The 144,179-nt window shown below is 38.6% G+C and overlaps 2 protein-coding genes, 1 non-coding gene and 1 pseudogene across 3 annotated transcripts; 2 read left to right on the top strand and 2 right to left on the bottom strand.

Annotated features, from left to right (window-relative positions):
• Nucleotides 1–11,888: 11,888 nt before the first annotated feature.
• LOC122733105 lies at nt 11,889–11,991 on the bottom strand. The gene has a single exon (XR_006353707.1). It is a non-coding gene; the product is annotated as a U6 spliceosomal RNA (small nuclear RNA).
• Nucleotides 11,992–54,940: 42,949 nt separating this feature from the next.
• Nucleotides 54,941–75,941, top strand: ALB (albumin). Its single transcript, XM_043973308.1, has 15 exons — nt 54,941–55,088; nt 56,016–56,073; nt 59,115–59,247; nt 59,594–59,805; nt 60,857–60,989; nt 63,078–63,175; nt 65,140–65,269; nt 67,530–67,744; nt 68,872–69,004; nt 69,750–69,847; nt 71,345–71,483; nt 72,188–72,411; nt 72,947–73,079; nt 74,467–74,542; nt 75,786–75,941. Exons 1-14 carry the CDS (start codon nt 55,010–55,012, stop codon nt 74,506–74,508), a joined length of 1,827 nt encoding a protein of 608 aa, XP_043829243.1. The 5' UTR covers nt 54,941–55,009; the 3' UTR covers nt 74,509–74,542; nt 75,786–75,941.
• Nucleotides 75,942–80,960: 5,019 nt separating this feature from the next.
• Nucleotides 80,961–81,154, bottom strand: LOC122730626 (annotated as a pseudogene).
• Nucleotides 81,155–96,472: 15,318 nt separating this feature from the next.
• Nucleotides 96,473–140,622, top strand: LOC122730625 (alpha fetoprotein). Its single transcript, XM_043969813.1, has 15 exons — nt 96,473–96,569; nt 99,945–99,996; nt 101,271–101,403; nt 104,025–104,239; nt 108,311–108,443; nt 113,943–114,040; nt 117,926–118,055; nt 122,171–122,385; nt 128,247–128,379; nt 129,818–129,915; nt 131,706–131,844; nt 133,263–133,486; nt 135,446–135,575; nt 139,402–139,456; nt 140,492–140,622. The coding sequence occupies exons 1-14, from the start codon at nt 96,485–96,487 to the stop codon at nt 139,444–139,446; spliced, it is 1,830 nt and encodes a 609-aa protein (XP_043825748.1). The 5' UTR covers nt 96,473–96,484; the 3' UTR covers nt 139,447–139,456; nt 140,492–140,622.
• Nucleotides 140,623–144,179: the final 3,557 nt, after the last annotated feature.

Below are 144,179 nucleotides of genomic sequence, written 5' to 3'. Positions count from 1 at the left end.
TTGTTTGCTTTCTAAATTTGACCTCAGACAACTTTTCTTCCCACTTCCTCTCCAGTGTCAAGTTAGAAAGAAGCCTATTTTGCCTGTGGGATGGAGTGAAGGGCAAGTCATACCAATGGGGACACTAGAAGAAGAGATCTGGGAAAGAATGGTGCCATCCAGCTGAGGGTGGGGGCCAGAGGGAGGGAACAGCTAGGCTTTCTCCTTAGCCAACAAATACTTTCATACTCAAAATCATTGCTAGAAGTAGGAACTTATCTGGGGATTTTCAAGAACTTTTTCCCCTACTATAAAAATAGTTTGCTATACTCCCTTGTTGTATTTACATATGAAAGTCTGCTAGTTAATACCATAACTGTATTATTTAGTTGTCTTTGTGTGTTCAAATGTAATATTGTTACTCTCATTATTTCTAGTTTGCATATTTTCATTACCATGATTTGCTTTCATGTCAATTGCTGAAGGTATTACTTATGTAATATTATTATGGCATAAGACTGTATGGAAGGAAGGAAGATAAGGCAATAAGCATTTATTTATTTATTTATTTATTTATTTTAGTGAGGCAATTGGGGTTAAGTGACTTGCCCAGGGTCACACAGCTAGTAAGTCTTAAGTGTCTGAGGCCGGATTTGAACTCAGGTACTCCTGACTCCAGGGCTGGTGCTCTATCCACTGCGCCACCTAGCTGCCCCAATAAGCATTTATTAAGTGCCTACTGTATACAGGCACTGTACTAAGCCCTTTGCAATTATTTTCTCATTTGATCCTCACAACAATCCTGGAAGTTAAGTGCTATTATTATTGCCATTTTACAATTGAGGAAACTGAAGCAGACACAGGTTAAGTGTCTTGCTTAGGTCACAAAGCTATTAAGTGACTGAAGTCATATTTGAAATTAGGTCTTCCTATCTTTAGTCTCAGTGCTCTATTCACTGAGTCACCTAGTTGTCTCTCTATGGCCAGTACATTTTGATATTGTGATCAATCAAATATTGCCATTATGGATCAATACTTTGATAATCTGAATGTTTCATTTCATATGTACTGTCATGTAATCGGCATTCACAGCTAGTGGGGACTATTGATATTTGCAATAGTACCTGTGGATGAAATTGAAGAAATTTCAAGAGTATTTAAAAATATTATAAAAGAGTTGGGTGATTCTAGTAGCCTCATATGCAGAGGAAGTTGAGTCAAGATTCTTGCATGAGAAAGCATCTTACTTGTGGATGAGGCATGGGCTAGTTCTAGAGTACTATATAAGAGAAATACCTATATCTCAGGTAAGGGTTATATTCTCTACATTATATAGAGAAATCTCTTCTGTGGATAGTTTGGAGACTAGATATCTCACTTCAGACAGATATAATAGGTCAGAATAAGGACTCTTACCCTCCTGGGAAGAATCAGTAGAAGTCTGGACCAACTATGCAAAAGGAGTATTCTAGGATTGTTAAGCATCCAAGAGGAAGAAGATGGATTTTGATGAGAAGTATCAGAACTCCTCTGGGCTCTAAGGAAGAGAAACTTTGGAATTATAACTCAGGCATGCTTGCAAAAGCTCAAATGGATTTGTGACCTTGGATGAAATGGTGTTTATTGAATTTGTCAATGCAATTTGGCACAAAGGAGAATAGCCATCCAAATTCTTGATGTAGATGGATAGCCATTTATTCAGATTGATACTCCCTGAATATAGATATCACGAAATTGACCCAAGCAGCCAAAGTAGGAAAGGGTTGATTTAGGGTATAACAAAGAAAGAGTCATTGTTTAGTGATAAATTGATTGATCACGTGAAAGTGCTCAAGCAGTTTGGAGGAGACCCATTGATAGTCTACCATGAAAAAATTCAATCCCAACTACTCTAGGAATATCTTATCTAGGGATCATGGAAATTGAGCTAAGGGGCAGCCCTGCAAATCTTGGGAGAGCTGAAGAAGCTCATAGAATCTACTAAGAAGCTGATCCATGGGCAAAATCATCCTTTTTGGTAAGATAAAGGGACAAGAGAGTGGAGACAATAGCAAACAGATGTAATGAAGTTGCCAACAAGAAGAAAAATGGAAAGACAACTGAATTCTGTTACAACTGTGGAAAAGATGGCCACACATGCTTTTATCTTTCTTTGTATCTCCAGTGTATAGCAAAATGCTTGGAACATAACAAGCACTTAGTAAATGCTTGTTAACTTCTAAATAATGGGGTACCTTGATGATTTCATTGCCTTTTGAAAGACACTGGAAGAACAAAAGGAAGGATTGATGGAAATGTTGGAAAATGATATAAATCTTTCAGTTATAAAGGGGCAGTTTTACATAGCCTCTGTCAAGTATGTGGATCACATAGAATCTCAAGGAGCTGTGGACACTTAACTCAGAGAAGATTGCAGAGCTCCTGACGTGTCCAAATCTATAGAACCTTTGAGATCTAGGGAATCTCCTAGGATATGGTGGTCACTGTAGCAAATTTGTTGAGATAACTGAGCTACTGAATGACCTAACTTATGATTATAAGGTTGAAGAGATCCAGAAGCAGGAAGGCAAGACATGCAAAGTTGTCTTAAAACCTACAAAGCCCTTTGTAGACTGAAGAAAAGACAAATGTAAAAATTTTATTTGAATACTTGGTCAGCTGCCTCACCATGCACTAATAATGGTCTGTGTAGATTCAAGCAAATTTTTTTCTTTGAATACAGATGCCAGCTTGGAGGAATTAGGAGTAATTCTATACCAAAGGAATGTTGGTCATCAGAACACAGATACATTTGCCAGCAAAGGACAGAGTGGCTGTGAATCTTGATCCAGAAATTGAAGTTCTTAGCTTTGAAGTGAGCTATCACCATTAGGTTAAAAGACTATGTGTATGGAGCAAAGTTATGAGGGTGGATTAATAACAATCCACTGACATATTTGGACCATTGTCGATGGGATGCTGCCTGCCAGATATGGGTAGCAACACTGGCCAATTATGCCCTCAGTTTACATTACCGACCATGGAAGACTAACATAGATGCAGATGCCCTGTCTCAAAGACAATGTTAACATTGAAGCTATAGTGATATCTAAAGAGGGAGTAAAAACTATAGATAATACCCAGGGCTGTGGGATACAAGAAAATGTTAATATACTTGAGAGTTTGAGACTTTCACCAAGTTTCAGTCCCATGATGGCTCTTAACAGTTTATAAAATGGCAGAAATTGGAGCTGTGAAGTGGACTGTCACTGATCCAGGGGTGTGCAGAAACCAGCTTGTGCCAGCTCTTGAGAGCTGATTGTTGAATTTCTAGTCTGAGCATTTATACCTTAAAAATAAGAAAATACTACATATTAAGGCTTGATTTATTATTTTGTTGGTTGTCTAAACTTAAGAAAGTGATGGAGAAAAAGTTAATACAGCAGATAAAATTTAAAAGTGTGTCATGTGTACAATTTCCCCCCCCCCCCCCCCCCGGAGAGCCAGTTGTTAAACATTTACCAGCATGCCGCTGCACTGATACAATACATGGTACTAGGAAGCAGTTACTGCTCTATGGGTTCTATGAACATGTAGACTTTATAAGATGATTTTATGAGATTTTTGTGCTCTAATGCATGGTCAATTTTTTTGAAAGTGCCATAAACAGCTGAGAAATAGGTGTGGTCCTTTCTATTCCTATTCAATAGTCTCCCAAGGTCTAGCATTTCTAACTTTTCTAAAAATTTGCTCAGGTTCTCATTTCTTTTTTTTCTTTTTTTTTTTTTACAGACAATGGGGTTAAGTGACTTGCCCAGGGTCACACAGCTAATAAGTGTTAAGTGTCTGAGGCCGGATTTGAACTCAGGAACTCCTGAATCCAGGGTCGATGCTTTATCCACTGCGCCACCTAGCCGCCCCCTCTCATTTCTTTTTGTTGTTGTTAGATTTATCTAGGTCTGAGAGAAGATAAATTGAAGCCCCCCACTATTTATAGTTTTACTATCTATTTATTTCTATAACTAATTTAACTAATTTCTGTAATTTTATATGACTATATATAACAACATAAAACTATAATTTCTATAACTTTAACTAATTTCTAGAACTAATTCATTTAAGAATTTAGATCCTATGTATTTTGGTACATATATATTTAGGATTATTTTAAATTAATTTTCTATGGTGGTTTAAAAAGTAAAATGTAGTTCCTTTCTTTTAATTAGGTCTTTTTTGCTGTTTCTTTGAGAACATGACTGCAACCCTTATTTTTTTAATACTTCAACTGAAGCATAACTTTTATTTTAATTCTGTATATATCTTTTGGCTTCAAGTGTTCTTGTAAGCAACAAATTGTTGGATTTTGGTTTCTAATCCATTTTTCTATCTTCTTCAATTTTAGGAGTGGGTTCAATCCATTCACATTCACAGTTATGATGGTTTATTTTGTATCACCTCCATCCTATTGTTTTAGACTTTTCCTTCTCTTTATTCCTCTACCCCATTTTTAGAGTATGCTTTGTTTCTAAATAATTCCACCCTTCATCTGCTTTCCCTCTTACTCTTTTCCTTTCTCTCAGCTCCTTTCCTTCCAATTTTCTGTTGTGTAAGATATTTTTCTATACTCAATTCTGTGTATGTCTATTATTCTCACCTTTGAGAAATTTAGATGAGAGTGAGCTTCAAGTATTACTGTTCCAGTTGTTTAGACTTCTACTTGTGTACCACATTTATGTGAGGTAACTTCCCTCAATGTTTTCCTCCTCTCTCCCAGTGCATTCCTCTTCTCCACTTTTTCCATTCTTCTTTTGATATCATTAAAACATGACAGAATTATTTCTAGGACCTCTGTCTAATTAGACTCCTTTTATGAGCCTCGATGGGGAGAATTAATTTATTATCTCTTAATCAACAATGTAAAGAGTTTAACCATCCCTTATGGTTGCTAACTCATATTTATCTTTTTATGCTTCTCTTTACTCCTTTGTTTTTATATCAAATTTTCTATTCAGCTCTAGCCTTTTTTTTTTTAATCAGGAATGCTTGCAAGTCCTCTGTTTTATTAAAAATCTATTCTTCCACATAGGATTATACTCATTTTTTCTAGATAGGTTATAAGTCTAAATCTTCTGCTTTTTGTAATATCATATTTCAAGCTCTCTTTCATAGTAGTGGCTACAAAATCTTGTGATCTTAACTGTGGCATCTCAGTATTTGAATTTGAATTCTTTCTTTTTGGCTGCTTATGATATATTTTCCCTGACCTGGAAGCTCTGGATTTTGGCTATAATATTCTTAGGAATTTTCATTTTCAGGTTTCTATCAGGAGATGACCAATGGATTCTTTCGATTTCTACTTTGCTTTTAATTTATTAAAATATGATGTCTAAGTTCTTTTTTTTTGGTTCATAGCTTTTAGGTAATCCAATTATTCTTAAATAATCCTTTCTCAATCTGTTTTCCTTGTCAATTGTTTTACCTGTGAGTTACTTCACATTTTCTTCTATTTTTTTCCAGTTTATTGACTTTGGTTTTTTATTATATCTTGATGTCTCATGGAGTCTCATGGAGCTTTTATTTTGTCAAATCTAATTTTCAAAGAGTAATTTTCTTCCACAAGGTTTTATGTTAATTTTTCCAAGCTGTTAATTCTCTTTTCATATCTTTCTTCTCTAGCTTTCATTTCTTATGTAAAGGAAATCAAACAGTGACCAATCACCACTCTAGAAGCCTGATCATCAGGTACACCTCCTACCTCTTGGCAGAGAGGTGATGTTCTAGAGGTCCAAAAGGAGATATACATTTTCAAATAGAGGACGTGAGAGGAAGGAGACAAGAAAGGGTAGTGAGTTAGTGGATAGTGACAGAGAATCAATAAAACATTACAAAGTACACAACTAAAACCAAAAAGATAAGAGAACATAATTAGAGAAATTTTGTCATTACTATATTAAATTTAAAATATACTTAAAAAAGAAACTACATTAACAGAAGTTGATGGTTTCATATACAAACCATTTTTATTCTTCTTTGTATATTGAAATGTTCATGTTTGCTAATGATTGCTAAGTTCATCATACTCAAATACCCATGATGTCATTAATTCAGAAGTTCTCCCTAATGACACAGATCATAACCTATGCATACCTTCGCATAAGTCTAAAGTGGTTATCATGTAAATTATTCTCTTGATTCTGGTCATTGCTTTCTTTATCATTGTCATCCTTCTTGCCTTGTCTGACACTGACAAACTACTGATTCCCCTCTTCTCCTGGATGCTCATCTCTTTAGGTTTATCTGACCCTGATTTCTACTGGTTCTCTTTGTGTCTGCTTCTTCTCAATCTCCTTTGTTAGATCTTCATCCAGGTCACACCCATTAAATGTGGGTGTCTTCCGAACCTCTATTTTGTGTTCTCCTTTCTTTTCTCTCTATACTATTTTATATAACTAATTTGATGATTTCATCAACTCACATGGATTCAATTTTCTTCTTAATTCTCATCATTCCTATATCAATTTACCTAACCCTAACCACTCTCCTGACCTTTAGTCTTGCATTTCCAGTTGCTTATTGGCATTGAGCTAGATGTTCTTCAGACATCTTAAACTTAACCCTGAACTCATCTTTCCCCTCAAGTTCTCCTCCCCTGTTGATAACTTTCCTATTATGGTTGAGGATACCACCATTCTCTTAGTCAACCAAGCAACTCCTTACTCTCTCTTGCTCCTTTCCCCCCAATACAATCTCTGGCCAATTCCTGTCGATTCTACCTTCCCAACATCTCTCATAAACACTTCCTTCTTTCCTTTGACACTGCTACTATCCTGATATCGGTCCTCATCACCTCACACTTGAACTATTGCAATAGCCTTTTGATTGTCTTTCCTGCCTCAAGTCCTTCCCCAGGGCAAGAGAAAGGTAAGAAAGCTCTATTAAATATCTTTGATGAATTAAAAATCAAGAAGGTCAAGAAAGTTCTTGAGATGAGAAGGGAGACTATAGGTAAGGAGAAGTAACTGGGAATTTGACTGGGATAAAAGGGAAGGACCAAAGGATCCCCATTTCCACCTTTAGCCTTTGGCTTGAGGGCTATAATCAGGCCAAGTGGCACATGCCCTTTACTCTCAGGGGCTAGGAGTTCATTGACAAGGTCAAATTGTTGTTAGAATCATTGAAGGATCACAAGGGAGCATGATGGACAAACATGTGTGGGCGAGTTCTTTGGTACAAAATAGGTTGTACCTGTTCCAGGTTCCCCGGAAGCACTTTCCCAAATAACACTAGACTGACTGATTAAACTGTTGCCAAATGGATCGTTATCTCCTAGTGGTTTTTTGACACTTTGTTGTGGGAGCTTCCAGAACATTATGTTCAAATACCAAGGTAGTTTGAGGTTAGTGTACCGAACAAAAATGATGGTTATATTTTAATATTTATGATTCTTTCCTTTTTGAGATGTTCCCCAAAGAGTTGGATGGAATTTAATGTTTTAACTGTTCCAACTCAGTTATTTACCAACCAGTACTAGTCAGCTAGGTCCAAAACAATTCTCTTCAATGCTTCCTTCATATAAAGAATAAAAATTTGAAGTTTATTATGGTTTTTGGTATGAAATACTGCTCTAAACCTTATTTCTTGCAAAATTCTTTCCATTTTGTCAGAAGTTTTTCCAAATACGAAGATATAATGCTCTTAGGATTAATTATTTTTAACATTACAAAAGTCTTATTGTTGACTTTTGTCTTGACATTGCAATCTATTCCTTTTTATTTTTAAATTTCATTTTATATTTATTTAAAAAAACTTATGGGGGGCAGCTAGGTGGCACAGTGGATAAAGCACCAGCCCTGGATTCAGGAGTACCTGAGTTCAAATCCGGTCTCAGACACTTAACACTTACTAGCTGTGTGACCCTGGGCAAGTCACTTAACCCCCATTGCCCTGCAAAAAAAAAAAGGAAAAAAAAAAGAAAAAAACTTATGGAATAAAACAAGCATTTCCATAACATAGTATAATAAAACTGATGGTGGCACATGAAACTGCAAATCTATTATGTACAACTTGCTATTCCTTTAAAAATATAATAAAATTATCATGTAAATTTCTTTTTTTCTTACCTTCCTCATCACCATAGAGATGGCTATCATTAGGTACAAATAGGTATATATATATATGTAAAAATCAATCTATGCATACTTCTATTTATTAGTTATTTCTCTGGATGTAGGTAGCATCTTTCTTCATATGTCCTTTATAGTTAATTTGTATATATATATAATAGCCAAAATGACTTATCCAAAGTCATTCTTAAAACAATAATGCTATTCTTGCATATAATGTTCTCTTGATTCTGCTCATTTCACTCTGTTAAGGGGCTAAAATTCTAGCTAAACTATCTAAAATATCTAATGAGTGGTCGCCAATAAATTATAAGCTTTAGCAAGAGTTAGACTTTTAATCATTTATTAACAAGAATAAGAATTTGGTAAAGAGAGAGAGAAAGGCCTACATTCATCTATCTATTAAAGGGAGAGCGCATTTCTAGCTCCCTTCTCCGCCAGAGTCCTCAGGAAAAGAGAGACTGCCTCAGAGTGCCAGGCTCCCCCTTCCTCCTCCCACCAGCCAATGTCACTTCCTGACGCCAAAGAAAAGATGCATGGTCTTGCCCTCAGAGACGTTCACCTCATGGTGCAGCTTTTCTACAGTAAGTCTCAAGCAGGTGGTGTCATTCCAATCGTTACAACTCCATTATTTCATCTGAGTCTTTCCATGTTTTTCTAAGATCACTGAGGTCATCGTTTCTTGGAGCACAGTAGTATTTGATCACAATCATATTCCACAACTTATTCAGCCATTCCCCAATTGATGGGCATCCCTTTAATTTTCATTTCTTTGGCATCACAAAAGATAGCTGCTATAAACATTTTAAAACATATAGGTTCTTTTCCTTTTTCCTTAATCATTTTTTGAAATAGATCTAATAGTGATATTGCTAGGTCAAAGGGTATAGGCAGCTTAATAACTCTTTGGGCATAATTCCAGATTATTCTCCAAAATGGTTAGATCAGTTCACAATTCTACCCAAAAATGAATCAGTGTCCCAATTTTTTCACATCCCCTGAAACATTTGTTGCTTTTACTGTCAATAATTTTATTCAATCTTCTCGGTGTAATGATATCTTAAGGTTATTTTAATTTGCATTTCTTTAATCAATAATGATTCAGGACATTTTTTTCATTTGACTACAAATTGCTTTGATTTTCCTGGGTTTGTTTTCTCTTCATCTCCTTTGGCCATTTATTAATTGGGGAATCATTAATTTTCTTATAGATTTGACAAAGTTCTTTATATATTCGAGATATCAGACCTTTATCTGAGAAACTGTCTATAAAACTTTCCCCCTACTTTTCTGCTTTCCTTCTGATATTGGCTACATATGTTTTATTTGTACAAAAGCTTTTTAATTTAATGTAATTGAAATTATCCATTTTATTCCCCACTCTGATCTCTATCTCCTGTCTATGCATAAATTGTCTATTCATAAGTCTGATAAGTAATATGTTCCATGTTCTTCCAATTTTCTTGAAATATCTCTCTTTATGTCATGTATCCATTTTGACTTTATCTTGGCAAATGGTAATAGATATTGGTTTATGTCCATTTTCTGCCATGCTGCTTTCCAGTTTTCCAACAATTTTTTTTTTACCAAGTAGTGAATTCTTATCCCCAAATCTTGTCTTTATACTTGTCAAGTACAAGGTTATTATACTTATTTGATGCTGTAAAAAATATATATATGTATATATACTCTGTTCCACTGATCTACCTTTTTATTTCTTAGTCAGTATCAGATAGTTTTGATAATTTTGGCCTTATAATATAGTTTAAGATTTAGTACTGCTAAACCCCCTTCCTTTACATATTTTTTCATTAGTTCTTTTGATATTCTTGACTTTTTGTTCTTCCAAATGAATTTTGTTATTTTTTCTAATTCAGTAAAATATTTTTGGTAATTTAATTGGATGGTATTGAATATATAAAGTAGTTTAGGTAAAATTGTAATTTTTATTACATTGGTCCTGTCTACCTAGGAACAATTAATATTTCTCCAATTATTTAAATCTGATTTTATTTGTATAAAAAGTTTTCCTGGGGAGCAGCTAGGTGGCGCAGTGGATAGAGCACCGGCCCTGGATTCAGGAGTACCTGAGTTCAAATCCAGCCTCAGACACTTGACACTTACTAGCTGTGTGACCCTGGGCAAGTCACTTAACCCCCATTGCCCCGCAAAAAAAACAAAAAACAAAAACCAAAAAAACAAAACCCCAAACAAAACAAACAAACAAAAAAGTTTTCCTGGGTTTGTTTTGGCAGGTGTATCCCAAGTATCTTATATTGTCTAGAGTTATTGTAAATGGGGTATTTTTTTTACTATCTCTTCTTGCAGAGTTTTGTTTGTGACATATAGGAATGCTGATGATTTATGTGCATTTGCTTTATATCCTCCAATTTTGCTGAAATTATTCATTGTTTCACTAAATTTTTAGTTGAGTCTTTGGGATTTTCCAAATGTATCATCATATTGTCTACAAAAAGAGATAGGTTTGTTACTCATTCCCTATTTGGATTCCTTCTACTTATTTTCCTTCTCTTATTTCTATTGCTAGGATTTATTATTCAATATTTTGAATGATATTATTCAATATATTGGTGACAGTGGGCATCATTGTTTCACATCTGATCTTACTGGGAAGGCTTCTGGCTTAGCCCATTACAAACAATGCTTGCTGGTGGTTTTAAATAATTATTTTTTATCAATTTAAGGAAAAATCTATACCAATGACTTCAAGTTTTTTTAAACATAGAAATGAATATTGCACTTTATAAAAAGCCTTTTCTACATCTATTGATATAACATATTATTTATTAAAACTTTTTTTATGATAGAATCTATTCCTCTTAAACCATCCCCTGTACCATTGGGTGCCCTTTCCTAGCAAAACCGACATTTTTTTTTTTTGGACTCCATATATTGCATTCACATACTTTTCCTCTATTGAGAAAAAAAAGAGTTTTATTAAATTATAAGTTTTTGCAGGCCAAGAATGATCATTATAATTAATCAGAGTTTGACAAATTTCTAAGTGTTTTCATTTATATTACTGTAGTCACTGACTATATTGTTTTCTTCATTTTACATTCCTATCTTGCCATGTTTCTCTATATCCCTAATATTAATAATTTCTTCAGACTTAATAATATTCCTTTATATTCTTATACTACAAGTTATTGAGCCACTCCTCAGAGGAATGGAGACCTATGTTGTTTCTACTTTTTGTGGTGTTATACATATTTTGTCTGTTCCTTATCTCCCTATCTTTCTTCTTCTTGGGAGTATTTGCCAAATTGTGTGTTCCTGGAATCAATGGGTAGCTATGGATACTTCAGTGTCTTTAATTAGGTATGGATGGGGTTGATTGAGTACATGAATCAAATCACCCCACTCTGCTTAAAATAAGTAATAAGATACCCAGATACCTTAATGGAGTGTGAATAAGACCCAATCAAGCAACTAATCAAAGATTTTAGATTAAGTGTGAAATGCCCTTGGATCATTGGAAGTGCCTAGATTGTCTGAAGAAACTTAGGCCCTTTGGGTCATCTGTAAATTAGAAGACCAATTGGAAATCCAAGTTATCCACTCAGCTAGCAGGGTTTTAGATCCCAGAAAATGGTGAACAAGGAAAGAATGTTCCAGCTAAACACCTTGAAAGGAGTCACTTCATTGGGTGGGGGGGGGCACTTCTACTTTCTTGTTTTTTTCATTCCTTACCTGGAGGAGGACCTTGCAGTCTTTGAAGGCTCTAAGGGGGCCAATGTGCCAGAGCACTAGATAAGATATCTTTAATCCCTCAAGGTGGTTATCCCACCTCTCATTCTCTTCACGAATTTGTGTATCATCCTTGCTCAGGGGCCATGCTAACCTTCTCTATAGCATTCCAATTTTAGTATATATGCTGCTGAAGCAATATATCTGGTCCTCAGACCATGGCTACTCCATCCTCTCAGGGCTTTAGCCCTACCCTCATGCACAAAGCAAGAGACATGTCTTCTACATTTCCATGTGAGAGGGAAATGTTTGGAAGAGGTGGCATTGGACTCCTTTTATTGGGTGGGGTAGCACCTCAATTATGCAACTCCAAGGCGACACAAATTCTGCCCAGATCACATACCAATCCTGAAAAAATCAGGAGTTGATTCAATCAAGTCAGAGAAAGAAGGAATAAGAGGAAAGGACAGAAGTGAGTTAAGGGTCCAATGTTAGTGGGAAGAAAGGAAAGAGATCAAAATCCAACTAGGCTTAGTCGTAGCCCTCCAGAAGCTATGTAGAATAGGGGCTTAGGCTAATGAAAAGTATATTTCCCAAGGTGAGAAGAGACTGAGGCATCTTTGTAATCTGCCTCCAATGGTAGGGTTATCTACCATTAAAGGGTGAAGACTCAGAAAAAGAGGGGCTAGGTAAAAAAATATTCACATACATATATGCATGTAGATATACAAATATACATACATATATACACACATATACATACACACTTGCCAATGCATATATACATAAGTGTATATGCTAAAACCATGAAAGTTTTCAAGAATAGTACAATTCAACTAAATATATAGAGCAGAAAAAGATAAATTAACAAAGAGGATACAAAAATTATAATGAAGGACAAGAATTTTTAAAAGATTATAAACTTCTCTAACTAAATATTACAAAACAAATGAAATTGAATCAATGCCTAACAGAATGCAGAACTATGAAATCCCAAGAGTATATAGAATGAGATGTTCCATCATTATGGAAAGAGAAATGAGAACTATAAAGAACAAGTTGGAAGAGAACAAATGTTGGAACAGATGGCCTACACCAGAAAAATAACTAGCAGAGTAGAAAAACTAGAATATGTTGTGGTAAATTCCTCCAGAGAAATAGAGAGCAACAAATTTGTAATACAAATATTGTTGTTGTTGTTCATCTTTCATTCTCAAGGATGACCAATGACATCAGTAGGGTGATTTTATTGACTTGCAAGTGAATTGGATTTAATTGAGGCAAAGCTGTATAAAGTCATCAGTCTCACTCTTTCCTTCAGAGTCATCAGAGTCCAGTGGCAAGACATACATAAGTCAAGATGAATGGTGTGATAGCCCTGGATGCAGTGGGAGACCTTGGGCTTTTTAAACTAACGTCTTTCCCAGGTCTCAGTTTGTCTGAGGCAATGTCCTTTCAGTTATTAAAGGCTATGTAAGAATTGAGGCAAAAGATGGCTTAGTTTGCCCTGATAAAAGATCAGTCTGGGAGAGAAAGACCCCCCAGAACAGAAACAATTGCTATTTACATTCGCTGTGAGCCATCAACCCCCAAACAATGGAACACAAATATGCTGAGTTGGACAACCTGGAAGAATAGAAGCAAAACAGTATAATGCTAAAAGAATCTCTGATCTCTATATGAACAAGTCATTGATCACGAAGACAGGTTATAAAGAGACCACTTAAGGGCCATATGTTTTCCTGAAGGATATGACAAATTGAAAAAACCCAAGAACCATAGGACAGGAAATAATATAAGACTGCCTATAAATTATGAATTAAAAAACCCCAAAGCACCAATTGAAAGAATCCATAGAACTCAAGGTACAAAATAAGACATTTCTTCTTCTTCTTTTTTTTTTTTTTACCATAATCAATGGAGAAAAATTGTTTTGCTTCACTGAGAATATTTGTGACAAGAGATTTTTTTCTCCCATAATTAGAAGGAGTGGTAAGAAGGAGAGAAAACAAATGTTTGTTAGTTGATATTCTTTTATTCAATAGATCAACTCCCTATCATTTCCAGGATCAAATATAAAATCTTCTGGTGTTCAAAGCTCTTCATAAATTACTACCTCCCTCTATCTTTCCAGTCTTCTTACACCTTTCCCCTTCCTCCTCCCACCCCACCTCCCCCAGTATTCTTTGATCCCTGACACTGGTATCCATGCTGTTCCTTGAACAAGGTGCTCTATCTCTTGCTCCAGGCACTTTATCTGATGGTCCTCTATGTCTGGATTGCTCTCCCTTCTCATTTCTACCTCTTAGTTTCTTTGGCTTTGATTAAATAAAATCCCACCTTCTATAGGAAATCTTTCCTAATTTTTCTAAATTCTTGTGGTTTCTGTCTTTTGATGATTTCCATTCCTTCCTGTCTATAACTGCACATATCTGTTTTCATGTTGTCTCTCCCACTGGACTGTGAGCACCTTGGATCTGTCTTTTTTCTTTCTTTATATCCCAAGTGCTTAGCATAGTGCCCCAACCATAATACATATTAACACACACATACACAAAGAATCCATAGACCATGTCTAGGAGAAAGACCTTCAGGTATGAAGAAAAGTAACTTTGAATATCACAAGGTTGTTTTGCACCCACTAAAAACCGCAGAAGGGAATGGAATGATATATTTCCAAGAGGAAAGGAGCTCAAAATGGAACCCAAAATGACTGACATGTCATACAAACTTGAGCTTTATCATCAGTAAATAAGGGTGAATGATCAACACAGGAGAGGCATCTGAAGAATTTTTGCAAAAAGAACCAGAACAACAACAAAGTAGATGTGATATTATTTGACTTGCAAATACCCCAAATAAAAACACAGGAGAGGGAAGTAAAGAGAACAACTATCTTTGTAGAATAAGTAATGAAATAAAGAATAAGTAATAAAACATATTACCCACCTTTAGGTATTTTTTTATGAAAAGAGAAAGACTGGTCTATTGGTTTAAAACAAAGCAACAGCAACAAAGGGACCACTAAGAGATTGTTTTTTGTTTTTTGTTTTTTTAGTGAGGCAATTGGGGTTAAGTGACTTGCCCAGGGTCACACAGCTAGTAAGTGTTAAGTGTCTGAGGCCGGATTTGAACTCAGGTCCTCCTGACTCCAGGGCCAGTGCTCTATCCACTGCACCACCTAGCTGCCCCCAAGAGATTGTTTTTTTTAGGTAAAAATGGGATAAAAATGAACGTGCAATTTAAAGAAATAGAAGTAAAGGAAGAGTTGGCCTGAAAATGCAGGGACAGGGACCCACAGCCCCTCTACAGGTGAATGGACATCTTTTGTGGGATTAAATGGCAGAATGGGAAGGTGTAAAAGGGGAGGGAGGAAGTGGAAGATAAAGGGGAATGTGTATAACCTAATCAAGTCCAAGGGTGAACAATGAAAGGAAGATAAGCTTTGCAGTCTCTCAACAGGAAGAGGGATGGAAATCAGGGAGATAGAAAGAGAAGGAGATTGATTGACAGAGGGAGAATGGAAAGGAGAAAGCTCAGGCTCAATGAGAGAAGAGATTTACATGGAAAAGCACTTCTATGGAGGAAGAGGTATATTTTGTAATAGGAGATGAAGACCTTACTATGGGTGCAAATTAAAGGGAGCTCATGAATAGGGAAACTACTTCCTCTCCTCTAAGGACAAGAAACATCCTGCTTCAGGAAAAGTGAATTTGGAGTTCTTGTAGGGTATCTGACACTCAGAAGGGTAGGAAGATATCGACCCAGAGAGAAGAGTGTATGGCAAATGGGAAGGAGAATAATCACAGGGAGGGCAGGGCGTAGAATTGTACCCCATGATTTGGTCTATAGGGTAATTTCAAATTTTTTCTGTTGGCCAAAGTACATCATCACCAAAGTAATTAGGCTTTGCTGTTGAAAAGTACAGATAAATAAATACTCATGCAGGCTAGGTGGGTGGAAGAACACTGATCTTGCTTTCTTAGTTTACCTTGGGTTTTGACTCAAATAGTCTAAGTGATTTCTGAATCTGCCATCTGCTCCTGATGGGTTCTTGGAATTCCTCTGGGGCTGTTTTGGATTACAGTAGTGTGGTGCTCTTCTGTGCTGTGAGACAGGGATGGAAAAGGAAAGGCCTAATCTTAGCCTGGGGATACTGTGCCCAGACACATAGTAGGAGCCTTTTTCTACTTATATGTTCATTTTGACAAGACTATTTCTACACCCATTTTCTCATCCATTCTTTCCATTTCATGAGTGCTATTCTTCTCAACTAGAACATAAGCATTTTATGGTCACAAATTGTATCAGACACTTTTTCATTCCTTTCCTAAAATGGCTCCTAATTCTGGTGCAACTAAAATTATTGATTGGTTGATGCGGAATTAAGAAACAATATAAAATATGGCATCAAGTGTCAAAATGTTTGATCTAGGAGGTCGGAGTTAGGAGAGATTTATTTGGTTCTTGGTGGTCAGGGAAGACTTTAGGGCATAAGGTCTCAGCTGGGTTGAGAAAGACCTATAGAATTTTAACCACAGAAAATGTAAAAAAAATTTGGGAAATCTACCTGTGAAGACAATACAAAAACCTATATGATCACAATTGCAAAATACTCTCTACAGAAATAAAGACAGATATAAATGATCGCAGAATTATTCTTATTTTTTAATTTTAAGATGCCTTCTTTTTTTCCTTTTAATTAATTAATTAATTAAGAATTTTTTTGACCTATAGAATTTTGATAGGCAGCAGAATGAAAGAGTATCATGGGTTTAGTTCTTGTGAAATGTGGGTGTATGATTAAAAGCCGTTCAGATACACTCAGAACCATTATCCCGCCCCCACCTAGTTTTTGCTCCTGGCTCATCTTTTGAATTATCTTTTTTCTTTCTGGGTTCAAAGCCAGTGTAGCAAGTATTCTTTGGACTATTTCCAGAAATTTAAAAAAATTATAAACCAACTTGTTTTCCCCAATGAGATAGTTTTCACTCTTTCTTTCCCCCCCATTAAGTTTTATTTTCCCAAATTACATATAAATACAAATTTTGACATCATTAAAAAAAAAAAACTTTGTGTTCCAAATTCTCTTCCTTCCTCCCTCCCGTCCTCAAGAACTCAATAAATTCAATATAAGCTATACATGAGTTTTCACTCTTTCAATCTTGAACCATGGACTTATAGAGTGGGTGAGATATAATCTTTATTAATGGCCATTTATTTTAATTGCAGTATGATATCGCATAGAAACATGGATATTTATTCATTTGAGGTCTAGAAGACTGCAATGAGGTTCATAGCTAGGCCCATGTTCTTTTGTTTTCCACTTAATTCCCAGGATGCCTCAGGGAATGAGAGTTGGTGAAGAAAGTGATTGAAATGAAAATTCTAGTTAGAAATTTCCCAAACAATTAAATTTTTAAAATGAAGGTTGAAAATTGTTTTTACATGTAATTGGGGAAAAATCAAATACTAAAAAAAGGAAGAAATTTCCCAAACACTCTGCTCTAGGAAAAGGAAGGGGAAGAAGGGAACAGTGGACTAGCCTTCATTCTTATCAGCAGCCTCAATTGCCAAAACTGCTGATTCAGCTTGGTCTCAGCTCTAATAAGGTGTATGCTTATAATATTTAATAGCTAGCTCTATGAAAAAATAAAAAAAACAAGTGTGTTCATGACACAATTTAAGTTTGAGTTGCATTATTTACATTTTCTCCACCACTCTCTTAAGTCTAGATAATCAACAAAGCAATAAATGAAGGCCTAGTGTACAGCATTTACTGATTTCTTGGGTGTGAATGCTCACATTGAAAATTTAACAATCAACTCTTGCAGCTTCCCATTATACACGAGTCGTCTTCTCTTACTCTTTGGTCTCTGTCCTCATGTACTCATGTCTTGATCTTCCTTCTATATCTCTCTTGTCTGAGACCCCAAAGCTTGGGTGGAAGTGCCTCCTCAAGGCCCCTGGAACCTTAAAACATCGAGCCCTTCTGAATACCTGTGAATTGACTAACTCCATTATTCTCTGTCCTTGCAGGAGAGTCCTTCGCAGTCTCTGTGATCCTGAGGAAGGCTTCCAAAGTCGATGTGATCCTGGGGAGGTCTTCTAACATCTCTGTGATCCCAAGCAGAACCTTCCTACATCTTGGCATCTCCAAGATGCACAGGTAAACAGAACAGCAAAGGCAAATGTGTGGAAGAAAGATTGAACATTCCATATTCAGGGCACATTTAGGAGTACACCTTTCTGAAGTACATAGTTCATGTAGGGAGGAGGCAATGTGGACCTATGGAGAGTTTTAATGTTAGCTTGAGGCATTGGTACAACTTTAGGATCATTGATTTAGAGCAGAAAGAGCCCTTCAAGGACAACAGGTATAACACACCTATTTTACAAATGAGGAAACCGAGATTAGGAGATTTGCCAGAGTCACAAAGCAAGCATATATCCAAGATGGGACTCAAATTCAGGTCTTCCTGACCCCAAGGCCAGAGCCTGATATTTCAATTTCAAAATCTCTTAGCTGGTATTGGACAAATCACAATAGTGACAAGTCTGAACTTTATCTTGTGGCACATGAAGAGCCAGTGAAGGTTTACAAGTAGGGGAGTGAATTAGTCCTGAAGCTAACCAAGGGGTCAGATTTGCAAAGAACAAGAGTCCTTGGGCAACTGCCCTTTTATTGTCAGTCCATAGACATTTATTTAATGCTTTTTTATGTTCCAGGCACTGTGCTAATCACTAGGGATGCAATAAAAGACAAAAGATAGTCCCTGCACTTGAGGAACTCAGTCTAATGGAGAAGTCAACCATATGCAAACAAGCCATGTACATGACAAATTGGAGATAGTCAATAGAGGGAAGGTTATCGTTAAGATCAGGATGGCAAGATCTTCTGTAAGAAGACGGATTTTTAGCTGGGCCATGAAGGAACCCAGGGAAGCCAGGAGGTAGATATGAGGAGAGAGAGGATTCCAGGTATGGGGATGATATGAACATCCTAGAGTATGGAAAGGAAGTGTCTTGGGCAAGAGGCCAGTGTCACTGGATCAATGAGTCCATAGGGGAAGGGAATGGGGTGTAAGACATAAGAAGACTGGAAATGTTCAGTGGGGCAAATTATGAGAGACTTTGAATGCCAATAGGAAGATTTTATGGTTGGCCTTGGATGTTATAGGGAGCCATTGGAGTGTATTGAGTAGGGAGATGACATGGTCAGAAATTCACTTTAGGAAGATCACTTTGACACCTGACTGGAGGATGGACTGGAGTGGGGAGAAATTTAACCCATGAGAAGACTATCATGAGTTAGAAGGACCTGAGTTCAAATCCAGCCTGAGACACTTACTAGCTATATGACCTTGGATAAGTCACTTTAATTTCTGTCTGCCTCAGTTTCCTCAAATATAAAATAGGGATAATAGTAGCATCTAACTCCCAGGTTGTGAAGATCAAATCAGATATTATTTGTAAAGCACTTGGCACAGTGTCTGGTACATAGTAGGCATTACATAATTGTTAGCTATTATTATTATTGTTGTTATTGGAATAGTTCAGGCACGAGGTGATAAGGGCCTGTACCAGGGTAGTGACAGTGTCAGAGGAAAGAAGGGGAAGGGATGTTATAAGAAAACCAATAAGCTTTGATAACTGATTGGATGTGGGTGATGAGAGAGAGTGAGGAATTGAGAATGACACTTATTTATAAGCATGGGTTCCCGGGAGGGTGGTGGTGTACTCTACAGTAATAGAGGAGTTATCAAGAAGGTAGGGGCTGGGGGGAGGGATACAATGAGTTCAACTTGGGACATGTTGAACTGAAGATGTAGAACATGCAGTTTGGGATACCCAACAGGCAGTTGGAGATGTGGGACCAGAGGTAGGCAGAAAGGTTAGGGCTGGATAGGTAGATATGAGAATCATCAGTAGAGAGATGATAATTGAATCTATGGGAACTGATGAGATCTCTAAGTGAAATGGTATAGAGGGAAGGGAGAAGGACACCTATGGTCAAAAGCTATGATTTAGACTAGGATCCAGCAATGACTAAGAAGGGGCAGCAAGATAGGTAGGAGAAGCAGGAAGGATTGGTGTTCTGAAAACCTAGTGAGAAGAGAGTATCAGGGAGCAGAGGGTGATAAACAATGCCAAAGGATGCAGAGAGGTAAAGAAGGATGAGGGTTAAGAAAAGGCTATTAATACACAAGTATTCAAGCAATAAATGAAGGAGAAAATGATGAAATATTTCTTAAGCATTTTCTATGTGCCAGAGCTGTGTTGAATGCTGGTGATATAATACAAGAAAACAAGACAGTCCCTGACCTCTCAGAGGTCACATTCTAATGAAGGGGAAGAGCTAGATGGATGGGGAACTTGTGTGGTTCCATAGTTTGAAAGTGGCCTGGAAGTATAGAAGATGCTTGGTTTTGAGCAAGATGTGGCCAAAGTTCATCTACCAGAGCCCAGAGTCCCAAGGTCAAAGATGAGAGAGATGAAGAGGTTATAGGACAAATCAGAGTCTGGTTTCCTATTGCCCCTCTTACTCCTCACAGAGGTACCTCCAACCCTAAAGGCAGCTACCCTTGAGGAAGTGCTGTTCCCAATATCTCAGAGAAACAACTATCCCTTCCCAGCTACTGCTTCCATTCTCCTCAAGGGCTGTCTATTCCGTCAGCCTCAGGGGCTACTCAGATGATTGTCAAAACAGTTATTAAAGTAAACAGTTTTCCAGGGTGTATGTGCCTTGCACTTATTTTATCTTTAGAATCCTCTTTTCCTGCTTCATAGCTAAATTTCTGCTACCTTACTTACATTTGGAGTGTTCATTAACTCTAGGGGTAACAGGAATTTAATGGGGGTCATTGAAGAGCCTGGACACCCAATGGGTGTCATGAAACAAATGTGCAGGATGAATTGAGGGTGGAAAAGAGACTGGGAGAAGGAAAGAAAAGAGGGAAGCATTTATTAAGCACCTACCCTGTTCTAGGCACCATGCTAAGTGCTTTACACATATTATCTTATTAACATTATTAAATCATTTAAGAAGCTGTTTCACTTGCTCAGACATGATGTCAAATGGGTTTGATAATTGTTGTTCAGTTGTGTCCAACTCTTTGGGGCTCTCTTGGCAGAGATACTGGAGTGGTTTGCCACTTCCTTCTCCAGCTCATTTTACACATGGGGAAAATGAGGCAAACAGGGTTAAGTGATTTGCCCAAGGTCACCCAGCTAGTGTCTGAGACTGGATTTGAACTCAGGTCTTTCTGACTCCAGGCCCAGTGCTCTCTCCACTGTGACAGCTTAGCATAAACATGCCAAAGAATAACAAAAAGCACAATATACAGGTGAAGGAAAAAGTGACAAAACTTGTGTGATGGGGTGGGGGGGATGGGGAACTTAGTCAAAGGACAGCAAGAGGAAGAATGGGAGTAGGAGGCAGATGAGGGGTGGGAGAGATAAGGATCAGAAGTGAATAAGAAGAGAGTGGTTTCACGGAGGTCAAGAATCAAAGGCAACCTAAGTAGGCAAGTTCAGTGCTGTCCACCCACATCACCTGCATTCCTGGCTGTATAAAACATTCATCCCTATCTTCCCTGAAGCAAGATTACCTTGGTGACATATTTTAGCCCGCGGGAGATTCTGTCATCCTACAGAGAAAGGGAAGGAAATAAAATTTTACTAAGCATTGATTGTCACAGGTACCATGCTAAACTCTTTTAATATATTATCTCATTTGATCCTCACTACCCTGGGAAGGTAGGGGTTTCTATGGTCCCCATTTAATAGTTTAGGCAACTGAGGCAAAAAAATATTAAGTGACTTGTGCAAGGTGACAGAGCTGGTATGTGTCTGAGGTTGGATTTGAACTCAGGTCCCTATTATACCACCTAGCTGCCTATGAGTCAACAGCACACTGTAGAATGCTGGACTTGGATTCAGCAAGAACTGGATTCAAGGTCTGTCTCTTATAATGACTACTTGCGTAAGAAACTTAACTACCATGAGCCTCATTTTATTTATCTGTAAAATAGAAACACTGATATGTACAAAACATATCTCACAGATTTGTTGTGGGGCTCAAATGGGATAAATTATACCCTTTTGTAAATTTAAAAATAGTGTACAAGGTGTCCTAGAGCTCTTAGTACAGGTTTTTCTTCTTCTTCTTCTTCTTCTTCTTCTTCTTCTTCTTCTTCTTCTTCTTCTTCTTCTTCTTCTTCTTTTTTGCAGGGCAATGAGGGCTAAGTGACTTGCCCAGGATCACACGGCTAGTAAGTGTCAAGTGTCTGAGGCTGGATTTGAACTCAGTTTCTCCTGAATCCAGGACCAGTGAGAAATGAAATGAAAAAGTCTTAGAATTCCTTAGGAAACCCATGGAAGTGGGGACTGTTGGGTTGCTTATTTACCATTGGACCTAATGATTGGTCTTCCAGTGAAATTTTCCATCCGTGGGTGGAAGACTTGATCACCAAACTAGGGGTGTGAGAGGGGGTTATGTCCAAGGGTTTGTTTAGCTTAAAGAGATTCAGCAGCTTCAAGCTGTCCAAACAAAAATGGCCAGTTCAAAGTTCTGTGAGCAATGCCAAGCAAGACTGGACCCATCAGAGCCAGGCTGCTGCTGCTGCTGCTCTTTTTGATGCTCTGCAAAGATTTCAAAGGTTACCACCTGTGGCTTGAAAACTTGTTTTGTGAAATAGTGATAACCTTGTGCCTCTTCCACTGAGAGTCCAGTCCTTCCCATCCCCCCCATCATATAGTCATATACTGACCAGTGCCTAGCATTCAATCAGAAATGCAAAGGAATTATTATTATAATAATAATCTTTTCTTCTTTTTCTTCTTCTGTTTCTTCTTCTTCTTCTTTCTTCATTATCAATTACTTGATTTCTGCTATAAAGACAATTCCCCCCTTACCTGTGGAAAACAGTGTGCCTGAAAAGTCCCCATAGCTTTCAGTTAAGGTAATAACAAAACAAGATTTATTGGTCTTGAATGTTCTTTTTGACATTTCCCCCTCTTCTCTTTACTCATTATTGACCATTATTTGCTTATTGATTTAAAAAATATTCAACTGGAGGATTCTTGGTCAGACAACGTCAGATGTGGCATGGTGGATCTGCTGAGGATAATTCACTCTTGGTCTGTTGGTTTGCCAGGTTTTCATATTACTTGATTCCGTTGGCTTAATTTTGGGCATTTGTGTATTAGGCTCCTATGAATCAGGCTTCTGATCTTTAATAAGAAAGCTATTGTTTATAATAGCTGGTCCTTAATGCGCATCTTGATTCAATGGATCAAAAGTTAGCTTTGGAGTCAGGAAGGCCTGGATCCATGTGCTTTCCATTGGCTTTACAATTCTGGGTAAGTTTCTTTTATTCTTTAACTGTTCCAGGCAACTCTAGACTATATGTTTCAGGAGAGTTGATAATCTGTATCAATGAATCTTTTCATGGATCATTATGGATCATGAGGGATCTTACTCACTGAGAAGTTCCCCATGCCAGTGAAATCACAAGTCCAGACTAAGGAAAGCAATTTTTTTCCTTGTAAACATGAAAAATAGGGTTCAACTTTTTCCTTATCAAATTCCATTGATTAAATGATCACAAATACATATAATAATATAAAGCTAATGTAACAAACATCTCTTCTTTTAGCTCTCATTTAAGGTTTTCCTTCCCCTCATCTTGGCAAATTTCCCAGATTTTGTTTAGCTTCAATTCAATTAAATCAGCACTTATCAATGTCTGTGGTAGACTCCAGAGAGATAAAGACAAAAATCATATAGTTCCTGTCTTTAAGAAGGTTTCATTTTTTCTTATCATTCTTATAATATGAATATTTATTCATATATTTTGTTTTTATACCAGCTTCATTTCAGAATGTCTCTTCTCCCTCCTCTACCGAATGCAGTAAAGAATAAAAAAAGAAAGAAAAGCAAAAGGCTGTTTGGCAAAACAATCTAACATATCCACCAAGTTTTACAACATATACAATGTTTTCACACCCGTAGTCCCCCATCTCTGCCAAAGAGGGGAAGAAGGAGCATTTTCTCATTTGGTTGAGATGGATGGTGCCATCTGCGGCATGGAGTGTGGTCATTACAATTACATAATATTTGTTTTCCTTTTGGTTGTTATTTCAATATACATTGTTACAGCCTCTGTGTGTGTGTGTGTGTGTGTGTGTGTGTGTGTGTGTGTGTGTATTCTGTCCACCCTCCCCCTCTCCCTGGTTCTGTTTACTTTACTACATGTCAAAAGTAAATCTGTGGACTTTACACTCTACTGAAAACTTCCATTCAAGATCTAATTGGCTTGTAAAAAGCATCTATGTTACTCAGTGGTTAGAGTGCTGGGGCTGGAGTCAGGAAGATCTGAGTTCAAATGCTGCCTCAGATGCTTACTATGTGACCCTGGGCAAATCATTTCACCTCTATCTGCTTCACTTTTATGAACTGAAAAATGGGGGTAATAACAGCACTTACCTCCCAGGACTGTTGTGAGGATTGGATGAGATGATTTTTCTTTTTTTTCTTTTTTTTTTTTTTTTTGGTGAGGCAATTGGGGTTAAGTGACTTGCCCAGGGTCACACAGCTAGTAAGTGTGTAATGTGTCTGAGACCGGATTTGAACTCAGGTCCTCCTGAATCCAGGGCTGGTGCTCTATCCACTGCATCACCTAGCTGCCCCGAGATGATTTTTGTAGAGTATTAGCAGAGTACTTGACACATAGTAGGCAATTAATAAATGCTTGTTTCCTTCCTGCCTTTCACTTCTATCTCCTAATTCATATATTCATTCTTCTTGCCATTTCCTTAGTTCACCTTTTCTTCCTGCACCAAAATATAGTACAGTATTTATCCAAATTGGTATATAAACATGACATTTGTTCAACTTTGGGGTTTCCTCTGATATTGGTACAGTTACCTCTATTTCCAATCACCCTTTTCTCGTGTTGCCCTTGTTGCTACCTAAAGTACAGTGCCGTGTAGATGAGAGAACATTTGACTGGGAGTGAGAAGAACCGGGTTTTTAGTCCCAGCTCTGCCTAGGGAGAGGCAGGAGCCCTGGGCTTTAGTCTCAGCTCGACTACCATCTTGTTTTGTGACACTGTGCTAAGTCATGGCAGGGCTCAGTTTCTTCATCTCTAAAATAAATTCCCTTCAATGTTCACCTCCAAAATGACTTCCCGGAAGATGCCTTTCCTGACTTGCCCATTGATAATACCCTCATCCCAATTAACCTTTCATTTATTTTGCATATAATGGGAGCAAATGGGTTACATTCCCCCCCTCCCCCACCATGATCTGTGGGACCTTGGGTAATTTCTAGTGGGCCATCTGTGTTCTGGCTCAGGGATGAAGGGCTTGACACTTCAGGATGATGCAGCAAAGCTTGGGGGTGCGTCCCTTGATCCTCCTCATTACAGTTGCAGGAGAAGATTGTCCGCTAAGCCAAGGAAGACTTGTCCAATCAATAGATTTTTTTTTAAAAAGTGATTCTATCTACTGAGGGAGATAGTGTAGAGCTAAGGGGGAGATGAAATGTCATATCAGTAGCCCTGCAAAATACTTCATGCTTTGATGTTTTAAGTATCAAACTCCTGGGAGAATATAATAATGATTATAAATTACTGCCAAATGTTTAAATCTTTGTCAGTTTGTCCTTGGGAATCTTTTCTGGTTTGAACATTTCTTTTGTGTGGAGGAAATAAATAGTTATCCTACACCTGATCTATATTATGCTCCAAGTACTTTACTCATCCTTTTGGTGAGACCTGAAACCTGAACCAAAAATAGATTTTAAGTGCTTTTCCCTGAGGCTTCATGGTGGAGGCACAAAGAGCCAGAGGTAATGAAAAATGGAGCATAATCTCTCTAGAGGCCAGGCTTCTTCTAAGACCTGACCTGTTACACATGCATGAACCCAGAGTGAGGGGCATAAATGAGACGATTGGCTGGAGAATGATGAATGTTATTTGTTGAATAGAATAGACTAAATAGACTGAGGTGAGGATAGGGTGACAAACTTACCTATTCTGGAATTCTCTGGTGAAGGTAGGGTTATTAAGAGTATCCCTGCTCTAGGGGCAGCTAGGTGGTACAGTGGATAAAGCACTGGCCCTGGATTCAGGAGGACCTGAGTTCAAATCCAGACTCAGACAATTGACACTTACTAGCTGTGTGACCCTGGGCAAGTCACTTAACCCTCATTGCCCTGCCCCCCCCCCCAAGAATATCCCTGCTCAGTTAGGGAGATGTGAAGCCACAAAAGTATTTTCAAGAGGATGGGTTCTAATATGAAAAGTCAGACATAAATTCCCTGTCCATAAAGGCAGGAATAGGTTTTTTTGTTTTTATTTTAATTTGAGATGTTGTCCCTTTAAAGTATTGCATATAGGGAGTAGTTTATTATTCAGTACTTTGCTTTGCTCAAAGTTCTAGGAGAAATAATTATCCTCACTCAGAGTTTTGAGATAGAAATTGATTATTTCGAGTGTGACAGTGATAAGCTATACTACACTGCAGATATAATAATAATAACAATGATAATAATTTTTTTTGCATTTATATGGTGCTTTAAGGTTTGCAAATATCTTTACAAATATCTCACTTTATGTTTTACGTGATTGTACATGTATAACCTATATCAGATTGCTTACTGCCTCAGGGAGGGGGGAGGGGAAGGAGGCAAGGAGAGAATTTGGAACTCAAAAGAAAAAATGAATGTTAATTATTTTTACATGTAATTGGGAAGATATTACAAAGAACCAAATATTTCATTTTATCTTCATAACAAATCAGATAGGTGGGCTATTAGTATTATTATCCCAATTTTACAGATGAGGAAACTGAAGGAAATAGAAATTAAATGACTTGCCCAGGTATATACAGTTAGTAAATGTCTTACCAGGATTTGAATTCAGTTCTTCCTGACTATCAATTCAATAGTATCCACTCAACCACCTAAATGTCATATATGGGCACAAGAACTCTTCTTTGATTATGGGACAATTTTGATTATGTACAGAAAATGAGACTTTGGTTACTAACCTATAAATGAGGCTAGGGTTGTTTATAGAGAGGACTAAGAATCTGAAACCAGAAAGGGGAAAGGGAGGGGACTAAAAATAGATATCAGGACTCTAAGTGATGGATACTATTGTGGCTATTAAGGAGTAAGTTCAGTTGAGTACAGGAGCAGCTGGGGCACAGAGAATCAGAGAAGCTAAGTGGGCAGATATAGTAGTTTGGCTGAAACATCTTGCCTAGTAAGGAATTAGTAAAGAATAGCATGAACCAATTCAGCTTACCAGTTGAAGCACATGTCCAACACAGAAGCTATGTACATCAAGGAGCTGTCATGAGACAGAAAGAGGGCACTGAAGTCTATATTTCCAGACTTATCCCAAGCATTTTTTTTTCTTCATTCATGTGTCTCATTTGAAGGTTTCAATAAGTATATGCCCACTTTCCTCCCCAAGATGAGACTAGAGATATGAGTAAACAGAAGAAGACATTGAAAACTATGAAGCTTATTATGTGCCAACAACTGTCCAAGAGGATAACTCAGAAGAAGTGAATTAAGCAAGCAGAGTCTTAGAGAAGAAAGTAGTTTGGCCACAAGGAATACAACAGAAACAATAGATTAGAAAAGAAATGAAAGGGGGCAGCTAGATGGTGCAGTGGATAGAGCACCGGCCCTGGAGTCAGGAGTACCTGAGTTCCAATCCAGCCTCAGACACTTAACACTTACTAGCTGTGTGACCCTGGGCAAGTCACTTAACCCCAATTGCCTCACTAAAAAAAAAAGAAAAAAAAAGAAATGAAAGCAATAGAAGAAAAAGTTTGAAATAGAATTAATTACTTACGATATAGTAAAACTTATTCAAGAAATGGGTTCCTTTGTAAATTAGAATGTATCAAACAGAAATCAATGACTCCATGAGAAAACAAGAAAAACAAAAGATTGAAAATATAAGAGAAAATTGAGGCATTACCTATGAAAAATGACTGAATGGGAACACATGGCAGAAGAGATAACTTAAGAATCATCAGGCTATTTGAAAACCATGAACCCCCGCCCCCACAAAAAACAAAAACCCCAAACAACAATTCCAATAAAAAACAAACAAAACAAAACAAAATTGAATACCATATTTTAAGTAATAATGAACAAAAACTACTTTGTTTTATTAGAAACAGATGGTAAAATTAAAATATAAAGAATGCACTGGTCACTTTCTGAAAGATACATTGATGTGGAAACTTTCAGAAATGTCATAATCAAAACCCAGAGTTTGAAAATAAAAGAAAATATTGCAGGCAACAAGAAATAGTTTGAGTACCAAGGAAACAGAGTTAAGATTGTATCACTTGAGGGGCAGCTAGGTGGCACAGTGGATAAAGCACTGGCCCTGGATTCAGGAGTACCTGAGTTCAAATCTGGCCTCAGACACTTGACACTTACTAGCTGTGTGACCCTGGGCAAATCACTTAACCCCCATTGCCTCACAAAAAACCCTCCAAAAACCAAAAACAAACAAAAAAGATTGTATCACTTGGTAGCTACCATTAAAAAGGAGAGGAAATTGTGGAATATTATATTCACAAAAAGGTAAAAGTTAAAGGCTTACAATGAAGAATAATTTACCCTCCAAAGCAGATTAAAATCCTACAAGAAGAAAAATGGATCTTTGATGTAATAGAAGACTTTCACATATTCTTGCCAAACAGATTAGAATTGAATAGAAGCTTTCAAAAGCAAACTCAGGTATCAAAAGTTTGAAAAAAGCTTTTGAAAAAATACTTGAGCACTTGTAAGGAGTTATATGATGATGAAGTGCTTACATTCTGATCTCAAGAAACAAGTGTCCTTTCAAAATTCTAATGTTTTCAAGGGTCACAGAGTTAAATCAAACTTTTGTTTGATTGTATTAGCAGAAGAAATAAAATGGAATCTACTAGGGATGAGGAAAGGAGGAAGGAGAGAAAACTTATAACTGGGGTGCATGAGAGGAAGTAATTTGCATGGAAGAAAGGATAGAGGGGGAACAAACATCATATGAGTTTTGTATTCAGCTGGAATAGACAAAGAAGTGTGCAATACATTTGTACCATACATGCCCATGCAAAATATTTGATGTAGAAATATATTAAACTCAATAGGAAAATAGGTAGGGGCAGGGGAGGGTATCCTTATCAGGGGAGGGGTAGGATCAGTGATGATTATGTCACAAGCAAAACAAACTTCAATGTCAGGGGGTGAATCATGAAGACAAAAGCATTAAAAGGAAGAAAAGAAAGAGTAAAGCTCTCTAATCAGGCTGAGGAAGGAGAAGAGAATAGGGACCACAAAACAGATTATTTCAGTTAGAGATCACTAATGATAAACACAGTCCTCTTTTAACATATTCTATATAAAGAGGGGAGAGGATTGAAAAGAAAGAATAAAAACATAAGATGGTAGATTTCATGAAAATACAAAATCAATGATTATAAACAGGAACTTGATTGGGATGAACACGTCCATAAAATCAAAGAGGATAGTTGAATGGATCAGTGAACAAAATGTAACTATGCATACATACATACACATATATACACATTACATACATGTATTGAAATATATGGTCATGGTTTTTTCTATATATATATATATTATATACAAGAATCACACTTGAAACATAACGAGCCAGAGACTTCAAAGTTAGTTAAGCATGAGGTAAACTAAAAAAAGCAGAGGTAATAATCATATCCTCAGAACATGAAATAGAAAATATACGTGAAACTAAATTTTAATTTATGCTTAAAGTCATCATAGATAATGAATCAATATACACTGAATGGCAAAGCATCTGAATACTTAAAGGAAAAATTAACCTAATTACAGGGAGAAAAATACAATAAAGTTATAATAGTGGAGAGCCTCAATGTACCCCCTTCAGATCTAGAGAAATCTAGCAAAAAGATAGGCAAGAAAGAAGTTAAAGCCCTAAATAGAATTTTAGATATTATAGAGTTCTGTAAATTATTGACTGGGAACAGAAAGGAACATACATATTTCTTAGTTGTGGATGACACCTTTATAAAAATTGATCATGGATTAGGGCATAAAAATCTCACAAATGCAGAAAATTAGAAATACTGAACACAAGTTTTACTGACCACAGTGCAACAAGTCATAATCAATAAAAGATCTTTAAAGAAAGGATTAAAATCAATTGGAGACTGATTTTAGTTTAAACATGATGAAATCACTAAGAAGGAAAGTGTGGGAAGAGACTAGGGGAGAGTCCAAGACAGAGTCTTAAGAGTACACCTACACATAGGTTAATGGAAAAAGGATGATTAACTGATAAAAGAGTCTAAGATGGATCAGTCTGAAATGTAGGAAGAAAACCTCAAATTAGTTGTGTCATAAAAATCCAGAGAGGACAGAATATTCAAAAGGAGGGGTTGATCAACCATGTCAGATTCTGTATAGTGACCAAAAAGATGAGGAATGAGATGAGTGAAAAACAAATTATAAAATCAATAGATTGTTTCATCAATGAAAATTTTGAAACGAAACAATATACTAAAACCTTTGGGATATATTGAAAGAAGTCCTTAAGGGAAAATTTATATCCCCAAACATTTTCATCCACAAATGAGAGAAATAATAGATCAATCAATTGGATATGTTACTAAAAAGCAAAAATAGCAACAAATCCCCAAACCCCAAGAAAAAAACCCAGAAAATTTGAAAATCAAAGAATGGATTAACAAAATATGATATCCCCCAAACAAACCATTAAGTTGATAAATAAAACTTTTTAAAATAATAAAAGAATAAAAAGAATAAAATAGATAAATAGCTAGTCTGATTTGAGTAAAAGTGTAACATAATTGTCAGTATCAAAAGTAAAAAAGGAGAATTCATAATTTAAGATTAAATTTTAAAATTCAGAAAAGATTTTACCCTATTATTTTTGTTTTGTTTTGTTTTACCCGATTATTCTCTTTTTATTTCTTTTTTTTGGTGGGGCAATGAAGGTTAAGTGACTTCCCCAGGGTCACGCAGCCAGTATCAAGTGTCTGAGGCCGGATTTGAACTCAGGTCCTCCTGAATCCAGGGCCAGTGCTTTATCCACTGTGCCACCTAGCTGCCAGAACTTATTATTTTCCAAAAAACCTGATGCTACATCAAATAAAAAAAATATGAAAATATAAAACCCGAGGCTAACAGAACAAGAAATAAAGATTTTAAAACAATCCAATTTCAGGAGAAGAAATTGAATAAATCATAAAACACACTGAAAGGAACCCCACTGCCTAGGAATAGATGGATTTACAAGTGAATTCTTCCAAATATTAAGATGTCTAATAGTTGGTAATATGGCACTGGGTGCTCAGAAGAGCAATCAAGGCTTGCTATGTATATTTGGGATTCACCTAAATAGAGATGATAGTTGGCTACATGGGTATTGATGAGGTCACCAAGAAAGAGAATATATAGAAAGAATAGAGGAGGGTCCAAGACAGAGTATTGGGCTATACACACACATCGGCTAAATGGAAATTGACAAACTGGAAGTTCCTCAGGGGAGGGCTATCTGAAAGGGGAGTTGATGCCATCCAACACCTGTATGAAGGAACTGGGGATGATCAGCCTGGCAAAGGAAAGAATTAGGGGTGTCTTCATATATTTAAATGGATTAGATTTGTTTTTCTTGCACCTACAGGTCAGAATGAGGAATTGAGGGTAGAATCTCTAGAGGGGTGGATTTAGGTTGGATACAAGGAAAATATGAGTGAGAATCAGAGCTATTCCATAATAAAGGTCCTTGGGTTAAAATTCCATCCCAAGAAGTCCATTGTCTAATGTGTTGTCCAGTGAATTCTTGGTTCGGTATGGGTTAGATGTGATGGCATCACAGTCCTTTTCTTACTCAGACAGCTTATGACTTCTGTGCTCCTGAAATCTTTTGGTATGTATGTATGTATGTATGTATGTATGTATGTATGTATGTATGTATGTATGTATATATGTATGTATTTTTTGTGGGGCAATGGGGGTAAGTGACTTGCCCAGGGTCACACAGCTAGTAACTGTCAGGTGTCTGAGGGCGGATTTGAACTCAGGCCCTCCTGAATCCAGGGCTGGTGCTTTATCCACTGTGTCACATAGCTGTCCCCATTGTTATTTATTTTTTAAAAATCAGCTTTCTGTAGGAGAGTTATCCCAAATGAGTGATATGTATGAATGTGCATTTTTTTTCACTTGGCTCTTCCATGGTATTGATTCTCTTTCCAGTTCTTAAAATCACCTATAATCATCTCCAATTGTCTCAAGGGGTGATAAATTCTGTACAGATATAGTTGCATTAGTCTTTTTGTGATGGATTATAGTGAAGTCTGGGAAATGGTGATTGGGTATCTTAAGTTGGGAATCATTCTTTCAAGATTAGGGAAAATTTCAGTGGGGTCTGGGAATTGAAAAAAAGTGGCCTGAGGTGGAGGAATCATTTAGAGATGCAATCTCTCCTGTGCTTCTTTCCTAGGTGTGACCAAATAACATTGTATTATCAAGAAAACTCCAGGTGATATATAGCCAGTTGGGATGTGTGTGTGTGTGTATGTGTGTGTGTGTGTGTGTGTGTGTGTGTGTGTGTGTGTGTGTGTATCTCTGAGTGGTACCTAACATTGTCCAAAAATAGCTGGCCACAGCTGTGCCAAAGTACTAATGCACCAGATCTCTCTCGGAATTCATGAAGCAAGTCTTGGAGATAAGCTGGTTTCCTCGTCCTTGCTGTTCCTTGCTCTCAGCCACTGGTTATTGCTCTACTCAACAGTTCAGCCAGCATGGAGTCCACAAGCAGTGCCCATGTGGTCATCTGTCTTCATCTCAGAAGTGCATCTCAAGGCTGATTGAAGACCTTACCCTTCTACAGAATGACTTGCATCCTTCTAGCCTTTGGTCCTCCCTTGTCTCACTGACACATCTCCTTTCCTTCAGACTGAAGTAGATGGAGTTATTTCATTAACTGATTTTAAGATTTAGAAAAAGGTTTCTGAATACTTAGAACCCAATGGTGCCAGTTAAGAATAAATCATCAGGGGCAGCTAGGTGGCGCAGTGGATGGAGCACTGGCCCTGGAGTCAGGAGTACCTGAGTTCAGATCCGGCCTCAGACACTTAACACTTACTAGCTGTGTGACCCTGGGCAAGTCACTTAACCCCAATTGCCCACTAAAAAAAAAAGAAAGAAAGAAAGAAAGAATAAATCATCAACTCAGTATACAGAAATCCAGATTTCTGAAGGAAATGTTTTTTTTTATCCTAAAAGTATTTTATTATTTTCCAGTTACATGTTAAGATAGTTTTCAACATTTGTTTTCATAAGATTTTCTGTTCCAAATTTTTCTCCCTCTCTCCCTTCCCCCCAAGACATAAAGCAGTCTGATATAGGTTATATATGTACAATCACATTAAACATATTTCTGCTGTGACAGGTAAAACTAAATGTATGTATAGTCACCTAAAAATTCAATTTTTGCTTTTATTATATCTCTAAAAGATTCTGAATTTCCTTAATATGTTTTTTTTTTAGTGAGGCAATGGGGGTTAAATGACTTGCCCAGGGTCACACAGCTAGTAAATGTCAAGTGTCTGAGGCCGGATTTGAACTCAGGGTCTCCTGAATCCAGGGCCAGTGCTTTATCCACTGTGCCACCTAGCTGCCCCCCCAAACTACTGTTTCTTTTTTTTTTTTTTTGGTAGGGCAATGGGTGTTAAGTGACTTGCCCAGGGTCACACAGCTAGTAAGTGTCTGAGGCTGGGTTTGAACTCAGGTCCTTCTGAATCCAAGGCTGGTGCCTTATCCACTGAGCCACCTAGCTGCCCCCTGAAACTACTGTTTCTTAATGAAGCACAGGGGTGAGTATGAGAATATTATTACCAGGGGTCCCCTGCTGAGAGAGCATGAGACCACCCTTAACCAATCAGCTTGAAGCAGTGTGGAAGGCAGTTCATTTTGTCAGTTGGTGGTTGGAACCTTGTTTTGGTGGTGGAAGAATGAGAAGAGTTGAACTCTGATTTCTCCTGGAGGGTAGATAGGTTTTCCTTTTCTTTCAGTGACACTTGTTCTCTAATATATTTTAATAAATGTTTAATGCCTAAAGTGTTGTCATAGCTAGCTTTTCTCATACAGGGGACAGGTAAGATGACTACACACATTTGGTTTTACCTGCCACACTGCATTGGTCATGTTGTGAAAGAAGAATCACAACACAAGGGAAAACCTCAACAAAGAAAAAAAACAACAACCAAAAAGTAGAAAAAAAAAAGTATGGTTCAATCTGCATTCAGAATCCATAGTTCTTTTTTCTGGATGTGCAGAACATTTTCCATCATGAGTTCTTTGGAATTGTCTTAGATCATTCCACTGCTGAGAGGAGCCAATTCTATCAGTTGATCCTCACACAATGTTGCTGTTACTGTGTACAATGTTCTCCTAGTTCTACTCACTTCATTCAGCATCAGTCCACTTAAGTCTTTCCAGGTTTTTCTGAAACTTGCTTGCTCATCATTTCTTATAGCACAATAGTATTCCATTACATTCACATAACACGACTTGTTCAGCCATTCTCCAATTGATGGGCATCCCCTCAATTTCCATTTTTTTGCCACCACATAGAGAGCTGCTATAAATATTTTTGTACATGTGGGTCCTTTTTCCTTTTCTATGATCTCTTTGGGACACAGCCCTAGGAGTGGTATTACTGGGTCAAAGGGTATGCACAGTCCCATAGCCCTTTGGGCATAGTTCCAAATTGCTCTCCAGAATGGTTGAAGCAGTTCTGAAGCAGATCTATTAAGGGACAAGTACTAATATTTTACTTCTTCATATTACAAAAACATTTGTGGTAGATTTTCATCAACCAGTTTCTGTGGCCTACTTACAATATCAAGTCAAGTCAGCATCTATTAAGTTCATGCTATGTTCTAGGCATTGTGCAGAACCATGGGGATAGAAATAGAAGCCAAAAAACAAAGACAATCCCTGTCTTTAAAGAGCTTATATTCTAAGGAGGGAAGATAACACATACAAGGGAGCTGAAAAGCAAGGGAAGGGAAGACTTAGCATTTTGACCAAGTCTGAATAATGAACAATGGCTGTTCTAGGCTCTTCCTCAAAATGGAAGCCCCAAGAAGAACTCACCAATAGGACAAGGAAGTGGAGAGGGAAGGCAAGCTGAAGAATGGTGGCTGTGTCTGGAGAATAAATCAAATGTAATTTAATCTACAAAAGATGTGATTTATACTTGGTTTTTTAGGTACATTGGTAACAAAAAGTGAGACACCCAATCAGTATGTCACAATATTCAGACTTTGTTCCTTCCTTTGCTAGAAAGAAACACCAATCCAAATATAAGTATCTAGTGTGATATGTTAGCTAAAACTTGGATGCTCATTACATATGAATAAGGAAAATTATTTTAATTCCCTAAAGCCTAAAAATACAGGTTCCTACTTAGGGATTGTACTTATTCCTTTTCTAAAAAATTAATATTTTGTTTTTCTCCCAATTACATGCAAAGATAATTTGAACATTTTCCCCCCTCCCTTTTTCCTTTTTTTTTAAACAGTAAGATAGATGAGAAAATGATTTCTCTGTACTTCTAGCCCTAATCATCTTTCTTTCAATCTGCAGATATGCATGGAGCCTGTCCTCATAGTCCTTAGAATACTGGACACGCAAGAAGTTCAAGGGTCTTCCCAGTAGAGTCTTTGTATCTCCTTTATGCCCTTTTGGAATCCCACTTCATCTTATGTTTATATGTTTCCTTTTCTCTACTAGGATGCTACCTCCTTGAAGACAGGGCCTGGGTCACAGTAATCTTTGTGTCCTCCTCAGCTAGCAATGCTGTGCCTTGCACAAAATGGGAATTTAATCAATGTTGCTAAGGGAATGAATTAACAAGTATGTCTTAATACGGTCATCTCTTCAGTTTCTAGTTTTTGATTAACCAACCTCTGGGTCAGCTGCTTCCTTTTAATGCTTCTACATGTGAAAGATGGGCAAAATAGGGAATTGAAATGCATTTTCTCAATGTTTCTGGTATTTGTCAACATCACACCAATCAATCCAATTGAATAAGACTCTTTTAAAGGCAAATGGGTAGCTGTGGCAGGGAGCTCAACAGACGTCTTCTCTAACGCCCTCATTTTGTTTTGTTTTGTTTTTGTGTGTGAGGCGATGGGGGTTAAGTGACTTGCCCAGGGTCACACAGCTAGTAAGTGTCAAGTGTCTGAGGCCAGATTTGAACTCAGGTCCTCCTGAATCCAGGGCTGGTGCTTTATCCACTGCGCCACCCAGCCGCCCCCTAACGCCCTCATTTTACAGATGAGAAAATGAAACCAAGGGGGAGGAAGTGATTAGCTGACAGTCATAGCATCATGGATTTATAAACTGCAAGGGATCCTAGAGGTCATTTAATCAGCTCCCTTATTTCACAGAGGAGAAGTGCCCAAGGTCGTACAGGGAGCAAGGGTCAGATGTTGGATCGAAGGCCAGATCTCTGACTCCAGAGTCACGACTGTTGTTTCTGTTGTATCAGACTGCTTCCATCGTAGTTTTATTCAGCTTATCACTTGGTGGTTAGGCGGTAGGGGAAGGATGTGGCTGTTCAGAGGCGTTCCTCATCACCCACATTCTGGGATGATGTGAAACAATTTGCTGGCCCTTTGCTCAGGAGAGCCCTCTCACTGGAGCAGAGGTGCTGGGATCAGCAATGCTCTTTCCCCCTAGACTGGAGGCTTATTGATGGAGGTCATATGTGTGTGCACTTTCTGTCATTCATTTGCTCAGAGTACACTTTTCATTGGCCAGAGTTCAGCTGCTGTTGATTAGAGGTCTAAATGTGTTTACTGTCTGCCCAGGCCTTGTAGACTCTATGTTAAGAGGTTAAAGTATCATCCCAACCATAAGCCCTGTGAGCAGAGGATGGTCTGATCCAATATGGAGATGTGCCTGTGTGGAGTCAGGTGGCTTTTTAGTCTGTGATTTACAAATGGATCAAATAAGAGAAAAGCATAAAGAACATGGCAATAGGGGCAGCTAGGTGGCTCACTGGATAGAGCACCGGCCCTGGATTCAGGAGGACCTGAGTTCAAATCCGATCTTAGACACTTGACACTTACTAGCTGTGTGACCCTGGGCAAGTCACTTAACCCCAATTGCCTCACCCCCCAAATAAATAAATAAATGAATAAGAACAGGGCAATGGAAAAGGCTCTAAAGTTACAAGAAGTGACATTAAAAATGCCAAATAACAAATGCAATCTTTGATCTGGTGCCATTTTGGTAACATCATCTGTATTCATCTTTAGCAACCATAATCTTTAAAATTTCCTTAGTGAATCATGGGCATTTTGGGGAAAATATTTAATTCACCTTGAAATTAAGTGCATGCATGTCTCCTGGGATGACAAACCAAGCATCAGCTGGGCTGAATGCTTTGTAGGCACGGCTTTGAATTTGAGCTCCCTCTCACTAGGAATTCAGGTGTTGTGGATACAATAAAAGTATCCAACATCTTTGTGGGAGGGGCTGTTGAAGATGACATGCCGATTCTGAATCTGTTACCAAAATCCTTTCCAAGTATTTCTGCTCTTTTCCATTTTTGCTTGGTTACTGCCTCCAGACCTTCTTTAATTATTTCACCCTGGGAGCCCTGTAGTGATCTCCTTGTGTCTTCTCTGATTTATCCTACACCTTGCTGCCATGTTAATCTTCATGCTTTCATCAGGTTACTCACCTGTTTAAACATCTTCACTAGCAGGAGAGATTCTAAAATCCTCAGCCTAGTATTCAAGAACTCCTCATAAAAAGGCCCCAACCTACCTTTTCAACTCAATTATAGTAATCCTCTGAGAATTGAGCCAGTCCAATTATTTCTACTATTGTTATTTGGATTCAAGATATGAAATGGGCAGAATCGTGAATGTCAGCTTCTAAAGCTTCTTTGTCAGCATGCAAAGTGCTTTAAAAGGTCTTTACAATGCTATGTAAAAATCAGCAAAAAAAAAATCAGCTATAATTCTATTGCAATTTTGCTTATTTGCCCATAGTGGGCACTTCATAAATTTTTGTTGATTTTAACTTTATTGGGAAGTGCCTGAGTAGAAGAATAACAAAAAAAAGACAATAATTCCTACTTTTTTGCCATTGTATGGAAATGCAGCTACATAAATTATTAAATGATTAGAAAATAAAACAAATTATTAAATGATTTGAATATAAAATAAATTGTCAAATGATTATAAAGTGAAATAAATTATTAAATGATTAAAAAGTAAAATAAATTATTAAATGATTAGACAATAAAATAAAGGATAAAGGAAATAGGATTTTATTTAATATCACCCATCTCACTGCCTTCCCCATTATAGATGTTCAATTGGCTTTCATAGAATGAATTATTTTGGGAAAGGAGATCTTAGCTCTCAAGAGGTAGAGAAGACCAGTGAGACCATCTTGTCCCAACCTTTTTCTTTTCAGAAGCCCAAGGTGGTTAAGTCAGACAGGTTAAACACCATATATGAGATTTGAACCCATGCCCTCTGAATATAGGACCACTCTATCTTCCACTGTACTATATTGTTTCTTAAATGATTGCTTGATAATAGCATACAAGTGCTTCCTGGCTTTGATAGAACCAGGATTTCATTGATGGGAGTATTTCCTCCAATAGTGCAGATGGAAACCTATCCATGCTTTTTCACCCTATGTGACTCTTCTTATCTATAAGTTGTCCACAACCAATGTGTCCTACTTTGGATCTCTGACATTATGTGGACATCAGTAGAGCAGCTAAGGCTGCCCATTGTTATCCTTCATTCTTACCAACTCTCTCCTCGATCATACAGCTCTCTGATAATGCCCTTTATGCCACTTCTCCTGTGCAATGGCAATGAGTTGTTGCCTACTCACCATTGTCCATGACTTTAATTTTATTTATTAGACTTGACATATATGTTTCTACTTGAGAGGCAGGATCGCATAATGGGAAGAATGGTAGACTTTTCATCAGAGAACCCAGGTTGTATCTTAATTATAACATTTACTAGCTGTGTGAAGTTGAGTAATTAAATTCACCTGTCAGTTTCTGACTTCCAAAATGAAATAGCAATAATATTTGTATGACCTATCTTATTCACACAATTGTTGTGAGGAAAGTACTTTATTAACCTTAAAGTATTAAACAAATATGAGTTTTCATTTTCCTAAGCCCTTTCTAAACTGAGCTTTGTATCTCAGTACCTAGCATAGTGCTCCAGACACGGAATGTATTTAATAAATATTAGTTGGATTAAATTGTATCAGTCAAAGTTATTATTCAGCAGATGGTATGTGCACATTCATTGAGGACAAAAGAAATAAGCCAATTACATCCTGTAAGATTTATCTCACTCATAAGAATTGTTTGCTGAGGTTGGTGAAAAGGGAGCTATGTTTGGTTTTCAGAAAAATCCATAGACTATAAGAGCTGAGGTATGTTGTTTCCTCCTGAGAGAATGTCAGCTACTTGAAGGCAGTGATTATTAGTTTTTGTCTTTGTATAACCAGTGTATAGCACAGTGCACAGCTCATAGTGGGTGCTTAACAAAGGCTCATTGATTTATTGGTTGACTGGCTGGAAGTGACCCTTAGAAGCCATACTATTGTACTATTCCATACTATTCAAGCAAAACCACATACAGTTAAACCATCCAAGACAAGAGCACAAGCATTTATTAAACACCTACGATGTGCCATGCACTGTGCTACGCCCTGGAGATAGGCAAAAGGCAAAAATAGTTCCTTCCACCAAGAAGCTCATGGTCTAATGGGAGAGACACCATGAAAATAGCTATGTAAAAAGAAGATATATCTCTGTCTATCCCATCTATATCTATAACCATATCTATATCCATGTAACCTATCTATTGGTATGTCTACATACAAGATAAATGGGAGCAAGTCAACAGCAGGAATACCATCCTATTTTATAATAGCATTTGGCAACTTATTCTACTTTTTTTTTTTTTAGGTCAGGGTTGAGGGCATTAGGAGTATTCTCTTTAGGCTGCACTCTTGACTCTTCTCTACGTTCAGACTTTCTCTGCATAATGCCCCCTTGCTGAGTACCTTCATCTCATTCCCTCTCTTTAGCTCCCTTTTATGTCTTGTCTTCCCCTGTTAGAATCTAAGCTTCTTGAAGACAGGGAATGTCTTTCTTTTTATTTGTATTTGTATCCCGGGATACTTTCAGCCTAGAAGTATGGGGGGGCAAGATAAAGCCAAACGTGAACTATTAGAGCCCAGTGTGGCTTAAGGGGTGGAGTCCAAAATTCTGGTGGGGGAAGAGAAGGAAATGATGATCAGATTGGAAAATGGTTTAAAAGTGGCTCAGAAAGTGCCAATAAAAGAACATGGAGTTAATAGGCAAGACAATTGTCAAGGAAACGCCTGTTTATGATGGGCCAACCCGTTTCAGAGACCTGTGCAGTCATGTGATTTGTGGTAGTTCCCTGTATGGGCTGCAATGAGGGAAAAGTCTTCGTTTTCTTCTTCATGCTGGGGCTCTATGCCACATTGCTCCTTGGCTAGCCACTTTTCTGGTTGCTGCTCTGTCATCCCATTTTCTTGATTATAATATTCTTCACTTCTAAGGTAAAATCAGGGAGAGTGGCTGCAAAATTCCCAAATCCAAGAACTATTTGTACAAGTGGATATGGGATTTGTTCTGGCTCCTAAGATGAGATGTTTGCTCATCATTACCTACTGTAGAACTCTGCTTTTCAGAGGAACATTGGCACTCCCCAAAGTCTCTTCTGCACCCCAGGATTTCCAGCTCCTCTTGCTCAAATGAACATTTTTCTCATGTTTTAAATAGGTGGCCCTGGGGACGGCTAGATGGCGCAGTGGGACGGCTAGATGGCGCAGTGGATAGAGCACTGGCCCTGGAGTCAGGAGTACCTGAGTTCAAATCCGGCCTCAGACACTTAACACTTACTAGCTGTGTGACCCTGGGCAAGTCACTTAACCCCAATTGCCTCACTTAAAAAAAAATAAATAGGTGGCCCTGGTTCAGGCACTGGAAGGCATTTTTTTTCAAGGTAACACTGGTCAGTGTCCTGCAAGTAGATGAAAATGTCATGGAGTCAAGCTCCTTCTATATTGAACAGGTCCTTGAAGACTAGCATTGAGATCTGTTGAAAAACTACTTGGTACAGTCCAGATGGTATTATTCTTTAAACTGTCTATAATCACTCTGAACTACTGTCTTTCACTGGTGCTATGGGCAAAAATAAAAGTCTCTTCCCTCAACAAATTTATGTTCTACTGGGGGATATAGAATATACACATGTGAGTTCAAAGTATACAAACTAATTTCAAGAGCAAGAGAGTGCTAATAATTGGATGTATGAGGAAGGATGGGTGAAGGGGGAGGGTGTCCGTGAATAGATAATTAGAAGGGTTTTGATAACAAAATGAGTTGTACAGACTATGTAGAAGTTTCAGCACAAGTGACTAGATCCTGAAATTATGAATAACAGATTATGTCAGTGTGAGGGTTAGTTCCTGAGGGCAGCTTGGAATTCTGTCCTTGTCCATCTCATCAGCTTTTCAAGTAGGAGTGTGGAAAGTCAAGGCAAGTAACAGTCATTAATTAAGTGCCTACCATGTTTCAAGCACTGTGCTATGTATTGTGGATACAAAGAAAGGCAAAAGACAATTCCTGCCCTTAAGGATCTCACAGTCTAATGAGGTAATAACATGCCAACAATTATGTATAAACACACTTAGGTTGAATGACAATCAAGACAATCAGAAATACAAGAGATTGAGATGTATCTAGAATGGGGGATTTCCTATTTTCTTATCTCCTACCCATTCCTGAATTCACAGTTTTTTCTCTTCCTAAATCACTGGACTTGATTATAAGGGCTTCCTATAACTGATACCTAAGAAAACAGGCTTCACCCAGGGGATATAGCAGAATTTTTATGAAGCACCTAAGCCTATCAAAAACTTGGAAGTCTTAGGTGAAGGAGAAGGACTAGAGAGGTGACGGATCTGGTATTGATAATGGTCTGTTACTCCAGAAACTTGGGCCCTTGGCTAGCTATGGCATCTGCAATATGAAAAATGCTCCATCTCCAAGGTGCTATTACACCATGTCCATTTGGGCAAGCCATTTAAGTTGTATAGGTTGTTTTGGGTCAAAGTACAGGGGAAAGGTAGGGGCAAGAGGTGAATGTGGGCAGTGAGGAGGCAAGAGTCATGCACTGAGGAATGTTTCTACAAGGAATACATCTGTAGAACTTAATTTCCCATTATTATTCTCAAGATCAATAAAGTCTTCCAGAAGACTGAGGATGAACCTGCAGGATGATGGCCCTCCTGGGTGAGGAGTCTGATTGGCAAGAAGAATCTACAAAATGGGAAGTGATACTGTGAGAGCTGGAAATGGGGGGGCAAGCTTATAGAAGTGTCAAGACTCAAAGTGATGCCAAGGCTAGGGAGAGAGAGGATGACCACAGGGTGGTGGCTGTAGTATAGTGGTAGTATACTGAGCTCTGCTATCCCAAATCAAAATCGATGACCATATGATGATGGCTACAGAAGTGAGATGAGAGCTCTTAGCTATTCCCCAGCCTGCCTCCAAGGAAAAACTATAGAAGGAAGATAGAACTCTACTCTAAATTTCTACCAATCAGATTACAAGTTTAAAAAATGAATATTATGACTTCTGTTATTCTGGGAGAATTATAGGGGTTGAAATGAGATTATTTTATTTATTTTATCCATTTTTATAGCTATTTATTTATTTTGGGGAGGCAATAGGGGCTAAGTGACTTGCCTGGGGTCACACAGCTAATAAGTGTCTGAGGCTACATTTGAAATCAAGTCCTCTTGACTTTAAAGCCAATACTCTATCCACTGTGCCACCTAGCCACCCTTGAAATTAAATTATTTATTAATTATTATTAAATTATAACTGCCCTAAAGGTGTAGGTATGTCTTTGCCTACTTTTCTTATTTCTTTTGATCTTTCATATCATTCCATTTCTTCCTCTTCTCTGCCCCAGTTACTCAAGGGTTTAATCTTGTAAAGTTAATCACAGGATGATAGAATTTGAGAGTTGGAAGGTATCTTAGCTCTAGTTTAACTAACATGTGAAAGAAATTCTCATGCTAACATATCTGACAAGTGGCTAATCAATCTCTACTTGAAAACCTCCAAGGAAAGGGAGCCCACCATCTTTCTAGGAAGCCCTATGCCATTTTTGGACAGTTCTAATTGTTAGAAAATTTTTCCTGACACCAAGCTTAAATTGGTCTCTGCAACTTTCACCCATTGCTCTGGGATCAAACAGAAGAAATTCTCCATATGCCAGATTTTCAAATACTTGAACATAGTTTTCATATCCTTAGACTTCTACTCCCCTCTCCTCTCCAACTCTATTCTCAAGGCTAAATATCTCCAATTCTTTCAACTGATCCTGGTTGTCCTCCTCCAGATTTTGTAGCTTCTGAAACTGTGGTGCTTAGGACTTACCCTGATACTCTAGATGAGTACTCTGCCTGAGTACAGTGGGACTCACACCTTCTAACCGCTAGAAGGTACACCTCTTTTAACACAGTCCAAGATTGTGTTAGCTATTTTTTGGCTGTCACATCACACGGCTGACTCATGTTGAACTTACTTTCCCCTAAAACCCCCAGGCCATTTCCCCCCTCACCCAGAACAACTGCTGTCTATTCATATTTTCCTCACTTTGTACTTGTGAAGTTGCAAATTTGTACTCAAATATAAGGCTTTGCATTCATCCCCATTGAATTTTATCCCAGTGCTCAAACTGTCAAGGTGCTTTTGGATCCTGACTCTCATGCAACTCTGTGCCATCTGCAAATCTAATAACCACATCACCTTTATCCAAGTTACTGATAAAAATGTTAAACAGCATAAGACCAATCGTCCCTGGAATTCTTCTTTGGAGACCTCATGTCATCTTGACAACATACCATTAATTACTAGTGGAGTCTGACCATCCAACCAATTCTTATTTTTTAACTCAAATCTCTTCATCTTTTCCACAAGAATAATATGAAATACTTTATAAGATATGCTTATACCTAGTTAAATTCTAGTCATAGCATTTCCCTTATCAGTTACTAATTCCATTGAAAAAGAAAATGAGGTTAGCCTGACATGACCTATTCTTGATCAAGTCCTATTGGCTCTTTGTAATCACTGCTTCCCATTCTACATGTTTGCCAGTCATTTCTTTAATGATACATTCCAGAATTTTCCCAATAATTGAAGTCAACCTCACCGGCATATAGTTTGTTCTCCTCTATTTTGGAAAATCTTGATGTCATTTGCCCTTCTCCAATCTTATAGTACTTCTTCTGTTTCCCATGATTAATACTCCCTGTGTGGCTTCAGTCTTTTGAAGGAAAACAGAAATTCTTGCCTTGTAGAAAGGGGAATTTCAGTGGTAGAAAGAATCAGCAAAAAGAAGACACTGGTTTTATCCTCTGTGGCAGAGATCATTAAGGGAGGAAAGAAAGGGAAAGACACACCTTGAGGTGGGTCATTCCTCCAAGTATGGCATATTATATTGGTCTGTGATTATCAAGCTCCCATTCCTTGGTATATTGTGTCAGTGGCTCTCAAATGGTAAAAGCATACCTTCATGCATAAACACCAAGCAAATAGTGTGGCTTTTTTCCCTTTTTTGTTTTGTTCTGGTGAGGCAATTGGGGTTAAGTGACTTGCCCAGGGTCACACAGCTGGTAAGTGTTAAGTGTATGAGGTTGGGTTTGAACTCAGGTCCTCCTGACTCCAGGGCCAGTGCTCTATCCACTGTGCCACCTAGCTGCCCCAAATAGCGCGGCTTTAAGACACTCAGCAAAATTATCAGATCTGGGCTGAGCTTAAAAAAAGTTTTAAACCTTAAATGATGCAGGTATATATCTATACAGCCAGTGTCAGTCACTGAGTTTCAAGAATGAAAATCATTCTGTAAGTGTGTCAAACCATTTTTGGAAGGATTTTGAGGGAGGGAATAAGTACTTTGTTTATTCCAATATTGTCTTAAGGAGTCAGCTACAGATCAGCAAATATTTTACAAACACTGTTTAGAAAAAAAATCCTTCCATCTGAGGAAAGACCAGTGGGGAAAGAGGGCATTCAGGAAATAGCATCAGCTCTCCATGAGCAGGTTTAATGGAAGTACCCACTAGAGCAGCTGTCTATTGGTGACAGTTGCTTTTGGAGGCTCCCCAAGAGCTCTGCTAGAAATGAGCTAGAGAAATGATGGCCTCCTGAGGCCCACACCCTGGGAAGCCACTAGTATTCTCAACTCTCAGCAGCTCTTGAAGGCCAAGGCAGATTGATTTTCTAGCAGGGAAGGCTCCCTCAGGCAGATAGTGCTTCGTGGAGTTAGCATAGGAATACTGCTTTAACTTTGTGCAATGTTAGCAGAAATATTCCAGTCCTTGAATAAATAATCATGTTTGTTGACACTGGGGTCAATGTTTGTTTCCAGATACTGTCTATTTCATGACGTGACTTTTATGCCAATATTTAGTAGACTTGCTGAGTGAGAGGTTTGGGCTTATCAACGAATCCGTTAGCTTTAAAGATATTAAAGATTGAGTCTGTTAGATGTTGCAGGTTTATTAAATCAAGAATAAAACCAAAACTTCATATAGAACTAGGAATATGATTATCGCATTACAGAAATAGGTGCCACTATCATAAAACTCTACATGTATAAATTATAGAAAGCAAGTGTTAGGAAGAAAGGGGGTGGTAGGAGTTTATAAGATTCCATAAATAGAGCAGTAACATTTTGGATGGTGAATGCTATTCTCAACATTGGCATTAGACCATAATAGTCTCTCTAGAACAGAAAGAGATGCACGACTGTGCGTACCAATTTTTTTTTTGTCATTGGCATTCATTATTCTTACAAGAGACAGTTTCCTCAATTTTTACTCCTACTCTTTAATAAGGGCTCCAAGAAAAGTTAATGTGTATGAATGTCTTGATAATCATGCTTTAAATGACAACAAATATTTTTCTCTGAATTCTTGAAAAAAATAAGCTGACAAAAATTTTATTTGAACAGTTTAAACAAGTTCAAATCTTAATTCCTCAGGAACAAGATCCATTTAAATTTTAGAATATAAATAAGCATATTTGTTGTCCATTTAAAAATATCAAACCTAATTATATATAAAAGAAAATGTTTGTTAAATGTTTTTATGGAGCTTGAAAATTCAATGAATCATGACTCCCTGACTTGTTCACTGTGTACCTTTGGATCACTGAGCCCTATTGAATTTTGGACTGTTATTTACATGCCAGGTAACTGATAACAGTGGATCTCAAAGTGTTCCTTGATATTACTCTCCCCCAGAGGCACTCAGTGTCCTTCTGATGCCTCCCGGGTTGCTCAGAACTCCACCATGGTACAAACTCTTCATGAAATTACTAAAGCATAAGTTTGGCCTGTAACTCCCCTATATTTGCTCTGTATATATTTTTATGCATTTATATGTGCACATATTGTTTTTCCTGATTGATCATAACATCTTTGAAGGAAGATACTGCTTTGATATTTTTTTCTTTGTAGATGAGTCCAGTGTCCACCAATTAATTGATCAATTGATTAGATAATTAATTAGTTAAGTGCCCAGCTAATGAATGCTTATTGATTCATTTATATGTTAAAATATATCTTTATGTATTTAATTATTTACCAACGATATTTAAAAAATTTTAGTTCCAAAATTTCTCCTTCCCTCCCAGACCCCTTGAGAAGGCAAAGCACTATGATATTGATTTTACTTGTGAAATCATGCAAAACATATTCCCATATTAGCCATGGTGCAAAAAAAAAAATACACACACAAAACAAGAAAAAGAAAGAAAGTAAAAGAAATATGCTTCAATCTTCACTTAGAGTTCATCAGTTCTCTCCTTGGAGGTGGATGGCATTTTTCATCCTGGGTCCTTTGGAATTATCTTAGATTGTTGTCTTTATCCGAGTAGCTAAGTCTTTCGCAGTTGATCATCATTACAATATTGCCGTTATTGGATACTGTGTTCTCCTGGTTGATTTATACATTTTCATAATTAAGTAAATATCACATGATTTTTAATACAAAGAAATGTGTAAAGGATAGCTATATTATCTGAGAAGGATAGCATATTAACTCATTACAGGCCACTGAAGGCATTAGGATGAATAAGTTTCTTTAATCATCTAGACCCCTACCTAGAAAATACTTAGTTTGTAAGGGAGGAAATTCTGGACAGATAAGCTTTGATGTGAGGAGCTTGACAAAAGATTGGAGTTATGGGAGGTAGGCCCGGTTAAAGTTCCATGATGTTAACTTTGGGTAGATGAAGATACTGATTGTTTAGGAGGAAGGAGAAATTCAATAAAGAGAACCATCACCTGCTCCACAGTTTTACTTAGGATCCTCCTTGTCATTACAAAAAAGGGAATAAAACAAAGCTATGGCTTAATTTTCAGTTGTACTTGGATTTAGTAACACTTTATAGTATTCTTTTCTGAAGTCTTTGTACATGACATTTAAATTTCCATTTTATTGATATGGCTTCTTCCTATTCCCCCCCCCCCCTTTTTTTAGATAAGCAGAAGGGAAAAAGAAGTGGCTAATATGTAAACCTAACCCAAACCTAACCAAAATTTAAAATCCCAGCAACACTCTTGGCTAACTTCTGTGCAGAAAATAGAAAGATTAGTTTAAGGTTTGTCATATGACAATGGTTCCATACCATAAGAAAGGGGTTTTTTATGTCCTAGTTGAAAATGCATTATAACGATGGGGGGGGTGCAGCTAGGTGGCACAGTGGATAAAGCATCGGCCCTAGATTCAGGAGGACCTGAGTTCAAATCTGGCCTCAGACACTTGACACTTAGTAGCTGTGTGACCCTGGGCAAGTCACTTAACCCCCATTATCCAACAAAAACAAAAACAAAAATACATTATTGGGGGCAGCTAGGTGGAGCTGAATGGTTCCATACCATAAGAAAGAGGTTTTTTATGTCCTAGTTGAAAATGCATTATTAGGGGGCAGCTAGGTGGAGCAGTGGATAAAGGATCGGCCCTGGAGTCAGGAGGACCTGAGTTCACATCCGGCCTCCAACACTTGACATTTACTAGCTGTGTGACCCTGGGCAAGTCACTTAAACCTCATTGACCTGCAAAAAAATACATTATTAAATAATTAAAAAATGTAGATTCTCTAATTTACATTCATAGCTTTAGTCGTCAATTCAATTCTCTCTGTCTCTGTCTTTCTCTCTCTCCTCCTTCCTCCCTCCTTCCCTCCCCCCTTTTCATTCCACCCACTCAATCTCAACATATGTGCTTTTGCTAGTCAACTTTGGTGACTAACTAACAAATAATTTAAAAGATTTAAGAAGAACACCTGCAGAGGTAGTGTGGTACAGTGGTAAGAGAACTGAATCGAATCTGAGGTCCTGGGTTCAAATGATTCCTCTGATACAAACTACCTGTATCACCTTGGAGAGGTGGTGCAGTGGATAGAGAGCACTGGACCTGGAATCGGGAAGATCTGGGTTCAAAACTGGCCTCGGGGGCAGCTAGGTGGTGCAGTGGATAGAGTATCGGCCTTGGAGTCAGGAGGACCTGAGCTCAAATCTGGGCTCAGACACTTAACACTTACTAGCTGTGTGACCCTGGGCAAGTCACTTAAACCTAATTGCCTCAGAAAAATAATAGTTTGGGGCAGCTAGGTGGTACAGTGGATAAAGTACTGGCCCTGGATTCAGGAGGACCTGAGTTCAAATCTGACCTCAGACACTTGACACTTACTAGCTGTGTGACCCTGGGCAAGTCACTTAACCCCAATTGCCTCACCAAAAAAGAAAAAAAAAACTGGCTTCAGACACTTACTTGCTATGTGACTCTGGGCAAGTCACTTAACTCTGTTTGCCTCAGTTTCCTGATCTGTAAAATGGACATAGTAGAATGTAGATCTCAGGGTTGTTGTAAAGATAAAATCATTTGCAAAGCACTTTGCAAAACTTCCAGTGCCATAGAAATGCTCACGATTTAATAACTTCACTTCTCAGGACTCCAAAATGAAGGGGTTGCTCTAGAGAATCTTTGAGTCCCTCTCTAGCTCCAAATTGATGATCCTATGACTAATAAACTCTAATAAATAACTAATAAATTCAAAGTCAGCATATACACTTCCAACCCCTTGTTGATTTTTTTTTTCCAGAAAGAAAAGCCAGGTAGGTGCATGTGTATTAGGGATCCACTGAATCATAGTAGAAAGACCCTCTTGTTATCAAGCTGCCCACTACATGGAGGCCTGGACTACTAGAATCCCAGTCCTCTGATAATAACTTCAGTCATTAAATAAACCACATTTAGCACCTACTTGGAAGCATAAAGATCAGGTAAATCACATAATTAATTTTTTTCACCTGTGTTCAATTCTAAACTATCAAAGCTACTCCAAATCTTCAACATTTTGCTGGAATAGAAGAAAAATCATCTCCGTGTATTCTGTTCAGACCTGAAGATTTGGAACTTTTTTTTCTTCTCTGACATTATGATTACTGCATTAAAACATATTATTGTTTAGGAGGTAATGGTTTATTCTCTGTCCTGTGCAACCTATACTCATATGTGTGGATAGAGCTTTGGATCAAGAGTCAGAAAGATCTGAGTTCAAATTCTCCCTTAGATACTTGCTGGTTATGTGATCCTAGGTAAGTCAGTTAACTTTTCTAAGCCTCAGCAAATAATAGCAGCTACTTGCCAGGACTATTGTGAGGATAAAATGAGACAATAATTGTAAAGTTATCTGTAAACATTAAATTATGCTAGCTATCATCATCAAAAAGTCTATCTTTACGTAACAATAACATACTGCAGCACAACTAAATACTTGTGAGGGCTACATGTTTGATATTCCGCAAAGTTTTTGACAGTCTCTCATACTATTCTTGTGGACAGATTAAAGAAAAATAGGCTAGGTGAATTCAGACCTGGTTGAATGACCAGACCCAAAGAATGCATGTTAATTTCAAAGGAAGTCTTATGGAGAAGCCCAAGTATCTGTCCTTGGTCCTGTATTGTTCAACATTTGTATCAGTGACTTAGCTAAAGTCATGGAAGAGACACATGAAATTTCAGATGTGAAGCTGGGGTGGAGAACTCATACGTTACATGCCAAATCAGGCTCCACAGTCAACTTGATAGACTTGAATGATAGATTGAATCTAATAAGATGACATTTAGCATGGACCAATAGAAAACTTTTCCCTTGGTTAAAAAATGCACAACAGATTACTAAATAGAGGATGGTGGGGTGGAGTGGTTAGACAGAAGTTCATTCATATAAATACCTGGGGTGTTCAGTGGACTCTAAACTCAACTGGATGAGCAAATGAAGCACTTATGAAATGTTTACAATGTGTAAAGCAAGGAAATACAAATGGAAAAATTATCAAGGGGTTAATATTCTAATGAGGGAAACAATACACATGTAAGGTTTTTATCTGAAAATCAGATGGAAAGATTCCATGGCTCTTAGATATAGTGGAAAAGCAGATAGTAACACCTCTTCTTTTTTATTTTAATTCATTTTTTTTTTATTTTTAGTGAGGCAATTGGGTTTAAGTGACTTGCCCAGGGTCACACAGCTAGTAACTGTTACGTGTCTGAGGCTGGATTTGAACTCAGGTCCTCCTGACTCCAGGGCTGGTGCTCTATCCACTGCGCCACCTAGCTGCCCCCTTAATTCATTTTTCTTTTTTTTCCTTTTTTTTTGGTGAGGCAATTGGGGTTAAGTGACTTGCCCAGGGTCACATAGCTAGTTAAGTGTCAAGTGTCTGAGGCCGGATTTGAACTCAGGTCCTCCTGACTCCAGGGCCGGTGCTCTATCCACTGCGCCACCTAGCTGCCCCCTTAATTCATTTTTCTTTTTTTTCCTTTTTTTTTTGGTGAGGCAATTGGGGTTAAGTGACTTGCCCAGGGTCACATAGCTAGTTAAGTGTCAAGTGTCTGAGGCCGGATTTGAACTCAGGTACTCCTGACTCCAGGGCCGGTGCTCTATCCACTGCGCCACCTAGCTGCCCCCTTAATTCATTTTTAATTTAAAACTTATTTAGTATTTTATTTTCCCTCACATACATGTAAAAAACAATTTTAACATTTGTTTTTAAAGCTTTGAGTTCCAAATTCTCTCCCTTCCTTCTTCCCTGCTCCTGCCACTGAAAAGGCAAATAATTCAGTATCGGTTATACATGCTTAGTCATATAAAACATTTCCATATTAGTCATATTGTAAACAAAAACAGACAAAAAACTCAAGAAAAATAAAGAAAGTTTAAAAAAATATTCTTCAATTTGTATTCAGACACTATAATTTCTTTCTCTGGGGATGGATAGCATTTTTCATCATAAGTCCTACAGAGTTCTCTTAGATCATTGTTTTTCTGAAAATAACTAAGTCAATCACAGGGGATCATCTTACAATATTGCTATTACTTTGTACGTGGTGCATTTCATTTTGCATCAGTTCATGTAAGTCTTTCCAGGTTTTTCTGAGAGCATCCTGCTCATCATTTCTTTCTTTTCTTTTCTTTTTTTTCTTTTGCGAGGCAATGAGAGTTAAGTGACTTGCTCAGGGTCACACAGCTAGTAAGTTTCAAGTGTTTGAGGCTGGCTTTGAACTCAGGTCCTCCTGAATCCAGGACCAGTGCTTTATCCACTGTGCCACCTAGCTGTTCCCTGCTCAACATTTCTTATAGCACAATAATATTCCATCATAATCACATACCACAAATTGTTCAGCCATTCCCCAATTGATGGGTATCCCCTCAATTTCAAATTCTTAGCCACCAGAAAAGAGCTTCTATAGATAATTTTGTACCTATAGGTCTTTTTGCTTTTTGTTTATTTTTTTAAATCTCTTTTATTGATACAGACTTAGGAGTGGTATTGTTAGGTCAAAGGCATGGTTGGGCATAGTTCCAAATTGCTCTACAGAATGGTTAAATCAGTTCACAATTCCACCAGCGCATTAATGTCTCATTTTTCCATATCCCCTACAATATTTGCCATTTTCCTCTTCTGTCCTATTAGCCAATCTAATTGCTATGAGTTAGCACTCCAGAGTTGTTTTGATTTGCATTTCTCCAATCAATAGTGGGTTAGAGCTTTTTTTTTTTTTATATGGCTATAGATAGCTTTGATTACTTCATCTGAAAACTGTTCCTATCTTTTGATCATTTATCAGTTAGGAAATGGCTTTTATTTTCTATAAATTTGACTCAGTCCACTATATGTTTGAGAAATGAGGCCTTTATCAGAGCAACTTGCTTCAAATTTTTTCACAGTTACTATTGCTAACTGTATTTCTCTCCATCCTATCCCCCATTTATTCTATTTTCTTTCTTCTTTCAACCTGTCCCTCCTCAAAAGTGTTTTGCTTCTGACTCCCTCGTTCCTCAATCTGCCCTCCCTTCCATGACCCCTCTTTTCTTATCCCCTTACTCTCCTACTTTCCTTCAGTTTAAGATAGATTTCTATATCCACCTGAGTGTGTATGTTACTCCCTCTCTGAGCCAATTTTAATGAGAGTAAGGTTCACTAATTCCCCTACTTCCCCATCATTCCCTCCTCTGTAAAAGCTTTTTCTTGTCTCTTTTATATGAGAAAATTAACCCCATTCCAATTCTCCTTTTCCTTTTCTCTCAGTGCATTCCTCTCTAATAGCTCTTCTTCAATGTCATTGCTACTAATATAATCAATTACTTTCTGATATTGAATTGAACTGACAATGTAACATGCCAGCCAAAAAAGCTACTGCTCTCTCAAACTCCACTGAGAGGCACAGTGTTCAGAATGAGGGAGGTCATGGTTTCATTGTACTTTGCCCCCTACTCAGATGACATCTGGACTTCTCTCTTTCATTCTGAAACCCGTATTTTAGGAAGGACCTTTACAATAATAGTATTAAACATGATAACTGACATTTATATCGCACTTCAACATTTGCAAAGTGCTATACATAAAACATATTATTTGATATCACAATCACTTAAGGTAGGAAATATAGATCTTATTATTCCCATTTTACAGAAAAGGAAATTAAGTCTAGGACAAGCTAAATGCCTGTTCCATAGAACAAACAGCTAGCATGTGGTGGGAATAGGATTAAAACCCAGAACCTCAGGACTTCAGGTCCAGTGCTCTTTTCACTACACCAGGAAAGAGAAAACTTTTCCACAATAAGGCAACAATGATGGTGAGGGAACTGACTGAAGAGACTGGAAAAGAGAAGACTTATGAGGGTAGTGACAGCAACTACAAATCTTTGAAGGATTTCCTTGTTGATTTAGGGTCATATGATGATAGGGCCAATGGCCCTAAATAGGAAGAATGGATAGAAATTTAGAAAGATGGGTATAAGTTCAAGGAAAGGGAAAACTTCCTAATTATTAGAGCTGCCTAAAAATGGAATAGATTGTCTTGGAACATGGTGGTTCAGCTCTCATGAGAAATTTTTAAGCAGGGGCAGGATGACCACTTATCTGTGAGGTCATAGACAATATTCTTGATCAGATATAAATTAAACTACTTAGCCCTTGGACTCAGATTCTGGGACTCTGTGATTAGGTCTCCCAGAGTGAATATAAACTCTTTGTAGAGGGAGAGTCTGGTAGAAGTAGCAATTGACTTAAAATGCATGGTATTTTCCTTAAAGGAGTAAGAGTATGTGGGGAAAGGATCCTTTTATTTTTTCTTTTTTGAAAGAGAGAAGTTTGGGGGCAGCTAGATGGTGCAGTGGTAAAGCACCGGCCTTGGATTCAGGAGTACCTGAGTTCAAATTCGGCCTCGGACACTTGACACTTACTAGCTGTGTGACCCTGGGCAAGTCACTTAACCCTCATTGCCCTGCAAAAAAAAAAAAGAAAAAAGAAAAGAAAGAGAGAAGTTTACCAGAAACACATATTTGTTCAGGTAGGATAATTAGACTAATGATTTTGATTGAATTGGCCACTCAAGTATGTTTTTAATTTGTTCTCTTCCTCTTTCTTTGTTCCTTCTCCTTCTCCCTTCTTCCTTTTCCCTTACCTCCTCTTTTCCTTCTCTCCTTCCCTGCCTCTTCCTCTCTAACCTATGCCTATCCACATCTCCCTGAGAATATGAGCTTAGTATTTATCTCTACATGTGTTGCTGTGTCTCCCATGAATATTCAAGTTGCTTCAGTGTGATGAGGGGTATCTCAGCATTTTCAAGGTTACGTGCAATGCCACCTGGCCATGTGGTTTTAAGCTTTTGATTCATACCTCAGTGTTGCCAAGATCAGTATTGCTACCCATCATTTAAATTCTTTTCTGCCATCATTTTTAAGACTCACAAGTGAAGCCAAATTCAAGAATTAAAGTGAGCTACAGAAAGGGCTTTTGGCCATCAGGCCTGAGATGAATGGTGCAAAGATCTTGGTATCAAGCTGTGTTCTACATGTTCTAGATGCTACTCTTTCCATTTGTTACATTCTGGGTCCTATGGGAACCCTTCAAACTTGAACACTTCCTGAGTAAAGGTAGGAATGAATGGCACGGAAGTCCTCTAATGCCTTTCATTTAGGAATTCTTTCCCCTCCCCACTCCCCAAATCTCGTTGCCATTAGGTGAGTTCAACACTTTGAATGGGTTGCCAAGGCACATTTTTGAACTTAGGGCCTCTGTTCATGCAGCTCTCCAACTCTAGGTTCTGGCTTGGTTAAAATTTTACAACTATCGCAAACTAAAATGTCCAAATGGGAATGTAGGATAAAGGACATGGTACTAAATAAAAGGTACAAGTAGTTTAGATCCTTGTTTATAATTTGATAAGGTATTTTACATAAGTTTAATGAATTTACAAGGTCTTTTTGAGAAGAGAGTTCCAGATGGCAAACATGTGCAAGGAATTTGGGCAAACACAGTTTTGGCAAGAATATTCTGAATTTTGTAATCAGTGGGAGGAAATGAAATGCAAAGTTAATAATCTACAATTATCGGTTAAAAAAAGTATATTAATGCATTTTTCCTCTCATCATCCTACCTTCTCTCCTCCACCAATTCCCACAAAGAATTGACAAGATGAAGTGGGTCACCTTTATTTCCCTTATTTTCCTCTTCAGCTCTGTTCATTCCAGAGAAATCTTCCGTCGAGATGCACGTAAGAATCTTTTTATTCATGGTTTCTTTTAATGCAGAAAGAGAGGCTAAATGAGGATTGAACTTTTGGGGATTTTTGTTACCATTTTTTATATTTTCCTTTGGAAGTGAAAAAAATCATCAGGATGGTTGTATCTATACAATGTCAAAGAGGTTATGTTATTAGTCTGTCTAATATTGTCAGTGGGCTAGACAGGATAGTTTCTGTAATCTTCTTTTGCAGTTGGAGAAAATGTAGCCACTATGACTTACTAAAGCTGTAGAATCCCAAATACAGAAAGGGAACTTACTTCTCCCATCTCCTCATCTAGGACTTCATTAGCTCTGCCCCAGTATACAGAAATCTAGAATCATTAGATAAATTTTATAATTAGAATTTGGGTTAATAGCACTTGCATTTCAAGCAGACATCTCCTGACTCCTCTGCTGGAATTATAGAAGAACTAATCCTACTTTGGCAGCTAGGTGATTGGAGTGTTGGGCCTGGAGTCAGGAATATCAGAGTTTGAGTCTGACTTCAGATGCTTATTAGTTTGTGTGACCTTGGGCAAGTCACTAAACCCTGTTTGCCTCAGTTTCCTCATCTGTAAAATGAGAAGGATCAGGAAATGGAAAACTATTTCGGTATCTTTGCCAAGAAAACCCCAAAAGGGGTCACAAAGAGTTAGATATGACTGAAAACCAAACAAAAAGCCAAAATTCCTACCTTAGATTTGCGGGGGGAAAAAAGAAAATGTAAAGTTCCAATGATGGTTCAAGAAATACCATCGTCATCCAACACTTATCTTCTACCTAGATTTTCCTGTTGGTTGAGGCGCCATCTTTTGAGTCAGATGGAGAGATAAACTATGCCCAGATTGAGGAGGGGTTCTTCACTTGGTGGTTTAAAAATTTACATATAAATAAATGTTCTTTGTTTTATTTCTAGCTAAGAGTGAGATTGCCAAACGGTACAGAGATTTGGGTGAAGAGAATGTAAAAGGCTTGTAAGTATAATTATTGAAAATTTGGGTTCATTTTTTATGAGTATGACATGATCCCTTTATACCTTGTGTAATGGGTTCTTTCCACCTCTTTCACCCATCTTTCCAAATGGAACATATTCAGTTGCTATTGGTTTCTGGCTTAGTAGCTAATTAAGGAATTTGTCAATATCTCCTGTATTAAGCCCTCATGTCACTTATGGCTGAGAGTAGGCATCCCAGATTTCCACATGGTCACCAGGGATGGCAGCTGAGCATGCTCTATGGGAAGTGCAAGGACATCATTACACTTATATGGTTGCTTTAAGGATCTCTCCTCTGGTGGCCCTTCTCAAGGGACAGAGCAGCTCTATAATACAATTCTTTTGGCAACCTGTGGATGGAATATAATATGATCATGAAGCTCCAAAGTGCTATAGCCATCAAAAATTATTTAGAAATTCAAAACTTAGAAAAGAGTCCACTTTTGAAAAGATTTTATCTTACATCTTGTTTAAATCATACGCCATCCTGGTCTACGGAAGGTCTAGAGTCTTGACCTTCAAAGGCACTCAGTGAGATATTGAGTTGCATGGAGGCACTTAGAAATCTAAAGGAGGACATTCTGTATTGACCTAGGTAGGCTCCAGTCTATTGGTCTGCCATTGATTGGAGGGAGAGAAAGGGAGTTGCTAGGAGTGGAACAATTTGGGACTAGGTTTGTCTGCTATCTAGCTTAGCAGCAACCACTGGACCATTTTCTCTCTGTGAGCCTTCATGAAGGGAGGCCATTTGTATTGCCACAGGAATGCTACTGAGAAGCAACACAACACCTCATGTTATACTGATGTGCTGCTGGTGCTGATGCATAGCATACAGCAGACACTTAATTATATTTTTGGAATTAACAACAATAGCTAGCATTGACATAGTGCTTTAAAGTTTGCAAAATGCTTGACAAATATTATCTTATTTACTCTCGCAACAGCCCTGGGAAGTACGTGCAATTGTTATCCCCATTTTACAGATGAGCAAACTAAGGCGGATGGTGGTTGAGTGACTTCCTCTGGTTCACATGCCTAGCAAGTAGTGACATAGTGTCAGAGGCAGACTTTGCACTCCAGTCTTCTAGACTTAAGATTCTAGATGATGAATTGAATTGAATTCAGTTGCTCAGTGATTGTCTTACATGTAGTGGGTTACCTCTACATAGAACTATTTGGGGTGTTGGGGGGCAGCTAGGAAGATCCTCTCTCCCTCCACACAATCTTCACCCACTGGCTAATGCTTGGAGTTCTACCTTAAGACTTGATCTCATTTTTTCTTTTTTGGTGAGGCAATTAGGGTTAAGTGACTTGCCCAGGGTCACACAGCCAGTAAGTGTCAAGTGTCTGAGGGTGGATTTGAACTCAGGTCCTCCTGAATCCAGGGCCAGTGCTCTATCCATTGTGCCACCTAGCTGCCCCGATCTCATTTTTTTTTAAACTGTAAAAATACAAATGCCTTTGGGGTAAACACCACTTTAAACTTATCAGTCACTTAGCAGATAGTGGGACTGAAGCTTCTGAGAGCAAGATTTGTATGAGGAGAGGAAATGGAGGCACTAGGGAATGGGGAGCCTGGAGTGTGGGTCAGACAAAAGGAGCCAAGAAGAGGGGAAAGGGAGCATCAAAAGGAAAGGGCTGGGATTCTCTCTTCTTCTGAGGTTGGCTCTAACAAAGTTCACATCATAGGCAGCCCTGGACCTGGATGGAGGCAGAAAGATCTGAGTTCAAATCAGTCCTCAGAGACCTCCTAGCTGTATGACCATGGGCAAGTCATTTTGGGGGGACAAGTCATTTAAACTCTGCCTTAGTTTCCCCATACATAAAGTGGGGCTAATAGTAGCACCTACTCTGTAGGACTGTTGGAAGGATCAAATGAGATAATATTTGTAACATGCTGAGCACAGTGGCTGTCACATAGTAGGTAGTCTACAAATGCTTGTTCTCTCTTCTGTCCTCCTTTGTTAGGAACAGTGAGAAAAAGATAATACATAGTGATCCTCATAGAGTGAATGAATGAAAAAGAATACATTAAACCCTGTGCTAAGAGCTGGAGGTACACACAAATAGAAAAGCAAATCAGTCTCCCTTCTCAAGAACCCATCTGGGAGAATGCAGCTATAAGGCAGATGGGAAAAAAGATCCCATGGTCCATATGGTACAATAGTAAGGCACATGGTAATACCTCTTCTTTAATGACATTTTCCAATGATAAAACCACTTTCTGTTTCTGACATTGAGTCATTTGACATTGCCAAGGGCTCAAATGATGAATATTTTCTTTTCTGGGTCTTCTGTAGCTGTGACTGGAACTGTGGCTACTGAAAGAGGTGGGGGCTACTAGCAGCCATAGCTCATCTGTGCAAGAATCCATCTCCTTGGTTTTTTTTTTGGGGGGGGCAGGGCAATGAGGGTTAAGTGACTTGCCCAGGGTCACACAGGTAGTGTCAAGTATCTGAGGTCAGATTTGAACTCAAGTCCTCTTGAATCCAGGGCCACTGCTTTATCCACTGTACCACCTAGCTGCCCCCATCCCCTTGTTAATAGCTGTGGGGATACCAGACTAGAAGCAAGACATGTGGTTAAAGGGATACTACTAATCCTAGGGCTCTTGAGTGCAGGGTCCTGGACTTTCTCCACCTGGGTGATGGTAGTCCCATGTGGCATGTGTCACCACTGTCTCTCCCTCAGAATGCCTTGGTACTTGCTCAGGGCTTCTTAAACTTCTTCCACTTGTGTCCCCTTTTTGCCCAAGAAATTTTTACCCAACCCTGGGTATATAAGTATATAAAATAGGTATCCAAATCAAACATTTACTGTCAAATTTTTCATGACCTCTCTATTCAGTTACATGACCCCATATGTGGTCGTGACCCACAGTTTAAGAAGCTTTGCTCTAGCCAACCTGGGGGTGTTGTGAATCCAATTGGATCTTCAGAATAGTACATTTTTTTATAATGGGGTTTTGTTATATTTAATTTTGTCTTTGCTTTTAGTAACCACAAGAATTCTTTGTTTTAGAGTTTTGATCACATTTGCTCAGTACCTCCAGAAATGCCCATTTGAAGATCATGTAAAATTAGTGTCTGAGGTTGTGGAATTCGCAAAAGGTTGTGCTGATGATGAGACGGGCGAAAATTGTGGCAAATCCCTTGTAAGTATCAACCCTGTAGTGGAGTTTGATCTTCTCTCTCCATTTCATGTCAGATAGGAGATCAAAGTCAATAGTGATGTATCCCACCAAGAAGCCCATTTCTCTCTTTGGTCCTAGACTTCTCGCCCAAACACCAGTTTAGTACTGATTCCTCTCATTTAAAAAATGCAAGGAATTGTCTGAACTGAGAAAGCCAGATAACTGGAGAGGAGCAGAAGATTGTTAAGGCAATTGCCTTCCCTAACTTCTTGCCTCCTGAGTCTTGGTCCACCCAAATAAGAAAGTCAAGTATGCCCAGAGCTTTAAATGGGTTGATGACTAACCACCTATTTTTTTTTCCTCCTAGCACGAACTTTTAGGCGACAAGTTATGTAAAGTGGCAAGTCTTCGGGAGACATACGGTGAAATGGCAGACTGTTGTGCTAAGCAGGAACCTGAGAGAAATCAATGTTTCCTGAGCCACAAAGATGACCACCCAGACCTCCCTAAAATCGTAGCCCCTGAACCTGAAACTTTGTGCCAAAATTTCCAGGAGAATGAAAACAGAGTATTGGGATAGTAAGTGCGATCTGAAAATGCATGTAGGGGCTGGTTGGCCAATGAAGGAGCTCTGGCATAGACCATAGACCATATATACTAACTGTGTGGGACTAAGAAGGAAGGGAATAAGCATTATGAAGCACCTACTGTGTGTCAGACCCTGTGTTAAGGGGTTTACAAATATTATTTTATTTGGTTCCCGCAGCAAATCAGGTAGATGATGTTATGATTCTCATTTTATGGATGAAGCAACTGAGGCAGACAGAGATTGTGTGACATGCCCAGTGTCACACAGCCACTAAGTGTCTCAGGTGTCTCTTCCTGAATCCAGACCCACTGCTTTATCCATTGTGCCATCCAGCTGGCAAGGGCAAGTCATTTCACTTCTTTGGGGCTCAGTTTCCTCATCCATCAAATGAAGGGCTTGGATCAGATAGTCTTCGAGCCCTTTCTCCCTCTAGAATTCTGTGGTCTCAGTGTCCCTGACAGGTTGGCAAAGACCATTACGTTACTGAAAAGTGGTCCCTCTGCAGAGTTAGAGGAAGTTTTCTCACTCAGAATTTCCTGTGCTCAGAGCTGGACCTAGCCTTAGGGTAATAAGTAAGGGGAGTAGACCCAGAAAAAGCTGAAAACATTTATAGCACTTTCATCAGTGTGGAAATAGCATCCAGCCCTGAGTTAGCAGGAATAACTGATTTCCATATGAAGATGCTGGGCCTTGGTGAATCACTTCCTACACATAGCCTTCCTCAAGCCTTTTGTTGCCCTCTTCAGGTGTGTATCTCTTCAAACCTCAGCTGACTAGAATGGGGGTGGGGGGGCTTTTACATCACTTGTCCCAGGCCTTGCTGGTGGTTGCCCTCCACACACCAATTCCTAGTTAGAGCTGGAAGAATGCTGATGAAATCACACCCCCAGATTGGAGGGGGAAGCAAAAATCAAATCGAGTTAGGTTCAGTTGGAGGAGTAAACTGCTATCACCTGGTTCTGGATGATGTAGGTACAAGGTTCAGGACATTTGTATTCGTAGTGACTCAGAAGTGACCACTTTTCTCTTTGCCAATTTTAGTTACCTGTATGAGGTTTCCAGAAGACACCCATATTTCTATGCTCCAGCACTCCTTGCCTATGCTCATCAGTACAAGGAGGTAGTGAGAGCATGTTGCCAGGATGCTGACAAAGCCACATGCCTCAATGATAAGGTATTCATGTGTGCGCGCGCGCACGCGCGCGTGTGTGTGTGTGTGTGTGTGTGTGTGTGTGTGTGTGTGTGAAAGAGAGAGAGAGTGAGAGAGAGAGAATGAATTGCTGAACATGATTGCTGACCTGGATCCAAGAAGTCCCATCTTGGTTACTATGATCATTCATTAGTATCAATTTCAGTCTTGACCCTTGCTTGAGAGGCAGTTTTGTACAGTAGAGAAGGCCCTTGGGCTGGGGTGGGGTCGAGTCAGAAGGCCTTGAGTTGAAGTCCCTTCTCAGATGCTTATTAGCTGTGTGATCCTCTGCAATTCACTTAATTTTTTCTGGTTTCAGTTTTCTAATCTGTAAATTGGGGGGATTGTACTTGATGCACTTTGCGATCCTTCCTTTGTTCTTCTTCAGGACTATTCTCACTTCTGTGAAGGGCAGTGAGATAGAGTCTGACTATAGGTTGTTTAAACTTTCTAATCCACTCTGTCATTTCAGTATTTGTAAGAATGCAATTGAGAACTTTCTACATCCTGGTGTCAGCATTGCACATGTGTGTATGAGAGTGTGTGTACATGCATGTGAATTTATATTTGTGGAAGAATTTGGAGTGGACAGATTCTACTATAGGCAGAAGAGTGAGTTCTGCTGACTGATGATATTGGGAAACATTAGTAAGATTAAAGATGCAGTTGACAACATAGTTTTTTGTTGCTGTTCAGTCATATTCAACTCTGTCTCATTCTTTGTGACCCCATTTGGGGTTTTCTTGGCAAAGATACTGGAGTGGTTGGCCATTTCCTTCTCCAGCTCATTTTGAAGATGAAGAATTGAGGCAAGCAGGGTTAAGTGACTTGTCCAGGGTCACACAGCCAGTAAAGTGTCTGAGGCAAGATTTGAACTCAGGAAGATGTGTCTTCCTGATTCCAAGCACGTTACTCTATCCACTGGGCCATCTAGCTGCCTGATGACATAGTTGGCCCTGGGCAAAATTGTGAAGTGGGTGAAGTTGGTCCTTTTGGTTGCTTTAGGCTCTTTTCCATGCCTCAGGAGGTATTTAGTACCCTTATTCCTACTCTTCACTCTCCCAAGTACACCCCCTGCAATAATATCCATGAGTCTACTCTCCCCCCAAAAGGCTCCTTCCTTACCAAAATACCCCCTGTCCTCTCTCTTCCTTGTCTCTTTGACACCATACTCAGTCATATGTCCTCTTTGAAAAATAATATTGTAAAGTAATTCACATTAAATTGTTAATGCTTGAATTCTGTTATCCTAAGAGTGTTTTCCTTTTAAAAAGAGGATTCTGAGAGATACAGTTCTTTTACTCGAAGGAATGAATCTCTAATAGTGAAAATTTAAGACACATAGTACGCCAGTGAAGGAGATGTTTTGAATATGAGATCTTTTTTGATCCCCCTCAACTGGCATATATCTTTACTTTATTCCCAAGTTAATTCTGGTTAGTAAATAAACAATTTAGCTTTGATAGCTATTGGAAAAAATATGCCAAATACGTTTTTTGGGTTTTTTTTGCAGGGCAATGAGGGTTAAGTGATTTGCCCAGGGTCACATAGCTAGTAAGTGTCAAGTGTCTGAGTCCAGATTTGAACTCAGGTCCTCCTGAATCCAGGGCCAGTGCTTTATCCACTGCGCCACCTAGCTGCCCCACCAAATACTTTTGAAACTCTCTTTGAGAACAACATAAATTATATAATTTTTCAAATGTGGAGAATATATCCTACTTAGCAAAGATAAAAAGCTAGTCCCATCAGGATGTAGAATGTTAAAGATGTTATAATGCAGATAGGAGCACAGACTGGGAGCTGGGAGTGTGCTTGCAGATCCTTATAATTAATAATTTCATCAATGCATAAAAGGAAATACATAGGATTACAAAGGAAACTAATAATATTGAAATACACTTGTCAATAAATCTTTTTCTCCGTCACTCTCTCATTCATGGAACCCAGGGTAAACCCCTCAAATTATGAGGAACATATCAAACTAATTTGTGAGGACTTTGTGAGGAAATTTATTTTTGATGTTAATGAAAACAGAAAATTATTTTTGAAAAAGTTGATTTCTTCTTCCTACAGATCTCTGCTTTAAGAGAAAAAGTCTTAAGTGCAGGTGCAAAACAGAGATTCCGATGCTCCAGTTTGGAAGAGTTTGGCGAGAGAGCTGTCAAGGCTGGGTAAGTCTCTAAGTTCCTTTTGCCTAAAAACCTTTGTATTTGTTGAAGAAGCAAAGATGGAAAAAAGCCCAGGATTCCAATATCCATAGCTATTACCATGGTTAATTTCATCACTTCCCAAAAAATTGCCACAAGTGAAATTCAACAAAAAAGGTAAAAGGTAAAATGAGGCATGTTCTCCAAGCAAGATAACATTTTATTATTCTACTTGACAGTTGAATGGGTCTAGTGACTGCCTCAATTAGTCAAAAGACAAAGAATTGAAGATGCAATTCTTTTTTTTTTTTTTTTTTTGGTGAGGCAATTGGGGTTAAGTTACTTGCCCAGGGTCACACAGCTGGTAAATGTTAAGTAAGTGTCTGAAGCCAAATTTGAACTCAGGTACTCCTGTATCCAGGGCCAGTGCTCTATCCACTGCGCCATCTAGCTGCCCCTGCAATTCATTTTTAATTGATATCTTTTTTGTTTGTTTGTTTATTTTATTTATTTATTTTTTAATTGGTGAGGCAGTTGGGGTTAAGTGACTTGCCTAGGGTCACACAGCTAGTAAATGGTCTGAGACCAGATTTGAACTCAGGTCCTCCTGACTTCAGGGACGGTGCTCTATCCACTGCTCCACCTAGCTGCCCCTCTGCAATTCATTTTTATAAGATTAGAACAAAGAACAGAACAGAGTAGGTGATATCATGGGGTTGAAATTGATACAATTGGGTAAATGGCTGAGGTGCAAGTAACAGTATGATTGATTGGAAGTTGGAAATGAGGGACTAGCAAATTCCCCTTCTTCCCTCCTGTGACTAAGAAAAGTTCATCGTTTGAGTCCTCCTGCAAGGTTAAAAGATAGTGGGGCAGACTTCTTTGGATAGTAAACCAGACATCCTTGAAGGAAAGCTTCCTTTGTGTACACCCTCATCCCCCAAGGATAGCAGAATTCCTTGCGGCAATAATAGAACAGTGATTAGTAGGAGAACTAGATTTCTAAACTCAACTCATTACAGGTCAGTGTATTTGTGCACTAGATTTGGAAACAAATTTGTTATGGGACAAAATCAATTAACTGTAAATCGAATAATTAAAAACGATACAAAATAAATGTAATTATCTCAGAATTGAAACTTTGCCTTTTAGTTTTTGTAATAAAAGTGGCAGGCATTTCTATTCCAGTTTTATAAGTAAGGTCTAGAAATGTTTATCCTCTGACTTGGAATATTAGAGAGGATTTTGGGGAGGAGTTTTCCCACAACTCCACTTTCACATCATCTCTGATGTAGTCTCATTCAGCCCAGATAAGTCCTGATTCTCTTTTCGTTGTAAAAGTATCCTATACCTTGGGCTTGACTACCCCAAATAGCTCACTGTAGTGGGGTCCCTAAAGTACCCCATAGAGTGTTTAGGTAACCATATTTATTAAGTGCTTAGAATTTTCAAAGAGAGTGATAGATGTATCTCCTGCCTTCTAAGACCATAAAAATATAGTAATGAAGACCACTGTTAATACTAAGGATTGAATAATCCTCTTTCCCAAAAATAAATGACAAAAAAGTATGGCAGAGTGTATAGAGTGTTGTCCTCTGAGTCAGAATGACCTAGGTTAAAGTCCTAAATCTAATACGTAATATAGGCATATCACTTCACCTTTCAATGGCCTAGATAATTAAGATTTAAAAATTTTAGATGAGTTGCATTGGCGAAGAAATTGAGGCAGACAGGGGTTAAGAGACTTGCCCAGAGTCACTAAGTATCTGAGGCTGGATTTGAACTCATATTCCTCACTCTAGGCTCAGGTAGTGATGGAAGTAGGGATGATAGTTCAAAGTCAACACTGATGTATTTAGCTGTACCTCCTAAATACTTTCTATATGTCAGCTTCATTCAAGAATTTCACAGCAATTAAATAATTTCCAGGAAATTTTCATGTAAGTTTTAAATTCTAATAATTTATCCCTTGTCAATTTTCTTCCTAGGCTCATTGCTAGGCTAAGTCAGAAATTCCCTAAGATTGAATTTGCTGAACTTCATAAAATAGTGGATGATCTTGCCAAGATTCATAAGGAATGTTGCCATGGTGACCTGCTGGAGTGTGCTGATGATAGGGTAAGTATTTATTGGTATTAACCCATATTGTTGTTATATAAGTTTCCCTATAATGTACCTGAGGTTTTTTTTTACCCAAATTTAATAAATTTAGAATCAGAGGGATCATAATGAATAAAGTTGAATCCCTAATTTCTTTCAAACCTTAGCTCAGTCTGTCAGCCAGCCAGTCAACTGGCATTATTAAGCACCAACTGTATGCCAGGCAGTAGGCTAAGTTTAAGTGCCTCTCTTTAGAGTAAGCCTTTTCTGATCTCCTCAGCTGCTTATTTCTTCCAGGAGAAAATTGTCATGTATCGACTTGCATATATTACTATATACTTATGCATATTTTTTTTATCTCTCTGGATGGAATATAAGCTCTTAGAAGAGAAGCATCTTTTGCTTTTGAGTTCCTGGGACCTAGCATAGTATCTTGGAAGGCACTTAGTAATTACATGCTGCTTGATTAAAAATAAGGGAGGTCAAGATGGTGAAATACAGTAGACAAGGTTTCCTTCTAGTGTTCTTATTGTTTCTCTCCTCCCATACCTGTGTTTTGAGACACTTTCCCATTCTCTCTGACACCATGGGTCCTAGAACCTTCAAGCTCTCTATTACTTCCTTCACCAAAATTAGTTCTTAAAAGGATCATTATTATTATTTTTGTTATCTTGGAAAAAAATTAATTGAGGCTAAGGTAAATATGGCTGCTAGCCAGTTGGTCAGACAGTCAATAAGCAGTTATTAAACACCTACTTTGCGGATACAAAGAAAAGGTAACAATAGTCCCTGTCTTCAAAGAACTTACATTCTTGTGGGAGGAGATAACATGCAAATAAATAATGAATATGCTAGATAGAGGCAGAGTACATGTAAGGTAATCTGAGGAGGGAAAGCCCTTGCAACTGGGGTACTTCTTTTTTTTTTTAAATAAAAGTATTTTATTATTTTCCAGTTACATGCAGAAATAGTTTTCAAGATTTGTTTATATAAGATTTCAAATTTCAAAATTTTCTCCCTCCCTCCCTCCCCTAGACAGCAGGCAATCTGATATAGGTTAAATATACATAATAACATTAAACATATTTCTGCATTAGTCATGTTATATGAGAAGGATCAGAGAACAAAGGAAAAACCCGAAATCAGAAAACCAACAGCATCAAAAACAAAAGAAATAGTATGGTCCAATCAGCATCCATATTCCACAGTTCTTTTTTTTCCCCCCTGGATTTGGAGAGCCTTTTCCATCATGAGTCCTTTGGAACATTCTTGTTCTGTTGGATTGGTGAGAAGAATCTAATCTATCACCAACTGGGGTACTTCTTCTTTTCTTTTTTTTTTTTTTTGCAAGGTAGTGGGGGTTAAGTGACTTCCCCAGGGTCACTCAGCTAGTAAGTGTCAAGTGTCTGAGGCCGGATTTGAACTCAGGTACTCCTAAATCCAGGGCCAGTGTTTTATCCACTGCGCCACCTAGCTGCCCCCCTTTTTTATGGGGTACTTCTTAATCTATCTTAAAGAAAGCTAGAAAAGCTAAGAGGCTAAGGTAAAGGGGACAGAGCATTGAGGCCTGGGAGACAGTCAGTGTGAAGTAGGCCAGTGTCTTTGAATGGGAGTTTGTGGAGAGGAGTAAAGTGTAGGAAGATTTGAAAGGTAGGAAGTGATCAGGGTATGGAGCACTTCAGGTATCAGTTTATATTTGATCCTAGAGGTTCTAAGAACCCACTAAGTTCACTAAGTAGGGGACTGACATGGTTAGATCTAAGCCTTAGAAAAATCAACCAAGTGGAGGATGGAGAGGAGGGGGGAGAGATTTGAAATGCAACCACATACTGAAATGCAGGAGAAGGGAGGGAGAATGACCTGGGGGAGGTGGATAAAAACCATCTGGTTGGGTTGAACTTCCAATGAAGCCAATGAATGCAGGTGGTAGGGGAAGGGCCTGAAAATGGCAGTGAAGGGGCAAGGAACCGCTCACACCTCCATTCTCTCTTGGCCTAATGTCTGTGTTTGGGAGGGGTGAGGGTTGGGGGAGGGAACAGAGTCAAAGAATGAGGGAAGAGGCATCCCATTCTGGAGAGGGTGGATAGGGATGAAATGTCTTCAGGGGAATGTCAGTTTTCTGAGGCTGAAGGAGGTTCAGAGGAAGTGATCTATGTGAAGGATGGTTTATCAAAAATAGGAAGGGTCTACAGGGCATTCTAGAAGGAAAAGGCAGAGTTGGTTGGAGTCCTCAGACTATTGGACCCATGTTGAACTATTTTTATCTTACTGCTTGTAGGTGGCTCTTTCTGACTACATTTGTAAGAACCGTGATTCAATCTCCAGCAAACTTGGAGAATGCTGTGACAAGCCTGTAATAGAGAAGAGCCAGTGCATTGGTGATTTGGAGAATGATGACATTCCTGCTGACCTCCCTAACTTCCTTGCTGAATATGTAGAAACCAAGGACGCTTGCCAAAACTACAAAGAAGCAAAAGATCTCTTCTTAGCCAAGTAATTAAACTTTTGTTTTGTTTTTTTGTGGGGCAGTGGGGATTAATCAACTTGCCCAAGGTCACACGGCTAGTAAGTGTTAAGTGTCTGAGGCCGGATTTGAACTCAGGAACTCCTGAATCCAGGGCCAGTGCTTTATCCACTGCGCCACCTAGCCACCCCTAGTAATTAAACTTTTAATATTATTCTTATGTACCTTTCGTATGCCCAATACCATTTACCTGAGAGACTCTACTTGGTTCACTTTTGTAGAGCTGTTGGCCACTTCTTTCCAGTTCCTCATTCCATGCCCTATTCCTCTCTGAAACCTTGTAGGCAGAAATAGAGACAAAGCTTTTTCATGTTTTCTGATGTATTTAGTCATGGGATCCAGGCCAATGACTGTAACTTTAGCTTAATTCTACCTCATCTTTGATTCCATGAAACATATTCACTCTTTTTTCGAGCTCAAAAAGAGACAGATGATGACGGGCAGTCATAGTTGCCCTGCTTGGCCCAGATAAAGCAGGTCATTTTGTACATATGCTTGCTGAAGGAGTTTAATGACCTCAAAGTCCATATAGTTCTAGAATAACCTACTTTGTGGCCTGAAGGCTTGATGAGATTTTCATTCATTTAGTAGGGAAGAAAGGGAAACTTCACATTGTCCCCTGTCTGCTGAGCTCTTCTTTATCCATCCATGCAGCCAGCTAACTACCCATTCATTCATTTACTCCCATTCATTGGACAAATATTTGTTGAGTCCATATTACACTCACTGTTCTGACCAAGGCACTGCAAGGAATACAAAGAAGTATAAGATAGAATGTTAACATTCCAGGAATGTACAAACCAATTGAGAAGTTGATAGTATTGTCTTATAAACATGATGTCCTCTGGATTCAGTGATATGCCGTAATATACTATAGGATTGCACACAACTGATTTCTTGAAAAAAGGAAAAGTTAATACCATCCGGTGAATCCATCAATACAAAGACCAATAGATGAAGTTAAGTCTAAGTATTTTAACTCAGAATTTTTTTGTTGTCATAATTTTACAACATAGAATCTTAGGAGACAGGAATAGCGCTAGGGATTGGTCCTGTGCCTTACCATGCTCACATCTCTTTCATCTTCATTTTTAAGCTATTTGTATGACAGCGGAAGAAGACACCCCGAGCTTGCTGTTACCACACTGCTAAAGCTTGCCAAGGACTATGAAAACACACTTGAAGAGTGCTGTGCCACAGCTGACCCTCCCACTTGCTATGCCAAAGTGGTAGGTTTCTCATGAGAAAGAAAAAAAAATCAAACTACATTCCCAAGGATGCTGTGTGCTAAGGATTGCATGATCTGGAACTGATAGTACATTGTGTGTATATATATATATATATATATATATATGTATTTATGTGGGTATGTATATGTGTATCTATGTATATATACATACTATACAACATATATATGTGCATATGTATGTGTATATATTTATATATATGAAAAAAAGGGGAGTAACATGAAGGCTAATTGGACCTGTCCTTGTGACTCATTTCATTCTGGGCCTTCAAATCAGGTTGTTATGAGCAATGGTTAAAAGAACTAAGAAGAGCTGCCGTAGAGATGGGAAGGTTACAAATGGCATTCTTTCATTTTAGAACAGGCCTTTGACAAAGGAATAGGTTTTGTTTTTCTCCATTTCCACTGAAGACAATGAGAAAAAGCATTCTGAGAGGTGCAATTTAAGAGACCCTCAATCTAGGCATACAGAAGAATTTCTGAGTTTTCCTGAGCATGAGGGTCACAAGGCATTGGAATTAGAAGGTCCTTGTATAGAAGTCTTGAAAACTGTTGTTTGATATTTTAGGTGTGCCTTTGCAAGGAATTAAGTCAACTGGAGGGAATGAATGTTGAGGGCTAATTCTAAAATGATTTCTAAATTAGGTATAATCAGTGAAAAATAGTAAGCAATATATGTAATATGTCTTCAAAGGACATACTATAAGCACCATTTTAATCTCTTTCAGGCCAACGATCGGGCAGCTGTAATTGAAGAAAGCAAAAATTTACTCAAGGAAAACTGTGCTCTTTTTGAAAAAGTTGGAGAATACGGTTTTGAAAATGCGTAAGTGGGACTTTGTGGCTTGATCAGTTTTGTTTTTTGTTTTGGGGTGAGGCAATTGGGGTTAAGTGACTTGCCCAGGGTCACACAGCTAGTAAGTATCAAGGGTCTGAGGCTGGATTTGAACTCGGGTCCTCCTGACTACAGGGCCAATGCTTTATCCACTGTGCCACCTAGCTGCCCCAATCAAGTTTTAATATTTAGGGTTCAATAGGATAGAAGGACTGTCTCTCATAAAAGGCCATAAAACACAAAATCTGCAACTTTCCTTTTCAAAGCTCCCTGAAACCCTCTGGTTCTTTGAATACTTTGGGGCTGCAACTGAAGCACTTGGGTTATTCACTGGGTTACTATTACTTTTATTTATTTATTTATTTGCAAGGCAATGAAGGTTAAGTGACTTTCCCAGGGTCACACAGCTCATAAGTGGCATGTGTTTGAGGCTGGATTTGAACTTAGGTCCTTCTGAATCCAAGGCCGGTGCTCTATCCACTGAGCCACCTAGCTGGCCCTGCTATTACTTTTAGACTGAAGCACCAAGGGGCAGTGAAGAGAGCACTGGGTTTGGAGTCAGGAAGACCTGAGTTTGACACTTGGTTCTGACCTGACTCTGTCACTTACTAGCTGTCTGATCTTGGGCAAGTCACTAGATTTCTGTTTCTTTCTCTGTAAGATGAGGGTGTTGCATTCAATGGCCTCCAAGATCCTTTCCAGTTCTAAATCTATGAACTAGTGTTGACATAAGATTCTTCAGCAAGGGAAGTTGAAGCTTGAAAGATGATATGATCAAATGCTAAAAAACTATGAAAGGAAACGAGCAAAGAATGCTAGACTGGGTTAGGCAAATATGAGACTTGGGACACTGTTTGAAATATAAACAAAATGGTTTACAACAAATAAAAAGATTGACTACTCTTTGTAATGGAGAGTAAACTTATAGAATATCAAGAGGTGGTAGAAACTATAGAGTTGGGGGCAGCCAGGTGGCGCAGGGGATAGAGCACCGGCCCTGGAGTCAGGAGTACCTGAGTTCAAATCTGGCCTCAGACACTTAACACTTACTAGCTGTGTGACCTTGGGCAAGTCACTTAACCCCAATTGCCTCACTTAAAAAAACCCAAAAAAAACTATAGAGTTGCATAAGTTCAATGTTTAAGTAAGACCCATGTATGACAGATTAATATTAGGGAAAACTGGAATATTTGGGAAACTTCCATCACTTAAAATGTGATCATCACTGAGGGGAACATAAAATGTTCTCTTCACCCCTATGCAAAACACAGTATTGGGTAGAATGATCAGTGACAGAGTCAATGACAGTGGAGGGCCGGAGGGAGGAAAATGGAAGGGCCATATTGACTGCCAGGGTTGGTCAGTTTAATGATATCGAGGTGACTCTAGGTATTTGTTGCTTGACAAGTTTATAATGCCATTGTTGTTGTTATTTTACTAAAAAGTGATTTTGTCTGACTAAAAACATTTGGAACATTGTCATTACAGAATGGTGGTCCGTTATAGCAGGAAAGCACCTCAAGTGTCAACCCCAACGATTGTCAACCTTGCACATCACTTAGCAAAAGTTGGCTCTAAATGCTGTAAAGCCAGTGACGAAGAGAAAATGAGCTGTGCTGAGGGCTATGTGAGTTTTTCCTCTCCTCTCCTCTCCTTTCCTTTTCTTTTTTTTTGTGTGGCAATGAGAGTTATGTGACTTGTCCAGAGTCACACAGCCAGCAAGTGTCAAGTGTCTGAGGCCGGATTTAAATTCATGTCCTCCTGAATCCAGGGCTGGTGCTTTATCCACTATGCCACCTAGCTGCCCCTCCTTTTCTACTTTAATACTATTTTGTGAGGATTTTTTTTTTAGCGAGGCAACTGGGGTTAAGTGACTTGCCCAGGGTCACACAGCTAGTAAGTGTCAAGTGTCTGAGGCCGGATTTAAACTCAGGTCCTCCTGAACCCAGGGCCGGTGCTTTATCCACTGTGCCTCCTGGCTGCCCCTCCTTTTCTACTTTAATACTATTTTGTGAGTTTTAACCTTAAGATGGCAATAAGCAAATCTCTGGCAGAGGAGGGCACTACATAAATAGTGGTTACTCCTCCTCTTAAGTAGAGCACCTAAACCCCCTAAATCAAAATCTCTTCCTTGATTTATTTTTCAAAACCTACACTTAGAAAATTCTAATTGTTCGTGGAACGAAAGCTTAAAAATTCAATGACTCAAATGAGATTGAGGCAATGAATAGGGCTGGGCTTCAATAGAGCAGCTTCCTTTTGTCTGTTAAACGTGTTCACCCTACCCTACAGTTTGATGAATTCACCTGATTTTTTCTTTTTTTTCTTCAGCTGGCCATTGTGATTGACAAACTGTGTCGCCTGCACGAGAAGACACCAGTGAGCCCCAGAATCACCAAATGCTGCAAGGACTCCTTGGTGAACCGCAGACCCTGCTTCACTGCCTTGGGAGTTGATGACACATATGAACCCAAGGCATTTTCTGCAGACACATTCACCTTCCATGCTGACCTATGCACACTTCCTGAAGAGGAGAAACAGAACAAGAAACAGAGGTAACGAGTGTTGGGTCTCCTGCTTTTCTCCAACTGATTTGCTTCCTCCTTGAGGGGAAGACTGACATTTTAGTGTGAGCGTGAGCTAAGTTTTCTGCTAGTGAGAGTCTGAGGCAGTGTTTGAACTCAGGTCTTCCTGACTTCAAGTGCAGCAATGTATCCACCATGACACCTAGCCACTCAACCAAGTCTACTATTAACCCTAAATAGATGCAAATAGAGAGTTAGGTCACTATCTGGTGGGTCTGTCATTTTAGATAATGCATACGAAAGGAGCATCTCTTTGGTTAGATGTGATGAAGCCTATTACAAGATGTCTAGGATCCCTGAAGGGGAGGGCAGGAAAATGTCCTAAGGAGGCCCTCATGCCTTCAAAAGGATGCTCTTTTTTCACATCTTTCTCCAAACTTCAGGCTACAATGTCAGTGTATTCCCTGTGATTTGTGAACAAGAGCTAAGGGCAAATGATCCATGGTTGGCCAACCTGGTTGCTCCATACATTTCATGCCCATTTCTGTGTTTTCTTTCATTCCAGTGTACTTGCAGAACTTGTGAAACACAAGCCCAAGATGACTGATGACCAACTCAAGGGTGTCATTACTGAGTTCTCTGCATTCGTGGAGAAGTGTTGCAAAGCTGACAACCAGGAAGCCTGCTTTGCTGAAGATGTATGGACTTCTTTTTCTTTTAATGCATCTGTCTGTGGGAATTCTTGGTGACACCTCAAATGGGGGCTTAGTCAAGAATACTTGGGTTTCTTACTTTAGCTTCCTACAAAGTCATCACTGGCTATTTTGGAAACAAGAGTCTATTCCCTTTTCCCATTTGACTAAAGTATTCTTATGTGTCCAATGAATGTTTCATTTTTGTTGGGCACTTGTAGTTTTCTTTTACTTGTCAAATGGTTATCAGTCTCCCCTGTCACATATGGGTCAGGTTGAATGAAGATCATGAAGATCATACATGTGTAGCATTTGAAGAATGCATAAGATTTAATAGAACTCCTTTAGTTGGCCATTTTTTTTTTTTGTGAAAAGTACCAATCTGTATCCCAGCCAGATCTGAATGCTTATGCTCAGGTGGTAAAACACCCCTAGTTTCTCCCAGTCACTGAATCTAGAATCTTAGAGTTGGAAGGGACTTCGGAGACCATCTAGGTCAGGGATTCTTAACCTTTTTTCTTTATTGGACCTCTGGCTGCCTGGTGGATCCTATGGATGCCTTCTCAAAATAATGTTTTTGAGATTTCAAAAAATAAAGCACACATGAATGTCAAGGAAACCAATTATATTGAAAAACAGTTACCAATACTAAAAAAAAATTAAGAGCCCTTGATTTAATCCAAACCCTATCTGCCCAAGAATTCTCTCTCTTCCCCACCCAACAGTTTATCATCTAAGCTCCACTTAAAGACTTTGAGGTAGAAGACTTCATTTTTTTTTTTGTGGGGAAATGAGGGTTAAGTGACTTGCCCAAAGTCACACACAGCTAGTAAGTGTCAAGTGTCTGAGGCCGGATTTGAACTCAGGTCCTCCTGAATCCAGGGCCAGTGCTTTATCCACTGCACCACCTGGCTGCCCTGACTTCACTACATCTCTCTGTAATGTCCATTGCTCCTCCAGGTTTTGCCATCATCTAGGGTCCAGCAAAAGAAATCTAATCTCTCTCTCTCTCTCTCTCTCTCTCTCTCTCTCTCTTTCTCTCTCTCTCTCTCTCTCTCTTTCTCTCTCTCTCTCTCTCTTTCTCTCTCTCTCTCTCTCTCTCTCTCTTTCTCTCTCTCTCTCTCTCTCTCTCTCTCTCTCTCTCTCTCTCTCTCTCTCTCAGAAGAGACTTTCCTATAGTTTTAAAACCAGATGACTATAGAGATAGGCACCTTGTCCTTTAGAGGAAATCTAACAGTCAAGGATGTTTATACACATCTTCCCATACCCTTTCATAGGGATGTTTTTGGACATTCAAAGGCAGTGCATAATACTCAGAGCCCCATTTCAGGGACCTTAGGCTTGGGCTCTCTGGAATCTCTTTCTTACACATGTGTGATTTCTTTGCATGCAGGGTCCCAAACTGGTTGCTTCAGCTCAAGCTGCCTTAGCTTAAACACCAGACGGATAAGCCGCCACTAGCATTTCAGGTAACTCTCTTTGGATATTTCATTGGCAATAGGTTGCTATGTTAAGTATCTGGGATTTCAACTTTGTGGGAGTACTCTTCACTGACACATTTCACAGCCGATGGATATCTTGGTCTTAGTTGAGTTTAAGTGACTTGATAATAAGTGTCAGATGTGGGGTACTAGTCCAAATCTTCTTGACTTGAAGTCCAGAATTTTATGATCTATGCCATGTTGCCTGGCATGTGGGCAATACTGAAGCCTGAATTTGGCTCTATAACACTGGGTCGTTATAGTCAAAGGGGCTGCTGGTCTTTGAGAAATCACTCCTCTTAAGATGGAGGCTGAAGGGAACTTGTTTTGTACTGAATCCTACTATATTTGACATGGTGTAGTATTGTAATGAGTATCCAAGGCAGGCATATGTGAAATCTATGCAGGATTTTTCACCTCAGGAAGAAAGGACCTATTTAAATTTCCGATCTTTATGGAATATACAGATAGGCACCGGTTTGAATCCATTACTGCTTTCTACCTTGTTTTGGATAGGTTCAATCAATTTTCTCTCAAATAAGGAGAGGAAGGGAGACTATGGGTATAAAACATTATGTATAGAATTAGACTTAGTAAGTGTGTTAATTTGGGTAAACTTTGTTTTTTAAATTACCCACATAAAGAATGTCTCTCCAGGAAGTGATGGAGGGAGAATTATACTGGGAAAAGTAGGTGATGTAAAAACAAAAGAAATGTTTTTTTTTTTTCAAAAAGGAGGGGGGAAATATGAAACTATTATTTTTGTTTAATGATTTAAAAAATAATTTTTATTGTGTGTATCATTTGATACAGCAATACCACTACTAGATCTATATCCCAAAAAGATTTTTTTTAAAAAAGGGAAAAGGACATATTTATACAAAAATACCCATAGCAACTCTTTTTCTTGTGGCAAAGAATTGGAAATTGAGGGGATGCCCATCACTTGGGGAATGGCTGAACAATTTTAGGTATATGATTGTTATGGAATATGATTGTGCCATAAGAAATGACTAATATTGAAATATGTTTTGGATGAGTATACCTGTATAACATATCAAACTGCTTATTGTCTCAGGGAAGAGTAAGGGAGGGAAGGAGGAAAAGAATTTGGAACTCAAAATTAAAAAAAAAAAGAAAGTTAAAAATCATCTTTACATATAATTGGGAAAATAAAATAGTAGGATATTTAAAAATCATTTTCACTTAACATATCTTTTTTGTTTTCTAGTTGACTAATGGAAGAAGACAGAGACAGAATTGAGGACCCACAATTTATCCATCAGTTTTGTTTCTCTGTTGGCATCAAACCAACAGAGTTAAGAAAATTTTTTTTTTATCCTTCCCCAGTGTTTCAATAAATAAAAAAGACAAGCATAAACAATCATGATGGTGTTCTATGACTGATCTTTCCATGGTGTGTGATGATCACTTGTGCCAGAGGGTGTTACCCTCTTCAATCTACTGGTGCTTGAATTAGACTTTGTTTCCCACATTAAATAGTTTTCCCCAGACTAAGATCCCCAACTTCATACTTGCAAATTCATGAAAATTAGGATTAATTTTGAATGGGTTTAGGATATGAACTTTGGGATTCTTTTTCCTTTTTAATTTCATAATATGTCTAAATAATATCAGGGTGAATCCTGGGACCTGGGTGATCAGTGGGGAAATTCTAGTCACTATAGAAAATGTGGCAGAAGTATAAGGTTATGGCATGGATATTGCAACTAAATAATTAGGGACAGACTGGATAAGGGGTTTGAGACCCATACTAAGGGATCTAAGCTGAGGTTATGGTGATAGCTAGACAGCTAGACAGCTAGACCCCCTTTGTTTACATTTTAAAATTTTAATTCATTTGATATTCTTGAACTTTTGTTCTTCAAAATGAATTTTGTAATATTTTTCTATCTTAACAAATTTTTTTTGGTACTTTAATTGGGATGGTGCTGAATAAATTGACCAATTTATGTTGAATCGTCATTTTGATTATATTGGTGTAGCCTATCCATGAACAATTAAAATTTCTCCAATTATTTAAATATAACTTTATTTGTATAAAATATTTTTAAAAATTATGTTCATATTGTTTTTGAATTTGACTTTGTAAGAATATTCCCAGTTATTTTATATTGTCCATGGTTATTTTAAATGACATATTTCTTACCAACTCTCCTTACATGGCTTTGTTAGTGATATGTAGAAATATTGATAATTCATGTGGGTTTATTTTATATGCTGCTACTTTGCTACAATTATTTTTTTCAACTACTTTTTTAGTTGAATCTCTAGGATTTTCCCAAGTATACCATCATATCATCTGCAGAAAGAGATAGTTTTATCTTTTCATTGTCCATTCTGATTCCTTCAATATTTTTTTCTTCTCTTGTTGCTATTGCTAGCATTTCTAGTACAATATTGAACAATAGTGGTGATAATGGGCATCTTACTGAGAAGGCTTTTAGCTTATCCCCATTACAGATAATGCTTGCTGAAGGTATTAGATAGATGCTTATCATTTTAAGGAAAAATCCATTTATGCCTGTGCTTTCAAGTGTTTTTTTTTTAATAAAAATGAGTCTTGGGTTAATTAAAAGTCTTTTCTGCTATGTTTTACACGACTGAACATTTATAGCTTATGTTAAATTGCTTGAGTTCTTAAGGGGGTAGGGAGGGAGGAAGAGAATTTGGAACACAAAGTTATAAAAATCGATGTTACAATTTGTTTTTACATGTAAGGTGAGGGGAAATTCTAAATAAATAAATAAATAAGAAAAAAGAAAAAAGAAATGCTAACAAAAGACTTTTTCTGTACCTATTAATATAATAATATGATTTTTGTTGGCTTTAATGTAATCAATTCTGTTAATAATTTTTCTTAAATTGAACCATCCCTGAATTCCTTGTATAAATCCCATTTGGTTGCATTGTATAATCTTTGTGATATATTGCTGTCATCATGTAACTAGTATTTTATTTAGAATTTTTGCCTCAATACTCATGAATGAAATTGATCTACATTTTTTCTCTGTTTTTGCTCTCCTTGATTTAGGTGTCAGCACCATATTTATATCACAAAAGGAGTTGAGTAGGACTACAATAATAGTAATAAGGAAAATAACTGACATTTATATCACACTTTAAGATTTTCATAGTGCTATACATAAATCATATCATTTGATATAACAATTACTTAAGATAGATGCTATAGGTCTTATTATTCCCCTTTGCCAAAAGAAAACTAAGTCTCAGAGAAGTTAAATTCCTGGTCCAGAGAGTAGACAGTCAGCAGGTGGTAGGGGTGAGATTTAAACCTCAAAATTCTTAACTTGAGATCCAGTGCACTACACCAGAAAAGAGAAAACTTTTCCACAAGAAGGCAACAATGATGGTGAGGGAATTGATTGAAGAGACAAGTCTTTGAAGGATTTTCATGTTGATGTGGGAGTCATCTGAAAATGTTGGGTGCCAATGGCCCTAAATAGGAAGAATGGATGGAAGTTCAGAAAGATGGGTTTAAGCTCAAGGAAAGGGAAAACTTCCTAACCATTGGAGCTGCCAGAAAATGGAATGGATTGACTTGGAAGATGGTGGTTCAGCTCTCATGAGAGGTTTTTAAGCAGGGGCTGGATGACCACTTATCTGTCAAGTCATAGATGACATTCTTGATCAGATACAAATTAGACTACTTAACCCTTGGACTCAGATCCTGGGACTCTGTGATTAGGTCTCACAGAGTGAATCTAAACTCCTTATAGAGGGAGAGTCTGCTAGAGTTAGCAACTGACTTTAAAATGAGTGGTATTTTCCTTTGAGGTATAAGAGTATCTGAGGAAATGATCCTTTTAAAAAATTCGTTTTGAAATTGAGTTTACTAGAAATGTATATTTGTTTAGGTAGAATAATTAGACTGATGATGTTAATTGAAATGGCTACTCAAGTTTGTTTTAAATTTCTTCTTCTCCTATGTTTATTCTCCATTTCTTCCTTCCTCCTTTTCCACTATCTCTTCTCATTTCCCTCCCCTTCTTCTCTGGCCTATATCTATCCATGACTCTCCAAGAATAGGAGCTTATTGTTTCTCTCTACCTGTGCTGCTGTGTCTCCCATGAATACTCAGGTTGCTTCATACTGATGAGGGGCATCTCAGCTTTTTCAAGGTTGCAGGAGGTGCCATCTGGTCATATAGCTTTAAACTTTTGATTTATACCTCAATATAGCCAAGATAATTATTACTACCAATGATTTCAATTATTTTCTACCATCATTTCTTTTTTCTTTCTTTTCTTTTTTTTTTTGGTGAGGCAATTGGGGTTAAGTGACTTGCCCAGGGTCACACAGCTAGTAAGTGTTAAGTGTCTGAGGCTGGATTTGAACTCAGGTCCTCCTGAATCCAAGGCCAGTGCTTTATCCACTGCACCATTTAGCTGCCAGTGGAGCCAAATTTAAGAATTAAAGTGAGCTACAGAAAAGGCAATTGCTCTTGAGGGTCAGGCCTGAGATGGATGGTGCAAAGTTCTTGGGTGTCTAGCTGTGTTCTAGATGTTCTAGATGCCACTCTGTCCATTTGATGCATTCTGGTCCATGTGGGAATTTTAAAAACTTCAACACTTCAACACTGGGAATGGATGGCGTGGAAGCCCTCTAATTCTTTTTCATTTAGGAATTCTTTCCCCTCCCCAGTCTCCAAACCTCATTGCCATTAGGCAAGTTCAACACCCTGAATGGGCTGCCAAGGCACATTTTTGAACTTAGGTTCTCTCTTCTTGCAGCTCTCTAACTTGAATCTTTGGCCTAGTTAAAATTTTACAACTATTGCTAACTGAAATGTCCAAATGGGAATCTAGGATAAAGGACATGGTACTGAATAAAAGGTACAAATAATTTGGATCTTGTTTATAACTTGATAAGATATTTTACATAAGATTAATGAATTTATAAGGCCTTTTTGAAAAGACACTTCCAGATGACAAACATGTGAAAGGAATTGGGGTAAACACAATTTTGGCAAGAATATTTTGAATTTTGTAATCAGTGGAGGAAATAAAACGCAAAGTTAATAATGTACAATTATTGGTTAAAAAGCATTTTTCCTCTCAACAACCTACCTTCTCTCCTCCACCAAATCTCACAAACAGTTGACAAGATAAAGTGGGTCACCTTTATGTCCCTTATTTATTGGCGACCACTCATTAGATATTTTAGACAGTATAGCTAGATAGCAACTTTACAGATGGCTGACCGCGAAGAGGAAAGCTGAACCTTCATCTTCTGATCTTCCAGTTTGGTAAGAATTTTTTTCCCTATTTCCACATGTTCCTGTCTCTTTAAATTGGGTTTCTTTTAATGGCTAAGCACCTAGATTAAGTACCTGATTTAACTCTTAAGTACCCTTAGCCTCCTATTTTCAAGCCTATCTCCCTTTTACTTTATAAAATGAACCAGGGATGGTGGGACCAAAGAGGACTTCTGGGTTTTAGTGTTCCAAACCTCTTCTCCTGGCTTTTCAACCAGGTCAAGATTGACCTCGTGTTTAAGTTCGGTCCTTATGAATTCGAATGTTCTATTCCTATTTTAATTTTTATTCTTACTTTCCTTTGTGTTATAGTGAAAGTGAAAAATAGCATGCTTCAGTCTGGTCCATCAATATCAGTTCTTTCTTTGGAGGTGGATAGTATGTTTTATTTTTTGACATATTAGCCAATTGGATAGGTGTGAGGTGGTACCTCAGCATGGTTTTAATTTGCATTTCTCTAATCAGTAGTGATTGAGAACATTTTTTCTTATGGCTTCATTATCTGAAAACTGCCTTTTCATATCCTTTGACCATTTCTCAATTGGGGAATAACTTGTATTCTTATACATTTGATTCAATTCTATATATATTTTATTTTATTTTTATTTTTGGGTTTTTTTATTATTATTATTATTATTTTTGCGGGGCAATGGGGATTAAGTAACTTGCCCAGGGTCACACAGCTGGTAAGTGTCATGTGTCTGAGGCCAGATTTGAACTCAGGTACTCCTGAATCCAGGGCTGGTGCTTTATCCACTGCGCCACCTAGCCGCCCCCCAATTCTCTATATATTTTAGATATGAGGCCTTTATCAGGAATGCTGCCTTTAAATATTGTTTCCCAGATTTCTGCTTTCCTTCTAATCTTGTTTGCATTGGTTTTCTTTGTGCACTCCCCCGTTTTAAAAGTATTTTATTATTTTCCAGTTACATATTAGGATAGTTTTCAACATTTATTTAATTTTTTTAAAGTTTATTACAATGTACAATAGACTAAGATGACACAATCTTGACTGCAGGTGGCAACAGATGTTGAAGTAGGAAATGCAGATGTCACAAAGCAAGAAAGAAACCAAAAGGAATCACCATCTTATCTACAAAGAAACATCTACTTTTTGCCAGATTTCTTAATTCCACCACTGGCAAGTGGTTCCTTCCCAGCAGCTTTTGCTTTTAACACTTCCAGTTTTTTCTGTTCTTTTTTTGTTTTTGTTTGAAAGCTATATCTTCCTCATCCATTTCCTTGGTTTGCTTCTTGGGCTGTTTCAGAGGCTTCGTCTTACCATCCTCGCGACCTGACATCGTGCAAGTTGCTCAGCTTCCCCAAGCCCCCTCACTGCTGCTCAACATTTATTTTCATAGGATTTTTAGTTCTACATTTTTCTCCCACCCTCCCTTCCCTCCCTCCTCCCCAAGACAGAAAGCAATCTGATATAAATTATATATGTACAAACACATTAAACATATTTCTACATTAGTCTTCTTGTGAAAGAAGAATCAGAGCACAAGGGAAAAACCTGAAAAAAGAAGGAAAAAACCCCACAACAGCCCCAAAGTAGAAACAGTATGGCCCAATCTGCATTCATAATCCACTATTCTTTTTTCTGGATGTTGAGAACATTTTCTATCATGAGTTCTTTGAAATTGTTTTGTATCATTGCACTGATGAGAAGAGCCAAGTCTATCACCATTCTTCATCACACAATGTTGCTGTTACTATGTACAATGTTCTTCTGGTTCTGCTTCTCTCAGTCAGCATCAGTTCATGTAAGTCCTTCCAGGTTTCTCTGAACTCCTCCTGCTCATTGTTTTTTACAGCACAATAGTATTCCATTACATTCATATACCACAACTTGTTTAGCCATTCCCCTATTGATGGGCATTCCCTTTATTTCCACTTCTTTGCCATGTGCAACCTGTTTTTAATATAATGTAGTCAAAATGATCCACTCTGCATTTCATTATGTTCTCTATCTCATCTTTGGTCATAAATTCTTCCTCTCTCCACAGTTCTGACAAGTAAATTATTCCTTCCTTTCCTAATTTGCCTATGGCATCACCCTTTATGTCTAGATCTTGTACCCATTTTGACTTTACTTTGACGTATGATGTAAGATGTTGGTCTGTACCTATTTTCTTCCATACTATTTTCCAATTTTCCCAGCAGTTTTTTATAAGTAGTAATAATTTAGAAAACCCTAGCTACAAACAATCTAGCCACCAATAATTTAAATAATACTCAGAAAATCCCAAAGACTAAACAAAAAAGCTAGTTGAAATAATACTTATAGAAAAATAGTAGGATATAAAGTAATTCCACACAAATCATCAGCATTCTTATACATGACAAACAAAACCCTGTAAGAAGAGATAGTAAAAAAACCAAAACAAAACACCCCCTTTAAAATATCTCTAGACATTATAAAATACCTGGGAGTACAACTGCCAAAACAAACCTGGGAAGTATATAAACAAAATATTTTTTAAAAAAGCTTTTTATACAAATAAAATCAGATTTAAATAATATTAATTGTTCATGGGTAGGCAAGGCCAATATAATAAGAATTACACTGTTACCTAAAGTAATCTAAATATATTCAATGCAATCCCAATTAAATTACCAATTTTTTTTACTGAATTAGAAAAAACAATAATTCATTTGGAAGAGCAAAAAGTGAAGAATATCACAAGAACTAGTGGGAAAAAATGTAAAAGAAGGAGATTTAGCAGTGCCAGATCTTAAACTAAGGCAGTAATTATCAAAACTATTTGGGGGGGGCGGCTAGGTGGCGAAGTGGATAAAGCACCGGCCCTGGATTCAGGAGTACCTGAGTTCAAATCTGGCCTCAGACACTTGACACTTACTAGTTGTATGATCCTGGGAAAGTCACTTAACTCCCATTGCCCTGCAAAAAAGACTCACAAAAAAACAAAACCAAAAACCCCCCCCAAAACTATTTGGTATGGCTAAAAAATAGAAAGGCAGATCAATGGAACAGAGTAGACATACAATTTACAGCAGCAAAGAAATACAGTAACCTTTCATTTGAAAAAATGTAAAGAATTAAGATTTTGGGATAAGAATTCATAATTTGGTCAAAAAAATGTTGAGAAAACTGGAAAGTCTGCCCTACTGGAAGTATGGCAAAAATTGGGCATAGAGCAATATCTTATACTATTTACCAAGATAAGGCCAAAATAGATACATGACCTTTATGTAAAGCGAGATATTACCAAAAAAGAATTGAAGAACATGGAATATATTACCTATCAGACTTAAGGATAGGCAAACAATTTATGAATAAATAAGAAATAGAGAACAGAGTGAGGTGTAAAATGGATAAGTTTGATTATATCAAATTTAAAAGTTTTTTTTTTTTTACAAATAATTCAAATGTAGCCTAGATAAAAAAGAAAGCAGAAAAATAAGAGTTTTTTAAGGAGCACCTCTATCAAAGGGTATGCGAAGATATTTATGCATAAACATATTTGAATATTAAATTTCTGCTAAAGGACTTAGTGCCTATCTGTACATTCACCTGGTTTTGAAGCTGTAGGAAAGCCTCACCTGTGGAATAGGAATCACACTTCTTTTGCAGGGCTTTATATGATGGCACGACCCAAAGAAGCCTACTCTTATTTATTGCCTCAATCTAATTTGAACCATTTAGTTTTTAAGCCTCAGTTCCATGAACTTCTGAAAGTGTAGAGTTTTTTTTTTTAATTTTTGCAGGGCAATGAGGATTAAGTGACTTGCTCAAGGTCACACAGCTAGTAAGTGTCAAGTGTCTGAGGGCGGATTTGAACTCAGGTCCTCCTGAATCCAGGGCCAAAGCTTTAACCACTGCGCCACCTACCTGCCCCCTAGAGTTTTTTTTTTTTTTTTTTTTTTAGTGAGGCAATTGGGGTTAAGTGACTTGCCCAGGGTCACACTGCTAGTAAGTGTTAAGTGTCTGAGGCCGGATTTGAACTCAGGTACTCCTGATTCCAGGGCCGGTGCTCTATCCACTGTGCCACCTAGCTGCCCCTAGAGTTTTTAAAAATAAATTGATTAAGGGGTTTTTATTTGGGATTTTTTTAGGTGCTGTGCTTAAAAGAAAGAGTAAACATTATTTATACAGAGTACTCATCTGACAGAGATTTTTTTTTTATTGGCATCGCAAGGTAAAAAGTCTTGACAATAGAATTAAAACAGAAAAGAGGAGAGGATGTGGGAAAGCTGGGACGCTAATCCACTATTAGTGGAGGTGTGAAAATATCCAACTATTCTGGAGAGCAATTTGGAACTATTCTCAAAGGGCTATAGAACTGTGCATACCCTTTGATCCAGCAATATCACTGCTAGGTTTATATCCCAAAGACATCCCCCAAAAGAGAAAAAGACCTATTTGTACAAAAATATTTCTAGCAGCTCTTTTTGTGGTGGCTAAGAATAGGAAATCAAAGGAATGCCCATCAATTGGTGAATGGATAAACAAGCTGTGGTTTATGATGGTGATGGAATATTATTGTGCTATAAGAAATGACAAGCAGGATGACTTTCAGAAAGGCCTGGAAAGACATGTATGAAATGATGTATTGTGAGGTGAATAGAATCAAGAGAACACTGTACACAGAGACAGCAATATTTGTCTGATGAAGAACTGTGAATGACTTGACTATTATCAACAATACAATGGGCAGCTAGATTGCACTGTGGATAAAGTGGATAAAGTGGATAAAGTGGATAAAGCACTTGCCCTGGATTCAGGAGGACCTGAGTTCAAATCTGGACTCAGACACTTGACACTGACTAGCTGTGTGACCCTGGGCAAGTCACTTAACCCTCATTGCCTTGCAAAAACAAACAAACAAAAAACAATACAATGATCCAAAAAAATCTCAAAGGACTATTGTTGAAAATACTATCCACCTCTAAAGAAAGAACTGATATTGATGGAATAGACTGAAGCATGCTATTTTTCACTTTCTTTCATTTTTTCCCTTTTAATCAAGTTTTCTTGTTCAAAATGACAAATATGGTAAGGTTTTACATAGTAATACATGTATAACCCTTATCTGATTGTTTGCCACCTCAGGGAGAGGGAAAGAGGGATAAAATTGGAACCCCCAAAAAACTATTAAAAAATTCTTACTATTTAAATAAATAAACAGGCAAATAAATAAATAAATAAAGTTTTGAAAAAAGCAGAAAAGAAAAAATACATACAGCCCTGCATACAGCTCATTTTTTCCCCAGCATTTAGAGCCAACTTTTGTTAAATTATGTGCAAGGTTGACCATTTGGGAGATTGACACATGTATTTTCTTGGTGTGATGGATCAGGAATCTGTAATGACAATGTTCCAAATGTTTGCGGTCAGACAAAGCATCACTTTTTAGTAAAACAAAACAAAACAAAACAAATAAATAATGAATTGCTTCAAAATTTGTCAAGCAACAAACATCAAGCCAGAGTCAGCTTGACATCATTAAATTGACCATCCCTGGCAGTTAATGTGGCATGCTCATTAAATGGGGAATGGCTAACAAGTTGTATATGATTGTGATGGAATGTCTCTGTGCTATAAGAAATGATGAGAACGATACTTTCAGAAAATCCTGGAAAGTATTACATGAACTAACACAGATTAAATTGAGTAGAACCAGAAAAACATTGTACATAGTAATAGCAATATTGTATGATGATCAACTGTAAATGACTTAGCTATTTTTAGCAACACCATGATCCAAGACAGTTCTGAAGGACTTATAATGAAAAATGTTATCTACCTCCAGAGAAAGAATTGATGGGATCTTAATGCAGATCAAAGCATACTTTTTTTACTTTATATTTCTTGTTTTGTTTGGGTTAAGGTTTTTTTTTATTCTGTGATTTCTTTCAGAAGATGAGTAATATGAAAATATTTTGAATGACTGAACATGTATAACATATCAAATTGTTTGCCTTCTCCATGATGGGGGAAGGTCCAGAGGGAGGGAGAGAATTTGGAACTCAAAATTCTGAAAAATGAATGTTAAAAACTGTTTTTACGTGTAATTAAAAAAATAAAATAGTATTTTAAACAGATTTTAAAAAGCCATTTCCTAGGGGCAGCTAGGTGGTGCAGTGGATAGAGCACCGGTCCTGGAGTCAGGAGTACCTGAGTTCAAATCCGGCCTCAGACACTTAACACTTACTAGCTGTGTGACCCTGGGCAAGTCACTTAACCCCAATTGCCTCACTAAAAAAAAAAAACTCTAGGGGGCAGCTAGGTGGCACAGTGGTTAAAGCTTTGGCCCTGGATTCAGGAGGACCTGAGTTCAAATCCGCCCTCAGACACTTGACACTTACTAGCTGTGTGACCCTGGGCAAGTCACTTAAACCCAATTGCCTCACTTAAAAAAAAAAAGTCATTTCCTCCAGCACACTTAACTTCACACAAAAACACACCTAAAATATTAAGCAAAGGTTTTCAAGACATAAAAGGGCATTCCATTTCTAATGCCTAATGATCCTTGTGCTCTGGGAAATTAAAAAATCCTTCTGGATGGCTACATTGAGTCTCTCTTTAATTGCACCTCTCAGAAATGCTTTTTCTCATTGTCTTCAGTGGAAATGGTAAAAAGCAAATCCTTCTCCTTTATCAAAGAGCTATTCTAGAAGGAGAGAGTGTAATTTCCCATCTTTCCATCTGTAGGGCACTTCTTAATTTTTTAAACTTGATTTTAAAGCCCAGAATGCGACAAGAGTCACAAGGAGAGGTCCAATGAGTATTCATATCACTTCCCCTGCCCTGCCCCTTTTAAAAATAGCATCGCACTATTATTTCCAAATCAAGCAATCCTAAGCAAATGGTATCCTCAGGAAAGTAGTTTGATTTTTTTGTCTTTCTTATGAGGAACCTACCACTTTGGCATAGCAAGTGGGAGGAGCAGCTATGGTACAAGTGTGTTTTCAGAATTCTTGGCAAACTTTGCCAGTGTGCTCATGGCAAGTTTGGGGTGTCTTCTTCCATGGTCATACAAACAGCTTAAAAATGAAGACCAAACAGATGTGAGCATGGACAGGAGCAGTCCCCAGCATTACTCCTGTATCCTAAGGTTCTATGAATTTTGTAAAATTACAAGAGTAACAAAAACTTCTGAGATAAAATGTTTAGACTTAACTTCACCTATTGGTTTTTATATGAATGGATTCACCAGATAGTGTTAAAATTTTCCTTTCTTCAATAATTCAGTTGTGTGCAGTCTTATTGTATTGATACAACATATCATTGAATCCATAGGACAACAGAAATATATCTTCTAGTTCCACACTAATTGCACTTAACTCCATACTACTTTCTCCTATTACTTAGTGGTCACATGTCTGGATGGCTATTAATTTCTCAATCAGTGTGCACATTCTTGGAATGTGAACATTCTATCTTATACTTCTTTGTATCCCTTGCAGTGTCCTGCTAAGAACTGTCTGTGTAGTATGGGCTCAACAAATATCTGTCCAATAAATGGAAGTGAATAAATGGATGGGTAGTTGGCAGACAGGGGACAATGTGAAGTTTCCCTTTCTTCCCTAATAAAGAAATGAAAATGTTATCAAGCCTCAAGGTCACAAAATGGGTTGTTTCAGAGCTAAAGGGGGTCGTTCAGGTCCTTTGTACTCCTTCAACCAGAATATATCCAAAACTATCTCCAAGTTCCCAGATATCTGTCCTTTCTGGGCCAAGCAGGGCAATTGTGACTGTCTGCTATCATTGGTCTCTTTTTGAGATTGAAAAAGGGGAATCTATTTCATGGAGCCAGAGACAAGGGAGAAGAGAACTAATTAAGCTTAAGTCCCAGAATCATTGGCCTGGATCCCATGACGAAGCACATCAGAAGTCATGAAGAAGTACCTTTGTCTCTATTTCTGCCTACAAGGCTTCAGAGAGGAACAGGTTACAGAATGAGGAAAAGGCAAGGAGTAGCCAACAGCCCTACAAAAGTGAAGCAAGTAGAGTCACAAGTAAATTATATTAAGCATATGAAAGATATAAAGGAATAATATTAAATTGTATATAGCAGCTTTCTCTGTGGTGGCAAAGAACTGGAAACTGCAGGTATGTCCTTCAATTGGGGAATGACTGAATAAATTGTGATATATGATTGCTATTAGAAACAATAAGCTCAGGGCAGCTAGGTGGCATAGTGAATAAAGAACCAACCTTGCATTCAGGAGGACTTGAATTAAAATCTGGCCTCAGACACTTGACACTGACTAGCTGTGTGACCCTGGGCAAGTCACTTAACCCTCATTGCCCTGCAGAAAAAACAGCAACAATAAAAAGGGTCCTTTTATGCCTATGCTTTGCAGGGTTTGGAGGACAAATAAGTCCTGTACTTTGTCAAAGGTTTTCTCCCTCCCTATATCTATTGAGATAATAATAGTTTGGGGTGCTTTTGTTTTAATATTATTAAATAGGTTACTTATTTTCCTAATGTTGGACTATTTTTTGCATTCCTGGTATAAATCTAGCTGGATCAAAGTGAATAATTTTTTTTGATGTAGTGCTTTTTGTTGTGATTTTATTCACAATTTAAAAATCAATATTCATTATTGACATTAGTCTATAGTTCTTTTTCTTTGCTTTAACCTCTAGTTTAGGTATTATGATTATATTTGTAACACAAAAAGAATTTAGTGGCATTTTCTTTCTCAAAATTTGAGAATAATTTGTGACATATAGGCATTGTTTGATCTGTAAATGTTTGATAGAATTCAAGTGTAATGGTGCAAGGTCTTTCTTGCCTTCCCTCCCCTCCCCCTTGGTTATTTCTTTACATTTAGCTAAATTTCATTTTCTGAAATTGATTTACATTATCATTTTATTTTCTGTTAATTTGGGTAGTTTATTTTTTATAGATAGTCATCTATATTTTCTGAATTCTTAGCTTAACTGGCATATAATTGTGTCTGGAAGATTCTTTTTGCGTGATTTTGCCTAATTATTTTTAATTTTTGGTTATTTTATTTTCCTTCCTCTTCTTTTTAATTAGCTAGTATAGAAATTGTAAAGGAATGTTCGCACTTCATTGCATCTTTAGGAGAGACAGACAATTTTCTCCATCAATTCAAAGGAAGAGTAGGAGAATTAACCATTTCATGGCTGAAGGATTAATCTTGACGGGTTTTCTTAATCCAGCCTGGTCTGCAGACATGTCATCCTCTAAGGAGTCATTTGAGGGAGGATCTCTAGAAGTCAAGAAGAGAGTCCAGTTATAGAGTTGAACTGAGGAAAGGAGCAGGCTCAAAGAGCCAAGTGCACCAATATACCCAGCAGATATACCTTTCCCTAATGGGGATGAGAGCAATGACATTATGGAAAGAGAAAGGACATTAGGGATCTTAGCATTTGAGGTTTGCATTTCTCTGGCCAAGTGTATTCTCTAAGTGTGCCATTCTACTAATATACTCTTTTTTTTATGTATGAGGTATTTTATTTTTTCCATTACATGTAAAGATAGTTCTCAACTTTTGTTTATACATGCTTTACAATTTCAGATTTTTCTCCCTCCCACCCCTCCCTCCCCCCTCCCCTAGACAGCAGGTAATCTGATATAGGTTATATCTATATATCTCTATACATATAGATATAGATATAGATATATACACACACACATATATATACACATAATAACATTAATCCTATTTCTGCATTAATCCTGTTACAAGAGAAAGAATCAGAGCAGTGATGCAAAACCTCAAAATAGAAAGAAAAAAAAAACCAACAGCACCCAAAACAAAAGAAATAATATGGTTCAATCAGCATCTATACTCCACAGTTCTTTCTTTCCTTTTTTTTCTTGGATTTGGAGATCCTCTTCACTAATATACTCTTTATGTGTGCCCATTCAATCTATTGATTCTTGTGTGCATTTATTTGAAAGTGTGTCTCAAATTTATGGAGGAAATCCTTCATGTTGCTGCTCTTCTTCCTATACTATTCCAGTGAATACTTTTGGGGGGGGCAGGGTAATGAGGGTTAAATGACTTGCCCAGGGTCACACAGCTAGTAAGCGTCAAGTATCTGAGGCCAGATTTGAACTCAGGTCCTCCTGAATTTCAGGGCTGGTGCTTTATCCACTGTGCCCCATCCAGTAAATACTTTTGCTTTGAGCTAACTGTATCAGGCTGACAACTAAAAGTAAATAAATATATCAGTGGAGGCTCGTGAAATATAGTTTTAGGAGTACAATACTCATAGGGTATAGAACTGGAGTAGTTATGCCACAGGAGACCCAAGCCAGGAAACGAAGTTGGGAGGGTAGTGTAGAATGGGCACTTCCCAAAGATAAATAAATATCAAGAACATGAGAAGTCTAGATTTGGAATGGGGCAGTAAGATAGTGACCTTGGGCATGTAACCTGTTAAATGCTCTAAGTGATCTCCAAGTAGCTAAGGTCTTGCAGTAGTTTTACTCCTAACTAAATGCAGAATAGCAATAGATTTTTTTCTTTTCTTGAACACACCTATATATATGTATATATGTATGTATGTATGTATGTATGAATGTATATATATATGTGTGTGTGTATATATATATATATAATATATATACACATATATCCTAAACCCAGAGAAAGATGCCATTACTTGTTTTTGTTTTTGTTTTTGTGGGGCAATTGGGATTAAGTGACTTGCCCAGGATCACATAGCTAATAAGTGTTAAGTGTCTGGGGCTGGATTTGAATTCAGGTCCTCCTGAATCCTGGGCCAGTGTTCTATCCACTGTGTCACCTAGCTGCCCCTATTACTTGTTAATAGCATACTTATATGAATAATCTTCCCAGAGCTAAAATCAAGAGGTGGTGGTAATAAACAAGTGACATTCATTTCTTTCCAACATCTGGGGTGCTGTACACCTTCTCCTCTACCACCCCCATTCCTGAGGAGTTTGGGATCAAAATTTTTAATAATAAAAGTATTTTATTATTTTCTAGTTACATGTAGAGATAGTTTTCAACATTTGTTTATATAAGATTTCTAATTTCAAAATTTTCTCCCTCCCTCCCCTGTCTCCCCCCCCTCAGATTGCAGGTAATCTGATATAGCTTTTATATATATAAAATAACATCAAACACATTTCTGCATTAGTCATGTTATATGAGAAGAATCAGAGCAAAAAGGAAAAACCTCAAAAAAGAAAAACAACAGCACCAAAAACAAAAGAAATAGTATGATCCAATCAGCATCCATATTCCACAGTTCCTTTTTTTCCTGGATTTGGAAAGCCTTTTCCATCATTAGGCCTTTGGAACTTTTTTGTACCATTGTATTGGTGAGAAGAATCTAGTCTATCACAGTTGACCAACACACAATGTTGATGATACTGTGTACAATGTTCTTCTTGTTCTGCTCATCTCACTCATCATCAGTTCATGCAAGTCCTTCCAGGTTTCTTTGAACTCCTCCTGCTCATAGTTTCTTACAGCACAATAGAATTTGGGTTCAAATATAACAGATTTCCCACCATGTATCTGCCCTGCTTCACTTCTAAATGCACCATAGCCCATGGATAGCAGTAGTCTGCTACTGCTGGGTTGAGTTGAGCAGATTTCTCAGGACTTTATGGCACACAGTCTGGCTCCCAGCAAATACCAGATTGCTCTATGGTTCCCAGATTTCTAGTGGCCAGTCTTTCTCACCTTTCAAAGCTCATGAGATTATCACTGTCTCTAATACCCCTTGTTCTAAAGGCAGGAGAAAAAAAGCAGGACAAAAGAGGTTAAGGATCAGGAGAAGGCAGGTAGGTGGTGCAGTGTATAGAGTGATGGGTCAGAAGTCAGGAAGACCTGAGTTCAAATTTGACCTCAGATACTTATTAGCTTTGTGGTTCTGGGCAAGTCACTTAAGTGAAGTCTACCTCAGTTTCCTCATCTGTAAAATGGTGACAAAAATAGTACCTACCTCCCAGGGTTTTTGTGAGTATCAAATGAGATAAGATTTGTAAAGTGCTTGGCCCAGTTCCTGGCACATTTTAGGAGGCTAGTAAATCTTTATTTTTAATTTTTGGCTCTTAGTTAAAGAAGCCCCAATGCTGCTCCACATGAGACCTAACAGGGGAAGGTTAGCTCAAAATTCTCCCCTCGTGAAGCTCATCCTGCTATTATTTACCCAAAGATTCAACTATGTTAGGTCAAAGGATAAATAAGTTATATCTGCTTATATGCACTCATTTATGAGACACTTACACTTGCCTAGGGTTATGAAAATCGTTTATCTCTCCTGCTTGTGTGAAATCCAACAAGATCAGTGTCAAATTCTCTTCTAGTCCCTCATCTTGTACCAAAGGAAGGGTGATCCCCTTCACTATTATTTCTGGGGTCTGACTTCTTTCTGGCAACATTTTTTCTGGCAGTATCCTGGAAGTCATGTCTACACATTTGAAATTTGATTGATTGAATAGTAATACAAAATGTAAACAGTAAAGGGAGATAAGAGTACAATAGCTATCACAAGATAGGACACCTTTTTTTTCTACTGAGTAGCATTCACATGGGCTCATATAGCTCACTCAAGACTCAAGGCATCAGGATGTTTGTTTTGTTTGTTTGTTTTGTTTTGTTTTGTTTTGTTTTTTTAGTGAGGCAATTGGGGTTAAGTGACTTGCCCAGGGTCACACAGCTAGTAAGTGTTAAGTGTTTAAGGCCAGATTTGAACTCAGGTACTCCTGAATCCAGGGCCCGTGCTCTATCCACTGTGCAACCTAGCTGCCCCAGGATGGTTTTTGAAGACAGTAGTTTTGCTTTATATTTAGGAACTCTTCCAAAAGTTTACTTCACTTTATGCTGTTGGTTGGTTGATATTTTCTTGGGAATATGCAAAAGAGATGACTAATAACTGTCCTTCTTTTAGTGGAAGAGCAATTACTTACTTGCTTTTACATGAGGGCTTCAAGGGAAGTGTATATTGTGATTTGATTTTTCAGTGGGAGAGATCTTTCCCTGGTAGAAATTCATGATCAACTCATTATAAATGATGGAAGAATTTTGATAGCAGGCAAGGAGTGAGAGGCAAAATTTCAGAAAGATATCCACTACCCCTGTTGTATTGAGGAAAGTAAATGATGACCAGCGATTGCCAAGCAAAAATCTCACATCTTATTTTATTGTCACTCATGGCTGAGGGCAAGGGTGGGGGGCAAGAGCTCTGGACTTGAAACCACGTTCAGTTCTCAGGATACCTGATCCTAAAGAGGAAGCATTATATTTTTCTCATGCTTACTGGTTCCCACCCCATAGTTTCAGGGAGAAAACATTTTAAATCTTAGGTTTGCTCATATTTAGGATTTCTCCAAAAGGCATCAACAGGGTCCCTTCTAGAAAAGCTACGCAAAGTACAAAGTAATAGATATTATGTAAAAGATAGTTATTTGTTGCCTTCCTCACAAAAGAAATACCCAAAACAGGTGATTCATAAGTGCAAATCAATGCATACTTGAAACAAACTATAATCCATTCTCTCTATTATAGTCTCCCAGGGATTGTTTAGATCCTAGAGGAGGTGGGACTTATGGAAGCGGTACCCTAAACCAGTGTAGTACAATGGTCTAGAAATGACCGGACTCTCAGGAGATGGGTGGGTCTGCTAAAGAGATTTCGCTTTCATTTCAGTCTGCATTGTCTGAGCAGCAACCCAAATTGCAGGTCTTCTGGCCAGTCTGGACATAATGCCTCCTCCTCGCAGTGGTCATTTTCTCCCCTGGTAAGAGTGTAGCTGCAGGAAGCACCACCCTACCGGGCAACCAGAGCAGAAGGTGGATGACTACTTTCCTCAGGGTTCTGAAAGTTGTTGCTTCTCTCATCTCCAATGAAACCACATTTAAGACTTTGTTCTGGACTTGATGCCTCCCTGAGGGGTGTGATTGCTCCTTGTCCCAGGATAACATGTTTGAACCACTAGAAATGACTTACTTATGGCTTGTTCCAGCATTTGGGTTAGTTTCTTGTACTAGGCTTTTATTTATTTATGTATGTATATATGTATTTATTTATTCATTCATTCATTTATTTATTTAGTGAGGCAATTGGGGTTAAGTGACTTGCCCAGGGTCACACAGCTAGTAAGTGTTAAGTGTCTGAGGTCGGATTTGAACTCAGGTACTCCTGACTCCAGGGCTGGTGCTCTATCCACTGCACCACCTAGCTGCCCCCTGTACTAGGCTTTTAATAGAGGGAGTTAAATAGGCAACGATAGTTAAGAGGCACCAGGAGGGGAAGGGCTATACATGAAGACTTGGACTCATATCCTACCCCTGAAGGAGAAGCATGCACTTCTTCAAAGGTTTTCTTCCCCAGAAGAGGAGGAAACACATGGCACCAGCAGAGAAGAAATTATAGGGCTCCAAGGAAAGGAGAAACCACATGATACCAAGAGATGAGAGTAGCTAGAGGCAGTGGCGGAGGGATGAGGCTGAGCCAAGAACTGTAAGAACCTGAAGGAGTAGAATGGGCAATAAAAGAGGAGTTAATGGACCAGGTAGTATCTAGAATCAAGGAGCATTGAAAAATAGAACTATAATATGGAAGAGCAGTCTCAAATCATGGCTAGTTCAACTTTTAGTAGAACTGTGGGTTATATGGACTGAAGGCTGGGAAGGGGTGCGTGTGTGTGTGTGTGTGTGTGTGTGTGTGTGTGTGTGTGAACTTTCTGTCAATCCTGATTGATACTGGAGGGGGGGATTTGGAGCACAAAGTAGGAAAAGAAATCTGGATAACCTTTTAGTTTCTGGAAATGTGGGGCATATGGTCCTCAACTAAGGTAGTACAATCAATCTAGACAGGTCTGTTCTCTTAGAAGTTTGGTTATGCCTAAAAAAGGGAAGTTGCTTAACTCATTAGCAAGCTTGAATGTCTTTCTTTCTTTACAGGTAGGTGAAGATCACAATCAGGGTAGCACTATAAACTTGGAGATAACAGGTCCCTAGGAAATGGGGAGGACAACACAAGGAGAGAGAGCCACTATCTCTCTCTCTCTCTCTCTTTTTTTTTTGCGGGGCAATGGGGGTTAAGTGACTTGCTCAGGGTCACACAGCTAGTAAGTGTCAAGTGTCTGAGGACGGATTTGAACTCAGGTACTCCTGAATCCAGGGCCAGTGCTTTATCCACTGCGCCACCTAGCTGCCCCCGAGAGCCACTCTTTAGTGAGCCAGCATGCTTTTCTCTTTCAGGGAAGAACCTCAATAATTGAGGTGATATAAGTATGAAAGACTATATAGGTTTCTAGAAGGTGGTTAGGTCTCCTAGAGGTGATGATAGAAGAGAGTTGTTTTTGGATTTTCATGGGCTTGGATGTCAGTGCTCTGTGTTTTTATTGAGTTAAATAAGGTGTGTGCTCATAGGATCATAGATTTGAATAGAAAGGAAATTTAGAAGCCATTAAGTCAAAGCCTCTCATTTACAGTTGGGAAACAGAGTCAAATAGAGGTGAAATCTAAAATAGAGATTAAATATCATGACCAAGGTCACACACTTAATATCTGTCTGAAGCAGGATTTGAACCAAAGGTTTCCTAAATTCAAATCCAGTGTTCTATTTACAATACTACACAGACTCTTATATTTGATTTATTGTTATTTTGAGTGTTTTCATGGTAGTTGAGCAGCCTTCCCCACCCTCCCCTTTTCCTTTTTTTCTAAGAGATCTAGGCATGAAATAAAACCTGTTATTTACAAAGGAAGCCCTGTGTTTATGTAGAGGCATGAGTCAAAGAGTTATTTGTCAGAGAGGCCCCCAAGTTTGAACCTTGTCTGTGTAAACACATGGTATTCAGTTCTGGGCCATAGGTTAAATGTAAAGAAATGACAGTAAGTTGTCATTTAGGTGCTGAATCTCTTGGTTTAAAATATAAATTAGTTACTTAAAATTACCCTGTTGTTTTATATTTTCCACAAACCCCATAGATTCAAAAACTGCATGTTGAACAATCCATTTAATTAAAGGCAGATAAATTGGGTGCTTCATTTGACATCAAAAAATGTATACCGGGTGTCTGATATTTTTTGGTATTTATAGCCAAAGAGAACATGCTAAATACCACTTGCTCACATTTCCCTAAGAGTGAAATCCATATCAACAAATGAACAAATGAAATGGTCTTATGAGATGCTTGGTAATTCAGAGTTTTGAGCAGGTAAAATAATTTTGCTGTTCAGACTTTATTCACAATCTGGAATCTCCCATACACATAATAAACTATCTTTTATGTATCTTTAAAAAAAACCCCAAAAGGTTTACTAAGCACTTTAGGCACAATCCAAGTCTTTTGAGAATAGGGCCATTCCCTTTAGAAGAGAGAAATTACCAATATCTATTTGAATATTGTATAAGGTGATAAGAACATTTATCCATATTCTAAAAATTGAATGGATTTTCAAGGTCTCCTTTTGCCAAGAAGAGATCTTTGTCCTTGAAAATAACATGCAAATAATTTTTAGGCTGTTAATTATTGTCATATTGTCCAATTTTCAACCAAAGGGCTAAGAAAAAAATGAAATCTAGGCTAACAAATCGTTAATGGTTAACAGGCTTTGCTTTTGAAGAGTATAAAAGGATTTCGGATTGACTTTCAACATGAAGCAGCAAGTCCTCTGGGAGGAACAATTGACATCATGAAGTGGAAAACTTCTATGCTCTTGCTGGCTCTATTAGGTTTTGCTGAATCGAAAATACTACATACAAGTGCCTCAGGTATAGGTAAGCCACCATTTGGGGGGTATATTTGATTAAATTTGTTTTTTTCCCTGCAGAATTAGTCTCAAGTAATAATAAGCAAACTTATCCAAGAAAGGTTGATGTAATTTAAGATATCTCACAGGTGCAGTTACTACTCAGTCTAGAATGATGAAAATGAAATAAACCATTCTTGGAGTTAAAAGGGCATTTTATATAAGAATAATATAGCTTAGGCCTTTTATGTGCTCTTAGCCTCAGTTTCCTCTTCTGTAAAATGAATAAACATCATGAAGAAATGACTAGAGGGATTTTGAGTAACACGACATAGATGATAGAGAGCTGGTCTTGTAGCCAGAGAAACCTGGGTTTAAGTCCTGCCCCTGATACACACTGGCTATGGGACCCTGGGCAAATCACTTAACCTCTCAGTGCTTCAGGTAGCTCTAAAACTGTAAGTGGCAGAGAAGGTGCTTACCTGCATTGGTAGAGGGATTTTCCTCACCCTGGAGTACCAATGAGATCAATAAGATCACAGGTCTGATTCCTATCCCTCTAATGCAATGAAGGGGTCACTGGCCCTGTGTCAGAAGATCTGGTTATAAGGCTGCTATTTAACTCCCTGGGTGACCATGGGTAAGTCGTTCAATATCTCTGAGTATCTTCATCTGTAAAAAAAATGAGGTTAATAAGATTTTTGCTGCTATAATAGCTGATAATAGCTAGCATCAAATGGTGCTTTAAGCTTTGTGAAGTACTTAACATTTATCATCCTATTTGGTTTGCTGACCTCAGGGTTTCTCTCAACTCTTTGTAAACTTTAAATTGATATAGAAATATGAGTTGGTATTACAATGACCATAACCTCTCAGGTCACTTGCAGCTACTGAGTTCTGTGTCTCTATCCTCTGTGTACAAACTGCAGATATTTAAATGTGTTAGCAAAATAGAAAAAAAATCACTTAAGACATGAATGGACTTGGAGAACAGCTAAATATTTTCCTTACATATGCTGGAAGTTCACAAAAACTCAAGCTCTCAAGATGGTAATTGTGAAGCTGGGTTCACAGTAGATTTCATGTCAAACCTATTTTTTAAACACATAGACTCATGGATCTATAGTTGGTAGGGACCTCAGAAGCCATTTAGATTAACCCTCTTGTTTTATAGATGAGGAAAATGAGGCCAAGGAGGTAAATTGGCTTGCCCAGAGTCACATAGGTTATGGGTGATAGAAGTAGAATTTGAAGCCAGTTTAAAATTCTGATTCCAGATCCAGTGTTCTTTCTCTAGTATTCTTTTTTTTTTTGTAGTATTCTTTCAATAGTATCCCATTCTTCCTTCCAGATTCAGCTCAAATAGCACCTTCCACATGAAACTTTTTCAAAATATTTCTAGTGCCCTCCCTCCCAAACACCTTGTATTTAAGCACTATTGATTGTCTTTATTCTCTTTATGTCATTCTGAATATATTTTTATATGTATGTATCCACTCATCTGTTAGAAACTCCTTGAGAGTATGGATTATTTCATTCTTTGTATCCCCAAAGCCTGGCATATAGTAGGTATTTAATAAAGACTCATTGATTAATTCTTTGATTGACAGTATATTATTTCCTTGGGAAGCATATCAAACTTGTCAATACAAAATTCCAGCTTTTGTTGTTGTTGTTAACTGACCCCTCAGGTCAGTGCCATCAATAGTGACAACAATTCTTGAATTGCATAGATCCATAGAATCTTAAACTTGGAAGGGATCTTTGACGTTGTCTCAGCCAATCCTACAGATGATTTCATTAAGCAAACATTTGCTATGTGTCTCCTCTTCTGTGTCAGAGACTTGGATCATTTAGGACAATCATACTTTGAGTTTATCCTACCCTTGATAGATCTTTGCTTGAATACTGCTAGTGACTCCTGGCCCCATGTAAGTGAATTTACATGCTGAAGAAAAAAACCTTGAACACCATGACTTAAATAGTGTCAAAAGATTTCCTAGTTCCCTCTTGGATGAAAACCTTGGACTTTTAGTTCACTGTTTTATATTTTGATTGATTTTATTTTTAATTTATGAAATAAAACAAGCATTCCTATACCATAGTATCATAAAAAGATGATTGCACATGAAACTACAACTCTATTATGTACAACTTGCTATTCCTTTTAAATATATAACATAGTTATCATGTAAAATGTTTAAAATTTTTCCTTTTTCCTCCCTTTTCCCCACCTGAATACATTCCTTAGTGGTAGATGAAATATTGCAGCGAAGTATAGAAAAACTGAGTGTATAAGGGGAGGGGGATGAAAATAACCCAAGAAGAATAGAGAAGGGAAAATTAGAAAGGAGGTAAAAAGAAAGAAGGCAATTAGCAAAATGATGTGACTGCTACATAGCCAACACCACTGTCCATTCCTTTGCAAGGGCTCTGCCTCTGTTTCTTGTGGGTCTTAAAGATAAATGGGGTAAAGGTAGTAGCAGTAGGATTTGGCCGTGCATCAAAAGGAATGGCTCTACCTGTGGTAGAAAAATCCCGGTAAAGAGGATCTCAGTTCTGTCATTCAATAACTATTTATAGGGCAATGAATCTAGAGCTGGAAGGAACCTCAGAGCTCCCTATTCATCTTACCAATAAGGAAACTTGGGTCTGAAGTCTTAACGAGGGTTCTTCAAATAGTAAGTGGCCCGGGGCAGCTAGGTGGTGCAGTGGATAGAGCACCAGCCCTGGAGTCAGGAGTACCTGAGTTCAAATTCGGCCTCAGACACTTAACACTTACTAGCTGTGTGACCCTGGGCAAATCACTTAACCCCAATTGCCTTACCAAAAAAACCCCCCCAAACCAAAACAAACAAATAGTAAGTGGCCCAAGGTGGGATTTGAACCCCTCTCTTCTTATTTCACAGTCAGTACTCTTTCTCTGCCTCCTTAACTACAACATTAGCCAACTAAGAATCTCTCTGGGTCTTGGTTTCTTCCTCTGTTAAATGAAGGGATAAGACTAGATGACCCCTAAGTTCCTTTCTAGCTCTTAGGCTAGGATTACCTTTTCTCAAAGAGCTGTGAGTTGTGTTAGATTTTCCAGTCCAAAAAGGAGCTTGAAATTGATCTTTGATTATCCATTCTGCATGGACATTGGGATAGCTTAGCATTGGGCTAGAACCTTGGGGACCTGGCTTCTAGACTTGACTCTTCCACTAATTTGCTGTGTGCCTTTTCATAAGTTCTTTAATATCCCTAGCCCTGAGTTACATCATGAGAGGGTTTAGACTGCACGAGCTCTAACATTTTCTGGCCTAGAATTCATGTACATTTGTGGATAACTAATATTGTTTTCCTGGTTGCAGTGTGATGTCTAAAATGCCATTTTTCATAACTTCAAATAAATTTTGTTTTCCAGCCTCAACACCAAATTCTCCCCAATGTACAACAGGAGAAAACTTGGTTGACATGTGAGTTCATATGAATTTAATTGCAATACATCAATATATAGGATGCCCCCAAAGTCTTGGTGCAGTTTAAATTTACTAAACCTTACTATGTTATATTACTTGATAAGGCTTAAAACTAAACTGAAACTTTTGAGATACCTTTTAAAGCTTGATTGGTTTGCAAAACATAGATGCCTAACCATAGAGTTTTATATGAATTTAAATTGTATTAAATAACTTTCTCTCCACCCCCAAAAGTTTAGTGCTGAACTTCAAGTGAAATGACTGTATAAAGGGTCACTTGTTGGTTCTTGCTTCAGTTGGCAGATGCAAGACTTCCTGAAACTCAAGTTCAGGGCACAATTGAATAATAACCTTTGTAGTCAGTTAAACACCATTCAGTTATTTTTTGTTGTTGTTGTTGTTGTTCTGCAGATGATTCCAATTTAAATTTTTTTTTTTTGGTGAGGCAATTGGGGTTAAGTGACTTGCCCAGGGTCACACAGCTAGTAAGTGTTAAGTGTCTGATTTTGGATTTGAACTCAGGTCCTCCTGACTTCAGGGCCGGTGCTCTATCCACTGAGCCACCTACCTGCCCCGATTCCAACTTAATTTTTAAAAATTCAGGACCATTGAGTGTCTAATCAATTGTGACTTGCTAGGTGAATAATTAAGGGTTTTGGCACTTGATCCAATTGAATGACAATAGCCATATTCTCTCTTTATGTCTATTTAAAATTTCAGAAGTAATTTTCAAAGGAAATGAGATGCCGTTTCCTGTTACTTTGGGATTAATAAATTACCTTTTTGGTTGCTGGACCCTATTTTAGGAAGGTGGTGGGAGATTCTAATTATTTCCTATGTTCTCCAGAATTTTTCTTAAGGCAATTAGTTCTCTACACTCAAACCAGGAAGTCCACCTGTCAATGAAGAAGACACTCTTCTGAAGGACTGAATTTGGTCCTGTTAAAGATAGATATGACTAAGGATTTAATTTCAAGAGCCAACTAAGCCAAAGGAAGAAGGAAACGTGCTCCTCAGTCAGGCACGTAGGGCACAAAGGAGAAAGCAATCTTCATTCTGTATTTTAGCAAAAGGCTAGTTGGGGGGTGAGGGCAAGTGAGCTTTCTGAAGTTTGCTTTGGGGACCTAGAGACCCTCATTCGGCTGAGGGAACCTAATCAGGTAGGTTTGCGGTTATGAGAAAGCCAGGTACCTTGAGAAAACAAACTTTTTTCTTTTGTCTCTTTGACTTTTAAACCACCATATGTAAAATGTTTTGTTTCTTTGTTTCAGCGCCACCATATTTTTTGCCCAGTTTATTCCAGAAGCCACTCACCAGGAAATAAGCAAACTGGTTAAAGATTTCTTAGCTGATTATGAGAAAATTGTGGCTAATGAGAAACCGAAAGATTGTTTAGAAAAACAGGTAAGCATGACAGTGTCTTTCTACTGCAAAAGTAGGGTGAAGAATTCAAGTAGAGTGAAGAATTCTGTGATAGGCGAAAATGGTGGGGGGTTTGGGGTAGGGGTTCTTAGGAATTCCTCTTTTTTTTTTTTTAGTGAGGCAATTGGGGTTAAGTGACTTGCCCAGGGTCACACAGCTAGTAAGTGTTAAATGTCTGAGGTCGGATTTGAACTCAGGTACTCCTGACTCCAGGGCTGGTACTTTATCCACTGCGCCACCTAGCTGCCCCTGGGTTCTTAGGAATTCCTCTTTAAGAAAAAAAGAGAACCATCCCTTCTTTTAGCTTCATTTATATATATATAAAGCTAAATACACATACACATACATGTATGTGTATATAGTTATATCTATGAAGCCGTATATACACATATATGAAGATATACATATACAAAGTTATATATATGCACAAAGCTATACATAATATAAAGTATAAACATATGAAACATTAAAATGTATATATTATATATGTATGTATGTATATATAAACACAAAAACAATTTTTTAGGGAGCTGACAATAATTAAATGAAATTTAAAATCTTTTAAAAAAGAAATTCCTCTTTAATGAATTACACTCTCTTGAACACAAATCCAATTAGAATAAAATAATAACTTATTCAGGCCCTAGGGAAAGGAAACCAAGGGAAAAGTCCTTGGACTTCTTCTCATGGGGAGAAGGCATGGCACAGATGTGTGGCTCTCTGAGATGCCTTGCCCCTTGAGCAGGAGACAGGCAGATACTTTTCTAGAGGACCGGTGGTGGTCCAATGGGGTGATCATCTGATTGTGGAAAGTTCCCTTATTGGGGGAGGACCATCCCCCTCTGGTGGTGACTGGGGGAAGTTGGGTGAGAGGTGGCTCTGAATCTCTCGGGCCATCTCTGTCCTCCTCATGCCACAAAGGCAGCAGCCACACCTAATTTTGTCTCCCCAAGGGGTGGGGGAGACTGGATTGAAGGGTGGTGGTCCTGGAGCTAACTCAGTTCCCATCCGGTGCCCCTCATCTCTTTAGGTGTGTCTATCTTTTGGTTTAGTTTCTCAAGGAGAAGGTTACTTGATTTCCCCTAGAAAACTTCTGAAATATGGGGTCCATGACAATTCCAAATACCTCCTTTGTTCCTAACAAGGGCTGTTTTCTATCTCTCTTCCATATTCATTTTTTCCCATTCATGCCAAGTCTAGTCAAAAGTTTTCAGTTTTTCGTCAGAAGTAATTTGTTTTTTGCTCAAACTGCCTTTTGGGGTGATACTACGAGGCATCTGTAAGAATGTAATACAGGATGGGAGTAAGTTGGAGGACCTGGCTTCACACCCTGTTTCTTCCATTTGTTTACCTATGTGAACTGGGAAAATCTTGTTTCTTTCCTGTGCCTCAGTTTTCCCATAGGGAAAATGAAGGGATTGACAGAGATGAGCTTAAAGGTACTTTTCATCTTATAATTCTATGATCTTTGGTGATCACTAGTTGTTCTGTCTTCATATTCAGGTTCAGAACTGTCTTCTGAACTGAATGCCCTTCTGAATCATAGCTGTTATGGTGACTAAAGTTTCAATACTCATCTCTCTATTTTTTTTTCCTGGAGTGACATATAGCCTTTAAAAATATTACTGATGACTTTTGTTTTTACAACACTTTCATTTCCAGATATACCTTTTTTTTTCTTTTTACGCAGTGAATCACATTTGGTAATAAATTAAAAAGAGAAGGGGAAAAACAGTTCAGCAAAACCAACCGAAAGATGTAGGGTGTCTTGAGAATATATACAATATTCTATACCCATAGTTCCCCATCTATGCAAAGAAAGGAGGGAGATAGTCATGTATCTTTTCTTTCCTTTTAAAAATTGCTTTATTTTTTAACATTTTTTAAAAATTGAGGGGCATCTAGGTGGCACAGTGGATAAAGCACTGGCCCTGGATTCAGGAGGAAATGAGTTCAAATCCGATCTCACACACTTGACACTAGCTGTGTGACCCTGGGCAAGTCACATAACCCTCATTGCCCAGCCAAAAAAAAAAAAAAAAGAGTTCCTAATTGTCTCTCTCCCTCCAGTCCCTCCCCCACCCTATGGAAACGCAAGCAATAGCCATTATACATCACATATCTTTTCAAAATCAATCTCAATTGTCCTTCCCTTCCCCCTCCCACTTCTTTTTGAGCCTGGGTAAAAGTTATTTACCCTTTCTAAATCCCTGCTGCTCACCAGCAGGGATTCTAGTTGGAGCTCTTTAGAATTTGAAAGGAGCTGGCCACAGTTGTGGAATGCTGTATGGGGGAGGCGACTGACATCAATTCTAGGTCCCCAGCTACCAGCTGGCTCTGCAGCATAGGTAGCTGCACGGAGGTGGTAATTCCAGATCTATTAACACCCCTCCTCCCCCACCTTCTCACCTGGGGCTTCCTGAGCTCAGCCATGTCTGAGCCTGAACAGGGAGAGAGAAAACCAAGATTTGGAATGCCCACAATTCTTTTTTAGACCTTTTTTTTTTTTTCTTGAGATATTTTCCCAGCCTCACTTTACTGAGCTTTGTAGAATTGCCAAAGTTAAAGATGTTTCTCTCCCCATCTCCCTTCTTTTGTATAAGCTACCTGCCCTCTTGGAAGAAATTTGTCACGATAAAGACATCTCTGAAAAGCATGGGCTTGCGGACTGCTGCAGCAAAGCCGGAAGTGACAGATTAGAGTGTTTGCTGGCTCACAAAAGGAGGGGCAGTGCAGCATCCATCCCAGAATTCCAAGTTCCAGAACCTAATCAGAGCTGCAGAGCACATAAAGAGAATCCAGTGGCTTTCATGAACAGGTGAGAAGACAGGATTGGTCATTTACAGAGATGCTGATGAGTTCTCTGGAGAAAGCAAAATGCTGTGCTTAGCACTTAGGACTCATCCCAAATTATTTCACCGGTACTCAAAGTGACGTCAGCGGTACATCTCATAGTATGAAATATTATGATGGTTCTTTGTTTTACCAGCCTCGGCATAACATACCACATATCAAAATATTAGAGAGGGCTATTTCTTTAGAGTGGCTTGACTTAAAGTCAAGAAGATCTGATTATCTTTTGGTCAAAGTCATTCATTTGCTAAGGGATTCTGGGTAGGTTGGGTAACCTCTCTATGGCAAAGTTTCCCCATTTTTAATCAAATCAACAGCCAGCTACTATATTCCCAGCACTGTGCTAAGCACTGAGAATAATACAAAAAAAGTTAAAAGCAAACCCCAAATCAAAATAAAGCAAAGCAACCAGTACTATCTCTCAAGAAGTCCATATACCAGTGAGGGGGACAACATACAAACAACTATGTACAAATGGGATGTAGGATAAATTAGAGGGGGAAAGCACTAAGATTAAGGAGGACTTGGGGGAAAAAACATCTCGCAGGAAGTGAAGTTTTTACTGAGATTTAAATAGGCCAGGGAAGCCGGGAGGTGGACATGAGAAGGAAGAGAGTGGCAGGCTTGGTAGATGAATAGAGAAAATCCCAGAACTGAGAATAGAGTGTCTCATGTGAAGAACAGCACAGGTTTGGTGTGGGGCTCAAATGAAGAAAGCCCTTGCAAGCTCTAAAGCACATGTAAAGGTGAGCTAAAATAGGCATTCTCAATTCTATTCTCTTGTTCTTAGGTGTTACATAGTACGATGTCATAAAATGAATTGAGGCAGTCAATAAGTACTCATGAAGAGGCAACTCTATGCCAGGCACTGTCTGAGGTGCTAAAGATAGGAAGGGAAAATGACAATAGTCTGATCTCAAGGACCTGACATTTCTATAGGATATAAGCTATTAAGGACTGAATCATGGATCAGCTTTCGGCTCACAAAATTGCACACAAAAGGAAAAATAAATGTGATATATATAATAAATGCATAGAAATAAAAAGAAATGAGGTGCTGGAGATATAATAGTATTAAATTTGCCTTTTGGAATCAGGGAAATATCAGTCTGTCAATGAGAATTTATTAAGCATATACTGTGTTTTGGGCACTGTGCTAAGAACTGAGGATTTTAAAAAGGCAAAAAAAAAAATCCTTATTCTAAAGGAGCTCACAATCTAATGGGTGAGACAACATGCAAATAACTTAATATAAACAACATGTACACACATATTTATGATAAGTTGGAGCTAATCAATAGAAGGAAGGCATTGAAATTGAGGTTGATCAGGAAAGGTTTCTGGGAGCAGGTGAAGAAATGACAGTTTATTAAATTTGTTCATTCAACAAATATTTAATGATCATCTACAGACAAGGCACTATGTCGGGTGGGGCATTAATGGATGCAAAAGATGTTAAATCAGGTTCTTTGTCCTTATACATTAGTGGAGAAGATAAAATGGATTTCAATAGTTGTGAGAAAAGAGAGGTTGCTTCTGGCTGGAGGCCTTTGATTTCACTGTATTCAATTTGCTAGGCATTTATGTATTTATGTATGCTATAGTACGGGCCAGGCACTGTCAGGTACCGGAGAGAAAAATCAAAACAAAACAGTCCCTGCCTTCAAAAGGCTTACATTCTAAGTTAGGGGAGCAAGAGGTCAGGCAACATGTGCTCTGATAACTGAAGACACATATGTACAAATATGTATTTGTATATATGGTTTCTTAACCTGCCCGTTTCCCACCTTCTTTCGTTATTCCTGGAGCTCCTCTTCCCTCCCTCTTGGGACCTTAAGGGTTTGGTGCATCTCCCAACAGAACATACAACCAGGGTAATCTTCAGGGGGAACAGATGAAAATTGGTGTTTCCTGAAGGGGAAGGGGGACACAGTGCTGAGGATGGAAGAGGGTGTCAGATACCCTCTTCTCTTTTGTAAATAGTATTTTTATACCTTAGTCTTCTCACTGCCTAAAGCTTTGTACATGGGATACTTGGGGAGTTCCATTTCTCCCCATACTAGGTGGAGGCGGTGGTTAGGAAGAAGGGTGTATGCAAAACAACAACAACAAAATAAAGCATATTATCTAAAAAGTATGTATATACACATACATATTTACACGCATAAGTATGTATAAACTTACATACATATGTGTGTATATATGTGTACATGTGTGTAAATATACTCATGTATACTTAGGGCATATACAGTGGATAGAGCAATGGGCTTGGAATCAGGAAGACTCATCTTCCTGAGTTCAATTTCAGCCTCAGACACTTACTATCTATGTGATCCTGGGCAGGTCACTTAACCTTCATTGCCCCACAAAAAAAAAAAAAAAGAATGCCTAATGCATTCAGATAGAGAGCATCAGACTGGATCTGACTTATAGCCATCACCCATGGCTTGCTTTCCCAGTTCCATTGTACCTGGGGGTTTGAGCAGCATAAACCAAAGACTTAATTGATATGTTGGGTGTAGGCCCTTCCTCCTACCAGAGACCATACAATATGGGCTACCACAACTTCTTTCTGAGACTTTCTTTTTCAACCACATTTTTTTTTTTTTGCGGGGCAATTGGGGTTAAGTGACTTGCCCAGGGTCACACAGCTAGTAAGTGTCAAGTGTCTGAGACCGGATTTGAACTCAGGTCCCCCTGAATCCAGGGCCGGTGAAACATTTTTTAAAGCACTTATTATGTGCAAGCATTGTGTTAAGCACTGGACATACAAGAAGAAAAGGAAGCTGTCCATCCCAAGGAGCTCCCATTTTATGAACTCCTCACTGGAGTTGTTTTCTGACTTTGGTGTAAGTCAGGTGATTTTTCATCTTTTTTTATAATCTGGTAAAGTTTATATACTTCTCAGAATCATTTTTAAATGTATAAAACAAGATACATAGGGTAACAAAGGAAGAAAATTATATAAAAATTGTTATCAAAATATTTGAGAACAACAACAAAAAAAATGAGTTCACAGACCCAGGTTAAGAATTCTTGGAGTTAGTGTTCCAGGGGGTGAGCCTTCCTCCCCCAGGCTGTGCTCTATAATGATGCCTGCCTCCCAGCCCCACAGAGCCCTATTTCTGGACAGGCTGGACAGTCATGTACTGTACTGAATATGCCGATTCAACTCTTTATTTCTTTATCAGATGCCTGAACTTGGTGAACCATGAGACATGTCCTTGATGTCTGATTCTTTGTTCCAAAGCCTTCCTAAAGAGAGTTGATGAAGTTAGTGATGACCTTCCTTCATACACAGGGCTCACATAGAACTTAATTTTCCAATTCTCTGTTTTACTGGTTGGCTACTATTATGTGTTGTTTGTTTTGTTGTTGTTGTTGTTGAGTCATTTCTAATTCTATGTCTATGGGGTTTTCTTGGCAAACAAACTGGAGTGGTCTGCCATTTCCTTCTCCAGTGTGTCTCCATTTTACAGATGAGGAACTGAGGCAAATCAGGGTTAAGTGACTTGCCCAGGGTCACACAGGTAATAAGTGTCTGAGGCTGGATTTGAACTTAGATCTTCATGACTCTAGGTCTGGTGCTCTATCTACCACATCACCTAGCTGCCAGTTATGCATTATAGTTATCTATATTAGTGTCTTATTTGCCCTTCTTCACACTAGACTGTGAATTCTATGAGTCTATCTGAGCATAACACAAATAGTAGATGTTTGATATTTATGAATTTAATATTTATCTTTAATGTTTATGTTGAATATTTATGAATTATTGAATGAATGAGAAACATAATCTGAATTTTAAAGTTATTTTGCTTTCATTTTTAAAAACCAGGGAACATAAACTTACCAATGTGATCTAGAGAGGAAATAAGCTTGTTTCTTCCCTTGCTCTTTGAGAAGCATTAAAGTTAAAATGTTCTATATTTCGGGATCAGAATCTTTAAAACAGACCCCAGAATGGACTGAATTCACTAGCCCCTTTCACTTGTGATTGTAAATCTTATCTATCACTGGGTGCGCTTGATTACAGATATATCTATGAAATATCCAGAAGGCACCCATTCCTCTATGCACCCACAATCCTTTCTTTGTCTGCCCGATACGACAAGATAATTTCCAGTTGTTGCCAAGATGAAAATCCAGTCGAATGCTTCCATAACAAGGTATGTTTGTGTATGTGTGTCAACCTCATACTGTGGTTGATGAATGCCCTGGGCTTGATGCTTATCAAAGAGAATTATGAAGATAAAATTAGAATCCTTCATTTGAATCATCCACACCTTTCTAGGAGTCATGTCTTGTTCCAACACTGACATCTTTTTTTTTTTTTTTACTAAAAGATTGAGAATTTGAGAAGTTAGAGAAAGTGGAAGGGATAAGGAAGGAAGGAGAAAGAAGGAAAATGGAGCCTGAGAGGAGAGGGGATAGGAGAGAGAAGGAGAGATTTAGGGAAAAAGAGAGACAGAGAGCGGGAGGGTGGGAGGGAAGAAGAGAGGGAGAGAGACACACAGAGAGAGACAGAGACACAGAAAGACAGAGAGAGACACAGAGACAGAGAAACAAAGAGAAAGAGACAGACACAGATATAGAGACAAACACAGAGACAGAGAGACACAGAGACTTTGAGAGAACACAAAAGCACCAGAGCAACAAAATAAAGTCAGAAGTTAGAGACAAGACAAGGATATTCATGGATTGCAATGTTACAGTGGTATACTGAATAGTTCAGATGCTACCCATTGCATCTTTTCTCTACTCTTGTATTAATGTTTTTATGCCTCCTGGGAATATCAGACATACTCATCTCCTGCAGGTTAAAAGGGGGCACTTAATAAATACTTGTTCTTTTCCTTTCCCCCTTCTGAGGTCTAAAATTCTATGACTATGCTTATTTATATCTATGTATATATAATTGTTTTTACCTGAGTTATCGATAGCAATTAAAAACCATCGTGAAGTTGAATAATCTTATTAATACAACATTAATCCAAATGATGCAATATACTTAGCATCCCAAAAGTCTTAGTGTAGTTTTAAGCTACTAAAGCTTCAAAGGTTTGAAGAGGAAGAGAGTAGGGCTAAAGCAGGGATGGTGATAATAATAGCTAACATTTACACAGCACTTACTATGCTCCAAGAACTGTGTTAAGTACTTTATGAATATCATCTGATCTGATCCTTATATTAACAGCCCTGTAAATTAGCTGTTACTAGTACCCCCTTCGTAGTTTATAGCTGAGGAGACTGAAGCAAATGGGGGTTAAGTGACTTGCTCATGGTCACATGGTTAGTAAGTGTCTGAGGCTGGATTTGACCTTTCTGATTCTGGGACCAGAACTCTAACCACTGCACCATACAGCTGCCTAGCTGGTGACCTGGGAAAATAGGACCAGGTGATAGAGTGACTGGAGATTGTGGTGAGGACATGTTTAGCTGGAGCAAGACACACAATTATTAAAGCTTAAAACTGCTCTTAGGCTTCTGGTTCACCCTGTATGCATATAAGAAAAATGACATTAATAATATCTAGCTAAAGAGTTATTCTAGGGGTAGTGACTGAGCCAGCTTTAAAGCCAGGGAAACCTTGGTTTAGGTCCAGCCTCTGACACACACCCTGAGCATGTACATCTGGGGGAAGTGAAACCCCAAAGGAAGAGAATTAGTTGGTTGCAGGCGGTGAGGAAGTGACAAGGAGAGGGTCAAGAGCCCCTCTGCACCCTCTCCTGGCCCAGTGTGTGTGTGTGTGTGTGTGTGTGTGAGCACACGTGTGCCTGTGTGTCCATTTGTGTGTATGTATGTGTAACGTAAGGGGCGGGGGAGAATGAGAGAAGGGACATTGCATATTGGAGAGAGGAGCCAGGGCACAGTATCATCAGAGAAGTGCCCATTTTCTGAGACTGTGAGGAGACAGAAAGAGTGTCAGAGGGAGGGGTCTAATGGAAAGCACAGTGTGAGGGGGCAAGGTAGGATGTTTCTTTCCTTGCTATCAAGACCACAAAAGGGAGCTGTGGTTTTCATGTGTCTTCAGATACAGTTATCCAGTAGATAAGAAAGGGTTAAAAACTGGAAGGGGGAGAGAAATAGAGAGACAGACAGACAGAGACAAAGAGAGAGACAGAGAAGACACACAGAGAGACAGAGAGAGAAACAGAGAGAAAAAGAGAGAGACAGAGGCAGAGAGACAGAGACAGAGACAGAAAGAGACAGAGAGAGAAACACAGAAAAAGAGAGAGACAGAGAAGACACACAGAGAGACAGAGAGAGAAACAGAGAGAAAAAGAGAGAGACACAGGCAGAGAGACACAGACACACAGAGAGATAGAGAGAGACAGAGATAGACAGAGACTGAGAGAGGGAGAGAGAGAGAGAGAGAGAGAGAGAGAGAGAGAGAGAGAGAAAGAGAGAGAGAGAGAGAGAGAGAGAGAGAGAGAGAGAGAGAGAGAGAGAGAGAGAGAGAATAATAGAAGGGACAAGCTCCTGGAAGAGATGGGGGAAGATGAAATGGAGGGCACAAGTAGATGGGTTGCCATTGGCAACCTCATCCTCTGAGCCTGAAGCAAAGAAGGAAAAAATGGGGGGAGGAGAATGATTCCTTAGCGATTCCAAGCATGAAGCTGGGGATCAGAGGGAGCTGCCATTGAGGTGCCTTCAGATTTTTTTCCAAGCACATATGAAGTAAGGTCCAAGGTTGAGATCCAGATCAGGTCCAGGAACAGGGAGGGCTTGTGTAGGTGGATGCTTTCAGCATTGAATGACTGAAAAAAAATCCCCAAATATTCCTTCCTTCCAGCTCTCCCTGTGTCTCACTCCTGCTGAACCTGCTCTCATTGCAACCTCCAACCTTCTCCTCTGGACAGCTTTCCTTCTTCCAAATCTTGAACCTTTAGTTAACCAGTTCCATTTTATACCACCCTTAATCCTTGGGTTCCATATCTCCTTGTCCTACAACTGCTCATTCCTTTCAAACACCAACTCTGTCTTATTCCCACCATTCACCTGCTTCACTGCCGCTAAAATCATTCAAGAAGTTGGACCACTACAGTTCTCCATTATCCAGTCTCAGTTGGACTTTCACCAAAGAACCAATGTGTTTCCTCTTCCCTGACTGTCACTGTAGCACACTGCAACAGCTGTTCCAAATCTGCTCTTTTCTTTCCCAAACTACCTCTCTTTATTGCTGGACCTTACCTCATACTTCATTGAGAAAATATGAAGCCATCCCAACACTGGCTCTCTCTACTCCCTAGTTCCATGCTTTGATGCCCAAGTATCATCCTCCCCTTCCCTAACCTTTCCTGCTTTGCTCCAGTCTCAGAGGATAAAGTTGCCAATGGCAGCCCACCTACTTGTGCCCTCCATCCCATCTTCTTCCATCTCTTCCAAGAGCTTGTCCCTTCTATTATCCCTTATCTATCCCCAATTTTAACTTTTTCTTATCCTCTGGCTCCTCTGCTGCCCGCAGACATGCTCAGATCTTCCCAACCTTTAAAACACTTTTGCTTGACTCTTCTTGCCTTCATAAATAATCTCCTTAAACAATCTGTCTTCACCTGATGCCTCCACTTCATCACCTCCCACTCACTTTTCAATCCATCAGAGTCTAGATTCTGTCTCCCATCACTTGACTGAATCTCTTCCCTCCAAAATCACCAATAATACCTTTATTGCTAAATCCTATGGGATGCTAAGCCTTGGTTTTCTTCCTTCTTAACTTTTCTATAGTATTCAATCACTCATTTCTTTCTTTCAATTGCCTTTTTCTTATTCTTTTTGGTCATTGGTCCTCCCCTTTCCCCTTTATTTCCTCCATTACTATGTTTTTATTTTGCACATGTTTTTATTAGCTATAACTTTATTTTCTCATCTTTAGAATGGGGAGAATAAGAGCACCAACCTCATAAGACTGTTATAAAGGTCAAATGAGATAAAATTTAAAAAGTGTTTTGCAACCCTTTAAGCCATATATATATATTTATATTTATATATGTGCTAGGCAGGATTACTATATTATTAATGTTGTTCTTAGAGCATAACCTCATTGAAGGCAAGGTTTTTCCCACTCTTGAAGGGCCCTTACTAAGTGTTTGGTGATTGACTGAATTTCACCTCCAAAGGAGACTTGGTGAAGGTCAGGGAAGGGATAAAATCAGCTATGTTCTCAGAACCAGTTCTCTCATCTTGGTACAGTGTTCTTCAGGCCATAGGAGAGGGGTGGAGGGAGTGTGTAATGATCTTTTCAGAGGGTACTCCCAGCACTCTGTGCTTACTCACCCCTAGATCTTCCTGGGCCTTCTGTGCTCACGCTTCAGGGTAGCTCATGTGTTAAATTGGGAAGGCCAGGTTCCTGCTCAGAGGGGCTCTAGTGACCTTCCATTTCTGAGATCAAAGGCAGGGTGATAGCAATCAGCTCAGAGAACAGAAGGTCTGATGCAGAACGAAGGGCATTATTGGGGCATGGACAGTTTGGCAAAATGAGACAGACTGTGCCTGAAAGAAAGCAGAGGGTTGTTCTTTTTTTTTTCTTTGGAAATACTTTTTGGGGCAGCTAGGTGGTGCAGTAGATAAAGCACCGGCCCTGGATTCAGGAGTACCTGAGTTCAAATCCAGCCTCAGACACTTGACGCTTACTGGCTGTGTGACCCTGGGCAAGTCACTTAACCCTCATTGCCCTGAAAAAAAAAAAGAAATACTTTTTGACTGAGTGATTGATGACAATTGATACATTAGGGATATGTATCATGAATCAGAAACACTTAATAAAGGTTTAATCTTATCCCCATGAAAATTCTATAATGGATTTTTAGTTTTAATCTCGGTCATTAGCTTATAAAGGGCAGTGAGGTGGTACAGTGGATGAACTCAGGAAGACTCATTTTCATGAATTCAAATCCAGCCTCAGCTGTGTGACCCTGGACAAGTCATGTAACCCTGTTTGCTTCAGTTTCCTTATCTGCAAAATGAGCTGGAGAAGGAAATGACAAACTACTCCAGTACCTTGGCCAAGAAAACCCCAAATAGAGTCAAAAGAGTCAGACTGAAAAACGAACAACAACATTAGCCTATAAGCACTTGGTTTATTATTGAGATTCATAGCTAGAAGGGAGCTTACAGAAGATCTGGTGTACTCCTTAATTTTTATAGATGTGTAAACCAAAGCCCAGCAAGATTTAAATCAATCTTGCCTTACTGTAGAACCAGCTATTTTTTGGGAATGGAGTGTGGTGGGGCTGGTTTTATATATTACTTTAAGGTTTGCAGAGCAATTTACAATTATTAACTCATTTGATCCTCCTGACAATCTTTTGAAGTAGGTGTTATTATTATCTCCATTTTAAGAATGAGGAAACTGAGGCAGAGGTTAAGTGACTTGATCAGGGTCACGGAGCTAGCAAGTGTCTGAGGCTGGATTTGAGCTTGGGTCTTCCCGAGTGTCTACTGAGTCACTCAGCTGCCCTCCCCATTTCCCTACTGTTCCATGGCACATTCTTCTAACATAAATGTTTTAATTTAAAAAATAATTTATAAAAAGGTGACACTCATTATTTTTCTACATCGAACTCCATATTTTAGAATGTGACTTCTTGTTTGCTCATTATTCTTGTCCTTCCTTTGACATCCTGTGGCTTTTTTTAATCTTTTTATCCTGTGTTTTTTGAATGCAGGCAGCACCAGTCACCAAAGCATTAAGAGAAAGCAGTGCCATTAGCCGACACATCTGTGGGATCCTAAGGAAGTTTGGAGAACGGACTTTCAAAGCCATGTAAGTTAGAGCTCATGGTTCTGGATAGGAAAAAATGACTTCTTCACCGACTACATGTTGAAAGCATAATCTTTGGTTGGCACATTTTGTGGGAGCTCTAGTTACTCTGATGACTGACAATTTTATTAGATTTGATTCACTCTGTTCATTTTTCAGTCATTGTCAGTCACATCCAACTCTTCATGACCCCTTTAAGGGTTTTCTTGGCAAAGATACCGGAGTGGTTTGCCAGGATGAATCTTCCTGACTTCAGGCCTGGCACTCCATCCGCTGTGCCTACCTTCCCTAAAACCAAGTTATTGTTTGTTGTTGCCATTTTGGGGGGAAAAGATACTGAAATGGTTTGCCATTTCCTTCTGTAATGATTGGAATGATGCCTCAGAAGATTGAGGGTTCGAGTCCCTTCGTGGTCGCCAAACTGTGTAATTTAAGATTCTAAATGTGGATTCTAATCTGTTCCCCCAGTTTTGGGGGAAACTGACTAAAATCACCGATAAAACGAGTTTAGGTTTTTAAGGGGCTATTGGAAAATAGAAAGAAAAAGATTGAGAACAGAATTCCAACAGCCTGGCATTCCTATCTTTCCTCAAATTTCCTGTGAAGTCCTCTGCCGCCACCACCATCAAGTCAGGAACCCAAAAAGCCCCAGAGCTCTCCACACAGGCTCCCTTTCCTCCTTCCTGTCTCCTCCCAGACCACAGGAGGCTCCTCAAGTTGATTGGCTGGTAGCCTTGATAGACAGCCCCCATGAGCAAACGTCATTTCCTGACGCCAAGGAAAAGCCACAATGCCTCTGAGGCATTTTCCTCATGGTGGAGCTTTCCCACAGCAAGTCTCCAGTAGGTGGCATCATTCCAATCATTACACTTCTCCAGCTCATTTGACATATGAGGAAACTGAGTCAAATAGGGTTAAGTGACTTGTACAGGGTCACACAGCTAGTCAGTGTCTAAGACTGGATTTAAGTTCAGGATGGTGAGTCTTCCTGATTCCATGCTGGGTACTCTATTCACCAAACCACCTAGCCTCCCCTCCCTTCGTTTTTCAAACAAGGAACCCCAGGCCCAGAGTGTTTACTGCAACACTCTCCTGGTTGTTAGCTTTATGGTTATTTCTCCATCTTGCCTCTCTTTTATGCTGGACAGCTCTGATACAGACTTGCATTTCCACTTATTATATCACATACCACTTGCCTTCACACACTCTATGTTGTACATTCCTGGCCCTTGACTACCAGATGGCCCAGCCAGACTAGCCTTTCTGCTGTTTCTTACATATGATGTTACAGATGCAAAATCAATTCCAAAGGAAAAAAAAAACCTACAAATATGTCATCTAATATTATATAATTTGCATCTGTTATGTGATTCTTCCTTATCTTTTCCTCTCAGAATCCCTCCTTTCCTTCAAAGTCTAGATTGAATGTAACTGCCAAAATAACACCTTACTGATCTCTCCCACCACTATAAACATTTATTTGCAAATACAATTTTGTATGTATTTTTAGAAATATGCTCCTTGAAGGCAAGGTCTGTTTCCTTTTTATTATTATTATTATTTTTTGTGGGGCCATGAGGGTTAAGTGACTTGCCCAGGGTCACACAGCTAGTAAGTGTCAAGTATCTGAGGCCAGATTTGAACTCAGGTCCTCCTTAATCCAGGGCCAGTATTTTATCCACTTTGCCACCTAGCTACCCCCTTGTTTCCTTTTTATTTTTGTATGCTCAGAGGCCGGTATGTGGAATAGTGAATAGAGTAGGAGACCTGGAGTAAGGGAGTTGTGACTGTTGTTCTATTATTCATTCATGTCTAACCCTTTGTGACCTCCATGGACCATAGCACACCAATACTATTCATGCAGTACTCTTGACAAAGATACTGGAATGGTTTGCTATTTCTTTCTCAGTTCATTTGACAGATGAGGAGATTGAGGCAAATAGGGTTGAGTGACTTGTCCAGGGTCACAAAGCTAGAAGTATCTGTAGTTAGATTTGAACTTGTCTTCCTGAATCCAGAGCCAGTGTTCTATACACTATACCTCCTAGTTGCCTCTGGAGTAAGAAAGACCTAAGTTCAAATCTGGCCTCACTTACTATTTGTGTGACCCTGGGCAAGTTACCCTTGTCTGCCTCAGTTTCCTAAACTGTAATACGAGGATAATGATAACAACTACCTTCCAAGGTTGTTGTGAGGATTAAATGAGATCATATTTATAAAGTGCTTAGCACAGAGCCTGGCACATTGTAGGCACTGAATAAATGCTTATTCCCTTTCCTTCTCTCTCTTTCCCTTACTAAAGTGGGGGATGCATCATATGCATTTAATAAATACTCATGAATTGATTGGTTGGTTGATGATAATTAACTAGTTGGGAATATATATATGTATGCAAACATACAATACACATATATGTACGTACATATAAATTCAGAAATAATTATCAGTCATGTCCCTATACCCATGAATTATTTATTTATTTATTCATTCATCCATCTATTTATTTATTTATTTATTTATTTATTTATTTATTTATTTATTTATTTATTTATTTATTTATGTGGTGAGACAATTGGGGTTAAGTGAATTGCCCAGGGTCACACAGCTAGTAATTGTTTAATGTCTGAGGCCGGATTTGAACTCAGGTCCTCCTGAATCCAGGGCTGGTGCTCTATCCAGTGAGCCACCTAGCCCCATACCCATGAATTTTTAATTTAGAGAAACAAATTTATATAAATAGCTTGTCAACACTCAACATTTAAATATTACTACTAGTAGTGGCACAGCTAGGTGGTGTAGTAACTAGAGTGCTTGGCCTGTCATCTTTCTGAGTTCAAATCTGGTCTCCAACATTAGCTGTGTGATCTTGGGTAAGTCATTTAATTCTGTTTGCCTCAGTTTCCTCATCTGTAAAATGAGCTGGAGAAGGAAATGGCAAACCATTCCAACAGAGGTTATGATTTCTGCCTTGAGGAGAGTATGAAAAGGGCAGTGACTAGGAGGTTGTTCCAAGTGAATGGACTCTTTAGATGGGAGTGAGATTTCAGCTCAGTCCGGGAGAGAGAAGGAAAATTTCTCTCTGGTCTCTTAAGAGGCAGGATGGAAATCAGAGGAGCTGGCTTCCCCTACATGTCTGTTACTCCTAAAGTCTTTCTCTGAATCTTTCCTGAAGAGTATCTAGAACCACATGTGGTTCTCTACCAAAAGCCTATGGCTCCAACAACATAAGGAGGAGGCCTTGTGCACTATCAAGCTCAGCTTTTATCAGCCGGTCAGGAAAGTCATATTCTATATGATAGCAACAAGCAAAACATTCTAGGTTTGGTTGGAAGCCTGTTTATACCCAGATAATAGAACATTAGCTTGAAAGAAATGCATGTGTATCTCCACTCTGTAACGATTGGAATGACGCCACCTGCTGGAGACTTACTGTAGAAAAGCTCCGCCATGAGGTGAAGGTCTTTGAGGGCAAGACCATGCGTCTTTTCTTTGGCGTCAGGAAGTGATGTTTGCTTGTGGGAGGAAGAAGGGGGAGCCTGGCGCTCTGACTGGAGCTCTTTGCTGTGGACTCTGGAGGAGAGTGAAGCTAGAAATGGGCTCCCCCTTTAATAGATAGATGAATGTAGGTCTTTCTATCTCTCTTTACCAAATTCTTATTCTCCTTAATAAATGCTTAAAAGCCTAACTCTTGATAAAGCTTATAATTTATTAGCAACCACTCATTAGATATTTTAGACAGACTAGCTAGAATTTTAGCCTTAACAACTCCCAAAACTGCATAAGACATCTCAGTTGGACTTTTTTTTAGGCTATGGAGATGCTTAACAAAAAATATTATTAGAGTCTGAGAAATGAATGTAATTTGTTGTTCATTCTCTTTCCTTCCAGAATACTTACCAAGTTGAGTCAAAAGTTCCCCAAGGCTAACTTCACTGTAATTCAGAATCTGGTGCTAGATGGTGCCCATACCCACACAGAATGTTGTAATGGCAATGTACCAGAGTGTCTACAGGACCGGGTAGGTATCCTCATTGTCCATGGATGACAGTATGAAGATTGACAATTTCCTCACTGCAGGGAAACGCCACATTTACAATCTACCAACTGACAACTTGTCTATGACTGAGGCAATAAAGGTTAAGGACTATCTGAAGGCCACTTAACTAGAATAGTACAGTAATTAGCAGTAGAACTGGCTCTCTAAACTTAACTCATTACAAGACAGCTGAATTTCTGAACTAAGTTCAGATACAAAGAATCATGACTTAGGCAGTTACAGGACAAAATCAATTAACTGTAAATAGGATCCATTCTTTAAAAAGGCACAGAATTAATTTTATTATTTCAATGAGGACTACTTAACCAAAGGTTGAAGTGATTTGCTCAGAAATACATAGATAGTGTCAGAGACAGGATTTGAACCCATGTCTTTTTGACTTCAAGAGTAGAAATCTAGCCATTACACCATCTTGCTTCTGAAGCAGCTAAGTGGTACAGTGGATAGACCGGTCTTTCTGGAGTCAGGAAACTACTTGATCTAAATTATTTTGGAAAAGAGAATGTTCAAAAATTAGGTGAATGGGCATAGTCTATTTATATTGTGAGACCTGAGTCTGAATCCATCCTCAGATATCCATAAGCTGTATAGTAATTGGGCAAATAAGTTGATCGTTGTCTGTCTCAGTTTCCTCAATTGTAAAATGGAGACAATAATAGCATCTAACTCATAGGGTTTTGGGGAGGATCAAATGAGATTATATTTGCAAAGTGCTTAGCATAGCATCATTAGATTGTGACCTCCTTGAGATCAGGGACTGTCTTTTACCTCTTTTTCTGTCTCTAGTGCTTAGTATTAGGCTTGGCACATAGTAGGCACTTAACAAATGTTTCTCAGCACATAGTAGGCTTTTTGGTTTGTTTATTTTTTCAGGGCAATGAAGGTTAAGTGACTTGCCCAGTGTCACATAGCTAGTAAGTGTCAAGTGTGTGAGGTTGGATTTGAATTCAGGACTTCCTGAATCCAGGGCTAGTGCTTTATCTACTGCACCACCTAGCTGCCCCCACATAGTAGGTTTTTAATAAATGTTTGTTTCCTCTCTGCCTTCCTTTCCATTGTCTAATCTCTGTGCCTGTATATTTGAATAAACCAGTTCCTTCAATGGCCACTACAGATTTTTCTGGGGTCTCTAAGAAAGGAGTTCCTGCCCTCAAGGAATTTATAATCTAATAGGGAAGACAACATATAAACAACTAAGATATAGACAGAATAAACTGGACATAATCAACAGATAGGCTTTAAGGGGGCCTATGGGGCTACTCCATAATTAGACTATTTTCGTTTATCTAATTCTTGACCATATTCTTTTCAGTCATAATAATTTAGGCCAAATTGCTTTTACCTGCTTATAGCCACCCTGCATTTGAGGGTAGTAATAGATCATTTTTCTCTAATATTTTAGTATGTGTCCTTATACAGTCCTTCGGAGAGAACCCGCTGGACCTGTGGTTTCAGCCACAGACCAGGGTTTATATCCTGGTCATTAACCATGTGCCCATTGAGTAGTTTACTTTGCCTCTTTGGAATTCCTCCCCTCTAAAATAGGAGAATGGGTCTACATGAGCTCTTAATCCTCAAATCTTCTCTGGACCTTAGTTTGAATAGAGCAATGTCACCTAGAAATGATTTTTAGCCCCTCCACTAGCATATTTGGATGGCTTAGTGTGTTAGACTAGTTAGTGTGTACCTTGGGCCCAGTCCGAATACAGGTCAAATCCCATGGGTAGTGGGGAAGGGAATGGGCCGCACATAATGCATTTAGCCTGAGGGAGTCAACCACAATGGATAGGCCTAGGCAGATGCAGCTGGGTAAATTAGGAATGGACCAGACAACTGGAAAATGAGGTGGGAACACACAATACGAACCCTCTTACTTCTAAGCTTTGCACAAGACAATTTAGGGACTGTACAGATGAGTATTGCTTCATTATTTCTTGGGGCCTAGGGAAAGCAAATCAAGTCAAGTAAACAAGCATTATTAAGTGCTTACTGCATGCTAAGCACTGGAGATACAAATACTAACAGAAAGAAAAACATTGGGGGGCAGCTAGGTAGCGCAGTGGAGAAAGCACTAGCCCTGGATTCAGGAGGACCTGAGTTCAAATCCAGCCTCAGAACTTGACATTTACTAGCTATGTGATCCTGGGCAAATTACTTAACCCTCATTGCTGTAAAAAAAGAAAGGAAGGAAGGAAGGAAGGAAGGAAGGAAGGAAGGAAGGAAGGAAGGAAGGAAGGAAGGAAGGAAGGAAGAAAAAAAGGCAGACAGCCATTGCCAGCCATAAAAGAACTTCCATTCTAATGTAGGGAGAACCAACTTACAAATGGAAGCTCAAACATGGAGTGGGGTGTGTGGGGGTGAGGAAGAGATGAGAATACCTGATGTGGAGGGCATTGTAGAGAGAGTCCAGGGAGAGTCAGAATGGACACCTGGAGAGGAATAAAGACATGGCTGGTGTGGTTATTTTCAAAATGGAGGCTTTAGGAGGAACCAGCCAATCACAGGGTGAGGCCCCCACAGAAGGGGTACTTCAAGAGTGTGAAATCCAGGGATAGAGCAGAACACATTGTTTTGTTCTTTCTATTTTCTACTCAGACATGAACCTGATGCTCTGACTTGATATCTTAGATATTTTTATGCTTTTTCCAATTTTTGGTGAATGTAGTAGTGACGCTAGTGAAACTGTTATTTTCCTATCTTCCAGGTATTAGTCTATCTTCCAGGTTTAAATTTCTTTTCCAGGGCTGCCCATTTCAAATTGGTGTTGTTTTCTTGCTCTGTGAATTTGCTTAGTTCATTTATTGAGCATGCCTAAGGTGCCCAGCACTGGGCACTCTTGTGGCCAAAGAGGTTCATTGCAACTTCTATACAGCAGAGCAAAGCCTAAAATTGACTGTGGAAGTTTTTTGATGCTATGGACAAAGAACTGTAGTTGTAATTGTAATTTTGAGGTTAATTAGGCTACTGATATGGAGGGAGTAACTATCCATAATCTGAGGAATTACTGAGTAGAGATTCCAAATCTTCCCTTCCTTTTGTGGTGCTTGAAATCCCATAATTAGAAATTCACTTGTTGGAGCTCAATGGCTTTCTTAAAAAAAATGCTTAATAATGACCTTGGGAAATGCAAATGATGAGGAGATCACCCCTTGGGTTACCACCCAATACTTTTACAAGGTTTAGTTGACTACCAGATAAGAGAAAGGAGAGGACAAAATACAAATGCTTAGTGGAAGGGGACCAAAAAGAAGGAAAGATGAAGAGAGAGTACAGCCAGACTGATTCAGAATCACTGAGTGGTAGCAATACAAGGCATCATGGGCATCAACTAGACCAACTCTATAATTTTACAGATGATTAAAGCAGACTCCAGCGTTATTCTATAGCTAGCATCTACATGGAACTTTTTGCAAAGGTTTTAAAAAATGTTTTATATTTATTATTTCATTCGATCCTCACAAACACACTGGGAAGTAGGTGCTATTGTTGCCCCATTTTGTAGATGAGGAATCTGAGATTGAGAAAAGTTAAGTGGCTTGCCCAGGGTCACGTAATTGGTAAATGTCTGATATGGAATTTGAACTGGGCTCTTCCTGACTCTAAGACAAATACTTACTTCAAGAGTATAACCCAACTTATTATGAAAAATGCTATACATCCACAGACAAAGAACTGAGGGTATCTGAATACAGATTGAAGCATACTTTTTTACTTCCTTTATTTTTCTTGAGGTTTTCTTTTTGATCTATGTTTTCTTTTACAACATGATTAATGTGGAAATATATTTTGCATGACTACACATGTATAAGTTATATTGAATTACTTGCCTTTGCAATGAAGGGGATGGGGAGAAGGAAGGGAAAGAATTTGGAACTCAAAGTTTTAAAAATGAATGTGTTTTTACATGTTCTGGGGAAAAATACTAAACCAGAAAAACAAAAAAGAGTATAACCCAGGTCTCCTGGTTTCCAGTGCCATGTCCACTAACCACACTGACTCCCTTCTCAGTCTGACCTGGAAAACAGATATTGCCAAGTAAAATATGAAAGCTGAAGCTGTGATTTTATCTTTTACAGAATGAAATTATGTCCTACATCTGTTCTCAACAAGACATCATGTCAAGTAAAATCCAAGAATGCTGTTCATTGCCTTTACGAGATCAGGGTGAATGCATAGTTAGTGCGGAAAATGATGACCAACCAGAAGGCTTATCTCCCGATCTGAGAAGATTTTTAGGAGAAAGGAAGTTCCACCTATATTCTTTAGAGGAAAAAGATCTCTTCTTGGCAAGGTAGCATGCTTTATGGATGTATGTTCATGTTAATGAGATAAGTTTAATTTGAAGACCTTGAAGCCACAGGATCGAGGAACAAGCATTGGACTTCATGTACTCATAGGTCCAGCCAATGTTGTTCTTTATAAGAGACACTCCATCACTTTCCCATTGCTGGCTCTTTATAGGGGCTGTTTCCCATTCTTTACATGCACTTCCTTTATACCACCTCTGACAAGTGGCCTTTCCTGATTCTCTACTTGCTAGTGCCCCATTAATCTCTATTTTAAGGTACATACTTTATACATACTTAGATGTGTTCATGCTATCATCCTTTATGAAATATAAGCCCCTTGAAGTCAGGGTCTAATTCATTTTTCCCCTTTCGATTCTTAGTGCCTGGTGCATAGTAGGAACTTAGTAAAATTTTGATTGATTGATTTGGGGTCAGAAAACACAACTTGCACTAAAGGAGAAATCTGAGCTTATCACAATGCTTTGCTCACATAAGAGGAGATGCCTAGGGGCTCTTCTGATGAGGGGGCCCACAACTAGGCTCATGTTCAGACCAAATTTGATTCTCATAGACAATGGCCTCTAAAGGGAAGAGTTAGTTTCTTTGCTGTCTTCTCTGATTTTATGTGGTTCTACCCTTTACTCCTGGGGGAGAATCACTTAAAGCTTTGGTTTGGCTTATGTTTGGGGTCTTCCCAAAAATGATTACAGGGACTCTTCTAGGAAGACACTCAATGTAGAATATAGATCAGGGATGGGACAACTATTTATTTTCTCACAAAAGACTACTAAATAAAAAAGACTCAGTAATGTGCATTGACAAAGACTTAAAACAGAACCAAAGACCAGTAATTCCTATTGTGCTTTGCTGAGAGGTTGATATTTGAAACATGAAGCCCTGGGATTGTTGAATCAGCATTTTCACCTTTGCCTCAGCTGGACACTGTCCAACCCATTCCCTCAAGGTCTATGTCTTTTGGCAAAGCCAACCAAAGATTTAGATTCATCCTCCTGTCAAGTGGTCACCTTACCTAAGGAAGATTGAAGAAGAATCCTTGTGATTCAAGTAGGCCTTTACCCTGGACCCAGAGTTCTTGATCTCTGGAACTCGAGGTTGTCTTCAATAGTAGTAATATCGATCTCTGAATTACATCTTTTCACCTATTCTCAGGGAAAGAAATACAAGGTAGAGGAGGGAGCCAGGGCCTTTGCCTAGATAACACATGTGCCTTCTTCCATGTGTAAATAGACACTATAGTTATTTTTTGTGGGGAGAGAATTATCCCCTAACTGATGGGAACTCCTACATATATTCCCATTATGCTGAGCAGATGGAAAGAAAGAGATCTCCATAGGGTAGAGAGTCACTCCTTTTAAAAGTCATAGGGGGGAGGGCAGCTAGGTGGTAAGGTGGATAGAGCACTGGCCCTGGAGTCAGGAGGACCTGAGTTCAAATCCAACCTCAGACATTTTACACTTACTAGCTGTGTGACCCTAGGCAAGTCACTTAACCCCAATTGCCTCACCAAAAACCAAAAACCAACCAAATAAACAAAAAAGTGATGGAGCAGGCCATTCTTCCTAATTCAATGGTCAATCAGTTTTGAACCAGACATATTTTGTTGCCTTCATGCAGACCAAATGACCAATAAAGAGATTGCTATTTCATCCCAAAACAATAACTCCTTTAGCATTGAGTCAGAATATACATGATCCACTGTGAGTTCCACTGGAGCCCAGCTTAGCTCCACACATACTCCAATCATCTGCACTCTAGCAAATGTAAATCAAGGAGGCCTCCGATTATTCTGATTATCTTTGCAATATCCCTGTGCTTTAGGTATCTCCATTCTGGAGGGGAGGAAACAGAGTTTCAAAGAGGTTCTACTTAGTGTCACATAGGTACTAAGTTCAGAGTAACCAAGATCAGGTGAGCATGGTACAAGTGGACTATATGAATCTCAAAAAAGGAAATGTTTTTGAGGTTTGGTAGTTGAGAAAGGACCTGGAAGTAGCTGTGGGGAGCACGGAATTTGCTTAGCCTTCCTCGTGACCTTGTGAGTATGGGGAGTGAAAGAAGCAGCACCAAGGGACTAGGTTGTAAGGAACATGGTGGCTTTATGGAAGAGCCACATTTCCAGCAAAGGAATGTTTTTGAAAAATTCAAAGGGTGAAGGGATTTTGAGGACCATAGAGCAGGCATTCCAGAATATATGGGAAGGAAATAGGCAACGGGTGAATTTAAGTGGAATAGTAAGACTAGGAGTAAGGTTAGATGATGGGATTGGGGGAGTCAAGAAAACAGTTTCCCATGTCACTCTTCCTTGGCAGAATAAAGCCAGTGGAGTATTGGAAGAATTGGAGATAGAATTCAAATTACTGGTGTTGGTGTTGACATTTGGCTTTTGCAATTTCTTCCCTAGCTGTGCTGTGGGCTGTGGCTCTCTGACCTGAACAGCACTTTAGGGTCCTGAGATCTGGTTCTGGACAGGGGAGGGGGTAATGTCCTTTCTTTGTCTGAACCTCAGTTTGCTATTCTGTAAAATGGTGGGGTGGTACTACATGGTCTCTAAGACCCTTTTCTACTCTAAATGTTTTGAATCCTTTGATTCTGGACAATGGATTTGAAATCAGTATCTGGGTATATAGGACTATAGATTTATAGCTAGATGGGCATTTAAAGAGAGTCAAGCCCAAGTTGTTCATTTTCTAGGTAAAGAATCTAAGGCCTAAGAGACATTAAGTGACGTATCCAAGGTCACACAGGGAGAAAGGGAAAAAGAGAGGACTTGTATTCAGGGCTGTTGACTCTAAATCTAGTGTTCTTTCTACTGACCCATCCTATTGCTTTGGAGATCTCTCTTCTGTCACTAACTACCTGTGTGACCTTGCAAAAGTTACTAAAACCCTCTGGATCTCAGTTTTCCAATCTGTAAAGTGGGGGATCAGACTAGGTCATTTTGAAGGACTCTTTCAACTCTAAATCCTATGATCAATCCCTTCTAGCTTTAACATTCTGGTATTCTATAAAATGGGAATGGTGGCTGCAATTTTTGGGTTAAGCACCAGAGGGTGCTATTAGAATGTAAGTTGATTTGGGCAGGAGCTACAAATTTTTGTTTGTTTGTTTTGTTTTTGTTTGTTTTCTCTCTGTTGTGATTAAGGATTATGGAGTTTATGAAAGATCATTAATTTGGGTTTTTTTTTCCCATTGGAAGCAGAGGCCATTAGCAACAATTCCATACTTGGTATATAGGTTGTAAGCTCCTCCATTAGATGATAAGCTCCTTGAAAGCAGTGACTTTCTTTTGTCTCTTTTTGCATCTCTGGTGCTTGGCACAGTTCCCGGAACATATTAGGTGCTTAATAAATGTTTACCAATTGATAAAAGCAAGTAGTTGTGCTTTCAAATTTGCATATCAATCAAGCAACCAGTCAACCAATATTTATTAAGTTAGGCTCTGAGCAATATAAATCCAAAAGGCAGAGCACAATGTATTTACAGACATTTCAGACAGAACTCTATTGTAAATCCAGTTTTGGGGCCAAATTCTTGCTGTATGATTTTATTTTGATTTCTCATATTGTACAACTTAACAAAAGCATTGGGGCAATATCTAGTAACCCCTCCCCATTATTACAATATAAACAGGCATTCACACATTTTGTGCACTCTTGAATATAATTTAATAACATATATTGAGCTTAATAGGAACAAGATATAGAATTAGTACTAATAAAAGTAATAGGTCACATTTCTCTTTTGTTTTACCAAGCACTTTTGTCAAAATATCTCATTGTTATAGGTAATTTGAAAACTGCCATCCTGGGGCAGCTAGGTGGTGCAGTGGATAGAGCAGTGGCTCTGGAGTCAGGAGGACCTGAGTTCAAATCTAGCCTCAGATACTTGACACTTACTATGGGCAAATCACTTCACCCCAATTGCTTCACCAAAAAATTCCCCCAACCCCCCGCCAAAAAAACCCCTGCCATCCTAGATTTATAGATAGGATAGAATCTAGAGACATCAGATGTTTATCTCAGATCACATGCAAGTGGTCAAGTTGAGATTTGAACCTGGGTTTTCTGATTTCAAGTTCAGTGATGTTCCCATGACACCAGGTTTCTGACCAGTTATGCTAGACAAACATTCACTGTCACAAGTGACAGTATCAGTGTCATTGTGTAAAGAATTAATTGTTATTTGAGGTTTCTATGCACTGGCCTGGGGCTCTGCAAACCGCATGGTGCTCCATCCACTGGTTGTAGCTGTTGCCATGGTGCTGGCATCTCACATCATCACCACTCGCCGACGCCTACATGGACCTTGAAAAATTATAATGATTAGAAGCCTCATGAGGGCAGTCATGTGACTGTTGGAGCAGCCATCCAGTTGGCTGGGGGCTGTGTGGGGTTTTTTGGGATTGGGGAGGAGAATTTGCCATTCTAGCTGGAAGCAGGAAAGCGACAGGAGCTCTGCTGCATATTCTCAGCTGATTCCTGGGTGGTGGTATTTTTTCAGGTTGTATAATTTCCCTTTCCCCATTTTATTTCCTTTCTCTTGATCCTACTGATCCTATCTGTGTGTTTTTTTTTTAAATTCATTCTTGTTAAAATAAATCCTGTTCTGTTTTGAGGGAAGCTGCAGGTCTCCTTCCTTGCCCCAATATTGTGGTAAGCCACTTAGCTAACACTCCCCAATTAGAAATTGGTCCCCACAATGGCTAAGAATGATTAATTAGTTCCTAAAATGGGGAAGAACAATTAGCAAATTTAACAATCAATAAACAATTGTTTATTGAGTACCTACTATGCTCCAGCCACTATAGTAGGTATTAGGGAAACAAACACAAAAATGAAATGGTCTTGTATTCTATGAATGGAGACTATAAGTACATATACAAATATACCAGGCATGTTAAGGAGGGCAGCTATGTGTTGGTGCAGTGGATAGAGTGTGGGACCTGGAGTCATGAAGACTCATCTTCTTGAGTTCAAATCCAGTCTCAGACATTTACTAGCTGTGTGACCCTGGCAAGTCATTTTCCCTTTTTTCAGCCTCAGTCTCTTCATTTGTAAAACTGATATAATAAAACCAACTTTACAGGAGAGTTGTGAGTATCAAATGAGATAATATTTTAAGTGCTATGCAAACTAGAAGTACTATGTAACTGATGATGGTGGTGGTGGTGATGATGGAAGACCTGGGCCTTGAAGGAAAAGGTAAATTTATATACATCTATGAGCAATGTAGCACACAGGCTGTCCCTCTGCAAGCCCTTCTCCTTACCTCAAGGGTGAGAAACAAGGTGTGTAGACTATTCTATCTGAAGAGATATCTACACATTATGTTGTTATTACTTAAAAGGATCGTGTATATCCAAGTTGATTGTCCTAATCTTGTATGATTGATACGAATGCCTTTTATTTATGAAAGTATAGCCAGTGATGGTTATGTCTAAATGGCTAGCTCAAGCTGATGTGTTGCTTGTTAGAAGGCTATTGAAAGCTGATCTTAACATTCCCCTCAATAAACAGCTTCGACTGGGACATCACTGTACTTCATTTGTAACCTTTTGGATTCTTAAGTTTCCTATGAAATCCTTTCACATGTTGCTCATTAAAATGTACAGAAGAGGATTAACTGGGTGGTGCAGTAGATAAAACACCAGTCCTGGATTCAGGAGGGCCTGAGTTCAAATCCGGCCTGAGACACTTGACACTTAGTAGCTGTGTGACCCTGGGCAAGTCACTTAACCCTCATTGCCCCACAAAAGCAAACAAACAAAAAATGTACAGAAGAAACATGATGGCCAGGGAAATAGCTGTAATTCAGATCTATAAGCTACTGTCACTGTGTTTAGGTTTGTGTATGAATACTCAAGAAGACACCAGGACCTTGCTGTCCCAGTGATTTTGAGGGTTGCAAAAGGACACCAAGAAGCTTTGGAAAAGTGCTCCAGAACTGAGAATCCTCTGGAGTGTCAGGATAAGGAGGTATGGTGTTCTATATTTTGATACAGTAGCAAAAAAAAAAAATTCATGATGCTTCCATTAGATTATATAAGCTCCTTAGGGATAGAGACTGTCTTTTGCTTCTTTTCGTATCCCCCAAGAACTTAGCAAAGTATCTGGCAAGTAGTTGGCATTTAATAAAAGCTTATCCATTGATTGATTCCAGTCACTGAGGCTGTTTACCCAGGTATGGGATGGCACATGTGTGCCATTTTTCTCATGTTAATTTTCTAATATTTACCTCCTGATGCCCACCTCTGAAAAACACTGGTCAAGTCATGTTGGGTTTGGGTGGACTGAGGCATTCAACACCCTTAAGAAAGCAACATTGATATGCAAAATGAATACCCATATTAGCACAATGGCTGGTACAAACTAACAGCATTATAAATGCTTGTTGACTGACTTGTTGTGAACTAAATATTGGGTTTTATATGGAAACAACTTTTGACTCCTAAAGTTTAAGCAGAATCCTCATATATTTTAATTTGCTTTTCAGTCTCTAACATCTGACTTAAGCAGGTAGTATAATAATAGAAAGAGGACTGGATTTGGAGTCTAGAGAGACCTATGTTTACATCCCTCCTTTGACCCCTTATTGTGTGACCTTGGGCACCTACTTCACCTTGTTTTTCTCTTCTGTAAAATGGGAATTAAAAGTACCTATAGCACCGGCCCTGGAGTCAGGAGGACCTGAATTCAAATTTGGCCTCAGACACTTAACACTTAACTAGCTTTGTGACCCTGGGCAAGTCACTTAACCCCAATTGCCACACTAAAGAAAAAAAAGTACCTATAGAACTAACCTCACAGTTGTGTGGAAGGTGAGGGTCAATTTATATATTCTTTGCCAACTGTAAAGCAGTCTAAGTGCCTGAAAAAGAAGACTTGGGTACTCTAAAAGTCACAGTCTCTCAGTACTCAGGACAGCTCCCTATGACTCAGCTATATGAGGGAGCAAGCTAATGCAGTGGTTACAGTGTTGGGTTGGAGATAGCAAAGCCAGAATTCAAATCCAAACTCACACCTACTAGTTGCGTGGAGTTGGGCAAATCACTTAACTTCTATCTGTCTCAGTTTCCTAAACTATAAAATAGCAATAATGATAGTACAGCCTGCCAGAGTTGTTGTGAAGCTCAAATAAGATAATATTTGTCAAGTTGCGTAGTGCCCACCATGTAGTAGGTGCTTAATAAATGCTAGCTATTATTACTATATGCTGATGAGAAGGTGCTGACCTACATTGGTAGAAAAAGTTCCCTTATCCCTATGTCAATGAAATCACAGATTCAGACCCTATCTCTATCCCTTATTCCTAAGGCTATTTTGATAGTAGTACAGAATAGAATTGTTTGGATGGTGTAAAAAGCTGAACTATCCAAGGAGAAAAATAACCTCTATGATTTTTTTACCTCTTCAGGAAGAAGAACTAAACAAACATATTCAGGAGAGCCAAGCCCTGGCCAAGAGGAGCTGTGGGCTCTTCCAGAAATTAGGAGAATATCACTTGCAAAACGTGTATGTATTTCTAGCAGCTATTTTTCAGAGTTTGACAATAGCATGAGATCAAAGTAAAGCTTATTTTATTATCTTCTTAATTAGAATCTAACTCTAAGGTTGGGAAATCCAGTAATCATAGTTTAGGTAGAAAATGTTCTCTCCTTCTACATATCTTTTACCATCTACCTAGGGGAGGGAACAAACATTGATTAAGAGCTTACTATGTGGGGCAGCTAGGTGGCACAGTGGATAGAGCACCGGCTCTGGAGTCAGGAGTACCTGAATTCAAATCCAGCCTCAGACACTTAACACACACTTACTAGCTGTGTGACCCTGGGCAAGTCACTTAACCCCAATTGCCTCACTAAAAAAAAAAAAAGAGCTTACTATGTGCCAGCTCTCTGCTAAGTACATTAAAATATTATCTCTATCCTCTTCCTTCTAGTCCTTTTTGGTCCCCTCCTCTCAGGGATATTGTGAGGACAAAAGGATATAATATTTGTTAAGCACTATATAAATGCTAGCTATTTTTTATTTTCTCCTTTTTCTCCTCCTTGTTCTTGTTCTCCTCCTCTTCCTCCTCCTCCTTCTTCTTGTTCTTGCTCTCCTCCTCCTCCTCCTCCTCATTCTCTTTGACATCTCTTCAGTCTTTGACATTGTTGATCACCCTCTCCTCCTTGATACTTTCTTCTCTCTAGGTTTTTAGGACACCTCTCTCTCCTGGTTCTCATCCTACCTATATGACTGTTCCATCTTAGTCTTTGCTGGATCCTCATCCAAATCATGGCTTCTAACTATAGGTGTTCCTCAGGGTTCTGTCCTGGGTCCTCCTCTCTTCTCCCTCTATCCTACTGCATCTAGTCATCTCATTAGCTTCCATGATACTATCTCTATGCTGCTGATTCTCAAATCTACCTTATCCTGCCCCAATCTCTCTGCTGACTCCAGTCTCACATCTCCAACTGTCTTTCATACATCTCTAAGCAGATGTCCCATAGACATCTTAAATGAAATATGTCCCAAATTGAACTCATTATTTACTTTCCTAAATCTTGTGCCCTCCTACCCTCCCTAGTACTGCAGAAACACCATCCTCTCAGTTCCTCAGACTGACAACCTAGAGGTCATCCTGGACTCCTCACTCTCTCTCACCCCCCCTCCCCCATATCCAATGTGTTGCCAAGTTCTAATTTCTCCTCTGCAACATCTCTCATCTCTACCCTGTTCTCTTCTCTGACACTGCCACCATTCTGATGCAGGTTCTTTTTACTTCACACATGGACTATGTAGTAGACTGTTGATGGGTCTGCCAGCCTCAAGGCTCTCCTCCCTCCAAACCTCTTTTTTTGAGTTAAGTGACTTGCCCAGGGTCACACAGCTAGTAAGTGTGAAGATGAGAATTGACCTCAAGTCCTCCTGACTCCAGGGCTGGTGCTCTATCCACTATGCCACTAAGCTGTATCTCCCCCACCCCAATTCCTCCTAATTCTTGTGCCTTCCCTTTGTTAATTTTTTCCTATTTATCCTGTATATAATTTGCTTTGTATATATTTGTGTGCATATTATCTTCCTCAATGGATTGTGAGCTCCTTGAGGATAGGGACTGTCTTTCGATTCTCTTTGTATCCTCAGCACTTAGCCCAGTGTGACATATAGTAGGTGCTTCATAAATATTTATCGATTGATATTAGTGCTATAGTTTGAATATCATCATTGTTTCAACTGGCATGGAGGTCTTTGGGGAAGAGTAAGTGGCTGAAATATCCATGAGTAATCAGGATAATCATTGGGAATGCTTTCCCTCTCAGATTTCTTGTGGCTTACACCAAGAAAGCCCCACAGCTGACCCCTCGAGAACTGATTGGCTACACCAAGAAAATGGCAGCCACTGCATCTGTATGCTGCCAACTCAGTGAGGATAAACAATTGGCCTGTGGTGAGGGTGCGGTGAGTGGCTGATTTAATTGTTCTTATTATTTCTGCTCAGGTTTTCTTATTCCTTTAGCTGACAGATAGCTATGCAATTTTCATTTAGGGGATTCTGTGGTTTATAGAAATGGTAAAAGTAGAAAAAACTTTGCTCAAGCTGCCCCACACATGAGGCACAAGGTCACAACTAGAAGCCAGCCTTTTCAGTCTCTGCCCTGAGTCTTCTGCGTGAGACTCTTCTTTCAGTCCTTCTATAATGCCTGGTGGAAGCATTAGTTTCATTCTATACACCCCAACATCTATATGCAGTTTCTCCATTCAGGAATACAGCATGGTCCAGCAGGTTGGTTCAATGAAATATTCATTTCATGGCTTATTTTTTATGTTCACCAAATATTTATTTTAACATTTGAAAGAAATCCTGTCTTCTCTTGACAGAAGGAGACTGGCCCTTTTGTTTTCTTCCTTCTGGGCTTGAGTTCCTAATATCATTTTTTCTCATGATATTACAATCATATTAGGTCCCTTGACATTAATTCTGAGGCACTGAGATTCAGCAGAACACTCATTCTTTTGTGTGTGTGTGTGTGTGTGGGTGGGTGGGGGAATGAGCGCTAAGTGACTTGCTCAGGGTCACACAGCTAGTGTCAAGTGTCGGAGAATCTCATGAGGTTGATGCTTCTAAAAAATCTTTATTTGGGGGGCATCAACTCTGCATTCAGGAGGACCCTGGGCAAGCCACTTAACCCTCATTGTCCCACCAACCAACAAACAAACAAACAAACAAACAAGTGAAGTAGCAGCCCTTTGTTAGGAGCTTAAGTAAGGAGTTTTATGGCCTCCATTTTAGGAGGATTGGAATTTGAACCCAAGTTTCTACTGATATAAAGTTAAGGGATGTTTTCACTATACCATTCTACCTCTCTATTCTTTGGAGTTCATTTTACAAAGCAGGATTATCTGAAAGGCATAATCTATAATCACATATGATGTCTCTACAACTAAAATGGAAGGAAAAAAATTAAGCTAATTCTGAAATATGTGGAGTAATAGTGAATATCACAGAATGACATGAGGGCATATCAAGAAATTCAAATGACTTTTATCTAATTTCAATATTCATTTATTCAACAACTATTGTGTACAGAGCATTACTCTAGGGACCGGGAATGATTAAAATGTAGATAAAACACAGCCCTTGTTTATAATCTACTGGGGTTTATAATCTACTAGAAGAAATAAGACATAAACACAAATTGCTATATCACACACATATATACAAATCCGTTAGACATATAGATATAATTCTTAGAAATTAAATAGAAAATTAACATTCTGCTAACTATTTTGTGGAAAACAGCATTGCTCTTGAGATTTACTGTACAATCTCTTATTGCTTTTCTTATCTTTCCTTTTTCTTTCATTCTCTCTTCCAGGCTGACCTTATTATTGGGCAGTTATGTGCAAGGCATGAAGTCCAACCTATAAATGATGGTGTGGGCCACTGCTGTGATTCTTCATATGCCCACAGGAGACCCTGTTTCAGCAACTTTGTGAAGGATGAAAAATATGCTCCTCCCCCTTTCTCTCATGATCAATTCAAGTTCCGTCAAGATCTTTGCCACACTCAGGGGGAAGAGCTGCAGAAGAAGAAGCAAGAGTAAGCAATTACTAAGGACTTATGTAGGGGAAAATACCCTAACACAAGTGATGAAGCACACATGAGGGGGCAGTTAGGTGGTAGAGTGGATAAAGCACCAGCCCTGGATTCAGGAGGACCCGAATTCAAATTCGGCCTCAAACACTTGACACTGATTAGCTGTGTGACCCTGAGCAAGTCACTTAACCCTCATTTCCCCACAAAAAATTAAAATGGAGCAGCCTTCATGGGCATCTCTTATCCCCACTTAGAATTGTTGTGCTTGTGGATGGAGCATCTGTCCCCCAACATGCTCAAAGATCCCTTGTTTATATTTGTCCAGTTGTCTTCACAGCATCCTTGTAAAGAGACCATTTATGGGGTGGGAAGTCAGTCAACTATGGTTGCTGGTATTCATGTTGCTGCCCATTTTATACCAGGTATAAAGATATCCATTCATTCTGGTATAAGGTATAGAGAAAGGGATAGGGTTTCTCACAGTCAGTACTGGAGTGGAGAGGTCCATATGCTACCTTCTTCTACAAGGCTGAAGGAATGTCCTGACTGATTCAATAAGGTGGGATGGCCACACCACCATCATCAACATGACTTATAGAGCCCATGAAAGTCCTATGCAAAGTTTTGGGGATATCAAGATGCATTAGGCATGGTTTTTGCCCTTAGAGATCCAGCTAGGAAGACATTTGGATAGTGCAATAGATGCAAAATCCATCCCTCATACTTCCCTTGTGAGGCAGATGGTATAGTTCTGACTCTTGATGGACTGACTTTTGTAGCATAGATTTTATTGTCCCCATTTCACAGATGGAAGAACAGTGGCTCCATTTAGTAAAGTAACTTTCTCAGGATCACATAGCTAGTAAAGGCCAGGATTAGAATGCAGGATTGGGCACCTAGGTGGTGCAGTGGATAAAGTGCTGAGTCTGGAGTTTGGAAGACTCATCTTCCTAAGTTCAAACACAGCCTCAGATACTTTCTACCTGTGTGATCCTGGTCAAGTTACTTAAGTCTCTTTCCCTCAGTAACTCATCTGTCAAATGGGCTAGAGGAGGAAATGCCAAACCACTCTAGTATCTTTGCTAAGCAAATCCTAAATGGGGTCATGACTGAATAATAATAACAACAAATTAGAATGCAAAGCCAGACTTATTGATTCAAAGTCCAGTTTGCTTTCCCCTACACCCATGACTGATATGACAAAATCCCTTTCCTTGGAAATCTTAAAGTAAGAGCATCACCGTTTGAGGAAGTTGTAGAGGAAATAAATCTTTGGGAATGGATTGGAACCAGATGATCTGCAAACTTCCAACTTTGAGATTCTATAATTCTATGATTTTTGAGTGCTACAGCATTTTATGAAAAGTAAATTGGGGGGCAGATAGGTGGCACAGTGGATAGAGTACCGGCCCTGGATTCAGAAAGGCCTTAGTTCAAATCTGGCCTCAGACACGTCACACTTACTAGCTGTGTAACCCTGGGCAAGTCACTTAACCCTCATTGCCCCCCCACCAAAAAAAAGGTAAATTGGAATGATTAAGGAAGGCTTTATAGAGAAAATTGGACTTGTATTGGGGTCTTTAATGTTTGAGAATGTCTTAGAAAGGAAAAAGAGGGAGGGCTTCTCAGTGGGAAAGGGGACAGGGCATTTGTCCCCCTAAAGTGCTCACCACCCAAAGCAGCAAGGATGATGTTTATAATTGGACCAAAGAACGTAGGAACTTTTAAGCAATCAGCCAGTTATAGTCAGCACTTGGCTAAGTCAATGATTTACTAGATGTTATTTGTACCTAGAGCAATCTTCATCCAGGTATGCTCAAAGTTACCAATTTAGATCCAAGATCCAACGTCAGACAAGGGCAAAAGAAAGGTGATGGTGTGTGAATATTACCTACTATTATCTAGGGAGGTTTTAGAAAATGAAATAACTTCTATGTGTTGGGGGATTTGTTTTGGTCATAGGTTTCTGATTAATCTCGTGAAGCAAAAGCCACATATAACAGAGGAACAACTGAAAGCAGTCACTATGGACTTCACAGGCCTATTGGAGAAGTGCTGCAAAGCTCAACCAGAAACCTGTTTTGCAGAAGAGGTATATGTAGCTTCCTTTTTTTCCTTATTAAGACTGGTTGGGTGTTTTATGATGTGAAAATAGAGGCATGACTACAGAACAGGGGGGCATGACAGCAGATCAGGTGGGGTTTTTCACTGCCTTGTATTTTATTTTCAATGAAAACAAAGTAGAATTTGCAAATGTTTTCAACTTGTATTCACCCTTAAAAGGTTTTTGCCCCTTATTCTGGAAAGTGGTGTCCTTTAAAATAGAAAACCAAAAGGCCCACCAGGTTGGGCAAGACAGACCAAACCAGCCTGCGATTCAGTCACCAGGATCCTGTGTTGGCCAATCAGATTGTAGCAAACAGAGAATAGCTCAAGTTGACTCTTCTAGTGAGGCAAGCAAATCTAGGCTTCACTTACCAGGATTATGCTTCATCCAATTAGACCTTAGCATCTCTTCCTAATGGGCAACCAGGTAGCACAGTGGATATAGCACTGGCTCTGAAGTTGGGAAGACCTGAGTTCAAATCTCACCCAAGAGCTGTGTGACCCTGGACAAGTCATTTAATCCCAATTGCCTTAAACATCTGGGGTCATCTCCAGTTGTTCTGATATATGTTTTGCTGTTGACCTAGATGGCTCTGGAGGAGAGAGTGAGGTTGGTGACCTTGCACAGCCCTCCCTCACTTAAATCCAATTCTCTGCAAGTCATGACTTTACCCTGATGTCATGGTCCGCTTTGAAAATGAAGGACAAACAAACAACAATATCTCTTCTTATTAAGTTAAATAGGTGCAAAACAACTCCTTTCTCTTTCTGCTCTTTCCTGTCATGCCAGAAGTGGGCAGCAAAGATCAATAGGATTTCCCCAGAAGCTTTCCCTCTTTTAAACTCTAGGTGGTGCTAGAGGGCAATGGCTGGAATTGAAGCTATCTTCCAGTGAACTTCCATCTTTCTTCTGACAATCAGAAATGAGTAGCCTTTTGGTGGTTCTGCCTGTCTCAAGTCTCTCCACACTTTAAGTCACTTTCCACTAAGCCACCAAGTGATTTTTTGGAAGCACAGGTCCAACCATGTTACCTCTTACCTCTAACTCAGTAAACTCCGGTGTCTCCCTTTGACTGCCAGGATCAAAAATAAAAGCCCTTGATATTTCAAGCTTTGCACAACCTTAGGCTTTCTTACTTTTTAAATTTTCCCATACTTTATTCCCCTCCATGTATTTCACCTACATTGGCCTACTGGAGCACCACACTCCATCTCTTGATTTTACATCTACATGTTCCCAATACCCGGAATTCTCCCCCTTCTTAACTCTAATTCTCAGCTTCCTTTGGACTCAGTTCTACATTCATTTTCACCAGGAGGCTTTTCCTGGTTCCCCCCAGCTTCTAGTCCCTTCCCTTTTGATTATTGTATCTTGTACCTACATATTTATTTACATGTTGTCTCCCTGCTTCAAATATAAGTGTCATGAGGGTGGAGAGCTTATTTTCTTTTGTCTTTCTTGGTGTAGTCAGCTGTTATCACAGTGCCTGTCATATAATAGATGCTAAATAAATGCTTGTTGAGTTATTGACATAAAATGAGGAATCACATTTTTAAGAGTCTAAATCCTGTACAAGGTTGAAATATGGATGGATTTAATTAATCAAATTGATTGTAAGGGATCCCAAAAGAATTACAAGACTCAGTGACTCAGTTTCCTAAGTTTTATTAGAATACTGTGAGGCTACAGGGAGAAATACCATAGGAGAAAAGAAAAGGTATCTCAAATAGGGGGAAGAAAGATGGTTATATTTATATCGAGAAAAAAGTAGGTTATCTCCTCATTATCTTAATCTCCTCATTGTGGGAGGTTCATGGGAGGTCTTACCCTAATTTGAACTTCTTGGGGTCCTAAAACATCCTCCAAAGTGGGTATCTTTTTGGGGTTTACCATCATAAGGTGAACCTAAGGACACATTTGGTCCTTTATGCACATGTTCATAAAGACATGCTTAGACTTTTCAGAACTATAGGGTCTCTCTGTTTATGGTATCTCTTTACTTTAAGATCTGGTTTCTAGATGTCCTATTAATGGTTAATAGTCCCTGGTTACCATTGGAGCTTCTGTTGATAGTATTGGTTGGTAGGGACTAAACCCTCTAGTTACAGTTCTGTTGATAAGAACACAAACCTTAGTTTCTCTGTTAATGCTTTTAGGTACTATTGATAAAGACTCAAGCCTCAGTTTATCTGTTAATCCCTTTTAGCTTCCTCCATCAAGGTGATTTAAGCTTATATATTTACACCCCAGTTCATTCTTTTTGATCCCAAATGGCTCAAATCTCAACTGAAAACTGGTTTTTATAAATACATTTTAACATTAAAAAATTAAACCAAAATTCTTTTCCTACTCTTTTTAGGCATCAAGCTGTTCTCTATGAAAGAAGCAATAGTTGACATCCTTTAGCAGTTGATATACTACTTTTTCTTTATACAAAAGTACTTTTTAAGATTCTTTCAGTAGAAATTTCTCTTTATGAAAGGGCAGTACCTTAAAGTTATACAACAAAATCTCTTTCATTTGAATTTTGGATCTCAATTCTACATATTCAAATAATTACAATAATTCCACTCATGGACTGAAGTTGACCTTTGTAAGACTTTAGAGAGGGGCAGCTAGGTGGCACAGTGGATAGAGCACCAGCCCTGGAGTCAGGAGTACCTGGGTTCAAATCTGACCTCAGACACTTACTAGCTGTGTGACCCTGGGCAAGTCACTTAACCCCAATTGCCTCACTAAAATATATATATATATAAAATTGGGGCAGCTAGGTGGCGTAGTGGATAGAGCACCGGCCCTGGAGTCAGGAGTACCTGAGTTCAAATCTGGCCTCAGACACTTAACACTTACTAGCTGTGTGACCCTGGGCAAGTCACTTAACCCCGATTGTCTCACTTAAAAAAAAAAGATTTTAAGACTTTAGAGAAGGATTTGCTAAACAAATGAATACTGTAAACAGTATTATTATACGGAAGACTATGGTGGATATTTATCTTGCTCTAAGCAACAAATGCTTTCTAGAATTTTTTGGAGAATACTTTACTATGCAAAAAGCATACCAACTGCCAGTGACCACAAACCGTTAAAACTTTTTGATCTGAGCACTGGATTTGGAGTCAGAAGATTTGGGTTTGAATCTTGTTTATGACGCTCACTAGCTATGTGATCTTAAGTAAGTCACTCTCCCTCCTTTTCCTCATCTGTAAAAAAAGGGACTAATCATTCAATCAAACTATAAGACTGTTTCCCCTCCAAGTCTTTAAACCTTTGATGATTCTATAAAGATACTAAAAAAATAATAAAGTGCATTTCTTTTAAAAAATAGCCTATAATTCAATTATTAAAAACCCATCAGAATTTGATGGGTATAGCTCAGGAGGCTTTATGAAATAGAAATAATAGCCCTAGAGCTGGAAGGAAACCTTGGGACTATGTATTCTACTACCCTTATTTTATAGATGAGAAGAGACCCAAAGAGATGATGTGAGCTGTCTGACGTTACCGGGTATTAAGGGTCAAGAGTAGAGATTTGAACTCAGGGCTTTTATTACCCTAAACCCTGCATCAATTAATCAACAAACATTTATTAAGCACCTACTATGGACCATGTATCATATTACTTCCTAGGGATACAAATATAAAGTGAAATAATCTCTACCCCCATTGCATTCTACATAAAAACAAAAAAGAAATATACACAACTCTCACTGTGCACTTCAAAGGGAATACTTTTAAGTTTTACGTGGTTGACATAATCACTTGTTCCTTTCTATGATTCCTTTTCACAAACATTTTTGTTCTTTCTTTCCAGGGTCCAAAATTGATCGCAAAAACTCAAGGGGCTTTGGGAGCTTAAGCTACTTCAGGTAATTTCAACTTTGGTAGTAAGAGAACCAGATAAGAGAAAACTCCTGTTGATATTCCCTGAATGTTAATTAGTTACCATTAGAAGACCCGTTATCATTTAGGAGATAGAGGGCTGGACTTTGAAGTTAGAAAGCCCTGCATTCAAATCCTGCCTCAGATACTAGTTGTGGGATGCTGGGAAAGTCACCTTGCCTTTCTGAGCCTCAGTTCCTTCATCTGTAAAATGAGGGAGTTTTACTAGATCTCTCCTACTTTTTTTGTGGGGGCAATGAGGGTTAAGTGACTTGCCCAGGGTCACACAGCTAGTAAGTGTCAAGTGTCTGAGGCCACATTTGAACTCAGGTGCTCCTGAATCCAGGGCCAGTGCTTTATCCACTGTGTCATCTAGGTGCCCTTTCCTCTTACTTCTAAATCTATTATCTGTATAGAAACATAGAAACCAAATAATTTACAGGGTGCTAAATGTAATGAAGTATTTAAATCCTTATGTCTCTAAGGACCTGCTAGATCCCTTGAATCTCATTATTTAAAAAACAAAAATCAAAAAAACTCTATGGAATCTATCAGATCCTCTCAGAACTTATTCTTTGAGTATCTCTGGTGTTCTTTCTTTTCTTTTCTTTTCTTGTCATTTTATTTATTTATTTGTTTGTTTGTTTATTTATTTATTTATTTACTCATCTATCTATCTATCTATCTATCTATCTATCTATCTGTCTGTCTGTCTATCTATTTATTTTTAGTGAGGCAATTGAGGTTAAGTGACTTGCCCAGGGTCACACAGCCAAAAAGTGTCAAGTGTCTGAGGCCGGATTTAAACTCAGGTCCTCCTGACTCCAGGGCCGGTGCTCTATCCACTGTGCCACCTAGCTGCCCCTTCCTTTCATTTTAAATCCACTGCATTTTCCCTAATATTAAAGAGACAATTATAAGGTCTCCATAATACGCTTAGAGAGAAAATAATATGATAAGTTTCTACAGTTCTTTATCTGTTTGGTCTTTATTACTTTATTGCTTTCGTCCTCTTATTGCAGGGTGAAGAGATGAAGATAAAATGAGATCATTATGATGTGCTGTTTCTTTCTCTTTCTATCTTATATAGTTATGATTTTTTAAGTGATATTTCCATATTGTCAGTTAAACAAATAGTATTTTTCTGTGATATTTCTGTATGGAAATAAAGCATTTCTCATATCATCTTTTCTCCTGGCTGACTCTTATTTAAAACAAAACAAAAACCAAACCTTTACATTTGCCTGGAGATAATTTCCTACTCTTGGGTTAACTCGTCCTCTTACAATAGAAAAGACAGGATGGCAGTGGGCCATTCATCTGGATGGTATTAGAATTCAAAAATGGATTTTCAACATAGAAAACTAATTCTATAGACACATCAGGATGTAGGAGGGACTGGAGCTATGGTTTCTTTGAAATAGGCTACTGGATGAGGAAATAGATGATGGCACCTTCTCTGTAACTTATGATCTTGAAGAGTTTTGGAGGAGACTGAGAAGTTAAAAGACTTGCCCTAGGGAATAGGGAGGTTAACTCAGGACTAATTAAGGTAGCATTATAGACATTTCAGTGGTTCTCATAGTTGTACCAATACAGACAAAAAAGAAAGCAGGGTGCCAGCCCTAAAGTTCAAGAAACACTACTTATGGGGATAGGGAAATTTGAAATGAAACACTGATAAAAATTACCCAGAGGTTCCCCTGGAAATGGAATTGACAATATCATTAGTAGGAAGAGACAGAATGTTGTACTAGTGGACAGAGTGTGAGGTCAGGGAGACCTAGGTTCAAATTTTGTTTCTGATATTTATTAGCTGTATGAACCTAAATAATTCACTTTATCTCTTTCAGTCTCAGTTTCCCCACCTGTAAAATGAGAGTGTTGGACTTGGTGACTTCTAACAGCCTTTTCAGCTTCAAATCTATAACCCTATGTCTAATTTCATCAATGGCAGGAGCGTGGGGAGAGGAGACAGGTCTCCTGGCACCATTGTCTCCCCTCCTGTCATTTATCTGGCCATCACACAACTTTCAAAAGGAATGCTAACCACACTATATTTATTTTAATGGGCTGCCAGTGCCCCAACATTTGTGAAGACACCTTGAATAGGCATCTCTCAGTGACAGACACGCCCCTGGGCCCCTGTCCTGGTGCAATAGGATTGCCTCAGATTTAACCTTAGAGACAAACCCTAAGGACATCATTGAGCGAGCCAGGTGGAATCTCCTTTTCAACTCCCCTACTCAGTATTTCCCATTTGCCCTCTTATTCTATCACTCTTCTAAGCATTTGATGATTCTGAATACATTAGATAAAATAATAGGGAGTAATAAAGCACACATGAGTTTCAGTTTATGGTTTGGTCCATTATGTTGAAATACAATATCTAATTATACTTTAGGAGGTTCTTATTCTTGTTGCTGTTCTTGTTATTATTATCATCATATCACAAACTTAGTTACCATCAATAAAAGTAAACATTTGAGTCAGCATATACTTTAAAAGAGGAAACCATATGTAAGCCAGAAATTTCAAATTGCAATTTGGTTTTTTAAAATGTGTAGGTAGTAGGGCTATCTATGCAAAATGAGTAGGTGGGAATAGACCTGTACCCTGGCCTTCTGATAAAGGATACGGGAGACCGGTGGCTCCTTGTTGGTCCCTCAGTCCCTATGGTAAAAGGTGTGTGTGTGTGTGTGTGTGTGTGTGTGTGTATGTGTGTGTGTAAGGGGATTGGTGGGCACCTGTGTTAAAGATGATTGGAGAGTGAGTCAGGAAGAGTCACTCACTCAGTAGAGTTGAAAAATAGAGGACAATTTCCAAATGTGCCTCTCTTCTTTTTTTGCTTATTTAGGTGAGACCTAGCTGTGAATTGGCCTAAATTTTATTTAAGAGATTTCCCTTGGAATTTCATGGTAGGGGCATGGTGAGCTAGAGGATATGAGAAAAAGCCTAAATCTCTTATAATAGAAATGAGATTCCTCCAATGATAAACCCAGTCCATGTGATTTCAGAGATAGAATCTTTTGGAAAAAGGGTTCCCATGAGATTGGCAGTGTTATCTTGGAGGAGCAGGTGACACCTTGAAACTTGCCTTTTGAATTCCTATAGTAACACCACAAGAATAACAAGGATTGGGGAAAAGGGTTACTACATTTTCCCTCGAAGTTACAAAATTTGCCATCCTTTCCTTTGCAAAATTAGCCAAAGTATACTTGAAATGTGCCAATATACACCACAATTATCCAAACAATCATTAGCACTTAAAAGGAAAGGAGTTATTATCCCAACAACACAGGTAATCATCACATGGTACAATTAATAATAAATAGACACTAATAGTACATGTAACAGATGTAGCAAAATACAGAGCATCACTTGATATAATACTTCAGTGATCAAATGTCTAAATTACTTGCAAGATGACTAATGTAAAATATGTTCAACATGATTGTAATGTATAACCTATATCAGATTTCTTGCTGGGCTCAGGATGGGGGAGGGAATGGAGGGTGAGAGAAAAATTTAGAATTCAAAAAATATCTTTACATGTAATTGGAAAAAAATTTAAAATTAAATTAGGAAAAATTACATGAAAGACATAGTACATGTGTATCCTAATAGTACATGCATATCTGTAGTAGTAGTAGTAGTAGTAGTAGTAGTAGTAGTAGTAGTAGTAGTAGTAGTAGTAGTAATAGTATAAATAACATTTGTATTGTGCCTATTATGGGCCAGGCACTATGCTAAGCACTTTACAAATATTTGATTTGATCCTTACAACAACCCAGAGTGGTAGGTGCCATTATTTATCCCCACTTTACATATGAAGAAATGGAGGTTAAATGACTTGTCCAGGGTCACATAGCTGGTAAGTGTATGAAAAAGGATTTGGACTCAGGTCTTCTTGTCTCCAGGTCTGCCACTCTATCCACTGTACCACCTAGCTGTCCATGCCAATAGTAGTAGCAATAATAATAGTCAACATTTATTTAGTGCTTTATAAATATCTAATTTTGTCCTCAAAACAGCTCTGGGAAATAAATGTGATAATTATCTCTAATTTACAGGTGAATAAATTGAGGCATACCCAAGCTAAGCAATTTGCCCAGAGACACAGCTAGTAAGAATTTGAAGCAGAATTTGACTCAGATCTTCCTGATATGAGGTCCATTGCCCCATCTAGCTGTCTAGATGATACAAAAGAAAATTACCATAACCAGAAAAAAAAATTCAAAGCTAACAGCAATAGTCTTCACAGAATTCACAATAGTATTGACAGATTCATAAGCATTAGCATGTATGCATTTAACAATTGGACTCAGCAGATAGAGCCCTGGACTAGAGTCAGGAAGATGTGGGGGTTATAGTGGAATAGGTTAACAAAATATAGTATGATTTCTGTACTTAAGCAATGGCTCCTGTGTCATCAGCTGGAAGACCAGCAGCATGACATCAGGGCTATAGCCAAGATGCAAGTACAAGTTATCAAGAACAAGATTAGATGGAATGCACTAACAGAGTGTTTCAGTCATGCTAACTGAAAAATACCCACCTGACAAAAAAAACCCGTTCCTGATAATCATCATTGTAAAAGTTCTAATGTTACATTGCTTAAGTTTGTTCCGCTGACATAGGTACACTGACCAGTCTTCTGATATGTTTTTGTATATATGCTCAACATCCTGTGATTAAACTTTGTCTCTC

Source organism: Dromiciops gliroides, chromosome 6 (assembly GCF_019393635.1).
Source record: "Dromiciops gliroides isolate mDroGli1 chromosome 6, mDroGli1.pri, whole genome shotgun sequence".
NCBI classification, from domain to species: Eukaryota; Metazoa; Chordata; class Mammalia; order Microbiotheria; family Microbiotheriidae; genus Dromiciops; species Dromiciops gliroides.
Note: the sequence above shows the minus strand (reverse complement) of the source record. Positions and strands in the feature narration are given on the sequence as shown.

Excerpts from the sequence above, each read along its gene's own strand:
- ALB (XM_043973308.1), top strand. The coding sequence starts at position 55,010 with ATGAAGTGGGTCACCTTTATTTCCCTTATTTTCCTCTTCAGCTCTGTT. Across the intron at positions 63,176-65,139 it reads GAGAGAGCTGTCAAGGCTGG|GCTCATTGCTAGGCTAAGTC; the intron begins GTAAGTCTCTAA and ends TTTTCTTCCTAG. Across the intron at positions 65,270-67,529 it reads TGGAGTGTGCTGATGATAGG|GTGGCTCTTTCTGACTACAT; the intron begins GTAAGTATTTAT and ends TACTGCTTGTAG.
- LOC122730625 (XM_043969813.1), top strand. The coding sequence starts at position 96,485 with ATGAAGTGGAAAACTTCTATGCTCTTGCTGGCTCTATTAGGTTTTGCT. Across the intron at positions 129,916-131,705 it reads GAATATCACTTGCAAAACGT|ATTTCTTGTGGCTTACACCA; the intron begins GTATGTATTTCT and ends TTTCCCTCTCAG. Across the intron at positions 135,576-139,401 it reads AAACCTGTTTTGCAGAAGAG|GGTCCAAAATTGATCGCAAA; the intron begins GTATATGTAGCT and ends CTTTCTTTCCAG.